The 136,109-nt window shown below is 33.0% G+C and overlaps 5 protein-coding genes across 8 annotated transcripts in view; 3 read left to right on the top strand and 2 right to left on the bottom strand.

Moving 5' to 3' along the window:
• The first annotated feature begins 505 nt into the window (after nt 1–505).
• On the top strand, nt 506–16,930 carry LOC130892825 (chondroadherin-like). Its single transcript, XM_057798481.1, has 8 exons — nt 506–720; nt 3,791–4,202; nt 5,274–5,471; nt 8,228–8,418; nt 12,017–12,224; nt 12,613–12,794; nt 15,452–15,585; nt 16,655–16,930. Exons 2-8 carry the CDS (start codon nt 3,792–3,794, stop codon nt 16,795–16,797), a joined length of 1,467 nt encoding a protein of 488 aa, XP_057654464.1. The 5' UTR covers nt 506–720; nt 3,791; the 3' UTR covers nt 16,798–16,930.
• Nucleotides 16,931–25,810: 8,880 nt separating this feature from the next.
• LOC130892504 (platelet-activating factor acetylhydrolase IB subunit beta homolog) lies at nt 25,811–35,455 on the top strand. The gene is made up of 4 exons (XM_057797949.1): nt 25,811–26,116; nt 30,212–30,360; nt 32,513–32,696; nt 35,110–35,455. The coding sequence occupies exons 1-4, from the start codon at nt 26,048–26,050 to the stop codon at nt 35,389–35,391; spliced, it is 684 nt and encodes a 227-aa protein (XP_057653932.1). The 5' UTR covers nt 25,811–26,047; the 3' UTR covers nt 35,392–35,455.
• Nucleotides 35,456–36,799: 1,344 nt separating this feature from the next.
• LOC130892456 (anoctamin-4) lies at nt 36,800–71,764 on the bottom strand. Its single transcript, XM_057797887.1, has 24 exons — nt 71,539–71,764; nt 69,323–69,458; nt 66,931–67,184; nt 63,278–63,436; nt 60,258–60,392; nt 59,947–60,123; nt 57,563–57,708; nt 55,447–55,546; nt 55,266–55,373; nt 53,134–53,339; nt 52,898–53,064; nt 51,434–51,529; nt 48,786–48,907; nt 48,563–48,727; nt 47,594–47,737; nt 47,370–47,539; nt 46,906–47,045; nt 45,266–45,471; nt 43,882–43,987; nt 42,801–42,875; nt 41,381–41,478; nt 38,963–39,022; nt 38,754–38,898; nt 36,800–36,989 (listed from the first exon to the last, which is right to left on the bottom strand). Exons 2-24 carry the CDS (start codon nt 69,423–69,425, stop codon nt 36,868–36,870), a joined length of 3,204 nt encoding a protein of 1,067 aa, XP_057653870.1. The 5' UTR covers nt 69,426–69,458; nt 71,539–71,764; the 3' UTR covers nt 36,800–36,867.
• A 23,152-nt stretch (nt 71,765–94,916) lies between these two features.
• LOC130892229 (digestive cysteine proteinase 1-like) lies at nt 94,917–114,597 on the bottom strand. The gene is made up of 11 exons (XM_057797483.1): nt 114,480–114,597; nt 114,153–114,249; nt 112,574–112,794; nt 111,402–111,525; nt 108,683–108,807; nt 107,447–107,668; nt 105,502–105,684; nt 103,441–103,573; nt 99,788–99,896; nt 96,440–96,627; nt 94,917–95,143 (listed from the first exon to the last, which is right to left on the bottom strand). Exons 1-11 carry the CDS (start codon nt 114,532–114,534, stop codon nt 94,957–94,959), a joined length of 1,644 nt encoding a protein of 547 aa, XP_057653466.1. The 5' UTR covers nt 114,535–114,597; the 3' UTR covers nt 94,917–94,956.
• A 5,652-nt stretch (nt 114,598–120,249) lies between these two features.
• LOC130892808 (uncharacterized) overlaps nt 120,250–136,109 on the top strand; it is a 27,617-nt gene continuing 11,757 nt past the window's right edge. Inside the window, exons 1-3 of one of the 4 annotated variants that reach the window (XM_057798443.1) lie at nt 120,250–120,584; nt 132,294–132,432; nt 135,410–135,580. In XM_057798443.1, coding sequence (XP_057654426.1) covers nt 120,583–120,584; nt 132,294–132,432; nt 135,410–135,580 — 312 coding nt within the window. In that variant the 5' untranslated portion in view covers nt 120,250–120,582. Of the gene's footprint in view, nt 123,401–124,509; nt 124,629–126,575; nt 126,726–132,293; nt 132,433–135,409; nt 135,581–136,109 lie in introns of those variants that run through there. The other 3 variants (XM_057798442.1, XM_057798440.1, XM_057798441.1) reach the window with 3 other exon arrangements.

The raw sequence follows: 136,109 nt of genomic DNA on the forward strand, positions 1-136,109 counted from the left end.
TTTAAAAAACTTTATATTGAGCAGAGGACTAAAATCCCTTTCAAACAAGGTAACACACGACCCCCTTACTTGTTTAAAGTTTTCGAGGGGGTGTTTATAATTCAGAGAAAGTCCTGGAGGATGTTAATATTTTCAAACTACAAATTGTCAATTTAAGAATAAAAATCGACCTATTTCATGTTTTTTCACATAATATCTCAAAAATTGAATTTATTCCATACATTTTATATCTGATTGTACGTACGAAATTGCAGGTGATTTTGAGGGTTACCGATTTTCGGAATCCTGTTTACAGCGATCTATAGAAATATTTCTTACCCTTCATAGTTTACCAGGATATTTCTAAATGTCTCACTTGCCATTTCAGTTGATTTAAACTATAATATAAATATAGGGTGTACTCAATTTTTCAATGCTAAACATTTATTTCTTTTAGCAAGTTTATCATTTTTATCATTATCTTTTTTATATAAATGAATTATTAAAAAGCTTTATAAAGGTGTATATTACCTGCAATAAGTTGAGCAGATATGATATATTTTCGTAGAAGTCTGAACCTCCAATATTTACTTAATACGAATGGAGATAAGATAATTGATGACAAGATAAACAATTTTTATTTCTAGTGGTTAAAAACTAAACCTAACGTGAATAGTATAGTTATTATAAACATTTTCATATTGTAGTGATGTTAATTTAGAGTTGAAAGTGTTTTACAATGTAAGTAATAGACATCTTTCCGGCACAATTCGAAATTTGATTGAACAAATTACCGAAATTGATAAACTTACAAATTTACGCAGTATTTTATTATTCAGAGATTCTAAATTTTAATAAGACACAATAAATTCGTCGATTTAATACCTAGAAATCAATGGAAATTTTAATTGCTTTTGTTTTCGAAATGTTTCATAATACAATAGGAAAATGATTCATTTTACTGGTACCGATAGGAAAAATGTTTTTACTCCACCTATAAAGTAAATACAAACATTTAATCTTTTTAATATCCAATTACAAATAGATGAACATTTTCAAAAATTATGGTTTCATCCCTAACATTTAAAATTCTTAGTAGTATTCTCAGAATTTCTGTGGGTAATATTCATACTGAACACACTGTTCACACCATAACTACAACAACACCCACAATTACATTGTTTGACGTGCGTTTCGATAATCAAGTTATCGTCGTCAGAGACTGAAGGTATTTTCAATCTCTGTATTTAGATTGGATGTTTATTACTGTGAACAAAAGTCCTAATCTAACACAACCTAACACAAACTAACCTAACCTAATCATTCTTAAATTAAAAGCCTTTTTTGTTGATTTTGTTCGATCTTAGATGTTGCTGATTGCTTTTCGTTTTGTCTTAATGATAATAATTATTCAAAAGTTCGTATGTTTGTCCATCTCTGGGACTCACTTCGGCAGTAACTCTAATTGCAATTGTGAATCAAAAAGCTGTAATTCAAAACAAAAGTTTAAACAGCCGTGGCCGAAGGAAATATGTGAAATTGAAGAGGAAGATACAGTTAATGAGCGTGAGGCGCTGCGTTGCTAATTAAGTTTTGAGATATGGCAACACTGATGTCAATATGTCAAATCTGACATTGCATCATTTAGTTTGACATTTTTTAATGGCGAACGTTTTCATAACGTGTTGTCATATGAGTGTTATTCGATTTGATACTTCTAACAATCACCTTGGCCAAAAAATGGAATCAAATAGTGCAATAATTTTATATGACTTTCGATATGGATTAAAGCAACAGCAGTGTGACGTTCAACTTGCTTCGACTTGTGGTGATCTTTAGTCACCGTCTTTAGCTGGTTTTCCAAATTCAATCGGGGCCTCAAAAGAAGTAATAAGCAACGAATCATGAATCTAAGAATTCTAAATTAAATAACAATCGACTGTATGTGCCAAATCAATAAAAGTTCGAAGCACTTCTAAGCAAATGGTCGCCTGTTTTTAACAAAATAACTGGATATATCACCTCCGTTCCATCAGAGAAACGTAGAATGGTCAATTCTGAAAAGTTTACTATCATTTTTTATCCAAAAGTGTTTGAAAGAATCGGGAAAACCAATCGCTGAAGACGAATGATTTTTCACTCCGACAATGCGAGCTTTCATACATCAGTTCAAACAAAAATGGTTTCGAACAGATCCTACAACTGAAAAGGCCCTTAAATTACATGTTTTGAAGGAATTGAAAAAATAAATTTGTTATTGATTAGCGCGTCGCTTTTCAGGACGCGTTTCTTAATTGACGCGGATTACACGTTTTTGACTAATTACAGTCTACCATCATGTTAGATGATCGCTCTATCAATGCCGACATAGATACTGCAGTATGACAATTTTTTGCATTTAATCTCAAAGAATGATTTAACCAAGATACCAAAGAGGTTGCTGAACGATCATAGAATACGATGGGCTATACTTCGAATATCAAGACTTTCGTTTTGTATGATTATTTACCATTATTTATGAGACACCCTCTATATTCTATAGAATCTGATACCAAATTATTGGATGGAGTGAATTACATCTAGTAGTTCGTCTTTCAAAGGATCTTGGATATGTTCTAATAGATTCATTTGAACAGGACGTTCTTGTTTAACATTATAAAAGTTTCCTGTTTCTCTGTGAGAAGCCACGCAATTTGGAAACCTCTTTCAATGTTCTTCCACGCTACAGATTCTTCCTAACAGCAATAACTCCCATTTTTTGCTATATCAGAATTTTTCTCTTATTTGATAATTCAGTTACTAGAACTGCATGCTAGTATGTGCTGTGTTGTATTCCCATTTGGTTTTATTTTTATATTTCTGGAGTAGTCACCGTCAAGGGATGTTCCACACGTTAGTCATCTTCTAATGATTCCGTTCCCAGCTTGGAACAATTTTTAATACTTGAAAATGATGGACATAAGTCATTGGAAACAGTATCCATTCTGTTATGGAGACTTTGAGTAAAGCTGACGTGTGCATGGACTGCCCCACGTAACATTTTTGAAAACATATCTTTTATAGAAAATTACAAAATTGGAAAAAGTTTAAGAATTAAGTTATCCATGGTATGAAAATAATTTTTTTTAAGTCAACTGACAGATAAAAAAATTTTTAAGGTTAGATCACCTTTAATTAACCTCCAAAAATATTTTCGCCGCCTTCTATTTAGAATTGCTCATTGCCCTCAACAGTCTCAAGCAGTGTACCATATTTAGTTTTTTTAATTTAAAGAGTTGCAAAGAAATTCATTTTTTTCGAAATTTTGGACTTTAACGCCTTCAATCGTGATAATTCAGTATTTTTAATTTAAAGGGTTGCAAAGAAACTAATTTTTTTCGAAATTTTAGGCCCTCTTCAATGGTGATATTTTGAGTTTTCCTACACGCCTCTGGTCTGTGTCTGATCTTATGCGGCACTCCCGGTATATCTAAATTTAGACTAATATTACTTTGTGGACGATCGAAAAGAATCCATGATTCAGAAAATTTCAAGCGATATGAAATTATTAAAATTTAAAAAAAATAATACGCAAAAAACAATATATTTTGCAATCCTTAATATATATAAAATAAATAGGAATGTTGCGAAATAGCTAGAGATTAATTCGATACATTCATTCAGTTATCAATTAGAATAAATCGATTCATTGGATGAAGAATTAAATTAGTTTGATTTGTGGAGTTGCTTTTTTCTCAATATAATTAACAGTTATCCTGCGTCGAAATATATAATTCCTGAAGGATAATAATCGTTTTTTTTTCTTTTTCAGAATGCAGGAAATTCACTTTTTTATTCTATTAACCACTTTGGTCACTTATAGTTGGGCAGATGTGAATCAAAATAAATTTCCTTTGTGTAAAATTTGTGCATGTACAGTAGACAACAACGAAACAACTGCAAATGTTACGTGTGTAAAACCGATTGAATATGAAATATTTTCGGATTACTTCTGGTTTTCAAATGCAACAAATACATCTATAGCATACAATTCCATTACTATAAATTACAACAAGTTTATTGACTTCAACAAGGTCTTTCCGACATCAAATTTAACTTATTTGAATTTGGCCAACAATAATATCTTCAATATTTCTGATAGTATTTTTAAGAATTTACAGAACATGGTTGTACTCATATTAAGTTACAATGATTTGGAAATAATTCACCCCGATGCTTTCAGGGTAAGTACAATCAATTTAGTTTGCTCCAGGAAATGCTAGAAAAAAAATTATGATTGTGGGGTTAGTTTCCGACATGTTTTTGAGGTTATGTATCAACATTTTATACAAATCTGTCAGGTATAATAGTTTTTAAGCTCAAATGAAGGAAGTTATTCAGTTTTTTGGTTAGATCAGGATTGGTACGAGCAAGATCGATCTAGTATGGTCGTGGTTCATTTTTAGATCTCTGCATATATTTAACGTCGTTGTCCAATCAACGCAGATGTTCGGTCATTATCACTGTCCATTTCTGGAGTCTTGTACTAACAATATTTGTATAGTAATCACTTCAATGAATGGTTTGTTTATTATCTTTTTCATTTTCTCTCCATCGATCATTGGCTAAATCGCTTTGGGTATTTTTATATGAAAAGCAAGTACAAGAGTGTGGTTCGAGTAGTACCTGCCGCATGGAGATGCTTATAGATATTGATCTTAAGCTTCTGTAGGGTGTAGAGTTCGAAAAAAGCGTGCCTTGGTAGTTTATTAGAACTCTAAATTGACGTTTCGGGCGTATGTAGGCGAACTCGGTACTCATGAGCTAGCTGGAATTATGTTGGACAGCTTGGAAGAGTATCTGTCATAGTAGAATCGGCCAAAAAGTCTTCTTCTTCCATACTCTAAACTGTAAAAGTTTCTGGTCAACTCTGGATCACCTATAAACCGAATTGCTCTTATATTGAGTTGAGTACCAATCGACTGAGCTTTTTCTGAGCGATTGTCAAATGCGGTATCCAATGAAACTAATACCCAAATATGCCTCAATATCAGGGTTTGCAGCATGACGATCTTAACATCTAGTTTATGAAATTCATCTTGTAGGGAAGTTGGTTTAATCCACATCGAAAGTCATAGAAAATTTTTGCGATTTAATTCCACTTTTTGACTAAGATGAATGTTTCAAGTACCTGTAAACAACTCACCATTAAAAATGTCAAACTTTTTGATAGCAATGTCAGATTTGACATATTCACATCAGCGTTAACAGTGTTGCCGTATCTCAAAACAATTTATATTCGCTGCACTTTTTAGGGATTATATTTAGAAGAGAGTTTAATGCCTCTGAGAAGTCTCAAGGAACTCAGACTGGATCATAACAAATTACATAGTCTAAATCAAGATATTTTTGAACATACAACAAATATAGAAATTTTGGACTTGAGTTTCAATCCATTAGACGTTATAGATCATCATACTCTTCTCGCTATAGATAACCTGATATATTTGAAGGTAAGAAATAACAGAATTTTTCCAGAATTTAGTCACAAAAGAACGTAGCGGTCTCTAAATTTACGAGGATGATCCCAGAACTACCTGGCATCACCTAGAGATGGCAGTAGTTGCTTGAAAAGTACCACTGTATTAGAAAGTACACAAACTATACAGTATATGTTTAAAGTTTGAAGACGTTTGTTTATAGCATTTGTTTGGTAGCCATCAATGTTATCAATGGAATTGTAAACATGAAAAGAATTGGTCATCGTTATGTAATAGAATATTTTTAATTGAAAGGCCTCTGGATGAGGATGGATAAAATATTGGGTAGCAGAGTTCAAATGAAGACCAGGATCTAAGTGGTCGACCAAATGAGTTGACGACTCCAGAAATGTTGAAGTAAATCCACTGGATGATCGTCGACTGAAAGTTTGTGAGTTAGCAGACATAGTAGACATTTCAAAAAGTGTATTAGCTGAAAATTTGGCCATGAGAAAGCTGGACGTAAGATGGGTGCCGCGTTTGATCAGTGTTTGGCAATGTCCATCACTTCAATACGAAGCAAAAGAACGTTCCATCTGCAGACAAAGTCATGGCGTCGCTTTTAGGGATGCGCGTTGAATAATGTTTGAGCTAGCAAATTAGGCATTTGGCTAAAAGGAAAATATCGTTTCATCAAGACAATACACCAGTTCACACATTCTTTGCAATGGCTTCAATTAACGAATTAAAGTTTGAATTGCTACCTCATGCACCATATTTAGCCCCCTCCGATTATTTTCTGTTCCCAGACTCGGTAATCAAAGATTTTCCAACAATGAAAAGGTGATTTCGGTAGTTAATGGGTATTCTGAGGAGCTGGACGATTCTTGTTATAAAAAGATTATCAAACTTATTGAATATCGCTGGGAAAAGTGTATGGAGCTAAAAGGAAATTGCGTGCCTTCCACGAAATCGATAAAAATAGATTTTCAAACTATTGTTATTTCTATCATAATTTAGCACCAAAAGGTATGAAAAAAATTCTGCATTAACAAATATCCTTATTTAAATTTTCTAGAAAATTAAATGAAAATTATTTGCTTGGGAAGGTCATTGAAAATCAAAAGATATACCCTTTCTTACAATAAATTGAAACGAATTTTAATTTCTCATTAACAATGTAATCACTTTCGTTATTTTCAATTTTCAACGCCGGACCTATAAATATCGATTGATTTTTGTGTGAAATATCTCAAGACATCATCCGAATTTTTGAATATCTTGATTAAGAAAATGTAGCAATAGGAATAAATGAAAATTAGGTGCTAAAACGTTGAAAATTATCAGCCCAAAAGCTTGTTGACAAATACTTTCGAATATGATCATAATTAAGACAGCGTTGTATCCCAAAAATTCTTCGTTGATTAGAAATCACGTTTTGGAAGCTTCTTAATTATAATAATTTTGTAAAAAATGAAACTTACATGTTACAACAAGTCATAGCTTTCGATATAATAACCTCAAACTTGGTGTTAGCCACCTACTCGAGCGCTGAGTGTTTCGAAGAACTAAAACTCTTACATTGAACAGTGAGATAATCATTTGATTAGAAATACTGTTCAACTGTTAACATACGATGTTCCTTGTTCCACTACGACTTTGCTACTTAAATTTCGTGGCTCTATGCTACGAAATGGCGTCGCCTCGACTACTCAAATCAATGTGATTAAGATTTTCGGTGATTTTTGATAGTATTAATTCTTGTATAAATTTTGAAACTCATTGAAATCAATATTCAAATTGACGTTGATAGAAATATTGATTCTGGTTATTATAGGAATTTCTATTTATTTTTAATTTAATCAAACAGATGAAAAATAGAGTCCTCAAAATTTCTGATCTAATTTTTCATGAAAAAAAACTTTTTTATGAAAACTCCTCCATATCTTTTGAAACGAATTTTGTATAATTCATCTGACATTGACATAAACATTTCTATTCCATGTATTTATACACCTTTACCATATATGTATAAAATCAGTTATTTTATTATATTATATAGCAAACAATTAATATTCAATCTATTTTTACTAAAGTAAAAGATAAAACACCAATTGATAAATTGCCTAGCATAGTATATGAAATACCTTGTTTAAATTGTAACAAAAAGTACATTGGTCAGTGGAAAAGGTCATTGGTCAATGATAGATGTTCATTAGCGACTCATGTCTATCATGAAGGACACAATATGAAATATTAATCTGCCGAAGTTTTGACAACTGAAAAAAAAACTAGAGAAAACGTTTATTTTTAGAAACAATATAAATTGTCCAAAATGATCAATGCATTAACAAGAAAACTGATTTAAATAACCTTAGTGTAATTTATGCATATCTTTTAGATTTTGAGAAAACAAATTCTATGAAAATTCAACGCCATTAACAACCAACTAACCTCACCTAACCTACAAATTTCAACTTCACTTGTAACGACCTAACCTATAAAATTTATTGTCAATTCGAATATTGAATTTTGAATTCTATTAATTTTAAAATTTATACAATCATTAATACTGTAAAAAATCACCGAAAATCTTAATTAATTATTGTGAGTAAAATTTCAGTACCAGACGATGAATACATAAGTATTCGAAAGCTCGGAAAATATATTAAAGTTAGTCTACTTTGGTGTTTCATTTCCACGTTCCCAATAAGAAATCGCGAAACCGCTCATAATATAGCTGGCAAAGACGTCTTTACAAGTCATTTATATATCTTTTTTATTTTCAGGAACTTTATCTACAATATACAATGATCAGTGGTTTGCCGGATTATTTGCTACACACACCAAAGTATATACGTGTATTAGATTTATCAGGTAATCAAGGAATAACCAAAATACCTCAAACTTTATCCGATGCGAAAAAATTGGAGCGACTATTTCTGAACAATACGGGTTTTACGAATTTAACCAAAGAAAAGTAAGTTTCCTTCGAACAATTCATTCTGAATATTCAATATTAGATGACAGAAGTTTCAACTCGACAAATTTACAGGGGCTAATCACTTTGCTAAGATATAATTTTTAATATAGTTTCCTCTACGATTTATACATTTATGTTATCGGTGATCTAGCATTCATAATACGTCTTATAATATCGAAACTACTGATTTATCGCACGTATGAGTTTTGGAAATATTCTTTTATCACTATGAGTCAAACCTGGAGAAACCTATGCAGTTTTAATTAAAAAAATGACTTCTGTATGCTGATATAAAACATAAAAATCGCGTTTTTTGGTCATTACGAGTTGTGTTTATTAAATAACCAGACTGGAGATAAAAAATATTTTATTTTGATATTTATGAATATTTATTTTCCATCAACTTCAATATTTAACCCTCCTTTATACACGACAAGCTGAATCGATATGTATATGGGAAAGTATTGCGACTAGTGTTTTGAAAATTTGCTTGCATAGATTTTCCAATTCTCGTTTCAACTGAAATAATATCAGTTTCCTGAAATTTCCGGTTATACCGGAAGTGGAACCAAACTTCGTTATTTTACACGTAATGCTAAGGTTTTTATTATATTTTTGAAATCTACGCAAAATTTCAAAATAACTTTATATGAGGCATAGTATGCCTAAAATCCACCATTTTTCAATTATTTCACATGCAGCCCTTCACTAAAAAAATTATATTTCTTAGTTCTAAGTGAGTCAGGTCTAATATTTTTGTGAATTGGACAAATAACACTTATAGCTTTCGAAATCTGTGAAAACCTTGACAAACATTTATATAGGGTGTTCAGAAAATGGTGCCGAATTTCGCTATTTAAAAACTTGGGAAACTTAATTTAGTCTTTTTATGTCAGTTCCTTCAGAGCGCGTACTGTTTTTTCATTCCCAGCTTCAACAGACTTGAATCTTGTTCCTTTTAATGCAGATTCGATTCGTCATACGTTATTATCTTTACTAATAAGTTTGAGTCATTTTCGATCGCATTCAAAATGTCAATACAAATATTTTAGCGAGCTTCTTCAAGTTCATGAATTTTCATCATAAATTTGCCGGGCACATTCCTATAGATTTAGAAATCGCGCGAATATTTCACTGACGGTAAAATCTAATGAAATTACTGACTTTTCTGATATTTTCATTCGTTTTTTACGTGGAAGGGTGACCCGAACGTGAATCATCTTCTCTGTCATCTTTAAAACGTTTAAACCACTCAAAACACGTCGAAACTACAAAAATTCATTGTCATACATTTTAACATCTTCTCGGTCATCTTGAAAACGCTTAAACCACTAAAAAACACGTTGAAACGATATAAATTCATTGTCACACACTTCAACATCTTCGCAGCCATTTTGAAAACGCTTAAAACACTCAAAAACACGTCGAAACGACAAAAATTCATTGTCATACACTTCAACATCTTCGCAGTCATTTTGAAAACGCTTAAGCTACTAAAAAACACGTCGAAACGACAAAAATTCATCATCATATACTTCAACATATTCGCAGCCATTTTTAAAACGCTTAAACCACTCAAAAACACGTCGAAACTACAAAAATTCATTGTCATACACTTCAACATCTTCTTGATCATCTTGAAAACGCTTAAACCACTAAAAAACACGTCGAAACGACAAAAATTCATCATCATATACTTCAACATATTCGCAGCCATTTTTAAAACGCTTAAACCACTCAAAAACACGTCGAAACTACAAAAATTCATTGTCATACACTTCAACATCTTCTTGATCATCTTGAAAACGCTTAAACCACTAAAAAACACGTCGAAACGACAAAAATTCATCATCATATACTTCAACATCTTCGCAGCCATTTTTAAAACGCTTAAACCACTCAAAACACGTCGAAACTACAAAAATTCATTGTCATACACTTTAACATCTTCTCCGTCATCTTGAAAACGCTTAAACCACTCAAAACACGTTGAAACTACAAAAATTCATTGTCATACACTTCAACATCTTCTCGGTCATCTTGAAAACGCTTAAACCACTAAAAAACACGTCGAAACGACATAAATTCATTGTTATCTACTTTAACATCTTCTCGGTCATCTTGAAAACGCTTAAGCTACTAAAAAATACGTCGAAACGACAAAAATTCATCATCATATACTTCAACATATTCGCAGCCATTTTTAAAACGCTTAAACCACTCAAAAACACGTCGAAACTACAAAAATTCATTGTCATACACTTCAACATCTTCTTGATCATCTTGAAAACGCTTAAACCACTAAAAAACACGTCGAAACGACAAAAATTCATCATCATATACTTCAACATATTCGCAGCCATTTTTAAAACGCTTAAACCACTCAAAAACACGTCGAAACTACAAAAATCCATTGTCATACACTTCAACATCTTCTTGATCATCTTGAAAACGCTTAAACCACTAAAAAACACGTCGAAACGACAAAAATTCATCATCATATACTTCAACATCTTCGCAGCCATTTTTAAAACGCTTAAACCACTCAAAACACGTCGAAACTACAAAAATTCATTGTCATACACTTTAACATCTTCTCCGTCATCTTGAAAACGCTTAAACCACTCAAAACACGTTGAAACTACAAAAATTCATTGTCATACACTTCAACATCTTCTCGGTCATCTTGAAAACGCTTAAACCACTAAAAAACACGTCGAAACGACATAAATTCATCATCATATACTTCAACATCTTCGCAGTCATTTTTAAAACGCTTAAACCACTCAAAACACGTCGAAACTACAAAAATTCATTGTCATACACTTCAACATCTTCTTGATCATCTTGAAAACGCTTAAACCACTAAAAAACACGTCGAAACGACAAAAATTCATCATCATATACTTCAACATCTTCGCAGCCATTTTTAAAACGCTTAAACCACTCAAAACACGTCGAAACTACAAAAATTCATTGTCATACACTTTAACATCTTCTCCGTCATCTTGAAAACGCTTAAACCACTCAAAACACGTTGAAACTATAAAAATTCATTGTCATACACTTCAACATCTTCTCGGTCATCTTGAAAACGCTTAAACCACTAAAAAACACGTCGAAACGACATAAATTCATTGTTATCCACTTTAACATCTTCTCGGTCATCTTGAAATTGCTTAAGCCACTAAAAAACACGTCGAAACGACAAAAATTCACTGTCATACACTTCAACATCTTCGCAGCCATTTTGAAAACGCTTAAAACACTCAAAAACACGTCGAAACGACAAACATTCATGGTCATATACTCATTTCTATAAATAATGTTTCAGTTTCACAACAAACAGTTGTTTTATTTTTACATTAATCATTTTTACGACAAAACAAAAAAACAGCCTCTATACAAACTAACTATACGGCTACACTGCTTTTTCTACAGACACAGTGGATATCGCGTTCGACTGAGTAGATGTCAGGCTAAGCAACTGACAGTCGTTAACCTTTGGCGCATGCGTATTTTTTTTGAAGCAAGGGTAGTTAGTTACTTAATAGACACACCTCGTGTTTAACTGATTAAATTTTTTTAATTCTAGTGGGTTTCCATTGATGCCAAACTTAAAAGTTCTGCATCTGTGTAGAAACGAGCATTTACATGTTATTGATAGATACGCTTTGTGTGGTTTGGGAAATTTGACGGAGTTGATAATGAGTGATAACATCGATTTGGTAACCATCGCAGATTTAGCATTTGCATGTAGATCTGAAGTTGGCGGCGGTGTTGTCTATCCACCGATTAAAAAAGTAAGTAACATTTCCTTCAAACATTATATTCAATGTTCTCTGTCTATCAAGGCTCAATGCTGTATAATACGAAAAAATGCACAATCATTTGCCAATTGAAATCAAATCTATTACATTTTTTTCCACATTTCAAAAGAATTTGAGCGCATATTTACTGGAAAGTGCCGCTGTACTCTAATACTAATATTTAATCGTGAAAACAGTTTGCTGAACAGCTTTGTTGCTTTGTTGTGATCAACTCAACGCCTAATTTACTTTCAAAAAATTAAAATACTTATACTTATGATAATTCAAAAAAATAGCCAAGTGTTTTGAAACCCCAAGTTTCATACATCTGTTTATAAAACTGACATCTAAAGGTGCAGATTTAGTTTTGTTTTTTCTTTAGCTTCATATTGGAAATAATAAACTAGCTTATTTAGACAGTGAAATAATCGCTCGATGGGATGGTTTGTCAGAATTAGATATAAGAGAAAATCCTTGGACTTGCGAATGTGAAAATCAGTGGTTAATAGACGATCTCATGCCGATATATTTGAAAATTGATGAAACTATGGCTAAACAAGTTACGTGAGTATGTTTTTCTTTCAATTATTCACTCTTTGTTCAATGTTTAATTGAAAATGCAATCCTACTTCCATGAATTGCTTGGTAAAAAGTGATTCACTGCATTTCGCCGAGATCGTACAAGAAGGGAAGATATTGAACATTCTGAGCTTTCAGTTTATGTCTCTACCTCTAAAACAATGTTGAGTTGGTGATTGAAAGCGGAAGATATAATAAAATCCAAACGGGGTTCAGTAGCTTCTTGATTATGGAATAGCTTTTCTCAATAGAATACAAGCGTAATCATGTAGGAACTTCACAGGTGTGTTTAGCGTTGTTTAAACGCACTATGTATCAGATTTTGCACCCTCGTAATCGAAAACATTCCAGAGATCAAATAACAGATCAAACAGTACGATTTTAGAGTTAAATCGTTGCCAAAGAAACCTAAAGTGAGTTAGTGCCTCATTATAACTCCCTCAACTACTTTATTTTCCAGATTTAGTCACGGGTGACTATCAGAAAAATGGTTCGTTAGGTTACGTTAGGCAAAGACCGTTCCAACTGCAGGCGTCGGATTTTTGGGATGAGCGTGTAGTAATTATCATTGAGTATCTTGAAAAAGGAAAAATTGCAACGTTTGAGCGAAGAAATCAAGCAAAAAGCGGCCGCATTTGGTTAAGAAGATAAGGTTATTCCATCAAGACAAACACATCCGTTATTGCAATGGCCAAAATTGATAAATTAAAGTGCGAATAGCTACCTCAAGCACTCTATTCACCATATTTAGTCCCCTCGGATTATCTTCTGTTCCCAGACTTGAAAAAATGGTTCAGTGGTCAAAGATTTTCCAATATTGAAGAGGTGATATCAGCTATTTTGAGGAACTTGACGATTCTTATTATAAAAAGAGTATCAAACTTGAAAATTGAAAATAAGTTAGTATGAAGTTAGAAAAAGAAGTTCAAGATTTTCCAACAGTAAAGGAGCTTAACGATTTTTGTTATAAAAAGATTATCATTAGAAATATCATGAAACTCGTACAGAAAACGGAATATGTAGAACAGTACCCAGATAATAATGTAAATATTTCAATTACCGAGGAAATTACGTGATTAAAAATTGCAAAATAGAAAGCAATCTTCTAATAAAATAATCGGATCTCTTCCCTAAGCTTCCCGATGGTAAAATTTGTTGTTGTTTCGTCATAAATTTCAAAATAATCATCAGGTATTTGGATTCCAATTATTTTTCAAGATTATTCAAGTGTCGAATGCATTCCGCATCATTCAAGTCAGGATTTTGAAGCATTTTACTTAAAGCATTACTGTAAACAATAAAAGTCCAAATGTTTTTGGATTTTTAGTTTCCGTGTCTCTAGTGGGATCTTCAATTTAGGCATTTAATGCAGTCATAAGTCTTTATTTAAAGGTCTACGACATTCGTACCTTGTTTTATGTAATAGTTTAAAGTGATAGATTTTTCACTTGATTTTTAGTAATTACGATGTTTTTACATAAAGTGGGGTTTCTTTATGAAAGGTGCTAGGCTAAATTAGTCAACAGTGTCGTGTGCAGCATTCTAGAGGCCTTCCATTCGTGGAAATTCATCGGCAATACACTGAATTTTATGTGCATGTCCATTCAGAACGTTCACAAATAGCTCAGCACTTTTACTAAAAGACGGACGGAAATTCACGATAAAAAACGGACAGAAAGACTGCCGGGCTATTGTCCAGAATATCAAAAGTGATAGAAAATGCCAAACCTTGACTGTGCTCATAAGTTTGTTCAACAATGTGTGGAAGACAATAAGGAGAAGTTTTTTGACTCTATCATCACAGTTAGTTTTCTGTACACCTCCGTAACAAAACAACAATTCGTCTTTGGTTCACCGTCACCAAAGAAATTCAAACGAACGCAGTTAGCAGGAAAAATGATGGAGACTATGTTTTGGGATTGGGATTTAATGTAGTCTGGGACGACAGACAGTTTTCATCTGAGAGGACAACTGCTTATTTGCTTATTGCTTCTTCAAGACAACGCTGGATTCCATGTCGCTTTTTCTAGAAGGTAAAGGCTTCAAGAGCGCCACTTCTTCGACTTAAAAATAAAATCTGAGAATTATCTTCGAAAATCTGTCGAAATTATTTGATAATAATAAATAATATTTTATATTTATCCACTTTATTATCGGTACAACCTTAATATTCAAAATTAAGCATATTTATTCAACCTAAGTATGTTTATTTTTAAAAATATATAAAATTTTTTGCTTGATTGAGACAATTGGATTTTTATTTTGGCCGGCTGAGCCATGTAGGAGCCCCCAGCTTGGTCAAACGCTGGAATGCCCGGCCTTGGCAAACCATTAATGGCCCAAACCTGGTTGAAATCTGGGTAACTTAGCCCCGGCCATTCTATAGTCAGTCAAACCTGGCTGAACTCTATGTAGCCTAGCCTCGGCCTTCCTATCCCATCAAGTCTGGGCTAATAACGGCTTCAAAGCTAGTGCCAGAGCTGTAGATACTTGGCCCAAGTCTTTGCCTATACTGGGCCCATCGTAAAATCCTATATGGGGTGCACATTAGAATCGACCCTAAGGATAAGGGGGCTTATCTGATTCATTCGATCATAGGCTCTCGTATTTAATTATCTACCTATGTTCGTAATATGTTTCAGGTGTGCAGCACCAGTCGAAATGAAGAGCCTTACTTTTTACGATATTTACATGAAGAAAAGTCACATGAGATGTTTGGACATTTATGGACATAGACCCGAAAGAGATGGTATATTGCTTGTGGGATTATTAACCGGTAAATATAAATATTTAATTTAAAATATAAAAGTTCTGTTTTCAGGTAGATGTAAATTTTTTGTCGGTGTCTTTTTATATTCTTGCTGTTATTCGAAATGTAATTTTACTATTTCTCTTCATTTTTCTCTTCTCATTTTCTGTTCAATTCATCACATTTAATTTTCATAAAATACCTTCCCAATCATTACTCTTATTTTACTTTGATTTATTGAGCAACTATCGAAAGTCATACATCGAAATATTTCACTAAAATATCGAAAAATTATAAAAATAATTATATACAAAGATTGTCTGAAAAGTTTTCGACTTTAACCTAAAGATGTCAGCACTTACCAATATATGCTTGATATTGAACTATAGCAACTGAGGTTAAAACATATTGATATGGTATTTTATTTCAATATTCATGTAGTATGTTTTGCTGGTGATCGTGTACTGGTGGTAATATTTAATTATAAATGTTAAATCCACTATAGTATACCTAAATATTTTCCTCATCACAGTGTGGTGACATTTTTCATCTGTATACTGTTTCCTTGAACAACTTCCTCAATAAAACAATGATCTTTCGACCTTTGATTGACCGGTACCTGACCTACGTTTTTTTGCTTTCCACACTATATATATTGTTGGTACATATATGTATATATATTTAAATTTCAAGTAATTATCGAACTTTGTTTATTGTGTTATTTCTTCGTCATCCTTGACCCTAAGACTAGTGTCAATAACTAATAAAACATAACTCGATAAGTCGTGTGACTGACACAAAGATGGCGCTGGCATTGTTAAATCCATATGACGTTTACGAAGTACCAACTTTGAAATAACTATGTGTCAAATTTCATGACATTTCTATTTGTCAGAAAAAAGTGACAGCCATTTAAGTCAAGCTACTTTTGTTATTTTAGTATGATAATTTATAATTGCTTTTTGATGAAAAAAATACTGTACAAGCTGAGCCAGGCTTTAAAAGTGATATTTCAATACTTATAAGAGATCCGTGACGTTATAATACAAAGAAATTGAAATAGAATTGTAGACAATTAAAATTATTGTTATTTCAGGATTGTTAATTGCTATCCCAGCTATTCTTTTAATTATTTTCGCTTACCAAAAACGATGGTTCAGTATTATAGGAGTTTTTGACAAATCTCCCGCATCCTATTCTAGAAGATTTTATAGTACTAGTCCCACTGAAGACTTTTAATATTTTATACCGAAAAAATTTAACCTATGTTTCGATTAAAAACTATTTGTCGAGAATATTATACATAATATGTTTATTGTGCATCATTTTTATATGTCAGTTATGAATAAATTCCGATCATTTTCATAGAGAACGTGTTTTATTTCAATAAAAATATAATCACTTGAATCTTGTGTTCTATTTCAGTGCAATAACTATTTGCAGCTATCAAGGTCACTAATAGAAATCAAAAATATGTATAAACTACAGTGCCACTCAAAAACACTAACTTTTAAAGAAGAAATTAGTTCTCAAAGAGTCCAAAAACATAAAAACCCAAACTTTAGACAAAAAAAGAGACGGGGATTCGTTAGTTTTTTTTTGGATAAGTTGATGTTGATGATAGGATTTATCAGGTTTGGTCCTGACGTAGGAATTACTCCTCTGCAGGGCTGGAGTTGTTGTGAATGGTATTGATGTGAACTGCAACGAGCTGATAAGAAAAAAAGCGAACAATGGAAACTGATCAAAGAAGAAAAAGAATGGAGTGCCCGAAAGAAAAAAAAAACGTTTCTTCCCAAATATTGGGTTGTATTTTTTTTCTTTTTATTTTTGTTGTTTTTTATTGTATTTTTTGCATTCTTTTTACTTAGGATAGTGATTATCCTGTCGTGGAATAAATGGAAGGAAATTCACTTCCTGATAATTCAACTTTTACTTGACAAAGTTGACAACTAGTTTGATAATTAGATTATTTATGGAATAAAATTCAATTTTTTTAATCAACTGACGGATAAAAAACTTTTGCAAAATTTTGAAGTTAAATCACCCCCAATTAACACCCAGAATGGTTAGATCACTTTTTACTAACCATTACTTAATGCCCTTAGCAATCTTATATACTGTACCAAATATGATATTTTGAAGCTTACTGGTTAAGAAGAAATTAATATTTTTCTAAATTTTAAGTCTTTATCATAAGATAATTCTAATTTTGAGTCTTTATCAAAATATTTTATTGACGTTTCAACTAATTTTAAGTCTTTATGAAAATATTTTATTGACGTTTCGACTAATTTTAAGTCTTTATGAAAATATTTTATTGACGTTTCGACTAATTTTAAGTCTTTATGAAAATATTTTATTGACGTTTCAACTAATTTTAAGTCTTTATGAAAATATTTTATTGACGTTTCGACTAATTTTAAGTCTTTATCAAAATATTTTATTGACGTTTCGACTAATTTTAAGTCTTTATGAAAATATTTTATTGACGTTTCGACTAATTTTGAGTCTTTATCAAAATATGATAATATTTTATTGACGTTTCGACTAATTTTAAGTCTTTATGAAAATATTTTATTGACGTTTCGACTAATTTTAAGTCTTTATGAAAATATTTTATTGACGTTTCGACTAATTTTGAGTTTTTATCAAAATATTTTATTGACGTTTCGACTAATTTTAAGTCTTTATGAAAATATTTTATTGACGTTTCGACTAATTTTAAGTCTTTATGAAAATATTTTATTGACGTTTCGACTAATTTTAAGTCTTTATCAAAATATTTTATTGACGTTTCGACTAATTTTAAGTCTTTATGAAAATATTTTATTGACGTTTCGACTAATTTTGAGTCTTTATCAAAATATTTTATTGACGTTTCGACTAATTTTAAGTCTTTATGAAAATATTTTATTGACATTTCGACTAATTTTAAGTCTATCAAAATATGATAATATTTTATTGACGTTTCGACTAATTACAAAAAAACTAATTTTGAAATAGAAGAGAACTAACATCAAAAATATTTAGAAATATAAATATATATAGTGTAATAAGTGGATAATAAATCTACACTACTTTTTGCAATGCAAACCATTAGATAAAAGATCTAATATACCTCCTACTAGTATTTTTACCCCGGCAACACCCTTGTCAATAGGGGAGAAAACGTTAAAAATATGCTGCGCAACTTCGACAACAACAACAAAGCATCATTGTCATCTGGACGCCAACAGAGATCATGCTTTTATTATCTATTATCTTGTTCCTATTCATTAGCAACATCAAAAAGTTAATAATTTCATTAAATTCTTTATTTTGTCCACCCTATTCCCTTAGTCGACATCATAAATTCAATTGAGAGTCATTTGGAAAGATTTTAATCGTGGAATATGTGAAGAGGAAGGTCGAATACTTCAAATCTTTTATTATAATGTAAACCAATTGGATTAGAAGGCACGAGGTACCATAATCGGATTCTTTGTTTAAAAATATTGTGATTGTGATAATAAATTCCATCCATACAAAGTAACGTTCGTTCAATAGTTGACAGAGACGACGATTTTGATGGACGTGAAGAGTTTGCTGACCTAATGATTGTAGATACTGTTCACGTAACAATCCTCGTTGGATACGTGAATCCCACACCCAATATCCCGAAAAACTGAATGTATGAGCTGGAATAATAGTGATTTTTTTGTATGGGATTTTAGATATTCCGTGCGTATTGAGAATCATCCATGGACCTTTTAGGGTTAAACATTCTCAACATAACGTTTACTATTTTTGAAAGAGTCACGACGAACGGCGAAAATATTAGAAAATACATAATCTATACAAGTTTGAAGACGCCACGTTGTTTAGTATTTGTTTATTTATATGAATTCAATGGCATCAACTAGGTGATGATGATGATAATTGTTGTGGGATTTTGGCATTGGTGTTTTATTTTGCCACAATCCCGCAACAATCATATTTACTATTCAATTATATATTTTGAATTGAGATTGTTGAAATGAAATTGAGCAAATAATTGTATTATGAATCCCTCATTAAGGATGAAATATATTGGCAGCTTCTGAAAAGTTTCCTGTTTACAAAGATAATAGAAATCCTGCTTGTGTTAATCACATCCTACTTCAAGGTACATGGAGTACGTGTCAGTAAAACTTAATAAAATCCCAGTAAGTTGAACGAAATGAATAGAAGTAACCCTAGTAACCCGATACAAGGAACAATTGACTGTCGGTTGTCAGTCAAGGGTGGCTTGATTTTACAATCCCCAATTAGAAGGCGTACGTTTAGCGATTAAGGGCTATGTCATGTGAGTAATTTTGAAGATAATATTATTATTCGGGGGATTACATGGACGTAGGATTGAAAAAAGTAATATGAACATCGTTAATGATATTTTTCCTTATTATAAGTTGTTGTAAATAAAAATAGTAGTTCTATTCTTACTTAATGGTGATCCAAAACGACTCCCATCACAGCGGCGCACCATTATCAATTACTTATTTAGTACTATGAACTATAACCTCATTAAGTTTATCATCAATATGAATTGTTTGTATTTCAAATTTATATATTATTTACGCCTGCCCTCTAGGAAATTATTTGTTAATTTTATGAAAGCGTTTGATACTGTAGAATGAGCTTTATTATGAAAAAAAAAACTATTCGATGTTGGAGTGAGTACAAAAATTATTAGGTTACTAATACTTCGAATTTGCTAGGAGATACCCTGATCCTTGTTATCCTTTCTCTTCATCTAAGAATTGCAAAGATACCTTCAGTCCCTGAAGACAATAACTTGCTTATCGAAACGCGTGTTCGACAATGTAAGTGTGAGTGTTGGTGTAGTGGTGGTTAACTCACTTTACCTTCAGTCTCTGAAGACGATAACTTGCTTGTCGAAACGCGCGTTCGACAGTGTAATTGTGAGTGTTGGTGTAGTGGTGGTTAACTCACTTCACCTTCAGTCTCTGAAGACGATAACTTGGTTATCGAAACGCACGTCATACAGTGTAATTGTGCGTGTTGGTTTAGGTAAAGTTTACCTTCAGTCTCTGAAGACGATAACTTAGTTATCGAAACGCGCGTCCAACAGTGTAATTGTGAGTGTTGGTGTAGTATGAATATCATCAACGTTTCCAGAAACTCCAGCTTACCTTGGATTCTTTGTTTACCTCAAGATAGAGAACGCAATTGAAGAAACTGTAGGCATTTATAAAGGAGCTGATGAAAATCATGAATGTGATTATCATTTATATTTTAATATTTCCATTCAAAAATGTTGAATCTACGCCTTTGGTTGCGTCGATTTTGGACCAAATGAGCCCTTTTATTAGTTAATTATTAGACGGTAGTCCTATAAATAAGTTTCATGTTGACATTGAGTGAAAATTTATTTCATTTATTGGAAGAGATGTTTTGAATTGTGGGCCGTAAACGTAGTTATTAAATTAGGGTTCAGCTTTGAAAATATAAATGTTAGATTATTTATACGAATAGTCACTGATTACGGTTTGTGTGTATGTAAGATACAATGAACATCACAAATACAATAAATTCTTCAATTCGATGTGAAATGAAGACAAGTCTTAGTCGACTGCTGTTTATACTAGTCATAGAAAAGATGATGAAAGCAATAAAGGAAAAGAATCATGAAGACAGTCACTGGTTAGAGCAAAACTATTACCGGTTATAAAATAGACGGATTATTATATGCAGACGAAATAGTAATAGTAGCAGATACTTTTAAAAAAGTGTGCTTGGGAAATTTACCATTCACAGAGTTATTAAAAAAGGTACGTGCTTTCTTTTTTGGAAAGGTGTTGTCAAGGTCGAAGCCCCCTATGGAAACTACTGAAGGAAATAGTTTTTCGCTGAAAAAAGCATTCTATTCCAATACAATGTATGTATGTAGAAGAAATTATCTAAGAGAAATGAGAAACCAAAGAAGAGATATATGTTATTTAGATGAAACATGAATCATTTAGCTTTTCCAAATAATTTATCTACTGATTTTTAAATCCATCAATAGAAACGGGGGGCACGGACTAAAAATAATACACAGGAGCAGTTCAAAGGGTGTTTTATTGACTTCTGAGTCTATTCTTTCCAGTGACTCTACGATGAGGACAGAGTACTTCAAAGAAATTACAAAATTGGCTTATTTTAAAGAATATTAATCTTCATTCCGATTCTATGAGAGAAGAACTGTATTCTTTTGGTTCCATTAAACAATTTTTGCAAAAAGATCTGCCTGTGTTACTCGGTGACGTATGATATTTCAAAATAACGGATGTCCAGCGTTCTTTCATTGCTCAGTGCGGGACTATTTAAAGGCAAATTATCCAAACCGATGGATTAGACGGAATGGGCCTTTTGTGTGGCCGGCAATGTCTCCAGATTTGACGCCGGTCGATTTTTATGTTTGGGGTCGGCTTAAAGAATTAGTTTATGACGAGGAAATTCTTAGTAGGGATCATCTGTATCAAAAAATAAACATGGGTTGCGAGACGTTACGACCAGAGGTTATTTTTTGCACCAAAGACATTCATTTCAAAAGTTATGTTTTAATTCTGTGGGTGTTACGCGATACAAACGATCTCTCTCCCATCTCGTGAAGTTTGATTGATTTCATTTGCAACGTGTAAATTTTATGTTTGTGCTGCACGAGTACGATTTCCGTGGCGCCTAGATTTGACTATGCCATTTTGTAAAACGACCCAAAATAAGTCGAAAATGAAGTATAAAATTTTTCGATATTTCGCTTCGTTTTCGAGATATCGATACTTGAAGTTGGAAAAATTTATTTTTATTCAATATTTGTATATATCAACCTAACCTAACCTAACCTAATCCAACTTCTCGTGGTGCATTTTGAATGTAAAAAGTTCAAAAATCGTGAATTTTTTACAGCCAAAATTGTCTAAAAAAATTTTCTTCGCGTGAGGATTATTTTAGTTTTATTTTATTATTATTTTTTTTTCTTATGGGGGGCTTCGTCAATTCTTTATGAAAAACATCAAATTATTCAAGTATTTATCGTATGTTAAGTTATTAAGTCACAGAGTGATGAAAGTTATCAAAAATTTCTCATTTTGTTATAAAAAATCTGTTTTTTTATAATATAATTTTGGAGTATCAGCGTAAATAATATAAAAATTAAATGAAAAATCTTTTGTTTATTGAATTACAAGATTCATATTGAATTTGAAGTGATAAAATATTCATTTGAAACGAAGTATTGAACGCCATCTGTTGAACTAACTGTTGAAGTATCGATATCTCGAAAATGAAGCGAGATATCAAAAAATTTCATTCTTCGTTTTCGATTTATTTTAGCCTAATTAAGCCAAATCCGTTAAATCGCGGCGACACTAAAATCGTACTCTCCCCTGTTGTCTCAGAAATCTCGTAGCTCTACATTTTTGATTCATTTGTCATGATTTTTGTCTTTTTGTGAAGATAAAAGTACAAAAATGTTTTTAAAGTATAGCATTGGTATTTTTTTCGTTTTAAAGCTACGAAAACTCGAAAAAAATACCTTTCTGATTATTTTGAGGCCATAATTTGATAATTAGTATGTTTTTTAATGTATTGTAGATTTTATTTGATTGACTAGAGACTCCTTATGCGCGTTAATAGGCAATAAACTCCCTAAAATTTGTTGTTTTAGTTTTATTTCATACAAACGGCAGTAAAACCCTCATAAAATAAAAAAACACAAAATTGACCATATCTCAAAATCCAACAAACATTGCACTAAGACATGCATGGTTAAAAACACTTTAAATGAGTTCCTTTATCACCTCCTTAAATGCCTAAAAAGGATTCAATTCGATTTTCACATTTTATTTTTACTTCGTTTTCAACAATATTTGTCGATTTTCCCTCGTACATTTCATTCAACGTATACATTGTTATAATAATTATTTATGTGAATTTGAAAAACCGAGCTTCTTAATGAGCCTTCCGGAACTTTTATCTCCTGTTTTGAATTCTTTGTGATTTGAAAGTAGTATGAAGAGTGCTCAATGATGATAAGGTCGAGTTCTTTTATTTTTCGAAACAAGCGGTAATAGAGACGTCACACAAAAGCTACTCCATCAAAGTGACATCTTTTACTTCAGCTAAATAGCGAAAAAGGGTGAGGATATAAAGTGGTTGCAGTGTCGTTTTTAAAACGATGAAAAAAACGTATGTAGAGTGTTTGACGAAGACGAGTTTTGTAACTTTAATTGATTGAATTCATTATAATATATAAATAATATTACATCTTATGGTCTAATATTTTCTTTTACTTTAAGAATTTTCCATATTGTACTAAACTACCCTTATAATTGTAATGTCTTTGCCTTTGACAAACATCGCATCGAAGATACGCTGCATCCGTTCCTAATTTGAATATTGTTGACGATTTTTCGTTAAAGTTTCCAAATATTTCAAACAAATAGTTGTAGGACTTTCTTTTTTCACGATAATTCTTGAAGATCCTCCAGAAATAGTAAATCGAGGGCTTATAAGTGAAAAAGTGTCTGGTAATCCTTCGCATGTAACATCATCATTTATCAAAAAAGATCATTGCTGCTGGGAAATTCAATGGGAATCTTTTCACTCTCATAACCAATAAAATTTCTTTTTATAAATAATGTAATTACCCCGTATATTATTTACTACTTTTAGTTTTTGTGATATTTGTGAAACCCCATACTGAATAATTATAAGGTAATCGTTGGAGATATTTCCCATGCACCTATTTGACATTTTAAGCGAAATTATTATTATTGGTCTGCACAAGTTCTTTAACATGCAACAACATACAAACAATGCATAGTCTCGTATACACTATCCCTCATTTTAACAAGCCCTCTAAAAAAAACTTCTTCGCTTCTTCTAAACCCATTACAGATATAGTTCTTTCAATATCAATTGCAAATTTGGAATATTTCATAAATACGCGTGGCACTCATACCAAATTAAGAAATGAAAAGTAATATTTACTCCCCGTATAAAATTCGGTAAACATCTAACAAACCGTCAGTCCACGTGGACTCACCTTCACTGTTTACCAATGAAAACATCAAATCGTAAACATAAATGTATTTCTATTGGCCGAAGCTATCGGAAAGCGTATGTACACTATTCCTTTGAAATATTCCTGCTAGACAGTTTGTGATAAGAAGTGGCGTGGATTGGTGATATTTCTTTAATTCATAAATTTCTTTAAATAAATACTTCACATGCTGAATTTTGTCTGGATAAATCTAGATTCCAATGACTTTGCCAGGTGTTAGTAGATTTTTTATGTATGCTTTTAAATCTCCAGGGTTCAGTACACGTGTGGTACCCTGTTTAAACCAAACTCCCTTACAAACAGGTACAAGATTCGATCGCCTTTTAACGAATACTTTCTCGTATAATTATTTACTTTTTGCATAACCCCCGTAGACGACATTACTTGCAAACCATCTAAAGACTTTTTCTACTTCTTGTAAGTTAGTATTATCAGTACTATCATACTAAAATACTATTATTTTTCATTCATTATTGTTTGAAGCTTATTTTAAAAGTTTGATATGTTTTTTAGTTTTTTTTAAGCTGTATTTATAAAACACGTAAATTGAGATGTACGTTAGTAATTTTTAATGTTAAATACTTTTTTTACGCCCATGTCTGTAAAAGTCAACACTGTCAACATTCCTTGTAAATGACATGAAGAAAACTTGAACCTCTTGGTATAATTAAATTACAATCAAATTTTTAATTACGTGAGACTTTATTTGGTCTGTTTACACAAATTTGGTCAATTAAAAAACATAAAAACTAGGATTGGGAGAGTGATGCCCCTAAATGTAGACAGCACATTATACAATTTCTTTAAAAATAGGACACGTTTTCTTAAGTAGCATGCATGAATGGGCGTAGAAAAAGTATAGTACGTCACACGAATTGTAAGCACTGCGCGGCTTCGTGCATAAAATTTTTCATTTCATGCGTAATGAGTTACTTACAACTCTTGTTACATAATATACTATTAAATCTAAAATTGAAACATATGCTGCCATCTGCTATCGAGGCTCCGGACAAAATTGTTAAAAGTGCTGTAGATTCCATTTTTTACCATTTATTTCAAATTATTCCACACACTAACCCAACTCAGTAGATAACTTTTAAAACTTCATTGAATAGTGAATATTCAACTGGTCTAATCTTATTTGCCGGCTAAAGAGATGGGTATGAACACAGATAGTTTTTTCAGGACGACCGGATATTTACAACGATTTACCATTTATGAATGTATTAAATTACAGTGAACAGACTTGTGTACAAGTTAGGAATAATTTAAAATTGGTTTAAGGTAGATAACGCGACGTGGATGCATCGAAGTTGATGATTTTTTATAATACAAGGGGCGAATAGAAAATAAACAAATTTTCGTAGTGTTTTTGAGTGAGAATACTGAATTATTTATATAATGTTAAATCCATGTGTGAAACCTGAACCTCCCGAAGATACTGTTGGTGATGGTCGGTGGATGTCGCAGGTAAGTTTCGAATTTGCGTGTCTACTATCAATAATACATAAATTGAATTTTAGTAAAAAAGTTACTGTCCATAAAAAAACCGGTTTAATAAGTGCAATGGTTAGTTATTTATATTTTCAGTCATTTATTCAGTACATATATACACAAATTACAAATACTGAAGACATTTCAAATGGAAATTTTTTAAATTACAAATATACAAGGTAATCGTGAAAATGAAACAACTTATTTTTTTGTTGTAAATTAAAAAATCCTTCACTTCTTAATTGAAACAATGTGAAGTTATAATACGAGGGCTGCTTCTTAAGTTTTGACATATGGCAAAACTGATGTGAATATGTCAAATCTGACATTGACATCATTAAGTTTGACATTTTTAATCTACTCAGAACGTGTTGTTGATGCATACTTGGGAATAAGTTTTATTGATCTATGCATATGAACCCGAAACTAATAAAAAATCGTATATATGGGTCTTTTAAGACCAGCCAAATTTCGAATGACGTACAAAATGTTGCGTTGGTTAATTTTTCAAGAGAACAGAATTAAAATTGTACAAATGTTAGAAAATAATTGTTTTTAAATGAGTGCAAGCAATCCAGAGTTGTGTTTGCACTTAATTATGTGTATCGTGATCTGGACTGAACGAGAGTCGTTCACAAAAATCATGGCAACTTCTGTTTGCGGCCATTGTCCAACTGGCAACCATGGATTTTCGTTTCGAGTTTCAATTCGATTTTATATCTTGTTATATCTATCCTTAATCCATTCAATACAATGTCAAGATTCCTTTAAAATTAATTTCATTAAAAAAATCAGATACCTGCAGGATCAAGCAGTGGGATCTTGTAAATTAGAATGTAATCAAAACTGTCAAACATCAGGGCGTTTTCTGTGTCCATTCTGTATAATTTAAACAATTGGATAGATAATTTTTTCAAATGAATTAACATCGATAATTCTGAATAAATTAACATATAATAAACTACGCCATTGAAATTAAGTAAATGTACACCAAGAATAGTTTTCGGTGTCGATCGGCGAGGAAACTTGGTTTACAACACTTATTTTAGTAACATCTCTCTAAGGCAAAAGCAAACAATCATAATTCACCGCCCTTGAAGTTAAACACTCTAGGGGTTGTATTAGAACATCAATTTCATGGAAAAACAGAGTCAAAGCTATATTTATAAAACAGGGTGGCGATCACACTAACCCTGAATTCAGTTTACTAGCTTTTTAATTAAATTATGTGTTTATATTGAAATTGAAGCGTCGACATCTTTTTTTTTCAACAACATCTTTCCTATTTGCAATCTGTAAAATTTATAATAAGCAAATGATTTTTGTTGGGAGATATTTCTTCTTTAACAGACTTGATTTGAAGGTCACAAGCAATAACTCATACCATGGAGCATTTTTGACTGAATTCTTTCAAGAATAGCTAGTTTTAAGTTAGATGCAGTGCCCGATAGTTGAATACCACAACTCCAGATGGGTTTTAGTGTGACTTTTTATATAAGCAGCTTATCGTTGATTTGTAGTTGAAATCTTAGACCCAATTGCTTTCTCTTGGTTAGTATATGGGTGTTCTAGGTTAGTCGTCGGTTAAGATGAATTCCTTTTTGCTGCAGAAGATGCCCGATTAACAGATCTATTTCCATTTTCTATAATTCTTCAAGTTTTTATCCACCAGGAAAGTTTTTCAACAATATTTGAGAGGCAACAGCTGGGTCCTGATGAGATACTAGCCCGGTAGCGTCAGAATCGGACCAAGTGCACTTCCCTGTGAAACTCTTGACATCTACTCTTGAATTTTGTCTTCAAAGTGTCTGTTTTGCAGATAAGATTTTAGGATTTGCGAAAGGTTGTCTGGGAGGCTTTTACCTGATTTTGTACAGTAGACCGTCATATCAGACCTTGTCGAATGCTTTGGTCAGCTGAACAATGTTTCCAAAATATTGGTACACTTTTTTTGTGATTAGGTGAACTTGTTCTATTGGGACATTGCTCTCTAAATCTAAATTGATGGTTAGGTGTAAGTTTTCTGGTTTTTAGAATCGATTTTATTTTCTCAATAAGTAGTTTTTCTGATATTGACTTAGTTCTAAAAATATATGGCTTCGACACATTGTATATATGAGTAAATATATCTCAGATAAGCATTATACTTCACTTAATTACTAAATTACCTCGTATGTTAGAACGAATAATAACTGCATGAAATAATATCGATTGGAAACTTCCTTTTTACTATCTTTAGTCTTTAATGTCTTTGTTTTCATGAGCGGAGATTGTTTAATGATCTCGGTCGCTTCAATTATAAAAAATTGTTCACTGATATAATAGTTAGTTATTCCATAAGGGATGCCAATAAAGTTCTGTATTAGTGAATATGTTTACACTGCAGTCCAAAAGAAAGTATGAAAATTGAATAAAACTCCAATAAAATATTAACCGTTTATTTGAACTGCTAAATCATCTAATAAAACACTTTTTGACTATCAATATACTTGAAAAGGAATATTTACAGTCGATGCTAAAAAAGTGATAGTTAGCTAAACTGATTTTTCATCAAAAAATCCTCCTTTACAATCTATGTCTTTTTTCACAAGTCTCAATCTCGTCAGTTTGTTGATAGTGTCTCCATCTTTCGCATAAAGCATTCCACATTTTTTCTCGAGAGGTTGGACCTCAATTATGGATATTTCTATCTAATGGGATTGAGATCCGGGCTCTGAGGAGGCCAAAACATGTTTATTAATATCCTTCGTGCCTCTTTCTCTTCCAAATTTCCTCAACACAATTTGGAAGTATGTTTGGGATCATTGTCCTGTTGGAAAACGAATCGCATCTCCATTTAATCGCAAACCCGGAAAAACGGGATGTTGTTGTAAATTTTTTTATCATAATTCCATTAATTTTGATCAAATCGCCAGTTCCATCGCTAGAAAAGCAACCCCAGACCATAATTGGACCAACACCATGCTTGATTCTCATAATTCCATTAATTTTGATCAAATCGCCAGTTCCATCGCTAGAAAAGCAACCCCAGACCATAATTGGACCAACACCATGCTTGATTCTCATAATTACATTAATTTTGAACAAACCATCAGCTCCACCAAAGCGACCCCAAACCATAATTGGACCAATATCATGCTTGATTCTCATAATACCATCAATTTTAATCAAACCGCCATTTCCATCGCTAGAAAAGCAACCCCAGACCATAAATGGACTGACACCATGTTTGATTGGCATCATCTTTTCTTGGACATTGCGTCGAGTATAGATTCTTCGTTTTGAACCTAATAGCTCAAACTTGGATGCATCGGTCCAAGGAACTTTTTTAAAATCTTCTTTAGTCCAATCTCGTTATTTTCTTGTTATGAGGCATTAGAAAAGGTTTTCGAACGGATGCACGACCATACAACTTCGTATCTCTCAGTCGCAGTTTGACTGTAGTTTAACTCAGGTTTTGTTCACCTCAACGCGGGTTTCTGGTGCTGTTAAGCGTCTATTTTGCTTTCTAATAACATCAGTGAGATTATCTTGACGTTGGTAGCTCTCGGCCTTCCCGAGCGTGAACGATCTTGGAAACTGCTTGTCTTCTTTTATTGAGTTATTGGGCCATGAGCACTGATCATCCATGCCTTCAATTGTATCTCTCGTTCAGTTTTGCATTCAGTATGTGAAATAACTCGCGTTCTTTTCCCCTTTTTAGACGTGTTCACTGCAGAAACCACAAGTTTAGACTAATTGAGCTTGTTTCCTGTAACCTCAGAATTTTGTTTTTTATAACTTGGTTCGCTAACTTGAGAGACCTTTTTGTTAAATATGGTTTATTGACATGAATGCTGATGTCTTTAAAGAATTGTATGACAAATGATAGATCTTCTAGATCTAGAAAAATCGGACAATATTACTGATGAAATAATTGAGCTGCTCATTGTAAATACTGGTTGCAACAGTTCATCTCCTGGTTTGGATTTATAAGAAGTATGTCTAGGGTTCTATTAGGTGATATGATTACAAATTGCAACTATAGAATTCGATTTTCTCGATTCTCTGATGAGTTCTTTTATATTTTAGCATAATCGATATCTTCAAGAAACGAAAACGAGCGAATCGGAAGTTCTTTTCATAGGAGATTCGATTATTCAACAACTTCAGTTCACTTCACTGTGGAGTGAGAAAATTAGTTCATTACATTGTATTAACTTCGGAATTGGGGGAGATAGGTAAGTTATTTGACTTAAAACACAGTGAACATCATGTCAATTATCCAAAGTGTGCAAAGTTCGTATAAGAACATGAAATATCTTCACTGTTTATTGACAAAATGGTAGTTAGAGGCGAGAGGTTGATCACGGTTTTTTTAAGTATTATAGTTACCAATTTTCATACTTGGATAGAAAAAATCATTCCAACTACTATTGGAGCTCATCAAAAGCTTAAAATATTTTCGTATTTCAATTCCAAGGTCAAGATATTTTTGCACTTCCTTAAATAGTTCATTGATTTGATGTTGTTCGGATGCAATGTGCAAGAAGTTTCTATTACATCTAATTTTACATTAGAAATATCGTTATTTATATACGAGGGATATCTGAAAAGTTACCGACTAAACAAAGGAACAAAACATTTTTTCTATCAGTTTTATTTTTCAACATCTTGAGTCTATACATTCATCTAATCTTTTTAATCCTTCCAAATAGCTGCGGCCTTTCTCATCAAAATGCGCGTTCACCAGGTATACGAGGGGTGACCGAGACGTCGACCGCAAGATATTTTAGGTCTCCATAATTTAAACAATTTAATTTATGACTTATAACATAGAATTAATGAATTGATTAAAACAAAAATTTAGAAAAGAGCATCTAGTGATACTGATTTTTGGAAATTGGTTTTCAAATATTTACATATTGATTTTGTACGTGAAATCATACTTTGGATCGATCTAACCTTGCGAATTTGCTTTTTCAAGCACGAACGTCATAAATACCAAACATCGGTCGCGTTTAACAGATTAAAATTTTTTTGTGTTTATGCATTGAAAGCTCGTACTAGCCACAATATGATTAATTTGTCGCAGTGCCCAAATTCCAACTAAACGAAGTGAATAGGATGGTCAATTTTTTTTATATGATTATTTTGATTATTTTCTTCGGCAAATTTTCATTTGGTAAATATTAATATCAAGTTTGTTTTAGAAACATTAGATAATTTACTATTTTTTGTTGTTATAGAAAATAAATATATAAACATGTACGTTACATTGATTTAGCTTTGCCATTGGTATACGATAAAAATCTCGTCTGAAAATATTTTTTCTGTACGTGCAGGTTATTCTGTAGGTTCTGCAGTAGGTATTTTTAGTTGCGTCTTAGTACATCGTCAGTCAAAGGCTTCAAGTTTTTTGATCATGTGAGCTTTCAAGGTCCAAGTTTCCACTTTCTGCATCAGTACTTACCACACATAACATTCCATGAATCCTATTCTGACGTGGAAGTTTAGATTTTTGTTTAATAATTGTCAACAGCTTTCTTTTGCGACCAATGCGTCTTAGTACTCCGTCGTTGGTGATTCTGTCAGTACAGGGTATCTTCAGGATGCGTCTATAGAACCACATCTCAAATGGTTCAAGTTTTTTGTTTGATCATGTGAGCTTTCAAGGTCCAAGTTTCCACTTTCTGCATCAGTACTGACCACACATAACATTCCATGAATCCTATTCTGACGTGGAGGTTTAGATCTCTGTTTGCAAACATTGAGTAGTACTTGACAAACGCCTTTCGAGCTATTTCAATTCTAAACTTGATTTGTTAGATTAGCTAAATATATAATAACTTAAGACAAAGGTCTTTTAAGTAGGAATTAAAAGACTTGGTATTACATGGATCTCACAACTTTATACGGTAGAAAAATTGACTTTTTTTACAAATTTTGCTTTTGATGTAATAAGTTAATGAATAAGAATCATATAAAAAGGAATATGTTTCATCATTTTATCCCAACGTTCAGCCAGCTCTTTGAAACCTTGGTAAAAACATTTTTATATGTAAAAAATCGTTTGGAATCAAGAATTTCACCATGGATATGAATAAATAGTAATCTGACGATGCAAGGTCGCACTAATTGAGGTTAAATAAGGTGTGGATATTTGTATGATAGCCAGTCATATATTTTAAGGTATTTTCAAATTCAAACCTACAACTAGCGATCAGGACATTAATTATTACTAGGCCTACGGTAGTTTTATTCTAAAGAATGCGATGAATTGACTGTAATAAGAATGAACGTTAAACACATCCAAATTATCAGTTATAATCCCATCCATTTTCATTAAGATAATTATCTAATTTTCTAGTAATTGTTTCACTTTGTTTTCAGAGTAGAAAATGTCTTATGGAGAGTACGCAATGGTGAACTGGAATTTAATTCCAAAATTAAAGCTGTAGTTCTATTCGTCGGTACAAATAACATTGATTGTACTCCTCATGAAATATACGAAGGAATTCTGGAAATTATCAAAGAAATTAAACGGCAACTTGGCAATGTTGCCATAGTTTTACCTGTAAGTGACACTAATTCGTTTGGAATAATAATTTGAATCATCTAAGTGTTGAAAGTGAAGTGTGAGTGAAGAAATTTATGAAATGAACGGACAATTTCACTATCAGTTAAATTGCGTTCTTGACCAATTTTTTTCTTTGGTTGGTGTCTCCAAGAAGAAAAACGTCCCAAAAAATAAAAAATTCTCACACATGAACGAGTTTTAAAGTTTATAAACGAGATACAAGATGAAAAATACTTGATGTTTAAGGTTGTAACTATTTTCGGATTATTTGGAGCCTATCGGCGTGAAGAATCGGCAATTTTTCAGTAGAAGAACTTACAAACTAAAAAACAGGAATCTTTCTCTATTATTGCAGAAATTTTGGAACGTCATCATCCAATTTATTACCTAAATTAGTTGGTGGTACTGGGGATTTTGCGTTGCGAAACTCCCTTACGTCGCATTAGCATTTGTTCTAGTTGTACATTTCAGTTCACTGAAAAAGCATACCCAAATTGAGCTGTAAACTGCTCCCCATCTACCGTATCCCCCAAATTTGGACTCTTCTACTAAATGAGTTTCGGAGTTGATCTAACTGGACAGTACATCGGTTTTTCATGAACCACATCCTGATGTCCTACAAAAGACATTAATCCACGATCTCGTATTGGCAGACCGCCGATTTAATGAGCGCGAAATAGCTGGAACATTCGGGATATCGATTGATTTCTTGGATCAAATCCTGCATGACATTTTGGGTACCAGATTTGCTCATTCTTCAGATTAATGTTTAAGCGCACTCCGAGGAAGTTTCTGCGACGTTTCGTGACAAAAGACAAAGCATGGATCCAATGGTACATACCAAAGACTAAGTTACAGTCGAATTACGTATCGTGCTTCAAAGAAGGCAATGACTTCTTTGAACTAACCGACTAGAAAGGTGATGGTCACCAAGATTAGATCTATATCGATAGCTTGAGGAAGGGCAGAATGTACTAAGTTATTTGATACCGAATTGAAGAAGAAACGGGGATATTTGGCGAAGACGTTCAGTCAGTCAATTTGGTCGAATTGCTTTGCGAACTGCTCTCCATCTACGGTTTAAAGAAGTTAGCATCGATGGGTGAAGTGTATCGAACCAAAATGAGACAAATTAACCAGAGTTTCTCACTATTTTCTCCTTTTTTTTGTATACCAAGTACTTATAGGATTCACCCTTCTAGTTTTACTAGAAATAATACATCAATTGATATATACCAACTAAATTTTGGAGTTGATTTGTCTATCATCATATTTCGAGTTCAAAAGCTGCAACTCTGAATCGTAGCGGTAAACCTTTTCGTAGGCTCTTGAGTCAAAATATTCTCCTTCCAGTAGATCTTTTCCCTACAATTTTTCCCTAAATTACGAACTTAAGATCTCATATTTTGAACATCCCATGATGTGGCCAAAAGCTTTCTTTCAAGCTCCTCGTCAGTTTGTTCAAGAAACTCTAAAGCTGCACCTATTCGGCGAGTTTCGTGGGGACCCAGCAAGCACCAACTTTTGCATACCGCTGGTCTGTAACAATTTAGTACAGGGCAGATCTTGAAACTTCCGGGAATTGCAACGATAATTCATTTATGGCGAACCTTCGAGTTTCTCTAACCGCTTGGTCAGATCCTTGAACAATGTCTATAGCAAAAGACTTGCGTCCTTGACGGGAGGAAGGAACATTAGTTCGACCATCTGTAAATTTTCGATACGACTAGATGAATATTTAGAATTACTCTAAAATAAAATTATGCCAATATCGACAAATTATATTCTAATCCTACAAACCCACAAGTTTCTGTGAATATAGTGTCAGCCAGACGGAGCACTGCCCTTTTACCAAATCTCTGCAGTACCTGAACCATATCGGTGGATAAGAAGACGCGGATCGGATCGATAGAATAGCTGATATGACTCTACTAGACTTAGTTTTGTGGGGAGATGTCAACAGTATTGTAAATAAAAGTAAACCCTTCAAATTAGAAGACTTAAGATAAATCATGCTTGCTATTAGATCAGTCATGTCTGAGATTTTTATATCAGGTTAATTAGAATGTTTACGGCGAGCAGTTTGATCATCTCCATCTTAGTAAGAAATAATCTACTGATTAGTATTTAAGTGTAATGTGAAATTTTTTTTTCTTTTTTAATAAATCTAGATATTTTTAATATTTCGAAACAGTTGATCATTGACAATGGGAAATTCTACATAAATTATGTCTAGAATTTCCGGAAGATTCCAAAACATGATTATATATACAGGGAGTTGCATTTGAAATGAGAAAGTTGGTAGTAATCACTGTCATTTGCTAGGCTCTGTATAATTTTCTTAATATTTTTAATAAAATAATTATATGATTGTTGAATAAACATTTTTATTTAATTATTATTATTTCAGACTCTGCTGCCACGTGGTCATTACCCGAACCAATACAGAGAACGGAACGATCACGTGAATACATTTCTTCTAGATAAATTTTGCAATGAAGCTAATGCTGATGAAGTCACCGAAAATTGTCACGTTGTTGTCATAGATCACCATATAGTCGGCAATGACCAAACGATTTCCCATCATATTATGCATGATTATTTGCATTTAACTAACAGTGGATATTCTAAAGTATTTTCCAAAGTTTACGAGAAATTGTGCGATCTATTGAATACACCGGTAAAAAAGTGATAATAGATAGTTAATATATACTTTTAAAATGTTATATTCGATTATTAAATGATATTTTGGCTTATTTCTTACTTTTTATTCACTAATTCACTCATACACGCTATCCTATGAGGTTTTGCCCAGTATAAGTCGTGTGACAGACGCACAGATGACGCTGTCATTGTCAAATTCATATGACGTTTATGAAGCACCAACTTTGAAATAACTATATGTCAAATTTCATGACATTTCGAATTGTCAGAAAAAAGTGACAGCCATTTAAGTGGAGCTACTTTTGTTATTTTCAGAACAGTTTCTTGTGTTAATTTATTATTGCTTCTTCATACAAAAAAATACCGTACGAGTTAAGTAATGGCTTCAAAAGTGTTATAGGGACCCTACTCCATCGAAAAGAACTATTTGTTATAGGTTTGCTGAATTTAAACGTAGTCGTAAAGACACCGATGATGGTAAACGTTATGGTCGTCCAAATGAAGTGGTTACTCCAGAAAACATCAAAAAAGTCCACGAATTGGTTATATCTAATCGTAAATTGAAATTGCTATTGATAACTGAGGCCGTAAAGATATCAGAAGGCAGTGTCTTTACAATTATTGACCATGAGAAAGCTTTTTTCAAAATGAGTGTCGCGTTTACTCACTGTCGATCAAAAACAACAACGTTTTGATGATTCAGAGAATTGTTTGGTCATGTCTATACATAATATAAATAAGATTTTTTGCATCGATATGTGAAAAAGGATGAAACATGGATCAATCACTTCACTCCGGAATCAAAACGATCATCATCTGAGTGAACTGCAACCGTCTGAAGCGTCTAAAGACACAACAGTCAGCTAGGAAATTTATGGCTTCAGTATTTTGGAATGTGCATGGAATATTCTTCATCGACTACCCCCAAAAGGGAGAGACAATCAATAGCGAAGGGTATATAGAGTTGTTGGATCGTTTGAATACAAAATTCAAGGGAAAACTGCTTTATATGGCATTGTTTCACCAAGGCAATGCACTGATTCATAAGTCGATGGTTAAATTGAACGAATTACATTTCGAATTGCTTCCTCGTTCTCTGTATAGCCCAGATCTGACTACTGATCTCAAAAAAATGCTCGCTGGTAAGAGATTCTGCTCAAATGAAACCAATTTTTGAGGCAAAAGAAAAATCCTTCTACAAGTACGGAATTTAAAAGCGTTTGAATGTATTTTTGGCAGAAAAATGTTTTTCTTAGTTATTCACACGACTTTGGGCGTAAGGTTAATAGAATGAGTCCGTCCTATTCCTTGTGGAAGAGTCCTTGTTATCTATCTGCATTTATTGAATTGATTTTCTATATTCCAAATAATTGGTTAATTAATTGTTAACAATGTTATTTACGATTTTCGAACACATTGGTAAAGAAACTACAAAATCAAAAAAACAATTTATACACATTAGACACAGTAAAAAACATTTACAACTAAATAATATCAGTAAATATCAATAAGATGCTTCCCAAACTGTATTTTCCACGGAATTCTTTTTTCGACTTATTATTTCTACGTGTGCATCTAACCCATCAGAAAGTCGGCTCAATCTTCTCGCCCATGAGCCTCTAAGACCTATATACAAATAATGTGAATAAAAGTTTTTCTTTATTAAAATGATAATTTCGAAATTTTAAATAAGAACCAACGCCAAATAAGGTTAATTTCTGATACATTAGTTAATGTTACATATTTCTAGCAGATGGCACTATTTACCTTTAACTTGTCTCTTTAGAATAAGAACGTATCAGTTATTATCTTGATAGTTCATGAGCCGGTTGAAAAAATTATAATATCAGGTAATGTTGGATTTTTAAGACTCTATAATTATATCTCAAAAAACTCGTTATTTTTTCATCCTTCGTAGATATTTATTGATAAGTTTAATATCATTTAGAGGTTGGGGGCTTTTAATATATTATTTACGATTTATAGACTTCTAGGTTGGTGCCTAATAATGATCGATGGGGCTTTAATAGAAGCCAAACTTCATTAGATACCTGGTGCTATGAAAACATGCTTAGCTTACAAAGACGGGCACAGTTTTAGGAAGGAGATCTAGTAGCTGTAATCAATGCTATGAGGAATGGCCACATTCAGGGTTTCAGGATTATACAAGATGCCCAGGCAAACTCTAGAAAGAAGTAGCTTGTATGTCTATGCCTATTATGATACCATAAACTTCTCTTAGAAAGCTCAGAATGTGGGATGATTCTACCTGCAAGAGATCTTCGTCTTTCATTTCATACGCTCCCAGGTGTTCTGCTCCAAAGTTTCTTGGGATCTAACTCTTCGAGAAAATTTGGATAGAAGTTCCGTATTCTACTAAGCAGAATCTGCAGGTGGCATTCTCTGCTACGTCTAGTGTCTTCAGGTCAATTATCTCTGTAACTGATTTTATCCCTATCGACTTTCCGATGATTTTCCTATAGTTATATAGCTGATACCACAGTTCAGATCCTGTCAAGGGTTTGCTGCCCCTAATTTAGTGAATCTGTCAGCTATTTCGTTACCATCCATACAAAATTCAAGTTAATTTTATTTATCTTGTTCAATTTATCCAGGAATTCTCTAGTTTAGATTTTATGATCTTGGAGCTTAAAGCTCTTGTGGATGCTTGGCTATCGGATTCTAGATGAATACATTTTTTAGTTGCATATATTTCTTGAACAATGCTTGGTGTGTTGTACATGCTTTTATAGTACTTAGTTTTAAGTTCGTACATATTTATTCCAGTTCTATCTGCTGTTTTGGAACCATCCGTGTACCATTTTGATGACATTTCAGTTCATTTCTCTTATAGAGTTTTCATACCAATTACATCTATAGTTTAGTATTGAGGTGAAATTTTTTTCAAATTAAAACTTGTTTTAGCTTCGATCAATTTTTGAGGACGGTTTTTCCTTGTTAATTCCTTGACAGCCTCATGTGGAGTAATCTCAAAGGCGCTTTCTATGTCTAAGAAAACACATACTACTTTTCCGAATTCCGTTTGTCAATTGTACTAGTATCAGTAGATTTACCAGTTTGGTATATAAATTGACATCGTTTTAAGTGAATACGATGTACTTATATTGGTCTGAAGAATTTTTTTCTTCATTGAAAAGAAGCCAACATGACATCTAATTTGATCTGAATAGTAGAAAGCAGTACTTTTTAGAAGAATTTGTGATGTAGGATTGTTTTCATCTCATATCTGTTGAAACGAGTATTAATATAAGCTGATGATGATCATTTTATGAAATGGAGTTCATATAAATCGCAAAACTTCAGGTTTGACGTCTGTTTTTAGTGAAAATTTGATGAATTTATAAATTATATGAATATACGAGTACCTACCAGCTTTATTTTCATTTCGAGAAGTATTGTTGTTATCTCTGAATGTTTGCATCAGTTCCTCATAATCGTATTCACTCTTTTTTAAACCGTGCTCATATTTGGCTTCTTTAGCTAACAGAGCCTCTCTTTGTATTTGCGTTTTGAGCTACGACATCATTTAATGAATACATTTAATGAACACAAAAACTATATATGTGAGATAATCTTACTTCAGAAGGAATATCTGGTATTACGTATTGCATTATTCCGACCAAAGCAAAAACCACGTGCTGAAAAAAAGATCGAGCAATTAATTAAACAGCCATCTGGTACAAAAAAATTGTTGCTGTTATGAAAATTTGGAAAGAATTTTACAGCTTTCACAAAAAAATGTGGCGGTCAATTTTTATCATGGTTTTGAAAAGAGAGTTCAAAATGCTGTAAGGACACATAAAAACTGTACACAATTCATACAGCATATCTTTCAAGTTTGAAGACGTTGTTTAGTATTTGTTTGGTAGCCATTAATAGTGAACGTTTCTAATGACATACAGTAAACATGTAAAAACTTTGTCATCGTTTTGTGATACAATACTTTTATTTGAAGGGCTTTAGCCTAAATAATATAAAATCTACTTTGGGAGAGACCTTCGTTATTAACTGTAAATTCTTTGGGTTTAAACAAGGTCGTACGACCTGCGAAGACCAGTATCGCAGTGGTCGACCAAATGAGGTGACGATTCCAGAAATGTTGAAGTAAATCCACTGGATGATCGTCGACGGAAAGGGCACGAGCTAGTAGACATTCCAAAAGGTGCGCTACATCGAATATTAACTGAAAATATGGACATGAGAAACCTGCGTGCTGCGTTTGCTCAAATGGAACAAATACAGAATCGTGAAGATGTTTCCATCGTGTATTTGCAATATTGCATAGAAATAAAGCCGTTTCATAACCATGGATGAAACGTGGTTCCATCACAAACAATCGACTGAAAAGGAAGAACCGGTTCCGAAGAAGACAAAAACCGTTCCATCTACAGACAAGGTTATGGCATCGGTTTTGTGTGATGCGCATGGGATAATATTCGTTGATTATCTTAAAAAAGCAACAACTATTAACGACGATTATTATGCGAGCAAATTGCAACGTTTGGGCAAAAAAACAAAGCAAAAACGGTGTTGTTTCATCGAGACAAAGCACCAGCTCACAAATCCGTTATTGCAATGACCAAAATTAATGAATTGAAGTTCAAATTGCTATCTCATGTATCCTATTCACCGGATTTAACCCCCTCAAATTATTTCCCGTTCTCAGGCTTGTAGGTCAAAGATTTTCCAATAAGAAGAGGTGATGTTGGAAGTTAATGGTTTATTTATAATATTGAAAAGTTTAACGATTCTTATTATAAAATGGGAATTCACGGAACTAAAAGAAGATAACGTTGAAATATATCTTTTTCCAAAATTTTTGTATTTTCTTTGTTGGGCCATTGCACTCTTGGAACCATCCTGCAGAAAAGAAATTTTCAACAGGAACTTACCCTCATAATTTTACACAGACACGAATATGGGTTACCCAATACCCGTCCCACCAACAGCAACGCCATAAGGGTACTTTTTGTTAATTATACAAGATGAAAAAAAATTTCAACGTTAGGTATACGAGGTTTAGTCACGTAACACTAAACGCCTTCAAAACGTTAAGTAAGTACAAATAGTTAGGTTAGGTTAGGTAAGAGAAGCGCCATAAGGACATTGTTATTTAACTATACGAGGGCTCAGAAAGATTTTACAACGTTCGCTCATTATACAAGGTATATAATAGATGTAATTAAGTGGCCGTTCGTTGAGAAAACTGCCGACAAAGAACTCCATACAGAAATTACTGAAAAAGTTTAATCAAAATTGACTATTAATGGGTTGTCCAATCTACCACAATGTCCCCAAAAAATGTTTTGTCCTTTCCGAAAGTTACACAGAACAAGCAAAAAGCGTACAAAAGAAAATGAAAAACAGCAATTACCATATATCGATGAGTAAAAGAAGTTAAAGAGGCCAAGAAAGTAGAGTGCACAAAATATCATTGAAGAATGAAAAATAAATCATTAAAAAAATCCAAAAAAAAAACAGAGAATGAGAGACATTGTCAAAAAGAAAATATGTATGTTCAAGAAACAATCTGATTGTCCAGATGAAAATAATGAAGAGGATGTTTGGACTTCTATTCTAAATAATTAATCATCTCAATCATTAAATAACCAATTCATCATGTCATAATTAGGCACATCAATTCTGTTGATAGTGATGACGATGAGGCCGTTTATGTGTGCCCCCTAATTGAACTAGACAGAAATATTTGAAAAGTTGATCATTGCTATAATTTCCAATTAATTAGGTCCTTATTATAATTCTAAAATTACTTTAGAAACTTATTAAAAATGATATTTTTTCACAGTTGACATTTTTTGTAAATGTGAATTTTCATTTTTACCAAACGAGTTTGAAGCTAGCCATCTCGTTCGGCCCTTCGTCTTCCACTAACAGAAAACTTAAATTTTGAATTTGATTCTAGGTATTAAAAAAATTGTTTTGTTACTGTAGCCATACAAATTTTAATTTTGCTATTACCTCTAATATATTCTCACCTCAAAAACTACCACAAACGCTAATCTTGCAGCAAATACGTGCCAATACTGAGGACTTAAACCATAAGGATCTGCTTCGTCCGGACCATTTCTATAACCTAAATATTATTGGGTTATTATGAAATAATCAGTAAAAATCTCTATAATTGAAAGGTTGTAAGTTCGAACAGCCAAGTGCCAAAAAACCAGTTTCACTAATATACTGTTTGATGTGTGTTTCGATAACCAAGTTATCGTCTTCAGAGACTAAAAAGTTTTTAGTCTCTGTCTCTGAAGACGACAACTTGGTTAGTGGTAGTATAAACAGTGTATTCTTTATTAATATCATCAACTATTTTAGAAATTCTAGCTTACTAAATTTTTTAAACTATTTCAAAAAGCACTTAAAACCTTTTGGAATAGTGAATGTTTATTTTGTAGCACTAAGAGTCGTGTTTAATTCACATAAGTACAACTAATTATTTTTCCCGTTTTTTTGTTATATATCTGATAATAAAATTGACACTTTCAACTATAAATAAAATTATCTACAAGTCAAATTCCGTTCCAAATTAAGCATAGTCGCTTATTGAGGCGTACACCCAAACGAATTCGTAATTTATGAATTGATTTCGAAGTTAAATCAGTGAATCAGTGAATCCATTGTTATTACTTATTATTTCAAGAAGAAATAATTATTTTGAAGAGAGTAATGTTGGATAATTGTTTTTGGATGCAGTGAATAATACGATTAAAGAAGAAAATAAAATCTGGAAGTTGGATAGTATTATTGATAAAATAATCGAGTCACTCATTGTAATAAGTATTATAATTTTATCTTTAGCTATTTAAAAGTTATAAACAGTTTAATTAGGTGAAAACATAGGTAAATATACACCTGATTTTCATTCCTTAAACGAGTGTTGCTATTTAAGTCAAATGAAAACAAATCAGATCAATATACTTTTGCATACGTTTGAACGTATTTTTTCTTTCGATTAAGGTACCTTCATCGATGTTTCCTGGCACAACATCCGATTTTGTACCACGTTCACGAAACTAATCCTGGGGCGAAGTGTGACCATGTTTGAATATGGAAAATCAGCGGAATACGGTGGCTCAAGATGTTGCTTCATCACCAAAACTCGAAGCAAGTTAATCGGCACATTGCTGTTGGTTTGATCCACGTCGAGAAAGTCATAGAAAATCATCTTACGATTCATTTCCATTTTTGATCAAGATGATTGTTTCAAGTATCTGTAAACAACTCAAATAGCCCTCGTATGACAACACGCTCTGCGTACGTTTACCATTGAAAATGTCAAACTTTATGTCAGATTTGACAAAACTTAAGTAGCAGCCTTCGATTTTATAGAAATATTGTTTCATTCGAAAATAAAGTATTTTACTAGAAGAAGTGAAATAAATTTATGTTCCTTACCTCTATATTGGCACGTTTCCGGGGGATGCTTTTCGTCACCTTTCATATCTTCTCTATAGTGAGTGGTATTGAAAACTGGAACAAAATATAGGCAATAAAAGCATTAAAGACAAATCAGGAAAATTTAACGAGAAAAGGAAATGGATCAATATGATAAATGTAATTGGTGATAAACTGTGTTCCTTGGGTATTAGGAAAAATGCACTTAGTGATCTATAATGAAACAAAGAAGGTAAAACGATCAAGTCTGTTATCACCAAACGGAACTACAGAATGGTAACATTCAAATAAATCGATTCATACTAAAACAGCTTGCTATCTGGTCTAATTTCAATAAATAACCCGGTAACGATTTGGCGGATAGTTCCGATAGATCTTATACTGGAAGGCTTGAGATAGCATCCCACTTGTTATATCACAGGCCGAGTCATAATTGAGTCGAGTTGAATCTTGCAGCAATTCTCCAGCTCCAGGCCTATCGATACCCATCCAAGCTCCAAAATTCACTGAAAATTTTCCTGACTAATCAATATTTGCTTTTAAAATTTTGGATTCTGAAGTTGGCTGCCGGCTGGAGTATGAGCGTTTTCTTATTGGGAACGTGGCAAAGAAACACCAAAGTGTACTAACTTCAATATATTCCGAGTTTTCAAATATTAATCGTCTGGGGAAAAAAACTGTCGATACCAGAGAAGTCGTAGTATTAAAGCGATTAATTTTATATATTTAATATAAATTGGAAAATAGAAATGTATTTTTGAATTATTCATATCGATCCGGAGTGGAAGATCAGCCGACGGCGGACGAGAGGGGCCTGGGAGGGGACTGTAATATTTTTTTAGCTAATTTGTTAAAAAATTTTTGTCATACAAAACATTGGTTAGGTTCGGTTAGATTAGGTTAGGTTGGGTTAGGTTAGGTTGAGTTAGGTTAGGTTAGGTTAAGTTAGGTTAGGTTAGGTTAGGTTACAAGTTCGTAATTCCTATTAGCGAACTGCAATTCGCTGAAAGTTTATTCTAAACTCATCATAGACTGGTGTTTCTTATATTAATATAATTTAAAACTTAGAAAACTTACTAACCTGAAAGGGAAGCATCTATGTAACCAGTTAAATTGAATGATTCCGAATATTTATATTGATAAACCATCCTTGGAATAAAATCACTAGTATAGGCGATTACAAATCCCTAAAAATAAATAATTTTCCCACCCTATAATTCGCGAGATACACAACTTATGAAATAAAACTATAACTTAAAATCCACGTTTCATTTGAAAATATTTTTTATTGTCAAATTTCTTTCTCGAAACCAGACAAAAAAAATCAATACCATAATTCATAACTTTTCTAATAAATTGAATGGAAAACAGTAAAGATGTAAAATGTAATAAGATTCATAGTAAATGCTGGAAATAACCCGTGAATAGTCTTTTTCTAGTGGACGAATTACAAAAATATTTATCCTGAATTTTGAAACAACCTGTAGGACACTGCTTTCTGAACTCTCTGTACAATTTGTTCCACAACAACTCAATCAGATTGAGGCGCCGATGTTTTTTAAAACCTTCCTTCTTCAAAGTCCCTACAATTTTTACCAGGCCTCCAAACCATCAGCGAGCATGAGCTGTATTTGACAGCCGGGATTACACATGGATTCAGCATCCGTTCTATTTTTGACCTGCGCACAAACACTGTTCTCTCGGACCCCAAATTCTCAAACTTTGACTCATCACTCCATAAAGCTCTCACACTGTAGCTTTGATGTGTTAAAAAAGGTCGCTTTGAACGTTTCTTATCGCCAAAGCTCCTAGTGAATTCTGAATCTTTTTTCACGTGGTAGTCCACGGTATTTTTAATTCGACGTCAATGGTACAGTTAATTTCGATTGATTGATGGGGTGAACTGGGAAGAACATTAAACATCCCTTCTCCCCGTCAGTAAAATACTCTTAGAAGGTAATAATGAAAAAATATTTATGGTATTACGACGTTTGTAGTGAACGCGTCATCGGTTTAGGATATCCCAAATTTGCACTCGCATGTATAGAACGGCCCCCGTATTCAACGTACTTAAACCTGTGTGATTTCTTCTTAAGGGGCTCCTTGAAATATTACTATTATACAGAAAACCCCATGACCAAAGATCATTGGAGAGAAACTATCAGAAAAGGAATTTCTAATATTTCTTCATCTACGATTGAAAGACTTGATTATTATGCAATCACCTCGTAAATATTTACGTATACGAACTTAACAAAAAGATTTCTTGGTTCACATAGTATAAATTACAGCACGTTTTTGCGTGGCTAACTGGGACTAAACTACAATCATACGTGTGATAGCTGCTTTAAAGAGCGGAGTGCTTATGGGCTCCTGCATGATCTGGGATGGGAGTAAACAATGTAAAAACTTCGTTTTCAAAAGTATAGAGGGTGAAAATCGGATAATAAAATGAGGCATATTACGTTTGAAACTACTGCTGCGTATGTAATCGCTCGTAATATCCCGTACCAGGCACCAATATCCTCTACCCTTTCAGCTAAAGGTCTTCTAGCTTGAGTAACCATTTTATAAGCGTCCAATCGTATTTCCGCTATGTTATTTAACAAGGCACATAATGGAGCGAGAGGAAAGGCTGCTACAAACAAAGTGACGAAACCATATTGAAGAACTGGAAATGAAATTATCAATTTAGGTTGTATCAACGAATTTTTATTTGAATTGAAATAACGCCTTAACGTGAGATTAAGAAACGTTTTACATTTAATATGCAATCAATTGGTAATTCTGTCAACTTCACAGTAGTACCGTTAAAGACTAGTTGTAACATGATAAACATCAAAAGTCATACGCTCGTGCTCGCGTTGGCGCTCGCGTTTTAGCGTCCTAGTTAACATGAAGTCGAACGTTGCACGAACGTAAGAGTTTATAAATCCATCTCGAGTGAACAACTTAACCTTGGAAAAGTAGTTACGCTTCTTTTTTCTTCCTAAAATTTATGATATAATACAATAATCAATATCTCGTTATAGTATATTAACCTTCTATATGGTCTGAAGCTGTATTATATTTCTTCAATAATTATTAGTCTTGATTTTGCACACAGTTCAACGATTGTGATTAGTAGAGCAATTTCTTTATAATTTTTAGATACCTTTGTGTCTCTTTTTTTGTATATTTGAACAATTTGTCTATATTCCTTTATCATTCATTATACTTCTTAAGAAGTCTATCATCAAGTGGTTTCCTGCTTTTAGCATGTTCATCGTTATGCTGTTTTTTTCCTGGTGCTTTTCCTGTTTATGTTTTTTTAATTATATTTTATCCACTTTCTCGTATTTTGGGTTAACCAGTATTGTTTCCTGTTCACTTTCTTTTCCTGTTTTATTTTCTTTTTCAGCAACAACTATTTGAATTATTATCTTCATTTTTCTTTCATTATAATTCGTCTATATTCGTCTTTTTTATACTCCAAAGTAGTTACACACCTTTTTCTTGTATTTCGTATTATTCCTATAAATAACTTTCTTATTTTTCACTCAAATTTAGTCCAAAATATATTTTTCTTCATTGATCATTTTCTTGACTTCTGATGTTTGTTTTTTCTGTTCGTTTTGAGCTTCGTCTAAAGGTATATCGTGTGTTTTCTCCTTCAATGTTCTACCAAAGCGTTCTTTTAAAGCTTTTCTTCGTAATTTTTATTGTCAAACGTCCTTTTTCTCAAGTTTTAATCACGATATTTCTACTATCTCGTCTTTTTGGCTGCCAGTTATGTTTGTATTTAATTTTTCTTGATAACTTTGTTTATTTCTCCTTCGAACTGTAAAAACTTTACGCTTTATTTATGATTCTTTTTCCACAATTTTCTAAATTTTGTCTTCTTCTATTCCATTACCAGTAGGAAATTAACACTTCCGATCTTCAGGTATGAGCATAGATAGCTCTTACAAAATTTATATTAGTCCACGTTTCTTTGTTTACAAAGAAGTAACCTGTTACTAATTTTTCTTAGGTATTTGTGTATATTTATTTAATTTGCTATTCCTAAATGTTAAGTGCAAAGTTTATAACGTGTGTGGCTGTGAAAAATAAGAAAAAACCTCACTCATTTCCAAATATTCATCGAATAGGGCCAACCTTCCTGGATCTTGTAAATGATAATCTTCTTCCCACCTGGTATGTTTTCTTGTTAAGTCTTTAGTATTAGATTTATGAGTTCTCATTCGCCACCAGTTATAAAATGCACTGAAAAATTATAAATTTATATAAATATAACCGAAAACCCTTGTTTTAAACGGCCAAAATGTGTTTTGAGATTTAACATTTGTCAGAATCCTTGCAGCTATTTATTATCTCCCTAACCTAACCTAACCTAAGTTCACATAACCTCACCTAACCTAACCTAACCTGATTCGATCTGACTTAACCTAACATAACCTATAAAATTTTAGGCTTAGGTTAGGTAGGGGTTATTATTTTACGACGTGGTCGTTCACGGATGTCCTGAAAGATCTAGGATCGTTTTTTGATGGAGCTTGATGTTATTTATATAAATGTGATATAACTTACGGATTGAAAAGCTCAACGAAATTATTAAAAATTTGTTTGCCTATCATAATAATTGATAGCTGAATGCAGAGTTCGCTTAAACAACCGGCTGGATCACAGATGTCGCCTTTGACTCTTAAAAACACGGATTGCCTGGTTACAGTGTCACCAGGATAATCGTAAAATCTACCCTGAAATAGAATTCATCAATAATATGTGACAATTTATAATTGGAGCATGATTACCTTAAAAAATGCGATGTAAATCAACGATGAATAAAAGTTCATGAACTCGAAAAAGAATATTTTGAAGGTATAAGAGTTTTCGTATTCGGTTTGAGTTCGAGGACTTTCTAAATTTGTTAAATATATTGCTAGCCTATGGTAAAACTGAAAAATGATATTTTTCTATTATAATTATAACTTGAAAATTTAGAAAAAAGCTTGTAAAAACTAAAAAAATCTAAATAAAGATGAAACGATTAAAATAAAATTTTAATAAACAGAAAAAACCACAATGTATTTGTATACTTCAATTTTAAAAACGTTGAATTACAGATAATTAGAATCGCATCATGATTTAAGGGTGATTAGGTCACTAGATATGGTCCTATGAAGTGCCGTGAGATCAGGGATGCTCCAAGAGAAACTAGTATCGTCTGTCTAGATAGACAATGTCGTTGATGAATAGAAGAAACCAAAGGGTCTAGTACTGAGCCTTGGGGCACTCCACATTCTATTGGCTTGCAAGAAGACATAGTTATATCAACCCCTACAAGCTAACTTCTGTTGGTAAGATATGACTTAAACCATGCGAAAGGTGTTTTCCTCAAACTGTAGTACTACAATTTGTTAATTAAAATATTATGATTGACATAGATAACGTGGGATGGAGTCCATCACTTCCAGATGAGTATTTATTTTTGATGTCATTAATTGTAGTGGGAAATTCTGCTAAAACTACGGGCATAAAGAAGTAACTGTGTAAGTGAGAATTAGCATTAGCACCAGGAAGATACGAAATAAATAACGATTTGATAATTTACTTTATTTAATAAAAATTCGTGCAAAAAAAGTATGAAATTAGTGTGAATTGGTACAGGAAACCTCATAGAAATAGAAAATGAATCATTTTTATTTATTATTCCTAATTTCCCAATTCTTCATTATTCATTTAGTTTAAATTATCTGAATGGAGTAAATTTTTGTACATACCCTCGTTAAACACATGATAATTATAAGGTTTATAACGGCGGCGGATACTGATGTTACGATTTTGGCATGTTTTTTCATAAAAAAATTTTTACTTCCATATATCACCGAAACAAGCGACAGTCTATAAATTATTGTTCCCAATACGGCACATAAAATTACAGCAATCTAAAAAAAACGAATTGATGTTATTAAATTTTGTTGTAATAACTTGGAAAATACTCACCATAAAAAATACAACTGATCCAGTGATTGCTAATCTCATTACTCTTGTCCATGCTGGTAAATACGGCTCTTTATCTCTAGTTACAGGGTTAGTTCTAAAAGTTTTGACACTTGTTTCGAATTCTAAAACAAAACGATATTCCTCTATAGGAAAGTTATTTTTTCAGTACCTCCTACAGCTGACTGAGGCTGGGGATGTAAATTTATCCAAATTAATAACCCCCTACAGTTTCACAAGGGTTGTTTTAAATTCACTATGTGGTATGTTATGTATGTATGTTATGTTGAATGTAATTAATATAAAGAAATAATTATCCCAATACATTACATCTATATTTATGACTAATAATTATCTATATTCATATATAGGCTTTACGAAAAAAAAGGCTTTTGGTGACAAAATTAATCGTAGAAAAAAACAACGCCATCGTGTTCTACGAGTTAAATAAAAGTTATGTGCATAAAATTCAACATTTTTTGTCTATGAGTTATTTTTTAAACAATAAAAACACCAAAAAATCGGTACAAATTTTGTTTTTTGCGTTTTGCACTGAACCTATGGAAGACTCGAACTGGTTACCATAGGCCATATTGTAGAGAATTGAAAAATCTTCAAAATAAGCTTTTATAAATTAAATTTTGATAATTTGTTATGCCCCTGGTAACCAATACCAGTCTTGCATAGGTTCAGCGCAAAACGCAAAAAACACAATTTGTACCGATTTTTAGGTGTTTTTATTGTTTAAAAAAATAACGCATAGACAAAAAATGTTGAATTTTATGCACAAAACTTTTATCTAACCCCTAGAACACGATGGCGTTGTTTTTTTCTACTAGTAATTTCGTAAATGCCCTGGCCTAATATATTTTCATTCATGGTATCTGTTTTTGATTAGATATCTAAGTCTATAATCTGGCCGGTCGGTAGTGAGAGCAATAAAAAACGCGTGATCGGCTCATGTGATGCTAGTGGTACCTTTTATAACGATTCGTATTGGCTGAAGCAATGTCTGAGAAAGTCAAGTTCACACAGCTGCACGTTACATTAATTGATTATTATTATATTCTAAAAATTTTATATTAATAATTATTTTAAGCTTTTGTTTTATTATGTTATTTATTTACTTTGATAAAAATTAAAAATTAAACTACATTTCTAAAATGCGCTTTTACAGTAAGAATTATGTGACTGTATAATAGCGCATGTTAAACATGTACTTTAATTTTTATTATTCTTTAATACGTGGTATTATAGTTATGTTATACATTGACTATCCTCTATTTTAAAATAAATTTTATTGTTAAAAGTGGCTGTGATATTCATGGAACTAAATTTAAACTGTCTATTTACGTTATTCAATCTGAAGAACAATCATTTCTAAACGCGTCATTGATTTAATACTTTTAGAATTTTGACAAAATGCATCTGAGGATACAAAGCATAATAAATATTTATTATTTATAAAAACTGGAGCGATTTTCCTCATTGCAACCAAGTTATTGTTTTTATTGTAGTTGCAATCTTTTGGTTAGTGTGGGTAAAAAAATATTCCAAGACTATAATGTTTACATATTGGATAAAAGTGGCACTGTTTTTAAATTCCACCAATGAAACGCTAAGATAACAAGAGTCACAATGACAATGGAATGTGATCATCCGGTGGTCAACAATTACGGTTAGGTCATTTCCATCCCTAAAAATACCGATAAGTTCCTTCACATATAATATAAATGACGAACAGAAGGCGGCGATTAGAAGAATCGTACATTCCTTTTTCTTAATCAACGAATTGCCAACTGTCCAAAAAATAATGATGGCTATTGAACAGCATGAAGATTTGCCGAACTTAAAGAAAATAGTAGTAAACTATTCGAGCTTTGTTTAATCGTAGACATTGTTTAGTAAATTCCGAAATTACCATAAGTAACTTTTGGTTGTCATCGCCTCAGTTCAACTTAGTTCATATTGGTCTTTTCGACCTTCGGGGTTAATAACTACCACAATTGATGAATTTACCCAAAAAGTGTTACGGATACCTGAGACAGGAGACAGGTAAGTATCAGAAAACCTCTCTAAATTAGATTTTATATATTAGATAAACGACGGGGATTACCTAAGTATAGAGGCAACATAAGAATGAAATTCTCAGAAAATCGTAGAGCTCTTAACACTTTTGGGGTACATGGAATATTGTTTTTTCAGTTATTGGAATATTTTCACACTGCTGACATCTTGATAGTGAAGGTGAAAGAAATTTATAGTGAACGAGATTAACCCTTCGTTGTATTTGTATGAATTTGCGCATTTTTCAAAATATGAGTTTACGTATACCTATCTGACAGTTGTATACCGCAATTTTCCTACCTCACTCAATTGAAACCATTATACAGAATACCAGAAATTAAATATTATTATTATTAGGATAGTAGTTTTCAGTAAATATGCCCTCAAATTATTACGAAATGCGTAAAAAGATTTCAATTAGCAAGTGATTGTGCATTTTTTTCGCATTGTAAAATATTGAGCCTTTAATTAATTCTGAACGTGGTGTTGGTAGGTAAAGATTATGCTCCACGTTCCTAAGTGGATAGCCGTGCAACTATCATTCTGAAATTGGAGAAGCGATGAAAAATATATTCAAACTATACCTGGTCTAGGCTCTTCATCCTGATCGGTTGCTTGAAGATCCCATTCCCATTGTATTACACTTTGTTTTCTTCTCCACATTTCCAAAAAAACTGTAGCTGAAAAATTGATGATTTGTTGAAACATCAAGCGCCACCATGTTAAAAAAAATAATAGCCGGGAGCGTTCGTTTTGATAAAAAATTGGATAAAAGTATTTTAATAATGGGACTCGTCAGTTCTGTAGAAAATGACAAAGCCTAGTGTTTGTTTACTTTATACGAGCGCATGCAACAAGTTTATTTGTTTTATTTCTTCGGTGTTGATTCTAGTTTAGTCCCAGTTAGCTCTGTGATAACTTTTTGCGAAGAATTGTTTTCGTTCTCGCAAATTGAGAGTTTTAAAATGGGTTAAATCGAGGTACTATCGGTTGAAACTCGTGCATAAATAGTAAATCTTCATGGGTCTTCAAGACAAAAGACACCGTACCATTACCGCTGAATTAAAAATACTTAATCGTATCATGGAGTATACATGAAAAAATATGCATCCACCAGAAGCTTTGGCGTTAAAAAACTTTCAGAACGACGAATTTAGGGTCCAGAAAGAGCAGCTGAGATCAGTGAATCTAGGGATTTGCCTTTTAGTACTCTTACAGTGAGAAGGAGATAGGTTGAAGTTGACTTTTTTGGGCTAAAGAGGGCCAAAGAACATAAAAATTAGACACATGAATGGTAAGAAAGAGTTTTATTGAGTCAGAAGTTAATGTTTGAGGTTTTGAGGTCAAAGGAAAAACGCATGTTAAATTTGTGTGTAATCCCGACTGGCAAACACGGCGAAAGCTCGGTTATGGTTTGGGGATATTTTGGAGAAAGATCAAAATAAAATTAAGAGGTTACAGTGAGCTAAAGAACATGTTAGGTGTTAGATCCATGGATAATCCCGACTGGCAAACACGGCGAAAGCTCGGTTATGGTTTGGGGATATTTTGGAGAAAGATCAAAATAAAATTAAGAGGTTACAGTGAGCTAAAGAACATGTTAGGTGTTAGATCCATGGATAATCCCGACTGGCAAACACGGCGAAAGCTCGATGATGGTTTGGTGGAGAGGCGACTGGAGACCTGGTGAAGAATAAAGACTATAAAAATTATCAAAGGAAAATGAAGTACGTTCTGATCAGCGCCTGATCAGCAGAAATTTTATCTTCCAGTATGACAACAATCCCGAGCATCTCTCGCTGTTGTGCAGTAATTTGGCCCTCATAGTCACCCGACCTCAACCCGTTTAAGTTATTGTGAAACAAATTATCAAATAGAACCAAAAAGACAACGATTATCGATCGTATTGTTTGTTTTTGTTGCGTTTCATACAAATTATAGGGCGGACAAAAACTTTTGTGTATATCGTATTCCGTAAACTCAAGCTTGTTCCAGAAAAACGTACAAATATGAAAAAATTGATAGTAGTTATAAAAAGGTTATCTTACCCCATAGACTCATGAAAATAGCAAAGAAGACAGTAGCAGGGTTGTCGAATAAATAAGTCAATCTAGCAAATTTACAGCTGTCTATTAATTTTTGATATTTACAAGCTTTATCACACATTGGACATAATGTTATGTTGCCAGGTCCATTTATATCACAAATTTCTTTACTAAAAATAATGAATAAATAAAAACTGACACTTTTTTTTTGGGAGTATGTTGAAATCTTGGTAACTTACGTGGGTATATTGTCATCGCCGTCTATGGTGAATATACCGTATAAAAAACATAGTGTCCCTACTATTGCAGGAGCGTACAACATTTTAGTATAATAACCTAACCAACAAAAATAGAGACCTATTTTATCTCCAAAATATTTTCTAACTAAATTTAGTGGCTGTCTTTTCATCCATTTGGCTGGTCTAGCCCATTCCAAATATAATAACTGAAATTAAAAAAATTGTATTTCAAAGAGTGAAGAAAAAGTCGAATCAACAACTCCTTTTTAAGATAAAACTTTTTCCTCTTCTCCTAAAAATATCGTTGGAGTGTTATTCGATTTGGAATCGCACGCAGAAAGTTTTTGGAAAGGGCAAAATTGCAAATTCATGAACAATTCACTTAAAAAAGGGGTTTGGTTTTTTGTTTATTTCTCAAAAACGAAATGTGATTATTTAAATTCTGAAAAATATTTAAATAAAAACGTTGGGGTGTCATTCAATTTAGAATGGCACGTAGAAAGTTTTTGAAAAGGGCAAAATTGCAAATTCATGAACAATTCACTTAAAAAAGGGGTTTGGTTTTTTGTTTATTTCTCAAAAACGAATTGCGATTATTTAAATTCTGAAAAAATATTTAAATAAAAACGTTGGGGTGTCATTCAATTTGGAATGGCACGTAGAAAGTTTTTGAAAAGGGCAAAATTGCAAATTCATGAACAATTCACTTAAAAAAGGGGTTTGGTTTTTTGCTTATTTCTCAAAAACGAATTGCGATTATTTAAATCAGAAAAAATATTTAAAAAAAACAAGAAATTTCCTAAAAAATATTCTTCAACAAAAAATATTATTTAAGTATGTTAGATTTGAATAAATATAAACACTCATAGGAGAGATCAACAAATAAGTCGAAGGCAAAAAATATTTATGGCGATTTTTCAAGAAGTTATTAGTTAATCAACAATATCATGTAGCCTGAAGTTGACCATTGTAATAATTAAACTGCAAATCTCAGATTTTTTTCCTTTCGTTGAGCCCTTGATCCCTCGGTATTCATTTTTATTAACAGAATGTTTTTTTTTTATTTCTCGTAAATTTATAAATCCATTACGTAACTATGAAGTGTTTTAATTGCGCTAATCTGTTTATGAATAGCAACTAAAATTGGACGAAGAAAATCCAGGCGATATCAAAAATAACACTTTTTGATTTCATAAGTGAACATTTTGTACTTGGAGTTTTGAGTCTAAATCGAAGATCAGGTTCAGCTTAACTCCTCAGAAGTTTTAGATAAGGCAAAAACCGTCGCATTTATAAGGCTTCTGAAAAACAAATCGCGTTGAGCACAGCTTAGAAGTACCAAAGGTCGACGTGCTTTGAAAAACTGTTCAGGCAGCTTGGTTTGAAACGTTCAACGCCACTTAGTGGACTGTAAGATTTGTCAATGTCGTTGATCATCACATGTCTGAGCGTGGAGATGGCGTTTTATATAATGTTCGCTTATAAAACCAATCACCAGTCGTGATTCATGTCTGTTTCAAGGGAAAAGATGATTAGTAAAACTGGCAAAAGCCCCATCTATGTGCTCCTCAGACAGCTGTTTATATTTATCTCCGCAGAATTTGTTTTGCGAGAAGACTACACTGGTGATTTTGCTGTAAACAAACGGCTACCCGAACCAACTAGACCTTGAACTCCATGAACTCACTAGTTCATGTACGACTTTCTTCCCCTGCAGAAGGCACCTAGAGCATAATATTTCGCCGTTTTGGCTTTTATAGCTGTCTGAGTTTCTATGGTGTCCATTAAGTACGCCTATCCATATTCCATCACAGTGGAAAGTTGGACTTGGACTTGCAGTCTCCGAACCTTTCTATAGGGTTCATACAACATAATTTTTTTTGGTATTTGCTATTTAATTGAAGAACGCCTATTTTGTCTTTGTGGCATTCCTTTCGGGAGGTCTATGTCCATCAATGGACATCTGACTTTTGAAATGATGAGTGAAAATATAATTTGTATCATCCATTAAAACAATTTTGAATTCGGTCAGTTTAAACAAAGTTATTGAGCGAACATGTCAGTTCAAATACAAATATGAAGATCCTGGAATCCTGATTGGGTTTTATTAATATGGAACCATAATTTCTCACCCTCCTATCTAGGATTTTTCCATCACTGGTATCTTTATCCCATCGTCCTTCGTGTAATGGAAAACAAGCGTAGTACGTATAATCATTCAAAAGCCTTCTGATACCTACCTACAAAAAAATAAAAAAGGATATTTTAATATGACTTACATGAATTTATTATTATTTCGAAATATAAACTTACTTTATCTGTATCATCAAATTTGACCCTCAATAAAATTTGCATAACAATTAGACTCCTTTGAGCGCTAGAATATTCTGTTACTCGATCCTTTACTACAAACCTAGAATTAAACTGAGTCAAAGACTTGGTATAGTGAATTATTGTATGTAATTAATTTTGTGAAAGTATTTTAAATTAAATTTTTTTAAGCTTCAAACCAAGAGCTTCGTCTATATCGTTTTTAAAGGATATAAACATCGTTGTCTTCACAATTAATGTTCATTCAAATAAAAAAAGAATTTAAGGTTGGGTTTCAAATCGGGCTTACAAAGTGCATTACCGATCATTACGCCTTTCCGTAAAAACTACATTAAATGCCATTTCTACTAAGATGAAATTTCTGACACCGTTGGTGATATTCATTATGAACACACTGTTTATACTACCACTACACCAACACTCACAATTTCATTGTCTGAACCGCGTTTGATAACCAAGTTATCGTCTTCAGAGACTGAGCAATTTACCTTCAATCTCTGAAGACGATAACTTGGTTATCGAAACTAGCGTCACACAGTGTAATTGTGATAAACAGTGTGTTCAGAATGCTATTTCTGCTAATAAAAAATAAATTCGTACTGGTAAAAATAGTAGTCAGTAGATAAACCCAGGGCACAAAGCGTTTATGGAAATTAATTCTCCATTTACACCAAATGTTGCCTATATATTTAGACTGCTGATGTTGCAGCTGGTAAATCATGGACAATCCCAAGTTACTGAACGTCTATAAAAGTCAATTCTTCTTCTTCATTACACGTACATGTAGATTTAAACAGCAAGTCTCTTCTGTAGTATTTATCTCTTTATCTACCTGGTAGTATTCGACTCCATGGACAAACTCCTGCTACTGACAGTGTATAAAAGTAGATTTATTCTTTTCATCACAAGTTGCCTGTACATTTAAGCTGTACCAATTTCTTCTCTTGTGTAAAAAGTAAGCGAAATAAAGTAAATCCTATTAAACTGGAGTAATTTGAATGGTACCTACTGTATGGAGATACTTATGGATATTGATCTTAATCCCGAAAAATCTGGTTGTCTACAGGCGGGCTCGGTGCTATGAGCCACGTCTGCCTGTCGAGTGAGTCTTAGAGATACTACTCTAGGTTGGATTATATTAAACAGAGCATCTGCTGTGGTAGTATCAGTAAAACAAAGTCAGATCAGTGACTTTTCTACTATGCTCTAAACTGTCCAAGTTTCTGGTCAACTCTGGATCGATGGATGTATTGACTCGAGTGTCTTCACGGCGCCGAGCTCCAAATATGCGAGCAATACTCATGGATGATCGAATATGGACTTTGTTTATTGATCATTTGGGTCAGTCAGTGACTATTGGAAAAAACTTCCAAAGTCCAAAGTTACACCGTTATACCTGAATCGAGTCGTTTCCAGTTTATACAAGGTGAACCTCGGATTTTGTTGAGTACCTCCTGGTGTACAGAGTTTATTTATACTACCTTGAAGATATTTGTGCATAATGGGCCCTCTAGATCAGCTTTCACTTGGAGCTCCGAACGGAAGGCTATTTTAATTCCAGAATATTTTTTTCCCGCCTGGACGTATCGGCACAGCGACGAAACTTGGGCCTATTTATGTCCCCTAGGTCTGATCTACCACGTACAATATATTTGTCTTGTGATTCTTATGGTAGATTAAGTATTCGATATCATGGACAGACCCAGATCTCCAAGTGTCTATAAAAGTAAATGTTTCTTCTTTATTTCATGTCACTTGTACATTTAAACTTCAAGAACGTCTTCTCAATTGTTTGCTAGCATAGAAAGACCTAGGCTACTATAGAAATTATTTTTTTCCTCATTACATGTTGCAGTTATTGTTGAAAGTACTTTGAACGCGTTTATATTTAACTAATTTGATGATTGTCCGACATGCACCTCAACTAATTAACCTCAAAATGAAAAAGAAGAAGCTATAAGCAAAAAGCTTAACCTCAACAGGTAAATCTGAAGCTAATTATTGCTCACAGAAGCTTTAGTGTTTGTATGTTAGTAAATACTACGAAATATTATTTTTTGATTATGTGAATAAACAAATAAATCCTGAATATACTCACTGCTCTTCTCTATCTCCCCCTTCTGTAGCATCATAAAAAGACGGTTCTTTATTGATTAAATCGTGATTAAATTCAAAAAATTGTTTCCATTTTTTCTGCCATTTCGAATACATTGTCTCGGCTTTCCCCATTTCCCTTTTGTCGTCCTATAAATATACTTAATTTTGATCTTTTTAAACAGTTAACTAGGAAAACGATGTCTTAAGATTGATTTACTTCGTACACGTTGAATAATTATTAAATTTTCATATGAAGACATCACGTAATTTATATCACTCTGTGTGAAATTCTGTTAAGCTCCAACTAAACTAGGAGTAAATTTCTTGCTACTCTCTTTACTTTAAAGTGAACATTTCAATCAAATGTTTTATTTGTTAGTATTATCACTGATAACGTATGTAACAAAAATTTTTGGAAAACAATCGTTGGTTTCAATTCAATTCTAAATAACTTATTGCCATAGGAAACATAGATTTTATAACGTTTATACGTCACTTCAATTTTTGTCAAATTGTGAATATATTTAGAGAATATTGCACTTTCGACAAGGAATATCATGACAAAACCTTCCAAAAAGTAGACGGCTTGAAGCTTTGACTAACGTCCAATCAACTATATTAGTGGAATGTGCAAAAGACAAATTAGAAACATCAACTCGATGGTCGAGGACAGGACTAAAAGGACAGGAAGTTAAACATCGGAATAGGAAGAAATGTCAAAGAATATTCCGAAGATTAGTTGCGCAGAATTTTGATATGCTGTCGTGCATCAAGGAGATGATTTAAAAAAGAAATTTGAAGATAAAGTATTAGATCTGACGTGCCATATCTGAAGCAGGCATTTCACGTACTTACGTCAGGGTTGAATGTCCCCAAAAATTGCTTGATTTTATTAATGCATTTCTTCCCAGATAGATAATCCCTAGGCTCGCCCTATTGAAGAGTTTTGGGCGATATTGAGTATAAAAATATATGTTATGAATCAAAATTGCTACAGACATTTTTTCCGAAAACTCTTGTTACATTAATAATTCGAAAAGTTACTACCAAACATATAGAAGAAAAAAGAGATTAAGAAGAAGAAAAAGAAGAAGGGGATATAGATAGAATAAGCAGAATACGAGAAGAGGTAGGAGCAGATATGAAACACGATTAAAAAACAGGAAATTTGAAAAGATAAAATGAAGCACACAAAATATTACTAGTAGTATGGAGTTCAAAAACAATTCCAAAGGAGTTTCGAATAGCAATAATAACACCCATTCCCAATAAAGTTTCATGAACGCCCCAGGAAGACGCTTACACAACGTCTGATCCCAAAATCTTCTGAATCAGCTCTCGGATTGGCACAAGAAATGAAAGGTGACTCTCAATTCTTCAAAAACCCAAACTATCGTCTTCAAGCATCTGGACCGTACGATATCTACCTAAAAAATTTCCACTTAAAGCATTGGAGAGAAAGTCTCGAGGTCAGCAAAGAAACTTTGTAGTTTCAAGTGAAATTACCTCTCAATTGGACGATTGATCTGAACGATCCTCTTGACAGAGTATTGAGGCTAACTCATCTTATCTTGCAGGAAAATTCGACTCAGCTCCAGTAATATCGATTATGTCATTATTGACATTATAACACACCTTTTAATCCTTCTAAGTGACCTCCAAGTCTGATACGTGATTCGCATCATAGAATCAAACGATTCCTTCCCAACCCCTGGATCACTACTAGATTAGCCATTTCTTTAAAGCACGAGAGGAAACTTCCCTGTACCTCCTGCGACGACATACAAGACTTTCTACTTTGTATTCCTTGATAATAACCCCATCGTCATTAGATGAAACTCTCTACTAATCTCATCTCGTCGATGATTGGTGTTGCAGGTTTTCTGCGAGTTTCCTGATCAATTAGTTCACTAGCCGACGATAGGAAGTAGGTCTAAAGAAAAACTGGTTGTTTCTTTTTTTTGCTCTTTCTTCCATTGCAGTACACTCTACCATCCTCAATCCACCACACCCCCAGCTTAACAGAAGAATCTATCCTATATCAAAGCGCAGCTTAATGAAGCTCCCCGTCCACGTGAATCATGTGGTCATCCAAATCATAAACAAACCAACGAACCTCTCTTTCTCTCAAACGTAGTGAGTCTGGTGCAAAAATCGAACAATCAAAGTTGAGATGGTTTGAAGATGTGTGAAAATGGAGGGGACAGAAAAGATATGGGAAACGGAAATGGACAAAAAGAAGAGAAGCGGCAAATACGAAAATAACAAACAGTCTGGTAAAAAGAAGACTAAACTGGAGACGGATTAAAGGTAGTTAGCAGCAGATAGAGCCAATATATATTATATAACCTCTATATCTATTGTAGAAGATATAATATAGTTTACCCATGCTTTCACTGATATTGTTATAAATCTTTTGATAGGCAATTTCATTCCCATTAGAGCTGCATATCGTGTCTTCGTTTTCCAAGGTAAATGGATTTTCAAAAACCAAGTTTTTCCATCGAATGATAAATCCTTATGTTCTAATTCTAATTCTAGACCTTCTTTAACTAGATTTTCCTAAAAAATTATGGAAACGTTTAACGTAATATTGTAAGTAAGACTAAATTCAGTTTTAGATATTTATTATGTGATTTTTTAGATTTATGAGAAGGATTTTTCTATCATAGAAAAAAAGAAATGGGTATATGCACCTGAAACGTTTTTCTTCTATCTCTTCTTTTTGCTTCAGCTTCAGTCATCACACCTAATTCTTCTTCCTCATAAACTAGTACCATATCTATTTTTCTACGGCCGTCGCGGAAATATAAACTTTCTGGATCCAGAATCTGAAATAAAATTATTACTGGGATCACCGGATTTCCGAAGAAAAATATTAAGAATCTTAAAGCTAAATGGAATTTTCATAAAGAACAGACTATTTTGGTAAAAGGCACCTGGCTAATTGAGAGGCCTTTCATCTCAAAGTATCATATACAGGCAATGTTTTTGTTTCAATTGACCAAATAATATTATATAAACGATATTCTGCATGACGGTACCGCCAGCATACTGCCGCTCGTGATGACCATTTTATTGTGTCAACAACAAACAGCTCAGTGAGGTGCGAGGATTGATTATTAACCAGTGGACAGTAAGACCAAGACTTGGTCCAAAACCTCCAGCCCATCAGCAATCATGCCTGCGCTTCGCATAGTATCATCTGAATTGGACATTAGAACAATGGAGATCTGTTCTGCTTTGAAGAGCGGAATGCTCTTCAATGGAAGTGGTTCCTGTATGATCTGGGGTGCAATTTCTATGGAGCACGAACCGACCATGTGTTCATTCGCAGGGACGACCGGATTCGCGAAAGAAGAAAGTCAGTTTTCGGATTATGAAGTGGCTAGCTTACAGTCCTGATCTAAATCCGATAAAACCCTCTAGACTAATAATTCTGAAAGGCTATGGAAAAAAGGGGACTAAGATCTATATGAATTGGTGAACCGACCTATAGGTCAACTGATAGGAATAAAATTCGTTATCCTTCGGAGTCTCCAAGGACATTCCAGAGGTGTGTCCATCGATAGCGACCTGAATGTATCAGTCTTTGATAAAGCAAATAAGTCAGTCGATAAGTGAGGACGACAAACCGTATGATCTTGATTTATTTAGAAGTATGTATATATCCAGTGCGATTGCTCTAGATTTCCCATATTTCTCTATAGCTTCAGCCCATACTTTGGTGATGTATGCTAGGAGGTCCTCGGGTTAGGTTAGGTTAGTTTTGTTGACGGAAACCACATTCATGATGTTAGCGGACTCAAGATATCTGGTTAACGCCTTCCTCCACGACTTTGACCATTACTGGGACTAGTTCTCTTTTCGTCTTGCGATCACTGCGAATCACTTCGAATCAGTTTATTATTTTCTGTACAAGATAACACACGACAACTAATCAACAACGACAATTTGTCAACCCTATGCTTGTGTGACCATCAATTTATTTGTAATAATTTGTATAATGGGCTTGACATTAAGGATCGCTTAGCATATCCATTACCAATTTATCGATTATTTCATTTCACATCGCTAATCCATTAGATATTCACTTTGGGAGATATGGAGATAGAATAAATACATACGAGGAGGCTTAAATGAAACACTATCAATAATAATTGAAGCCACTACTAAGTTGGAATTTTTGGAACCGTTGGTGATATTCATTATGAACACACTGTTTATACTATAGCAACACTCAAAATTGCACTGTCTGACGTACGTTTCTATAGCCAAGTTGTCGTCTTCAGTCATCGATAAAAGCCTGTGTTAAGATCTACGATTAAGATCAGACATCACATGGCTGAAGACTGGTACTCTCTCAAGAAATATAAAGGAATGCCGCCAGAACAACCTTTCCTTCACCCAACGTACTCTCCACCCTTCTCGGCAAAATCGGTTTATGTATAATACAAGCTTTGAAAGATTGAATGGCGAGCGTATTTGAATTATTTAAATTGGGATATTGGTTCATTCTGTTTGTTTTTGTTTTTCTTTCTTGTTGTGCTTTTGTCCTTATCCATTGCCTGTTTCGTCAACCATAATCCTTCCAGTGTTTTGTCTATCGTTATTAGTTTTTTGGATCTTTTGGCACCCTAACTAATTTGTTTTGTTTTATATCCCTCTTCCAGTCATGTATACGACTTTTACCTACAGGATTGTTCACTTCTAGTATCTTCTCGTATCACCTTGTACCATATCGTATCATCTTGTATCATCTTGTATCATCTTGTACCATCTTGTACCATCTTGTACCATCTTGTACCATCTTGTACCATCTTGTACCATCTTTTACCATCTCGTATCATCTAATTTCATCTCGTATCATCTAGTTTCATCTCGTATCATCTTGTATTATCTAGTTTCATCTCGTATCATCTTGTATCATCTCGTATTATCTTGTATAATCTTATATCATCTTGTATCATCTTGTATCATCTCGTATGATCTCGTATGATCTCGTACCATCTCGTATGATCTCGTATGATCTCGTATGATCTCGTATGATCTCGTATCATCTCGTATCATCTGTTATCATCTCCTATCATCTCCTATCATCTGCTATCATCTCCTATCATCTCCTATCATCTCCTATCATCTCCTATCATCTCCTATCATCTCCTATCATCTCCTATCATCTCCTATCATCTCCTATCATCTCCTATCATCTCCTATCATCTCCTATCATCTCCTATCATCTCCTATCATCTCCTATCATCTCCTATCATCTCCTATCATCTCCTATCATCTCCTATCATCTCCTATCATCTCCTATCATCTCCTATCATCTCCTATCATCTCCTATCATCTCCTATCATCTCCTATCATCTCCTATCATCTTCTATCATCTCCTATCATCTCCTATCATCTTCTATCATCTCGTATCATCTAGTATCATCTAGTATCATGTCATGTTTCAGAAATAAATATGATTCTCATTCTACTAGCTTCTTCATCATGTCTCTCAAAGCATTATAGTTCTGTGCCAGGATAGTCTACACAAAGAGTAATTTTTGCCATCAACAATGTTTTTGAATTGTTTTGCAGGTTGTTATATCTTTGTTTCAATCGGGTCTTGATGTAGGACTATAAATTTTGAGAAAAATGTAGTTTTATCTTCGATCTAGATATCGTTGCTGTAATAAATCCTACATTATATAAAATTCAAACTTACTTGTTCTTTTTCGACTGGAGTTGCAGGTGTGGAAATATCTAAAAAGTCGTCGCTGTCTTGAACTAGAGATGGCAGTGGTGTACCAGGTAGATTCATTTGAGAGTCATCATTTAGTTGTGGTCCAAATGCATCTTTCACTGTCGCACTATTGGTTCTAGACTGAAAAAATATATTGGCATAATTATAACAAAGGAAAGCTCACCAAAACACACGTATCACTAGAATATAACAATATAACAACCTTGTATCTATAACATTCACCTTGTGAATCATAACTTAATATTTTGTATAAACTAAGAATTGGCAAATTGTTGACAGTGACTTGTTATCAATGTACTGTTAAGAACTCGTACACGACATCGACCGTCAAGCGGGTCCTGTTCAGTATTGAGTCTAAAATTTGGCAAATACGCCGGTTTGGGGAATTTGCTTGATGTTTGTTTTTACATATGTTTTTATCATAATGGTGAATTGTTTATATTGTTTTGTATTATTTTCAATCAGGCCTTTTTATTTATTTGTTTGTTTACTTTCTAGAATTCTAGAAATTCCCTTCTGATATATAATCGAACTTGTTTGGCAGCAAGAATTAGTTAGTTTATGATAGAAAGTCATAGGAAACGGAACGAAATAAAAAAGTAACCGTTAAATATAAATAAATTAAAAAAGTTAGTTGATTTGAAAATATGGTTTTATTTAGTTGAGAGTAAAGACATATGAATGAGATTTAATAGAGATTCTTGAACCCTATTTATTATGTAATCGCAAGTGATTATAGTTAACCAAATCACATGGTTAGCTAAGGACCCTTCCAGGTCAAATTATAAGATTAGAAGTAGGGAAAAAAGTAACGCAAAACACAGTCGTGGTGGATTCGAACCTCATAGTTGGACAAGAGTTAATTTCAGTACAGCATGATATCCGTGATATTTCATTTTTGTTAGTTATAGTGTTTTGAAAGTTTAGGGAAACCTCTAGTAGGAAATAAAAGGAAAATATTTCCAGAAGAATCAGTTTTTTTTGTAAGGTGTGAAAATACTTTTTACGTACAATCTATGGGACTCGCGACTCTCTTAAGGGGGTACTCTACCCAATAAAACCACATCTCTTTCTGCTTATACCCTTCTAAACCTTTAACGAAGTGAAAACAATAAAATTTTTGTATATCCACATCTAGATAAGATGTAAGATAGAAATTTATTTCACTGTGTTTCCTAACTATCAAATCCCACTGTTGTTGTTATTAAGCATGAGGCTATTTCGAGCCGTAGCTTTGTTGGTTACAAAGTTCGTGACTAGCAAGGTAATGCGGTATGCACTGCAGACTCGAATTACCAACTTTCTGCAGTTTTTGCTACTTCTATTATTTCTCTTCATACTGCAGCTTCCTAGGGGATGGTCGAGTAGGCAGCTGAACACATTACTCTTCATCTGCTTGCTTTTATTCCTTCCACATTTGGCATCAGTCTTGATAATAACTTGGTGATCTATAACAAGAGTTGGTGATAATAGCCTCCTCGTAGGCTCTTGAAAATCCGGGCGATCGTCTTCTTCATGGGAAAGTTCAAGTTTATACGTTTGAACCTTTTCTAACGTTTGAACCTAAGTTTTATGTTGAGTACAAGTATTTGATATCAGTACTTGACGTCCATTCTATCTACAAACCGTGGAAATAGAAAAAACTCATCAGTAAGAGCCCAATATAATTTTTATATCTCTTCTTTGCGTGATGAACTGCAATTTATAATAGCCGACGAAGCTATGGTTTCTGATTAATTGAAAAAATTATTTTTAATATCATTTGTAATTGGAATAATGATTTTTTCAATATCGAATGAATAGTATTCGTGCAGTACTATTAGGCGTATTCGTGATATCAATAGAAAATATTTTGATGCATGACGTCTAACCACCGTAATCAATTGATCGACCTATAAATATGTATCTATCATCGTCAAAAACAAACAATTTATTTCTATTTTTGTACACGGAAAGAAACGCCAACAATTCCACTGAATATTGTAAAAAGTTTATAATACGTGGACACGTGGATCAATCGCATACAAGTCGGATGCGATTGGCAAGTACTGCAACGTTATTTTTAATTATTTAAACATTTTTCACTCGTAAAACGTTGAGATGAATTCATACGAACAATTTATATTACTAACATTTTTATATTTTAAGTCGAATTTCGCGCTCTAGAAAAGGAATTTTGAGAGGTTAAATTCTTAACACCGATCGAGACTTGCTTCAGAAGTGGAATGACTACAGCTGTAAACTTTTTTCTTGGATGGCCAGAATGATCTTTATTTTTATTGTGTTAACATCTATCTGACACAAGTCTCGATCGGTGTTACCAACCTAACCCCTCAAGATTCCCTTTCTAGACCGCGAAATTCGAACTAAAATATAAAAAGCTTCGTAACGTAATTTATTTATTTACAAACTATTCACTTGTTAGGGAAGCTCAACTATTTACTAACACTTAACACACTAACACTTAATCTATTTTATTTAAACGAACCGTTCAGTTTAGTTGTCACTATGAAATCAAATTATTTGCTATTTGAGACTCGTTTCTTATACTATTATCATTTTCAAAAATCTTCGTTTTCTGAAAATATCCAATTTGCCGTTCACAAACAAAAAAAACTTTTTCAACATTGTCTCCATAACAACGTAGCGCTAGTTTTGGTACGAAGAACTTAAATATAAAATGAATCGACTACTGCCAAAACAGTTTTTGATTTGAATTTAAAGTTGCAAGGCTTTAGTTGCAGACCTCCTTCGTAATTTTCTCTTTTCGTCATACCTGTGTCAAAAGCTGTCATATTCTTTCAGTTAATTGTACACCTCCGTATTTTGAAACTGTTTTTAATATTGTCGTCTCTTGCATCGTTATTAGTTTCATATGATCTTTTTTTGAGGTTAGATCTTCCTCTTGACTCCCAAGTCATTTTCTTCTTTGCTCAGTTCTGATTGAGAAGGAATTAGCATTATAAGAATATGTTAAGAAGAATGTGTTGATCAGTGAAATTGGAAAATGAATTTTCCTCTTCAAATGAGGGTAGAGTAGTTGATGAAATATATTATTTCAATGTAAAAAGGTTCATAATTATGTGATAATTTTATAATCATAACTTTCCTTTTACAACTGATTCATTTATTTAGAATTGAGCTGATATTAACTTAACTGTTCTCACTTTGATATAATATTTATTCAATTCATTGTTTTTTTAATCCAAAATGTACTTGTAAATACGAAAATAGAATAAAAATAAATTCGCAAACCATAAAGAAAGGATGTCGTCATTTCCAGTACGTATGGCCTTTACAATCACCATAAATAGATCCCAAGGCCAGTCGTTGGAAGTTTACGGAATTAACTTGGAGTTTTCTTATCTACTTACCATTAAACAAAACAAAAAACCCTTTCCATCGAAGTATCGCACGACTATTTGAAAAATCTGAGTGTGTAGCTGTCAACGGTAGAGGGTAAAAGCGCTAACAATGTTTTATATGTCATTAGACACCTTGATTAAAATAAAAATTGACTAGTTCGAGGATTTTTCAACTTTATCTTAAATAACTGAGATTCGAAGGGTCGGTAGAACTTAATATCCTCACGGTATATTGAGGAATTCTCTTACTTGATCTGTTGGCAAAGATCCTCTTCTATAACTTTTCTCTCTGGGGTTTTCTTCGATTCCATTCAAATGAGTTTCGTCTAACATAGATATAGTTTTATGGAATTTATTTATATTGAATAGAGATTGTGATCTGAATTTAGCGGTTGGTGCATATAAGTTATTAGTTGTTTTAGGTGTTGATTCTCTTTCTTGAAGTGTGCTTTGAGAACCATTCGAATTATCACCGTTTTCGCGACTGGAACGCCTGGAACTTCCTAAAAACATCACCACACTTTAATCAATACACTCTATTAGTGTGTTTTTTCTAATCAAACTTTCAATCAACTTCAAATTTCTCATAGTTTCTCGTCTATTATGAGAAGTTTTTAGATTAATTGCAATTACTACCTCATAGTTTGCAGTTAAAAGTCAATGGACTGGCTGTGAAAAAGGTGATGAATAACGCCAATCATAAAGGGAAAATACAAAGGAGAGGATGTCTTTATTCCAACGGATTTACCAATCGATTTTAAACGCTTACAATTTCCGGTACGTCTTGCCTTTTCGATAACCATAAATAAATCGCAAGGCCAGTCATTGGGAATTTACGAAATCGACTTGGAGTTAACTCTCAATTAACTTATTGACCTCAAATTTCTCATACTTTCTCGTCTATTATGAAAAGTTTTTAAATTCATTGGAATTAGCTGGATTACCACCTCACAGTTTGCAGTTAAAAGACAACCTCGACTGTACAATGGGCTGGCTGTGAAAAAGGTGATGAATAACGCCAATCATAAAGGGAAAATACAAAGGAGAGGATGTCTTTATTCCAACGGATTTACCATTCGATTTTAAACGTTCACAATTTCCGGTACGTCTTGCCTTTTTGATAACCATAAATAAATCGCAAGGCCAGTCATTGGGAATTTACGAAATCGACTTGGAATTAACTCTCAATCAACTTATTGACCTCAAATTTCTCATACTTTCTCGTCTATTATGAAAAGTTTTTAAATTCATTGGAATTAGCTGGATTACCACCTCACAGTTTGCAGTTAAAAGACAACCTCGACTGTACAATGGGCTGGCTGTGAAAAAGGTGATGAATAACGCCAATCATAAAGGGAAAATACAAAGGAGAGGATGTCTTTATTCCAACGGATTTACCATTCGATTTTAAACGTTCACAATTTCCGGTACGTCTTGCCTTTACGATAACTATAAATAAATCGCAAGGACACTCGTTGAAAGTTTACGGAATCGACTCAATTTAATAAAAAAAAATTGGTGAGACATTCAATAATATTGCGTGAATTAATTAACTTAATAACTATATGAGTATGATTTTAAGTATTGGGTAAGCACTATACGGGGGCGGGAAGGTTCTGCTTCGATTATTTTGCCAACACAGGAACGTGAAGTCACATAAAACAACCCACACGTTGACTAAGCTTGAAAACCAAATGCATTTTCAGGTATTCTCCTTTATAAAAATCAAAAGAGAATGAAGCTATATAGAGCATGACAATGGGATTTTAGTAAACGAGGAATGTCCCAGAAATACCTGGCCTGACCTAGATATGACGATGGTTGCTTGGAAAATACTACTAAATTAGAAAGTAAACAATCTATGCAGTATATGTTTCATGTTTGAAGACACTACGTTGCTTAGTAGTTGTTTGGTAGTCATCAATGGTGAATGTTTTTAGGAATTTGTAACCAAATGAGGTTACTACGCCAGAAATGTTAAAGCGGTTCTGGGTGATGGTCGACTGAAAGTGCGCGAGCTAGCAGACCTAATAGATATTTCAAAAAGTATATTAGCTAAAAATTTGGTCATCAGAAAGCTGTGCGCAAGATGTCTGCTCACCAAGGAACAAAGATAGCATCGTGGCAATGTTTCACAGAGTTAAAAATAACAATCAAAACAATGGACTGAAAAAGGAGAACCGGCTCCAAAGAAGGCAAAGACCGTTCCATTTGGAAGTAAGGTCTTGGCATCGGTTTTTTATCAAATATAAATGTATTAATCATCAACACTAATTAGAGGTTACTGCAACTTCATTCAAGAAACTAATAGGTTATTACATTCTACATGAAAATTGAAATGGTGGTGGTCAAATGAGTAAAAAATTACTCATTTGAGATATTAGAAGATTTGATATTAAATGAGCGAAGATCTGTACTTATTATGCATGATTTAGGGCTCCCACATTTTGATAAAAAGTATGGTAATTGGTTGAGTAACCAACTTTCAAATCGATTTCTTGGTAAAGGTGTAGAAGCTCCGATTTATAAGCCTCATCGGCGATGTGATTTTAATCCTTTGGGGAGAAATAAACTTTTTCTTTTGATAAATATCCTGATTCGACTATGTTTTTTTGTTAAATAAATGTTATTAAAAACTTACCAGCCGATCCAATTCTTTCAGATTCAATAGAAAGCGAATTGGATTCTTTCCCATTCTGCTGTTCCATTTTATGCCGTTCCGAATTGATATATGAAAAAACCATGAGTGTATTCAAATTATTTGAAAGAACCCACAACTGAAATGAAAGAAAATAAATATAAACAAAACGTTAAAAAAGAAAGATATGATATCCACAAGTTTTTGCCCATCCTATAATCCATCGATTAAATTTCAAAATAATGCACAAAAAAAGGTCACAGGAAACAGTTTCCGTTATTTGAGGATCCTAAATGATGCAAATAACAAACCTGATTTGGTGCCCATTCCACCCCAGGGCTGGATGCCACCCTTACTCGGGGGTGTAAATTTCAAATTAACACCAGGATTCGATAGGAATTGAATTTTATGAAGAAAATGTTGAATAAAGTTTTTTATTTAACTCAATAACTTCTGAGTTATTCGCGATTGAAAATTAAAAAAAAAACACGTTTTTCAACATTTTTTCACGAAAAACTCGATTACGCATTTTCAGGAAAAAATTATTCTTATCAAAATTGAAGCTTATAAAAAAACAAAGAAATTACTAGTTCTAAATTGAATTTTTTAAATAATATTCAGCAACTTATAAATCACTGAAAGCCAATTTTTTCTTTTTCGTAAATGTATGCAGAGGTTTGGGCTGAAATAACTGAAAAACGATCGATTTTTCATAAAAAATTGTGATAATCATCTTTAAAATACTTTTTAAGACCTTCAAAATGATCTTTTATAAAACCGTCTAGCATGAAAATTAAGCGAGTTATGTAGTAGCCCATGTGAAATTATCTTTGTTTAAGCCCTAACAGCACGTTCCAAAAGTTTGAATGGTTTGGAACTCGTATATTTTGAAAAAAAGTTGTTTAATTTGAAATTTTTTTTTTCGATTAATTTTCGGTTATTTTTTCAAAATATCTCAAAAACTATTGAATCGATGAAAGAATATTTTTGTAACTGACATTTAGCTTTTATTTTACTGAACATTGTGCTTGTTTTAAACTCACGTAGTTTGAAAATTAAACGAGATATAAGCGTTTAAAGTATTGATTTCAATGCTAAGGGAGAGTCTTTTTCACACTTTAACATCAAAATTCTCTGAAGAAAAGAGCCTAGAAGGATTGCAACTCTCATGGTTTTGTAGTTTATGAAATTCCCTACAAAATGATGTATGGATGAATGCAAAAAGCTTAAAGGGAAGCAGAGTTATTATTAAAAAACCGAATACATTTTTCTAGAGATAATGCTGGAAAATCACCAAACGTCTAAGTTTTGATCTTTTTGGAGTATTTATTCTTTTATACATGCATATTTATTTAGTACTCAATTGTAGTTAAGGACCAGTTAGACCTTTAGCACGCAAGAACGTGCAGTAAAACATCTTTTTGTGAAGTTCGCATACGAAACGAAAAAATATGCAGCCACCAGGAGCTTTGGCTAAAGTAAACACGCTTAGTAAACGTGCCCAGAGATAACAGCTCAGATCAATGAATCTAGTAATTTGCCTTCGAGTACTTCTACAGTGAAAAAAAGATTGAGAGAAGCTGGTCTTTTAGGAAGAAGGGCAGTGATGAAACCTCTTTTAAGAAGTCAAATTAAAATTAATAGGTTGCATTGAACTTAACAACATAAAAATTGATTGTATGAAAACTGGGAGAGAGTTTTATGGAATGATGTGTCAAGAATGATGGGTCTAAGCAAAGAGTTTTTGTACACAGGTCAATGGAAGAATGGATGTTAGATCCATGTATCATCCTAACTGTAAAATCCGGCTGAAACAGCGGATGTTTTGGTGCAATAACATATTTTTATTCAAATTAGCTAAACTTATTCAAAATTCAAATTGCTTCTATAATATTCTGAAGTGGAAATACTCATTTTGTAAGAATTAATTTGGAACATTATCGAATTAAATGAAAATGAAGCAAGACTGCAAAAGTCTTGCACAACTAGTTATTGGTCTTGGTCTTGTACATTTGGTCTTGGTCTTGGTCTTGCGAGTCTTTAGCTGGTCTTGCATTGCTACAAGACAAAGACCAAGACAGCAAAACCAAGACCAATCTCTTTTGCCATCTTATGAAGCAAAAAAAGTCAGAAGGTATAAAAATCTCATAATGGTGAGATTCCGACGTATCGGTTTTTGTCATCTAACTACAAATATCAGAGTGTTAATAAATACTCACGTGTATAACAAATCACCCACTATCGATGGTGTTTAACATTAAAATAAAGTTAACGTGTTCCTAATCAATAAATTTTTAATTAATCAATATAATCACAATAATATTAAAAACACTTTGAATTAAAAATGTTCCCATAGAAACTATAATTGAATAAACGGAAACTCCCGAACTCCTTTATATAATTTTTTAGAAGGAAATGCGAAGTTGATGTGCTTGTACAAAACAATTGAATATCTGTTCAGAAGTTTAATACCATCCGGCGAGTTTAATATTTAATAAAGGATAGCCATAGAAACCACAAATATATACAGAGGTTAAAATCAATTTTAACCTATATTTTTCTATTATCTTGTTAGCTTAAAGCGATCATTTAATGTCGTTAAATGTATTATCATAGGAATCTCTTAAAACCAATAGTTGATTAATAAATAAATGGATTTTATACGTTCGCGAATCATTATTTATTTATTCGCTTAAATACTTGACATGTAACAATTCTAATTTGTAAAAGAAATTAGCTGTGGTAATTGTGTACGGAAAATATATTGGGCAGACTAGGAGATCCGTTATTGTTCGGCTTAAAGATCACATAGCTCATTTGAAATATAGACGAAGAGAAGTTTAGCAATCAAGAAATGAATGTGAAAATTCCCGCCAAGGAGATTTCTCCCGCTGGAACTAATTTTCACGAGAGAAGGTTTATTGGTAGGAAAAATTTTTTGGTTTACCTTCAGTCTCTGAAGAAGATAACTTGGTTATCGAAACGGGCGTCAGAAAGTGTTATCGTGAGTGTTGGTGTATTCAGTATATAGAGTAAGAGGATTTTGAAAAATTACTTCGTAAATTAAAAATAGTTATTTAGTAAACAAAATTTATAAGACACTATTTCGAGGCACGCGTTTTTCAGAACTAACCATTTTTTTCAATGAAAACTAAAACTAGAAAAATAACAATAATTTCATTTATTCAAACTTTTACCTCATTATTTTAAATGAAAACAGAATGTAGTCGAAACGTCAATATTATATGTTTTATAACCTCAATTTCCTCGGCAGGAGACTCTATTTCAGAAAGTGTTATTCGGCCTCAGTTAAAGTACAAAATATAAGAATTAGTGACAGACAACAAGTGTTCCTCAGCTCTGACGGAAATACGGTGATTTGTTTGGCCCATATAGGAACGGGAGTCAAAGAAAACTTGTTGTCTGTCACTAATTCCGATATTTTCTACATTCCTGCATACTTGCCCAAAAACGTGTCCATACCAAAGACAGAATCTATTCCAATAGAACCAAAACCATCGCCCAATTCCGCTCCTTCAAGTCCAGGATTCTTCGAGAAACTATCGGAATAGAGAAGCGCCAGATATTGCTGGCAAATTGAAAACGCCTTCTAAATCCAATTCGTTCCAATAATAACAATATAAAACTTCAAAAACCACTAGCGGAGCTAATATTTACACATTTAACACCCCTCGTCAATAATATACTTACCACGTGCGCCAATAAGTCCACGACTAGCCCACCAGTTAGCTCAATAACAGCAGTGATTGTGTTAGTGTCAATGGTGTTATTTTTATTTTCTATTTTAATCATTTTATAATTTTTTTGTTTCACCTTTTCATCTCCTCGTTGAAATTCTATGGAATAGCACATTGAGGCCTGTACTTTTTGTTAACATCCCGTATAAGTTTGTGTAAACATTTAGCGGAATTAGAAGCTGGATAAGCGAGTGTTTGATAATAATTCAACACACTTCGATGTAATAAAATGAATTTCGGTGGTTTACTTTATACGTGAATGGAGTTCAGTTCAACAGATCACTTTGTTAGGAAATGTATATGGCGCGCAGTTATTTTTTTTTTCGAATAACGAGAATAAAAAGATATTAGGAGATCGCGTGTCGATGTACTTTTTGCTAAATTGATGAGAGGTTGAGTTGATTTAGACCGAAAACGAAATTCCATTAATAAAAAACAGAAAAGGAATGTAGGCGTAGTGAAACGAGTTAATTAATACTTTTTTTGTCCCTCGAATGTCATTCGAGTCAATTTTCTATTGGCTATATTGGAATTTTGAATTCCGGAAAATTTTTATGCATTTAGGACAAAAACGTAGTACTAAATTGGAGATTTTAAGGATACGCTATTTTAATTTTTTATTTCCCTCGTATAGTATTGACACGAATTTTGGGTTCGAATTATGAGAATTAATGATTTTAATCATACTACGGAAAAATTTCATTAATGTGAATTCAGAAATAACATTAAAAAAACAATAAGAAGTTGGGATGTTTTAGAAATCTATTAAGTACATTTTTTTCATCTATCGTATAAATTTAATGGAAATTTTGAGTACTAATTTTGAAAATTCACGATATAATTTATATATTTTTCTAAAATTTCAACAATTTAAATAGAAAAATATGAAAAAAAAATCAAGAAGAAGTTGAGGGGACTTAACAATCAATTTAGTACAATTTTTTCTCCCCTCTTATTAATTTAATAGATATTTTGAGTACTAATTATGAAAATTCACGATATAATTTATATATTTTTATAAATTTCATCAATTTAAATACGAAAATATGAAAAAAAAATCAAGAAGAAGTTGAGGGGACTTAACGATCAATTTAGTACAATTTTTTCTTCCCTCGTATTAATTTAATAGAAATTTTGAGTACTAATTATGGAAATTCACGATATAATTTATATATTTTTATAAATTTCATCAATTTAAATGGGAAAATATGAAAAAAAAATCAAGAAGGAGTTGAGGGGTCTTAACGATCATTTAAGTACACTTTTTTCTCCCCTCTTATTAATTTAATAGATATTTTGAGTACTAATTATGAAAATTCACGATATAATTTATATATTTTTATAAATTTCATCAATTTAAATACGAAAATATGAAAAAAAAATCAAGAAGAAGTTGAGGGGACTTAACGATCAATTTAGTACAATTTTTTCTTCCCTTGTATTAATTTAATAGAAATTTTGAGTACTAATTATGGAAATTCACGATATAATTTATATATTTTTATAAATTTTAACAATTTAAATGGGAAAATATGAAAAAAAACCAAGAAGGAGTTGGGGGGTCTTAACGATCATTTAAGTACACTTTTTTCTCCCCTCTTATTAATTTAATAGATATTTTGAGTACTAATTATGAAAATTCACGATATAATTTATATATTTTTATAAATTTCATCAATTTAAATACGAAAATATGAAAAAAAAATCAAGAAGAAGTTGAGGGGACTTAACGATCAATTTAGTACAATTTTTCCTTCCCTCGTATTAATTTAATAGAAATTTTGAGTACTAATTATGGAAATTCACGATATAATTTATATATTTTTATAAATTTCATCAATTTAAATGGGAAAATATGAAAAAAAAATCAAGAAGGAGTTGAGGGGTCTTAACGATCATTTAAGTACACTTTTTTCTCCCCTCTTATTAATTTAATAGATATTTTGAGTACTAATTATGAAAATTCACGATATAATTTATATATTTTTATAAATTTCATCAATTTAAATACGAAAATATGAAAAAAAAATCAAGAAGAAGTTGAGGGGACTTAACGATCAATTTAGTACAATTTTTTCTTCCCTTGTATTAATTTAATAGAAATTTTGAGTACTAATTATGGAAATTCACGATATAATTTATATATTTTTATAAATTTTAACAATTTAAATGGGAAAATATGAAAAAAAACCAAGAAGGAGTTGGGGGGTCTTAACGATCATTTAAGTACACTTTTTTCTCCCCTCTTATTAATTTAATAGATATTTTGAGTACTAATTATGAAAATTCACGATATAATTTATATATTTTTATAAATTTCATCAATTTAAATACGAAAATATGAAAAAAAAATCAAGAAGAAATTGAGGGGACTTAAAAATCAATTTAGTACAATTTTTTCTTCCTCGTATTAATTTAATAGAAATTTTGAGTACTAATTATGGAAATTCACGATATAATTTATATATTTTTATAAATTTTAACAATTTAAATGGGAAAATATGAAAAAAAAACCAAGAAGGAGTTGGGGGGTCTTAACGATCATTTAAGTACACTTTTTTCTCCCTTCGTATTAATTTAATACGAAATTCACGATCTTATTCACATTTTTGATACATTTTATCAATACAAATAAGAAAATAACAAAAAATGAACAAATAAAAGTTGGAGGGTTTTCAAAAATCGTTTAAATTCAATTCTTTCACCCCTCGTATAGATTTAAAAAACTTTGACTAGTATTTATGAGAATTGAGGATATAATCCACATTTTAAAAAAATTTTATAGAAATAGATATAAAATTACTTGTTATTGCCAGCGTGCTTTAAGTCGACTCCTTGGCTGGCTTCCACTCTGTTACCTTCAGGACTTTCGGATCTTATCTACGTATATATCCAAACCTTTCAAGACTTTTTTGGGATCTTTTTCTACATTATTCGAAGATCCCCCTCATCCTTCCCTAACAGGCACATGGTGTCCTGCTCCATATGCAATAACAGATTCATGTAAAAATTTGGATTTAAGGTATAGCAATTATACACAACATAATTATAACAAATAATTTATTTCTCACAAAGAACAAGAGTTTAGAAAAATGTGATGATTGAAAAAGAAAGTACAATGATTATTCCAGAAAATCATGATTAAATATATTCTTAAAACTCAACTTTTACACTTTTTATGTAACATTCAAGAATTTTCATTGAGATTTATCAATCCAAAAACTAACTACTTTTGTTGTGACAGCGATTGTCGATATTTCTATCAGCATCGATTCTGGGTATAGAATAAACGGAATCCGTATCCAGCATCTGCTTCATTTGTCCTGACTGAAATCACAATAGGACCTGCACTGTTATCTGTAAACAAATCTGTAGTCAGTGCATACTATAGTTTTATCTAGCAGATGTTTTTGGTAATACTAAAAGATTAAGAAATTGCTTTGAATATTGTGTGCATGTTCGCAAGTTTACAAACCAGCTAGAAAAGTGTCGTTTTCAAGATATAAAGAAAAAGTTTTAGATATTACTGAGTAATTTCTGAAGCAATGGAAAATAACGTCATAACCTCCTGTGTGTTAACATAAATAGCTATCATAGTTTGTCAGGTATCTAAGAATAAAAAAATTAGTGTTTGTGCTAAAGAAGAATGAAAAAAAATTGAAGTATTTGTAGATACAGGTAACACTAAATTGATTTTTGGCCTGGTATTTATCTGATGCTTATTTTCGGATTCTCAACTAAACCCAACACAAAGAATACATTGATTGTCTCCATCTAAATGGGCTAAGGATGAAAAACCAACTTCAAGGAGGAGCTTTTCCTTTCTAAGAATCCAAAAAATATTGCATTGACTTTTGTATACCTGTCTGGCAATTTTTCTGGAGCTTGCGTTCCGATTCTCAATTACACATCTCAACATCAAAAATTCATCGATGATCTTCATTGATAGTAACAAGAAATCTGGCCAGCATCGTTTCGAAACTTGTTGTTGTTTGGCCTATCAATATTTGAACGCTCTATTTTAGAATAAAAAACACGATTGATATTTCAAGATAATCTAAACCACTGTAGTAAACTTCATCTGTCTGAACTGAATGGATTGAACTTCCCGACCAACTCTGCATTTCCTCAAAAATGAATATCTTAAGGGCAAAACCTACATACATGAAAAGTTGGTCTAATTTTCCATGTATGATTCAGAACTCAGATCAAATATAAGGTTTTTCCATAGAAAATATTGTATGTTGAATATGGCGACTCAATATTCAATCGGCAAAACTCATTTAAAAAAATCACGAACATCTAGTTGAAAATATTGAATGTCTTTTGTCTTTAAGTACTCCCGCAAGGCAAAATCACACGGCGTTAAATCTGGCGACCTCTCGGACTACTAAATTCTACCTCTTCTTAATATTCAATCGCCAAACTCATCGTTTAAAAAAATCACATCATCACATCACATCTAGTTGAGTTAGCTAAGGGTTCCCCTATGACCAGTGCACACAATTCTGATGGTTAATTCGCCCAAGCTCAGCTGACCAATGATTGATCGGTCATAGGAATATTTATACCACAATGGAGTTCCATAAACTGTTTGTAAATTATATTGTTGTCGATAAGATGTCATTTTAGAGCATGTTTTCGATGGTAATAAGTAGTGTTCTATATTTTTTTCGTTAGAATTTACCTGTAACAACTGAATTTATAGATAAATTCGAAATAGTTGATCCGTCGTTAAATTTGTAACCGCATAAACGTACCCCATCGATAACTATGTAATCATCGGGACAGTCGATAACATCAATTCCTGCAACACCTGAGGGTACTGTAGAAACACCATCTGCAACAAAATATTTATAGTAGGAATCTACTAGATACTATGTAGAAATTGCGCTCACAATTTAAGGCTCGTTTTGCAATAGACAAATATTGGAGCTTCATTGTTTCTCAAAATATCTCAATTAAGATCAATACTCAACCTAACCTAATCAAATCATTGGGTGCCAAAAGAGGACTGTACGGAGTATGATCCATCAATTTGATGTTTTCACTGTTCAAAAACGTTTTTGTTTGAACTGATGTGTGAGAGCTCGCTTTGTCGTAGAACAGAATTAGTCGTCTTCTGCGATTTTTTCGGAACACTTCTGGCTGATGTACTATCCAGAATTGACCATTCTATGTTGCACTAATGGAATGCTCTAGTAGATCCATGATTCGTCGTCTATGACGATCCTATAGACTCTTTTGAAGCACCGCGATTTAATATTTTCCCAACATTTCTCTGCACCAATCGACACGAGATTTTTTTGAGAGATTGACAAATTGAATGTATCGATGTGGATTTAATGCCCAAGGATGCATCAATCTTACGGTATGTCAGATGACGATCTTGCAAAATCAGTTTACCCACTGCATTGATGATTTTTGGCACAAAACTCGAAACACAGTCTCTCAAGATGCTGCTCCATCACCAAAAGTCGAGGCGAGTTGATCTAGCACAATGTTGTTGGTTTAAACCACATCCACGTCATAGAAAATCATTTATTTAATTCCATTTTTGGACTCAACCAAGATGAATTTTCTATCGTTATTTTCACAATTTTAAATGAATTTTTTTTCATACCAATTTGTTATGATGATATAATGACTGTTTTACTTTTACTTACTCACAAAATTCGCTAAAGAAAATGGATATTCAACTCCATTATTTTCGTTCGTGTAAGTGATTGAGCAGTAACCAGCTTCTTTCTGTATGCAAATAGCATAATTCAAGTTATTCTGGAAAGAACAGAAAAATCAATGTAGGACCATATAAGTTGTTTGCAAAATTTTCGACTTAACAGAGAAACAAAACATTCTTTTCTATAATTATCTGTATTTTTTAACGTATTCACTTCTAAAATGTGAATTTCAACCATATGAAAATCTCTAGTTTACAATCTCGATTACTAATTTGGTATTTATCGAACCGTTAATGATATTCATACCAAATACACTGTTTACACTACCACTACACTAACACTCACAATTACATTGTCTTTCTGGCGTTTCGATAATCAAGTTATCGTCTTCAGAGACTGTTAAACAGTTATCGAAATGCGTATCAGTTTTGTAATTTGTAATTGTTGGTGTGATGCAAAATAGAAAAAAAGTAGTTACGTTACAATTTATAAGTCACTAAATTATTTAGTGAAGTGTTCAACTAATTCACATCAAAGATATTAGGTGATGCGTCAAAACCAAGTACTGAAAACACTTGCCGTATAAAATGATGAAATAGATATAAGAATCTGCAATTTTTGTTGTTTTGAGTTTTGAAATTTTTGTCACTTCTTTTAACGCTAACCTCGATCCATCTCTGGAGATGGATCTTCGTCAGCGGTAGTACTGATGTCATTAAAGACGTTTTCGCCATGACTACAACTGTAGTCGCCATGTGAAAAACCCAAAAGAATACTTGAGACGCTGTAAATGGTTAGTTTTCTATTTTTAGAAAATTATTCACAACGACTTCGTGGATATTGTCATTGTTGAATAAATTATAACGAATATAATTGGTACTTACAAAATATCCAGGAACGCTTCTGTTGAACATACTGACTTGGTCGTAATTAAACGATGAGATAGTACCAGTAACGCCTGTGTACGCTTGCAGACAATTATCCAAAGAAGATAAATCTGAATACTGACATATCATAATTCTAAACCTTTTCCTATACTGCATACTGGCCAAAATCATCAATTTGAGAGGACCGGTTGATTGAGAAACATCCACATAAACTGAAAATTATTATTTTAAGTAATTAACATATTTTTAATCTTCAGGTTAGGTTAGGTAGTTCTAGCAGGTTAGGCGGTCCACAAGCCTCTGTAGCGTTCTTTAAAACTTTATTGAATATCTCATCAGAAGACAAATTATTGGGTAATGGAGATATGATGGATCCTTGTCTTAATCTTCTTCTTCATACACGGAGGATCTTCGCTGATCTACGCGAGCACTCAATGTTGCTTTTGTAAAGAAATGCAGTCCAGTTTGTTTTTACTTTAGCTTCACTATATCTCCGAAGCTTTGATGCTAATGATGCAGATATGAAGGTTCTTCAAATTTAGGTTAAAACTTGATTGTACAATAAGCTAAGAATACTCATTTCTATGAATATACTCACTGGATTGTCCTGTATTGTAACCACATATTGGAGGTACGATACTGTTGGCACTCTGTCCCGTAATCACTAGTCTTTCCGTTTCACATGTTCCATCCGTAGGCCCTGCCAACTGAAAACAAGAACCGTTTATCTCGAATCAAATATATCATTAAAGCTATGCGAAAACAAAGGAAAACGAAGTGTCATGTATTGATTGATATCTAGCATCATTTCCTTTGTAGCACGATCCTTTTGTAGTATCACTATAATACGCAGTTATCACTTCGAATACTGCGAATTTGATTCCGTAAGTGTTCGATTGCTAATATCGAAAGTAACTATAAATTTCCTTGTTGTTATTCATCAGTTTTCATCACTTAACATTTCAAAATTCAAAACCTTATTTTTCAGTGGAAAACTCAGTATTTTTAATTATCGCACACTGCGTTTAAAAAGACTGCGATAATCAAAGATCTTCGTCTTAGAATTGATAGTAAATTAAACTTTGCTGAGCATATTAATATCATCCTTGGTGGAGAATTTAAAAACCTGGGCTTCATACTGAGAAACTCAAGGCTCAACATTGGTTAACCTTATGAATATCATTCATGGTAGAGCCTTTAGGATCCTGGGATTCATACTGAGAAACTCTAGGCTCAACATTTGTTAACCATACGAATATCATTCTTGATAGAGACTTTGGAAACTTTGGGGTTTCGTACTGAGAAACTCTAGACTTAAACTTTGGTAAACAAATTAATATCATTCTTGGTAGAGACTTTAGAAACCTTGGGGTTTCGTACTGAGAAACTCTAGACTTAAACTTTGATAAACAAATTAATATCATCCTTGGTGAAGACTTTAGAAACGGGGGTTTTGTACTGAGAAACTCTAGACTTAAACTTTGGTAAACAAATTAATATAATCCTTGGTGAAGACTTTAGAAACGGGGGTTTTGTACTGAGAAACTCTAGACTTAAACTTTGGTAAACAAATTAATATAATCCTTGGTGAAGACTTTAGAAACCTTGGGGTTTCGTACTGAGAAACTCTAGACTTAAACTTTGGTAAACAAATTAATATAATCCTTGGTGAAGACTTTAGAAACGGGGGTTTCGTACTGAGAAACTCTAGACTTAAACTTTGATAAACAAATTAATATCATCCTTGGTGAAGACTTTAGAAACGGGGGTTTTGTACTGAGAAACTCTAGACTTAAACTTTGATAAACAAATTAATATAATCCTTGGTGAAGACTTTAGAAACGGGGGTTTTGTACTGAGAAACTCTAGACTTAAACTTTGGTAAACAAATTAATATAATCCTTGGTGAAGACTTTAGAAACCTTGGGGTTTCGTACTGAGAAACTCTAGACTTAAACTTTGGTAAACAAATTAATATAATCCTTGGTGAAGACTTTAGAAACGGGGGTTTCGTACTGAGAAACTCTAGACTTAAACTTTGATAAACAAATTAATATCATCCTTGGTGAAGACTTTAGAAACGGGGGTTTTGTACTGAGAAACTCTAGACTTAAACTTTGGTAAACAAATTAATATAATCCTTGGTGAAGACTTTAGAAACCTTGGGGTTTCGTACTGAGAAACTCTAGACTTAAACTTTGGTAAACAAATTAATATAATCCTTGGTGAAGACTTTAGAAACCTTGGAGTTTCGTACTGAGAAACTCTAGACTTAAACTTTGGTAAACAAATTAATATAATCCTTGGTGAAGACTTTAGAAACGGGGGTTTCCTACTGAGAAACTCTAGACTTAAACTTTGATAAACAAATTAATATCATCCTTGGTGAAGACTTTAGAAACGGGGGTTTTGTACTGAGAAACTCTAGACTTAAACTTTGGTAAACAAATTAATATAATCCTTGGTGAAGACTTTAGAAACCTTGGGGTTTCGTACTGAGAAACTCTAGACTTAAACTTTGGTAAACAAATTAATATAATCCTTGGTGAAGACTTTAGAAACCTTGATTTCTTACTTTGAAACTCCTGGATCAAACATTGTTAACCATATTAATATCATTTAGAAACATTGGGTCTCTTATGTTGGTTTTTCAATGTGTGTATCAATAAATATATAAGGTATTATATGAATAAATAAATTAATGTGTCTTCATAACCAAATTCCAGAATATTTAGAAGTACGATTGGTAACTTTTATTCAAGCAATATTCAAGCAGACGTAAAAACTGTTGGAAATATAATAAACAGTTAGGTCAGTTCGTGATGAAATAAGTTCTACGTATAAATGAACGTAATGTTTTTGGTGAATAATGTAATTTCGAATTTTGTGTCACATCAATAATTTATATGTTGAGTACAAATGACGTGTGACTATCTTTATCTATGAAATAGGAATATTGAGCGTGTGACTTTATCGAACTGACGCAAATTGCTATTGAAAGTCTTATTTCTCCGCCTTAGAATATCAATGAGAATGAAACTTTTTCCGTGTAACTATAAGTGAAAAAAAAACTTTTGATTTGGTAGATATTTGTTGAGGGAATTACTTCAAAGACATACAATTTCTATCGATCTTTTTAACACTATTTTTACTTGAAGGACTATGAGTAGTATCAAAGATTTTCGACCGTAAAACTGCAAATTTAAAAAAAAATGTATTCTTGAGGACTTTCCTGAAACTATGATCGGGTTAATCTGATCATGATCTGAATATTCGGAAACTAACCCGGATCACGTTCATTGTTGTACGGAAACTGATCGAGTCGATCGAGTCATTGCATTTACGGCAACTTTTCTCAACGAAAAGGCAATCCGACGAAGTTTGTCAAGCTGTTGGTGAAGAATTTACAAAGTCTCCTGCAATTGCAGTTCCGAGATCGCGAAAACGCGATGTCTGAAAAGGCCCCATTGGAAGAAATCATAGAGTGTCAGGTCGTGACCGTGTGGGCCAGTCAACGAATCTATTCTCCAAAATGAATATTAAGGTACTCCCGCACAACATAACGCGTATTGAGGCATCGTCCATTTGTCCGCTTAAATCTTCGGGCATTCCCAAATAACTTTGACTTATCACGTGATTCTTAGAAAAATACGGAACCACGAGACCTCCTGTATGGATACCTGCACAAAGACACGCCCCAGGCAGGTTTAATTCTTCTTCAATATAAATTCTGTTCGTTCCAGTATACGCAGTTATACAGTTCAGCTTGCAGGCTGCTCTATCCGACAACTATATGCTGCAGATTGGTTCAGTTGCTCAACTAACCCCAGCCACTCCCAAATTTTCGTTAGTTATTATAGATACTGGGGGTCCAGAACGCACCGCGTCGACAACAGAGCCCGTTTTTAAGAATTTCTGATACTTATTTCACACTCTTGAACGATGTGGTAGCGGCGAGTTAAGAAATTGTTGTTGAAATTCGGTAAACATAGTTTCGTAATCCGCAGATACGATGTAACAAAAAAAAACTTTTTTGACAGCGTTGCCAGACTTATAAGCGTTGCCAGACTTATGCCGATTTCTTGTAGATCACGTTTTAGATTTGAAATTTTCACCGAAAATTGATCGAGACGTTTGGAAACTGTGATCTAAATCTCGTTCTAGGTTAGGATCCGCAATCAATTAATAAATGATCTACCTGAATCTGTGTTATAGTTTCCGAAAAGTTCTCTAATGAACCAGGTAGGAAGTCAAAGTTTCACTAAAGAACACGTGCACCTATAAACATAAAAAATCGGCTGATTATTCAGGAATAGCTGTCCAGTTATTTGCATTATAAAGAATGTGAACCGAAAAGTTTTGATTAAAAGTGATGGCGGATACAGTTTTGATATTTTTCATTTCATTTTCGAATTCTACATGAAATGTTAGGTACAATTTGAGTACAATGTCCAACGAGGATGGTTCCAGAAGTAACTAGCCTGAGCCAGAGCTGGCGGTAGCTGCTTATAAAAAAGAATGGACTGAGAAAAGAGAACAGGCTCTAAAGAAGGCAAAGACCGTTCCATCTGCAGGCAAGGTCATCTCCTCATAATTTGGACGTAGTGCTAAGCATATTTACGACATATTTGATAAGAGATGGGCTGCCAATCAGAATCCGTTTCGTTGCCCAGCTAGCTGTTCTGACTTCAGGTATTCTCCAAATCTATTACAATATGATGAAGAGAATTTAATTTAATTTTGAACATTCATTATCAAACTTTGTGTGCTCAATATTTCAAAAGTTATTCAAATGCAGCAGCTAATTTTCTTACTATTTCGATTGAAGGTGAATGATCCTTGTATTATCAATCGTTTCTGAATTTGTTTTGGAGCTACACCTTCCATAAGGATCTACTGGAGGTTTTTTTAATTGTAACGCGTTAAATTTCCTACAAATTTTCATTTAGTACTTACCTCCAAATCCAAAAAATCAATCTTCATTTTTCTTATATTATCATTTAATTTGTATACGCTGAAGATACATGATAAAGTTGGATCGTCACTTTGTCGAGCTTTATTGTAATTTACAAAGCTCCAATACAATCTGGGATCCGGTGTAGGTGAAGGATTTTCAGTCGTGTCTGGAGGTGCTACAGTCGAAGGTATAATCACATCTCCTCCAGCTGGATAATAATCTGGATAATTCGGACTCTCAAAATAACTACAGTTTTGCTTAGCTGATTCCCCGCAGGATCCTTTGACTGAAAGTAAATATAGATTGGATCATTGGAAAAGTAGATGCTTTAAAAAATTTTCCTCTGTATTAATAGAAATCTCACAGAGTTGATTTCTTCCGAATACATAGATGTCGTTATGTAGGGTGCTTAAAAAAGGTGATTCCTTTTCTAAACCGAAAATAAATTGAAATTGAAAAGTTTTTATTCATAATTTTCACGATTTTATCGAAATTAGTGACAAAATTGTAACGAAATTTTATAATTTTATATTTTGGAAACTGATACATTCAATGAATTTGTTTTTATAATTCCCTTTCATAGAAGGCGCTAGTTAAATGGTTCGCACAAAGTAGTAAATAAAAAATAATTAATCAAAAGCTCAAAGAACTTGAACATCATTTATTTGTTTATTAAAAAGGTATTTGATACTGTGTACCGTTTTTCAAATATTTTTGTTTCAAAATTATGAACGTTTAATCGATCCTGGTATAAAGTAATGATGAAATTATTAACAAAACAAAAAATCATAGTGAGAAAATAAATAAAATTCTAAACAACATACTAACATAAAAACGACTTTCAATTATGTTTTCCAAAATACTTGACGTGAATTTCCCTCTACAGTATTGACTTGTTCCTTAAGATACGACAAATCTATGTAATAAAATTTGTTTTCATCCAATTTGACACGACATCTATCAGTTCAGGTGTTAATCAAGTCTGTGGATATTTGTTAGTTCATAATAGCTTCTTCGTGGTCTTTTCCAATGTTCAAAGTTGACTTTTAGATCACGTTTGTGATTCTATAAACCTTGTAGATGACCGAGAGTTTTTTCACTCTCTACATATTTGTAGAGAAGGCTTTTACCTTGAGCTACGACCAAACTGTGTCAGTGTCAAGTGTCGCTTCCAAATACTTGATATTGTTAGTAAAGTTTGTAAAGTTAACATGAGCAAACTTGTTTTCCTTCAACTTGATTCGCCATCTATCAGTCCAGGTGTTAATTAGGTATGTGGATATTTGTTACTTCATAATAGCTTGTTCGTGGTCTTTTCCAATGTTCAAAGTTGACTTTTAGATCACGTTTGTGATTCTATAAACCTTGTAGATGACCGAGAGTTTTTTCACTCTCTCCATATTTGCAGAGAAGGCTTTTACCTTGAGCTACGACCAAACTGTGTCAGTGTCAAGTGTCGCTTCCAAATACTTGATATTGTTAGTAAAGTTTGTAAAGTTAACATGAGCAAACTTGTTTTCCTTCAACTTGATTCGCCATCTATCAGTCCAGGTATTAATTAGGTATGTGGATATTTGTTAGTTCATAATAGCTTGTTCGTGGTCTTTTCCAATGTTCAAAGTTGACTTTTAGATCACGTTTGTGATTCTATAAACCTTGTAGATGACCGAGAGTTTTTTCACTCTCTCCATATTTGCAGAGAAGGCTTTTACCTTGAGCTACGACCAAACTGTGTCAGTGTCAAGTGTCGCTTCCAAATACTTGATATTGTTAGTAAAGTTCGTAAAGTTAACATGAGCAAACTTGTTTTCCTTCAACTTAATTCGCCATCTATCAGTCCAGGTATTAATTAGGTATGTGGATATTTGTTAGTTCATAATAGCTTGTTCGTGGTCTTTTCCAATGTTCAAAGTTGACTTTTAGATCACGTTTGTGATTCTATAAACCTTGTAGATGACCGAGAGTTTTTTCACTCTCTACATATTTCTAGAGAAGGCTTTTACCTTGAGCTACGACCAAACTGTGTCAGTGTCAAGTGTCGCTTCCAAATACTTGATATTGTTAGTAAAGTTCGTAAAGTTAACATGAGCAAACTTGTTTTCCTTCAACTTGATTCGCCATCTATCAGTCCAGGTGTTAATTAGGTATGTGGATATTTGTTACTTCATAATAGCTTGTTCGTGGTCTTTTCCAATGTTCAAAGTTGACTTTTAGATCACGTTTGTGATTCTATAAACCTTGTAGATGACCGAGAGTTTTTTCACTCTCTCCATATTTGCAGAGAAGGCTTTTACCTTGAGCTACGACCAAACTGTGTCAGTGTCAAGTGTCGCTTCCAAATACTTGATATTGTTAGTAAAGTTTGTAAAGTTAACATGAGCAAACTTGTTTTCCTTCAACTTGATTCGCCATCTATCAGTCCAGGTGTTAATTAGGTATGTGGATATTTGTTACTTCATAATAGCTTGTTCGTGGTCTTTTCCAATATTCAAAGTTGACTTTTAGATCACGTTTGTGATTCTATAAACCTTGTAGATGACCGAGAGTTTTTTCACTCTCTACATATTTGTAGAGAAGGCTTTTACCTTGAGCTACGACCAAACTGTGTCAGTGTCAAGTGTCGCTTCCAAATACTTGATATTGTTAGTAAAGTTTGTAAAGTTAACATGAGCAAACTTGTTTTCCTTCAACTTAATTCGCCATCTATCAGTCCAGGTGTTAATTAGGTATGTGGATATTTGTTAGTTCATAATAGCTTCTTTGTGGTCTTTTCCAATGTTCAAAGTTGACTTTTAGATCACGTTTGTGATTCTATAAACCTTGTAGATGACCGAGAGTTTTTTCACTCTCTACATATTTGTAGAGAAGGCTTTTACCTTGAGCTACGACCAAACTGTGTCAGTGTCAAGTGTCGCTTCCAAATACTTGATATTGTTAGTAAAGTTTGTAAAGTTAACATGAGCAAACTTGTTTTCCTTCAACTTAATTCGTCATCTATCAGTCCAGGTGTTAATTAGGTATGTGGATATTTGTTACTTCATAATAACTTCTTCGTGGTCTTTTCCAATGTTCAAAATTGCCGTTTCTTGAGCAAATTTGGTATACAATAAGTAGAGTACAGGACCTAGTACACTAATCTGAGGTAAGTCTGTCTTAACATCCTGTTTTACTCTAAAAATCTCTATAAGATAGATAGAAGTATTAAAAATAACGGCGGAGAATAAGAAAGCGACGATAGGGAACAGTTTGACAGCGATGGAAGCGATTCCAGTGACGAATAATGAGTTGTTGTTGATATCAGTGAAGTACAAAAAAGTTGTAGTAGCTTTTAATTACGAGAATGGTCCTAGGAGTAGCTGACCTGACTTAGACTCAATATTTGTTTGGCAGTCACCAATAGTAAAAGTTTTCAGTGAATTTGGATAAAATCGGTTATCGTTAAGTGATAGAACACTTTTATTTGAATGGCTTTAGCCTAACTAATATAAAAGCTGGACTAGAGAACTACTCTGGGTGAGATTAATCATTCGTTATCAACAGTAAAATATTGAGTAGATGAGTTTAAATGAGTTCGAACCAGCATCGAAGCTGTCGACCAAATGAGGTGAAGACTCTAGAAATGTTAAAGTAAATCCACTGGATGATCGTCGACTGAAAGTGCGTAAGCTAGCACACATAGTAGACATTTCAATAAGTATATTAGCTGAAAATTTGGACATTAGCAAGCTGTGCACGAGATGTCTTCTCACCAAGGAACAAAGATAACGTCGTGAAGATGTTTCCATCGAGTATTTGGCATTGTTTTACTGAAATAAATCCAAATTTTCGAACTTATTGAACATCGCTAGGAAAAGTGTGGATCTAAAAGGTGATTACGTTGAAAAATAAATATATTTTTCTTTTGTTAATACATACGATGTGTACTTCGAAATTATATAATGGAGTTGTTTCTTTTAACAAAATTTGAAGCAAACTCTGAAAGCAGATGAAAATTTCGATTTTTTTTACCAAACCAATAGATAATTTTCTTCAGTGACTGGTTTTTTTTATCTTGTTATTTTTATTTGATCATGTAATTTGTTCAATTTAAACAAGTTTTAAATTTGTGGTATAACTTTGTGAACAAAATTAAGAAACCCACATAAAATATTGGGAAAAAAGGCTGTTAACCAAAGTTTAAATTAATTTAAATCAAAATTTTACTTACATACACAACAAACTCCATAACCATTAGCACAGTTTCCCACTGAAGTTCCTCCCAGCTTCGTACATTCAGCTTCAGTATAACACAATCCCAAATATGATAATGAATCGCCGGTGGCATTACACTCAGTATTATTGAATTGGACTATTGTAAATAAGCTGAATAATTTTTTAATATTGTTAATTTTCTCCTTTTTTCCGTTTAATCCTAAACTATTGATCGGAAACAATTTTGTTTCGGGAGAATCTTCTTTTATTGAACTATTTTTGTCATCACTGTATTTTTTCGAATAAAGTTTATCGAGATAGTTTTTTAATAAATCATTTATCGATTTGCTTTGTTCCGAAATTTCGGTTGATATTTCGGCGTACTTAGATAACTCATTTTCTTCAGGTTTCGATATTTTTTCGACATAAGGAATTGGTTCATAGTAAATCGTTAAATTTCGTTCGGGTTGTTTTAGCTTAGAAAATTTTCTAGGACGTCTCACGTGTCCCTGGAAGGATAATCCGCTATGCATTGGAATCATTTCTCCGTACTCAGATTCCAAACTGGATCTTTTTGTTAGAAACTCAACTTGTGGATAATGGAAATTCATTTTATCCAAATTAGAGTCTTCTTCTGAATCCAACGACGGAATTTTTTCAAGTTTTAATCTTTTTAAAATCCTCAATGGTCTACTATAAACTCGTTTATTACTCACCGAAAAATCGTCGTCGTTTTTATGAAAATTAACGTTTTTATTGAAAAAATTATCACTTTTCACATTGGCTAACAATAAAATAAATACGAATGTTAGTAGAGACATATTTACACAACGGTTTTTTTTCTACTTCAAAATTGTAACTGGTTCGAATGAATTTAAGAAAATTGTCATTGTTTTCATTAAATTATGAAATTTACTAGAGCTTGAAATTCGTCTTGTTAGTTGAAAATGGGTTAAAACTATTAGAGATAAAAGGTGAAAATTATTGGACAATTAAATATTATTCACTTAAGAATAGTTCGTGATTGTTCACTATATCGAAAGTTCGGATTTAAGATCATAACGGTTCATTAAGGCCCATATACAGTGTGAGAAAAATCCTTCGATATAAGAGAGATAGAGACATTTTTATGCAAAATATGGATTGGTATCGAAATTTCAACAATATTTAATTTTACACCAAAAAGGTACAATTGATAGAACTCGATACCGTTTTATAGTACAGTCATTCAAGCTTAAAATCGACCGAAATTTCGCAATTTTAAAGATCGATCTTCTCTGATATTTGTAGTTAGATGACAAAAACCGATACGTCGGAATCTCACCATTATGAGATTTTTATACCTTCTGACTTTTTTTGCTTCATAAGATGGCAAAAGAGATTGGTCTTGGTTTTGCTGTCTTGGTCTTTGTCTTGTAGCAATGCAAGACCAGCTAAAGACTCGCAAGACCAAGACCAAGACCAAATGTACAAGACCAAGACCAATAACTAGTTGTGCAAGACTTTTGCAGTCTTGCTTCATTTTCATTTAATTCGATAATGTTCCAAATTAATTCTTACAAAATGAGTATTTCCACTTCAGAATATTATAGAAGCAATTTGAATTTTGAAAAAGTTTAGCTAATTTGAATAAAAATATGTTATTGCACCAAAACATCCGCTGTTTCAGCCGGATTTTACAGTTAGGATGATACATGGATCTAACATCCATTCTTCCTTTGACCTGTGTACAAAAACTCTTTGCTTAGACCCATCATTCTTGACACATCATTCCATAAAACTCTCTCCCAGTTTTCATACAATCAATTTTTATGTTGTTAAGTTCAATGCAACCTATTAATTTTAATTTGACTTCTTAAAAGAGGTTTCATCACTGCCCTTCTTCCTAAAAGACCAGCTTCTCTCAATCTTTTTTTCACTGTAGAAGTACTCGAAGGCAAATTACTAGATTCATTGATCTGAGCTGTTATCTCTGGGCACGTTTACTAAGCGTGTTTACTTTAGCCAAAGCTCCTGGTGGCTGCATATTTTTTCGTTTCGTATGCGAACTTCACAAAAAGATGTTTTACTGCACGTTCTTGCGTGCTAAAGGTCTAACTGGTCCTTAACTACAATTGAGTACTAAATAAATATGCATGTATAAAAGAATAAATACTCCAAAAAGATCAAAACTTAGACGTTTGGTGATTTTCCAGCATTATCTCTAGAAAAATGTATTCGGTTTTTTAATAATAACTCTGCTTCCCTTTAAGCTTTTTGCATTCATCCATACATCATTTTGTAGGGAATTTCATAAACTACAAAACCATGAGAGTTGCAATCCTTCTAGGCTCTTTTCTTCAGAGAATTTTGATGTTAAAGTGTGAAAAAGACTCTCCCTTAGCATTGAAATCAATACTTTAAACGCTTATATCTCGTTTAATTTTCAAACTACGTGAGTTTAAAACAAGCACAATGTTCAGTAAAATAAAAGCTAAATGTCAGTTACAAAAATATTCTTTCATCGATTCAATAGTTTTTGAGATATTTTGAAAAAATAACCGAAAATTAATCGAAAAAAAAATTTCAAATTAAACAACTTTTTTTCAAAATATACGAGTTCCAAACCATTCAAACTTTTGGAACGTGCTGTTAGGGCTTAAACAAAGATAATTTCACATGGGCTACGATTAATTTTGCCGCACATGGTATCAAATTTGCCGACATTTTTTTTTTAATTTGAGTAACTTTACTTATTTTAGTCATAACTCGCTTAATTTTCATGCTAGACGGTTTTATAAAAGATCATTTTGAAGGTCTTAAAAAGTACTTTAAAGATGATTATCACAATTTTTTATGAAAAATCGATCGTTTTTCAGTTATTTCAGCCCAAACCTCTGCATACATTTACGAAAAAGAAAAAATTGGCTTTCAGTGATTTATAAGTTGCTGAATATTATTTAAAAAATTCAATTTAGAACTAGTAATTTCTTTGTTTTTTTATAAGCTTCAATTTTGATAAGAATAATTTTTTCCTGAAAATGCGTAATTTTCGAGTTTTTCGTGAAAAAATGTTGAAAAACGTGTTTTTTTTTTAATTTTCAATCGCGAATAACTCAGAAGTTATTGAGTTAAATAAAAAACTTTATTCAACATTTTCTTCATAAAATTCAATTCCTATCGAATCCTGGTGTTAATTTGAAATTTACACCCCCGAGTAAGGGTGGCATCCAGCCCTGGGGTGGAATGGGCACCAAATCAGGTTTGTTATTTGCATCATTTAAGATCCTCAAATAACGGAAACTGTTTCCTGTGACCTTTTTTTGTGCATTATTTTGAAATTTAATCGATGGATTATATATTTTGCAGTCTTGCTTCATTTTCATTTAATTCGATAATGTTCCAAATTAATTCTTACAAAATGAGTATTTCCACTTCAGAATATTATAGAAGCAATTTGAATTTTGAAAAAGTTTAGCTAATTTGAATAAAAATATGTTATTGCACCAAAACATCCGCTGTTTCAGCCGGATTTTACAGTTAGGATGATACATGGATCTAACATCCATTCTTCCTTTGACCTGTGTACAAAAACTCTTTGCTTAGACCCATCATTCTTGACACATCATTCCATAAAACTCTCTCCCAGTTTTCATACAATCAATTTTTATGTTGTTAAGTTCAATGCAACCTATTAATTTTAATTTGACTTCTTAAAAGAGGTTTCATCACTGCCCTTCTTCCTAAAAGACCAGCTTCTCTCAATCTTTTTTTCACTGTAGAAGTACTCGAAGGCAAATTACTAGATTCATTGATCTGAGCTGTTATCTCTGGGCACGTTTACTAAGCGTGTTTACTTTAGCCAAAGCTCCTGGTGGCTGCATATTTTTTCGTTTCGTATGCGAACTTCACAAAAAGATGTTTTACTGCACGTTCTTGCGTGCTAAAGGTCTAACTGGTCCTTAACTACAATTGAGTACTAAATAAATATGCATGTATAAAAGAATAAATACTCCAAAAAGATCAAAACTTAGACGTTTGGTGATTTTCCAGCATTATCTCTAGAAAAATGTATTCGGTTTTGTAGGGAATTTCATAAACTACAAAACCATGAGAATTGAAATCCTTCTAGGCTCTTTTCCTTAGAGAATTTTGATGTTAAAGGGTAAAAAAGACTCTCCCTTAGTATTGAAATCATTATTTTAAACGCTTATATCTCGTTTAATTTTCAAGTTACGTGAGTTTAAAACAAGCAAAATGTTCAGTAAAATAAAAACTAAATTTGAATTACAAAAATATTCTTTCATTGATCTAATAGTTTTTGAGATATTTTGAAAAAATAACGTTTTTTTTTAAATCGAAAAAAAAAATTCACATTAAACAAATTTTTATCAAAATATACGTGTTCCAAACCATTCAAACTTTTGGAACGTGCTGTTAGGGCTTAAACAAAGATAATTTCACATGGGCTACGATTCATTTTAATTTTGCCGCACATGGTGTCAAATTTGCCGACATTTTTTTTTTTTAATGTGAGTTACTTTACTTATTTTAGTCATAGCTCGCTTAATTTTCATGCTAGACAGTTTTATAAAAGATCATTTTGAAGGTCTAAAAAAGTACTTTAAAGATGATTACAATTTCTTATGAAAAATCGATCGTTTTTCCGTTATTTCAGCTCAAACCTCTTCATAAACTTGCGAAAAAGAAAAAAATGGCTTCCAGTGACTTATAAGTTGCTGTATATCATTTAAAAAATTTAATTTAAAATGACCGATTTCTTTGTTTTTTTATAAGCTTCAATTTTGATGGGAATACTTTTTCCTGAAAATGCGTAATTTTCGAGTTTTTCGTGAAAAAATGTTGAAAAACGTGTTTTTTTTTAATTTTCAATCGCGAATAACTCAGAAATTATTGAGTTAAATAAAAAAAACTTTATTTAACATTTTCTTCATAAAATTCAATTCTCTATCGAGTCCCGATGTTATTTTAAAATTTCAAATTCCACCCCCGAGTAAGGGCGGCATTCACCACTGGGGTATAAGCATACATTGGCACCAAATCAGTTTTGTTATTTGTATCATTTTTGAGCTTCTGTCAAAATTTCAAACGAATCCATGAAAGTCTATAAAGTTGCGAGGTGATTTGCTTGGTTCAGTTGTTAAAAATCCGAAAGAAGATAATAAAATTTAGAGCAAAGTAAATAGCAACATTGTTAATATAGTATATAGAAACTATACAAATGTATTAAAACATTAATTTTAATATAAAGAAACGGTTAGACATATTCACTGAACGAAGTTGGCGCTGTCAATACTACAAGCGCATAGTTCCGCGAAGCAATTTACGACAAGTTTAAACTTGCATCGCTCTTCTCGTTATAGTACCTACAACGTTGTTTCGATCAGTTCATCTTCTTTTGTGAATGGAGCAGCCGATCCCGAAACAAACATAACGGAGCTGGCAACTGCGAGAAAACTTTACCCCCGATCGCTCACGATCCTTTGGTACCGAAGGAAAATATTTACTTGAAAATACAGGTGACGGATTTCGATTGTTGGAAACAAAATTTTCTCGTTTTCTAATTACGATGCCGTCTCCCTACGGAGGTTGGCGATCCAAATGGCTATTTTCGCCCGAGAAACCGCAGCTCTGGCAATTTCTCGTCTCAGAAAGGTAAAATCAAGGAAGGAATTTTTGTGGGTTCCAAAATTAAACAACTTTCCAAAGATTCGACCTGGACTACTTCCTTGAAAATTTCGAAGCAAACTTCGGGGAATAGTTCTATCAAGACATCGCTCAGATGGCCAAGATGGAGAAGAGATTTTCAACAGGAATGCAAGGAAAGCAAGTACCAAATGATGGTACATATCTTTATTATTTATGATTGCTTCTAGTTAAAATAGTTCTTTCCACCCCTCAAAATCAAATGTCCATAACTTTATTATTATTATAAAAAATTGGTGAAAATAGAAATGTGGGGCTTCCCCTAAAATGGTGGATGATGAAATAAAGCGGCAGTAATCTGAGTATTTGGATTCAGGATGTCATTTTACATAAGAATCACCACTAATAGGGCCGAGGCTTGATTAATTTTCTTTCTGTAGACCAGTTCATTGTGATTTATTAAATGAAACAATCATATTTATTTTACAGTTTAATTCATTTATTCGTATTTTTCACATTACATTGTTACGTATGTAGCTTGGGTCATAACTCCGCAGTTATTATCTCTGGCAGACATTAGAATGTACCCATCATTGCCCCAATAAGTGGACCAACTATTTTTTATCAACCAATAATCTTCTCCATTCATTGTACCATATCCAACAGCGAGTACTGCGTGGTTCATATCGTCCGCACCGTTGGCACTAAAAATGAAAAATCGAATTATTCATAAAGATTAACGTTGAAAACAAAGCTCAACATTTAAGGTTAAGGTTATTTTTTACGCGAAATAAACATTGTAATGGTAAAAATGTCGTATCTGCATTCGTTTTCAAGATATAATGGCAATAATAATCGTGTATGTACTAAATTGTGATTTTTACTAAAAAAACTATAGTACGAACTAGATACTAGGCTGAAGAGTAGTATCTACAATGTATTTACGACTTTCTTGCTTAGCAAACATAACAAGAGACAATTTTACTCAGATAGTTAGTCACGTCAGTTGTAACATGCCATTCTACAGATTCCTGGTTCTATTTGAAACAAATACGAATTCAGTTTTATTATATGTTACAGCATGAGCTCCTTTTTATTCAAATCTGTTCTACCTACTCGTTCCTTCTTTAGTAATTTTCATTTATATCCCGTTTCCTTTCTATTTTTTTTTTCGCAGTTTTGCCAGGTTGGGAGCTCAACCAAAGATTAAGCCGATACTCCACAAAAAAAAGACACCAACCAATGCAACTCCAACTACTGGGTTTCCAGATTTTCCATCTTTTTTGTATTAATTTTTAATGTCGATCGTTAAAAAGCTAGTGGCGTCCAATTTAACATTAATTATTCACCTCATCTGATTACCACTTATTTAAATACTTTAACTAAAGCCGAATACCACTTCCTGAAAAAGAATCTCCAGCCGAGGAAGTGAGGTTATATAATGTTACGTAAGATATTTGAGTTTATCTACGTTTATCTCACAAAGAATCGAGATATTTTATTTCATAATTATTAATATTTTTTAATAGTATCTCGCTTAAATTCTATACACTTTTTTGCAAGAAAAACTTTGAGGTTAAGAAACAAGAAAAAATCGCTGGGAGCCGGATCTTGTGAATATGGTGGGCGATCAACCTATTCGTGAATTTTAGCCATGATGATCAAAAAAGTATGAGAAGATCCGTTTTCTAAATAGAAAAGCACTCAGCGGTCGCTTTGTTGCAATTTCTTCTTTACATCTGACGATTTATATACGAGGATTGTTACAGAAGTACCTGGCTTGGTCTAGAGATAGCAGTAATTGCTGATTGGAGATGCCACGTTACTTAGTATTTGTTTGGCAGTTATTAATAGTGAACGTTTCCATTGAGTGTTTGACAATGTTTCACAGAGATAAAACCATATTTTTGCGTCGTTTGATAACCATGAATATAACGCGACTGATACCTCAATTTCGTTCAAGTTGAGTACGTTTTGATAAACATGTAATTTATACATACCAATTTTCGTCGTAATATACTCCGTTAGAATAGAAACGGAACGTTTTTTGACTTGCATCTATGGCGACGCTTATTGGTCCTTCCTTGAAAATTGCTAATCTAAGTGCATTTACATCGTTAACTGTAACGTTCACCCATCCAGTGATGGATGCCGTTTTATTTAAACCATCAGCGTGGCAATACCCATCCTACAAAAACCATAATGACCAATAATTATAAAAAAAACTTTTTTCCGATGAACCAATAAATAAAAATTCCAACAACTTTAATCATACCGAACAAATGAATCACATAACAAGGGTTATCTGACAAGTTCTCGACTTTAATCTAAAGATGTCACCAATTATCAATATACGCGGATTTATTAATATCTAGTTGGCCTAGACCAGTTCCATGCATAAACAAAATATTGCGTTACTATAGCAACGAACAATAACTTATTAGAAGTGTCAGTGTAAAGTTTGACGTCAAAAAAGTAAACCAGAGTTACGTAATAAACTAAAAGAAAAAATATGTCCACAGAAATTGTGAAAATCGAAAAATTGGAGTATCGAACCATCAACAAGTACCTGTATTTAAAAGTTTTAAGAGGTAAGCAGATTTACGAAGATATGCTTAATACCCTTGGTGATCAATGTCCTTCGTATGCGACCGTGAAAAATTGGACTGCAAGCTTCAAAAGAGGTAAATTTTCCATTGAAGATTATGACCGATCGGGAAGATGGCCAGTTTCTGTGTCAGTCCCCAAAAATATCGATGCAGCTCATGACATGATTTTATCAGACCGTTGAATTGGACTAAAACGGATATCTGAAGAACTGAATATTTCATACGAACGTGTTTATCATATAGTTCACGTCAATTTAGACATGAGAAAAATTGCTGCAAAATGGAGAATCTCCAAATGTTTAAGTGTTGACCAAAAGCGTGTTAGGGTAGAAGCATCGCGTTCGATTTGTGCTCGATTTGAAAACGATGTAGACTTCTTAAGCTGAATTGTAACTATGGATGAGACTTGGGTACATTTCTACGATCCAGAAACAAAGCAACAATCGATGGAATGGCGACACTCTGGTTCTCCAATACCTAAGAAGTTTCGTGTCCAAAAATCTGCTGCAAAAGTTCTTGCTTCAGTTTTTTGGGATTGCCATGGAGTAATCATGATTGATTTTTTAGATAAGGATAGAAAAATATCTGAGAAATAACTCTTCTATGAATGCAAAGAAAGTAGAAAATGTGAAGGTGCTCACAGGATTTGAGAAAATCCATTAGAACAACGCAAGTTCTCGCGTTTCTACGATCATCTTGACTAAAACTCGCCCAAATACACTTCTCTTGTAAACAAAAAAATGTCATACGATAAATGTCTTGTTTATACTGACAGAGGAGTTAAAGAGCACGTTTTAAACCTGTTTTTGTTCGTATTGATCACGGATAAAATAGCTGAGAAAGTCAACATAAAAAGGAAGAAGACAACGCGGACGACGCATCAATATTCACTAACAGAAAGAAAGAACTAGAAAACAGAATAGAGAAGTTGTCTAATGAAACATATAGAAGATAGAACTAATGAAAATATCAAACATACCAGAAGAAATAACTGTGCCAATACAAGGCACAGGTTAATAAGAGGTGTAATAAGATAAGTTGGAAGACCAGAAGAAAAAATTGACGATAAGGTATCTAGTAATTAACACAGTATCCACGTATGTTCTACGGACTAGGGGAGGGATAACGAAATGTATAAAAAAGAAGTTAAGGGTGTGGGGTACTTTTTTATACAGCTCAGACTGAGAATATTGTTAATTACTTCTCGTAATTTAGCAGTTCTTAAATGTCCCAACTATAAATCTTAAAGAAAACCTACTGCGTAAAATAATTAACAAGATTTGTGTACAAAATCAAAATTTGAAGAAATAATTTACGGTTAATGACTTTATAAGAATGGGAATAGAATTTACGATATCTGTCGGCGTGTCGAGAAAGGTATTTCGATTGAAAGAAAGTCAGAATCACGTAGAAAAGCGAAACGAATGCCAAACAAAAAGAGAGAAGTTTGCTTAAAGCTGCTCACAAACAACTGGGAGTTAGTTTACGAAAATTGGACGTAAAATTCGAAATCGATAAGAAATATGTAAGCAAAATTCTAAAGGAACAGAATGTGGTTAGGTCATAAATCAAAAAAATCGACACTCAAATGTTTTAAGAAAGCAACAAATGGAACAAAAATCAAAAAGTCTCAGTGACAACAAGTTTTCGCCCGCTAGAGACGGTAGTAATTCGGTATACATTCGCCCTTCTGAAAATTCTGCAGCCATCAAAATATTACAAGAAAAAGAGTGTGTCAGATCTAGATCAACACAGTTCGTAATGAAAAATCTTCCTGAAGAAAATTTTATGTTTTGATCGTTGAGGGAGTTTTCACAGAGCTGAATATTCCCTTTTTTTAAGCCAATTAAACGTTTTTGGTAAAATTTGAAACGAAATGTTTATCATGAACAAACTTCGGCAAACGCCACATTTAGTTTTTCATAGTTTAATGCAACATTTGAAAACAACAATTAGGAAAGCCGGGTGCTGATTCATTTATGTAAAACGTGTGTAATTATATTAAGGTGCGAATAATTAGATTAAAACAAACAGTTTGTACGGATTTTTTATCTCAGTATGAATCAGTACACTGCTCTTCTATGGTTGCGAATCGTAGGTGCTAGCCTACGGATTGAAACATTCAAACGTGTGGATTCAAGACACTGCATAATTTGACAATCGCTCAAAAGAATCTCGTGTCGATTGGTGCAAAGAAATGCTGGAGCCAAATCCAACAAAAGCACATCGAAGCCATGGTCCCTGTTTTTTCTAAACAGCTAGAAATGTCGTCACCGTTCCATTAAAACAGCGTATAAAGGTCAATTCTAGATAAAACATCAGCATTTGTTTTCCAGAGTGCAGGGGAACCTATCGTGGAAGACGAATCAAACAAAAACGTTTTCGAACATTGAAAACATTTGAGATATTCGTGAACAAGAAGATATTGAGAAAGATATCCGAGAAGAAGGTTGGTATACTTGATTATGTTGCGCAGAATAGGTAGGAACCTAGTCATACTCTTGGAGTTATTAGAAAAGTGGTTACTTGTGGAAATAGTATATTCTTATATTAAAAATATTTATAATAAATTCACCATTTCTTATTGTTGTGCTAATTCATCATTTTTTGCAACTCTACTGTATATTATAGTTGTTTGAATAAATTATTATCATTCTATTTTATATTTTATATATTTTATATATTTTATACATTTTTATTAGTGTATAATAGTGGTTTCATCATTTATTTCATAATTACCTGGCCTATATAAGCTCCATAATCACTATCAAGGGGAATACCTCCATGTTTTAAAATCCATTGGTAGGATCTGAAGTCTTCTCCGCCATCACAACCATTGTTACCGTATCTGAAAATAAGATAAATTGTTATTTAAGCAAATTATATAATAATTTAAAGCTCTGAAATATCTGGATTTATTGGGACAACCAATAAACCGGAGATCATCTTTCAGAATACAGTTTGTCTATTCTTTCGTGGTTTTAACGAATTTATAATTCAGTTTTTATAAATAAAGTTTTTCAAAAAAAAACTATTTTTATATACAGTAAAATGTCTTTTATGTGGCAAATCGGACAAAAAGCTATAGAGAGAGTTGTTCATAATCAACGTCTCGATAATTCCAAGAACAAACTTGACAAACAAAGTTTATCATTGAAAAACTAAGAAAAAATACACAAAAGCATTTGATGAAACTGATGCAAGAATTTAAAATTTAATAGGTACATATCCCAAAATGCAAAACACACTTATAGATATTTATACAAGAAACCAAATTTGTCAGTAAAAAATAATTTTTTTTGTAGCTTGCCCACAAAAAAAGCCTGCGTTCGATACATTCAATAAGAACGTATGTTCAACAGAGTTAACCCCTAAGCATAATATTCCCTAAGATTTTGTACTGACATTGGAGATACTTGAAAAATATTTCTGATCCTTCGTCGTAATCAAATTATTTTATACATGATACCATGTTGTTTTTTGGATACTTTCTCATTACTGATTTGAGTCGATAGCTGTTCTAAAAAATATCAGATTTCAATATAATTGAATATAAATTTTTAGTCTCACCCTTAAGGAGTGGCAACCAATCATACATTTTATAGTAGAACTGGTTGTCGAATTACATGAAGATTACTATTTATAGTTTCCGGCATCGCTCGGTAGACGGCGATAAAATCGTAAAATCATAGAATAAGTACAAGTATTGAGGTTTCATTTTAAAAAATGGATAGTTTATTTCAGGTATGCGAGTCGTATAACGGGTTGCGGATATGACAGGCGCTACTAAAACACGTTCAGAGGAAATCAAACAACAAAATTGAGTTTTCTGGGGAGCCGTACTTCATATTAGAAAATTGATATGCATCCATATATTTCTTATTTTTCTTTTCAATTGTTCAGATGATACGAAATACAAATAAAACATACAAATTCAGAATTAGAAAAATATAAAGTGGTAGTCCTAGTAGAATAATTCTACTATGTCAGAATGTCTAAACTACATTTTAAATTCTACACGGCTCTCACTACATAGTAGAATAGAAAGTACGAGGGTAAATCAAATATAAACAAGACTTATTTTTTAAAATATTTATTTTGATTTTAAACGCACAAACAATCATAGTTTATTTTTCTACATAATCTCCTGATTTAATTTTTTAATTCCTTCCAGGTAAAAAGAGTCAGGTCGTGTTTGTAGCCAATTGCGCACATATGCTTCAACCTCATTATCGCTGTGGAATTTTTGCCCTCCCAAAGCTTCCTGGAGAGGACCAAAGACATGGAAGTCGCAGGGAGACAGGTCTGGACTGTATGGAGGGTGTTCCAGTGTCTCCCAACCCAGTTGCTCCAATTTTTGTACTGTCAGGGCTGCCGTATGGGGGCGAGCATTGTCATGGAGGAGAATCACTTTTCTCATTGGAAGGTGTCGTCTTTTGCGGCGATATGCAAGTCTGACCTCAGTCAAAATTTTGCAGTAGTACGCCGCATTAATTGTTCTGCGCTCATGCAAAAAATCAAGGTGCAGCAGGCCACACTGGTCAAAAAAAACAGTAGCCAAAACCTTGCCAGCCGATAATCGTGACTTGGCTTTCACTGGTCCGGTTTCTCCTTTCTTCCTCCACTCGATACTCGCTTGTTTCGACTCAGGGGTGTAGTGATGCACCCACGTTTCATCACAGGTGACAATGTGAGAAAGAAATGGGTCTCCTTCTTCCCGAAATCGAGCAAGAAGACGCTCACACACTTGAAAACGATTCAGTTTCTGGTCAACTGTCAGAAGACGAGGAACCCACCTGGCACACACCTTGCGATACCCTAGCTCCTCTGAGAGTATAGAGTAAGTGCTCCCATAACTTATTCCAACCTTAATTGCAATATCCGAAGTTGTTAGACGCCTATCACCTTCAACAAGTTGACGAACACTGTCGATGTTGCCCGCTGTAATGCTGGTGCGGGGTCTGCGGTCATGGCTCTCATTTTCAACACGTTCACGGCCCTCCACGAACTGTTTATGCCAAGCAAACACTCTAGCTCGCGACAGCGTCTTTTCCCCGAACTGTGCAGTCAATCTTCTCAAGATTTCAGCCGGTTTTACACCTTCTGCAGCTAAAAACTTTATAACAATACGTTGCGCAATAGAGGAAAGTACCTCCTGCTCGGACATCGTAACGATGGACACTGAGCGAGTCTATGATGATGAGTCACGTGCTTCCCCCACTCCTGACAAACCAACCTAACAGCCAATAACAGCGGAACGTTCTTCCATCACTATTGCGCGCGCAGGTCCAAAAGTCTCGTTTATATTTGATTCACCCTCGTAAAATTTGTGTCTTGTCGAACAGATGGCTCTGGGTGAATCAAGAGAAAAAAATTGAATTTTCACGAAAACCATAGTTATATTAAACGGGGATGAAATAAACAGCCTTTACTTAAATTTCTATATATTAACTTTTCTCAAGATGAAGTTTTATAGAATAAATAAAATCCTTTTTTGATTTATGAATATTTTTTATTCTAAAATTTTTTTATCCAATCCAATAGCTGTACAGAGGGAATAGAATATCGGAAAATTAATTTTTTATGAATTTTCCCTTCGTTTCTAATTTTTTTATAAAAAAGCGGATACCTTTTTTTGGAATCCGCAAAACACTTTTATGTGGAATTTTATCGGATTCAAAAAATTGAATTTTGCTTAAAAAGTTCAAATTTGATGTTTTATAATTCGCCTCGTATAATTACAAAAAAGCAGGTATATTTTTTTATGTTCTTCTTTCGATTTTTCTATATAACTAAGTTCACAGTCCAAAACTATGAACTGTTTGTTATGATGTCATATTTAAGAAAAAGTTTCGCTTTACACTGTATAATTCCTTTAATAATGGAATGCAGCCGATTGCTCTCAAAGTATTGGAGTTATTGGATTTTTTACACCAGTATGTCTGAAATTTGAAAATTTTCCAATTTTCTACAAAAAAATTTGTAAATACGTAGATTTCGAAAATCGTATGAGTTTTTAAATCAGAGTAATGATTTTCCTGATAATCTAAGTTTTTCGAATTTTTCCTTGTTATAAATTTTTCTGCTAAAAACACTGAATATCTTTTTTGGAATCCCATTATCCATGTTTGATCATGAAAAATCAAATTTTTTGTATTATATTCTTTTATACAGCACTTCTACCCCTTGGATTATACCTTTTTATTTAATATTTTGATGATTTTTTAGATTTCTCTAAACTACCCAACACCCTTCGAAATTAATCCGTCATAATACCTCAAGATATTCGATAACTGTATACTTGTAAAGTAAAAGACAAGTGAGATGAAAAAGGAGAATGACTTAACCAAACTATGAACCTATCTAATATCAATATATTTCTTTATACTCACCCCCATGAGCAGTCAACTAATGCTTGTTCAGACAATCGAACCAAATTTGTTCTATTATTTTTTTTCAAAAACAGAGCTCCTTCTAAGTGTCCAACGGTAGCAAAAGACCAACAAGAACCACACACCGCTTGGTCTGTAAAATTTTTCAAATAGAGTAATAATTAACCAAAAATAAAATTTGTATAAAATTTGAATGAAACGTAGGTACAGGTAGAGTAGGAATAAATGGTACAAATATATTTTATGGAGCAAGTTTCCCAACTTGGGGCACATGCCTTGCAGGGGAGCAATTTAATTTTTAAGGGTAACAATTCGAAAGATGATTTGCCACCAGTTTAACCATTTCGCTCCAAGTCATTTAAATCAAATGCTAGATTTCGATGTCAATTTTGATTATTAGGTGTAATCTGGCTTGCCGAGACCAAAATGTGTGTGAAAAATCAATAGATAAAATGAAAATTTACTCATTTTTGTAAGGTTAGGTTAGGTAAGGTTAGGTTAAGATAGGTTAGGTTAGGTTAAGTTAGGTTAGGTTAGGTTAGGTTAGGTTAGAGACTGGAATAAAAGCAAAAATAATTTTCTTTAATCAAATATTTTAATTGGACTTAAATCTATAACTTTCACATTTGAAAATATTTTTTGATTTCTTCTATTAATGAAATGAATGGGTCTGTTTTTGGGTCAGAATTACGATATTCTGGTCGCCATGTATATATCCTATGATCCTGTCCTCCCAATCTTCTGAAGGTACATGCCAATCGCGGAAAAATGCTCTCAGAGGTCTCCAACTGGCCTCAATTCTTTGGATATGAACCCCGTTATCAGAAACACATCTTTCTTTGTGATTGATCCACTCATTAGTGTGTTCTTCATTGCTGAGACATCGATAGGCTAATGAGCCATCTGTATGAATTAGGCTACCTGGAGCAACGTGCTTTATTCACACCATGCGTTAATCATCATGAGTTTTCACATACAGATAAATCTTGATGAGATCTATCGAACAAAGTTAACCATGTTTCGATATATGTTAGCCTTCCAGAGATAATAGCCACTTCCGGTATATCCGAAAGTAAATGTTTCCGTATAGAGTTTCGTGATGATCGTTGTTGGGGGGCTCATCATACTCTTACCAAATTTTTTATATGTGTTACACAGAATAAGAATAAGAATTTTAGAAAAACTGAAAAGGGCCATGGCCCAAAAAATGTTGGTGTTGCTGCTATAGAGGTGGTTTGATATAAAAGGTAGTTTCTTCGTAACCCTGTAGATTTTGTTTGTTTCCTATACGTTTCAAGTGAAAATTTGAGGTTAACAAATAGAAACAAGTCACTGGAGACCAGATCTGGTGAATACGGTGAGCGGTCAACCAATTCCAAGTGCAATTCGTGATTGTTAGCTATGCAGAATTAAAGTGTCTTCAAATGTGGTTGTTCTTTGGCGATTCCTATTTTGTTTTATCAAACAATGACTCTACTGTTATTGTTTTATCTTTTTGAAGATATTCAGTAACATAACCTCATAATCATTCTAAAAAACTGTCAGTTTTTGAGTCGTCTTTGGTGTTTTTTAGAGCAAGTTCACCTTTTACAATACATTTAAGGAGTGTCGAAATTGAGTTCGTTTATTGCAAATTGGTTTTTTGATATGCCGAAAACTTTTTCTATCAGTTCAACCTTGATGCGATGGTCGTCCAATATCATTTGGTCAATTTTTCCGATGATATTTTTGGTTTTTGCATTTTTGCTTTACCGATCTCTAATACAATTTCATTTGATTTCAGCTGCCCATTCGCGTAGACGTGATTCTTTCAAAAGCAAATATTTAATGACAACCCTATACTCAATTTTTTCCATTTTCAGAAAAAAAATTTCACAATACGACTATCAAACAAAAATCAAACCTCAAAGTGACTGAAACTTTCAAAGCATACACATAAAGCCTTATAAATACAATGTTTTTATACAAAATATATTAATTTTCCCGTGAAAATTATACTGCTTATTTTAATATGAAAATTATGGCGATTAAAATTACCGCTTTTACTTTCACTAAAATTACCTTTCACTGGTGTAACAGCTCCATACAATCTCCAATCATATTGTTCTGGAAGATCCTCGCTATCAACGTTTTTATAAGGGAAAGGTTTCCCGCCATTGTATCCTCCATTTGGAATTCTACCCCTCAAAATTTTCATCTCTTCGTTAGTTTTATCGGCCAGATGGTTGACAGCCAATGAATATCCTAAAATAACGAATTTTTATTATTAAGAGAAGTTGTTTACTAATTTTAACAATAGTGTTAAGTTTAAATTTTCGCGCCTAAATCACTGAGCGTAACGGCTATTAACACCAGTGGTAACTGTGATAAACGTTCCCCCGCGGGTACGCAGTGGGACAAAAAAACAACCCTTTTGTTGGATAAATCAAAAAGACCCAAATCTAAGATGAAGGTTGTTTTTAAGTGTTGTGGTTTTTTACTTTGGTAGCCCGCCAAAATGTCACTCATTCCAGTGGCTGTGTGGGCAACCAATCGCTCCTGTCCTGTGTTATTGTCTGACACTCAATCCAGTTCAAACAAGTTTTCGATAGATGACTCCTGAAGACAAACCTCATGAAGATCTGAATCTAAATTCTGAGCGATCAATTTCAGAAATCGTGATTAGACCTGAACGTCTTGTTACAAATTAGCACAATTCTATGTAACCATCTCTTTTAAAGCGTCATTTTGAAAACAAACGTAAGAATTTAGTCGCAAATGAGATTGAACGTCTTTTTGAAGATTTCGATTTCTTAAGAAGTTAGTAATTCAATTGGAAAGACTAGTAAAAATCATACTAATGACCTAATCCTCCCTGCTGCAGCAGAAATTCTTTCTTGCATGTTTGGAAAGTAAGAGGCAAAAATAATTAAGTGATAATTCGCTGGAAATGATCATTTCTGTGCGTGACATTTTCCAAGATAAGATATTTGTTGTGTAAGGCACTTAAAACATCGACAAAAGGTAAAGATATTTTCGAATTACCGGAATCTTTTTTTTTTCGAAAACCACCAGAAAAACTGTGTATCAGTGTGTACGGATTATGCTAACGCTATGAAAGGTCACACATAATTTCAACTGTTCACTCACTGTGTCCTTTACCGAGAGGCTTTAGCGGCACCTCCTTTAAAAGGCTTAAAGATACCCTTGATCAGAGTGTGAAAATTGTCAACTTCATAAAATTTCTAGTGATTTTAAAATTAAAATTCTATGCCAGAATATGGAAAGCCTTCACGAGAACTTATTGCTACATAAAAAAGTACAAGAAAATGTTTGGTTCCGTGTATTTGAGCTTATTTAAGGGATATTTTTGAAGAGCACTCAACATCTGGAATTTATCCAAACCATGTAGTGTATCTGATTTGTTTATGCAGAAAATAAAACTGTTGCAATGATAAAATTATTACTTTCTGTTAGAAAAAAAAAACAAATAAAAAATAACAAACACGTACCATTTGAAAGATTACACAAGTTAATAGAAAAAATATATCTGATTTAACTGAGGTCAATACTCGAACGGGTTAGCATTTGAATGTATTCGCATGAAAAAGAACTTTACACCAACTTGATACGTGACCAGTTTAATGTTGATGCTATGAACACAAACTCTTTTTTCTTAAGACTTAATCTTGTTTCTTCCAGTATTCACTATCTTGAGAAGTAGATGTCCATTTTATGAGAAATCGAGAGGTATCCTTGAAGTTGGTTTTTCAACCTTTGACTATTTGACTATTTCTCAAAATGAACAACTCATTGAAATCTCGCGTTGAAAAACAAAAGTTTGATTTCTGGTACTACATTGTTAAATTCCTGGATCCGTATTGGAAAGAAATGAGCTTTCAAGTACTGCTGTTGAATTTCTTGTTAGGTTTTCAACTACTTTTATGTCTCTTAAAACATTTTCCAATCAGTCTAGCGCCTGGCGTATCTCAAAATCTAAACGTGATAAAAATTTATTTCAACTTACCTCTATTTTGTCTGTTGACAGAATTAATGAATCTGAAATTTTGTCTAAAGATATCTTTCCTCATGACATGCTCGTTTACATCGGAATATTGTTTGTTATGTGCTCTAATGAATTCATTGAAATGATGATCCACGTGTTCGGATTTTTCCGGTCGTATAAATTCGCCCATGGGATTTATATTGTGAGAATGTTGGTTACCGGGTCCCGGGAAACTTCTACATTCTAAAATTAAAAATAACATAAAATAAAATTGATGAAATATCATCAACCGCTCTTCAGGTTTAGAAAAACGTTGACATCGCAAATTATTTTTGATCTATTGGAATAAGAAGCAATCATTCAATGCCAAACAAGAACTGTACGCCGAATGACCCATAAACTCGATGTTTTAACTGTTCAAAAACGTTTTTGTTTGAACTAATATTTGAGAGCTCGCGTTGTCGCAACATGTCCAGTTATTTCGGGAAAACATGACACAGGATATGAGCCTAAATTAGACCAGATAAAAAACGTTTATGCGGGCAAATAATAAATACAAGAGGATGAAATAATTACAAGAAAAATACTGGAAGAGAGAATAGTAGACAGAGAAACAGAGGTCCAAGGAAGAACTAGAAGGACGAAATCAACAAAGCTATTAAGAAACAGTTGGAAAAAACTACATAATGTACTACCACAAACAGAACATAGAAAGGAATGGAAAGAATTTTGGAACAAGATTCTATAAAAGAAGAAGCTCTGCCTTACGTCTTACACACTCGTAAGGGTAGATAGACATAAGGAATAAGTCAGATATTTCTTGTAATGCAGCCAATATCAATAGTTACAAGAAACGGTGGCAAATTTGTTGCTAAAGATCTACAAATAATGTTTGAAGGCCTTTCACACAAATGTTTTGGGATTGTGCGCATCTTCCCTCCTGGATATGAGGTTCTACGTTCCAATAATGGAAAACTTTGCTTTATAATGTAGCTTTGTCTATTAACTCCTCCATCATGTTTCTCCACTCTCCAAGACCTTGTTGAATGTAACTAAAGGGCGACCAATTTAAATCAGTTCTTATTTACATTTAATGACGATCTCGAACTTTTTAGAACTTTCGAGATAATATTTACGTAACTTTTCTTCAATTTTCTAATGGTTCACGAATATCACGAATTTTTAGTTTCATAATTGATCAATTAATTTTCATTGAAAAATTTTGTGATTTCGGGTAATAAATAACATAAAACTCACCATAAAGTTTCACATCAAATACACCTAATGGAAATCCTTCTTGGTAAATCAGGTAAGAGTCGTATTCTAAATAATAATGATCGTAGTGACTGCCAAGAAGAGTATTATAACCTTTCATGTCATATCTGAAAAATAGAAATACGTTTCCTTTTGTTTTGAGCAAATTTAGTATGATAGTTTTCATAAAAATTCGTATTTTCTATTTATCTGGGGAACAGAACGAATAGAATAGAACAAATTCCTATTTGGTCATATTTCAAAAAATATAAAATCAGTTTTTTCATATGCTAGAACATAAGCTCCTTTTTATTAAAATCTGTTCTACCTACTCGTTCCTTCTTTAGTAATTTCCAGTTTCCTTTCACATTTAATTTCTTCCCGTAGTTCTACAGCTGCTAGGTTGGAGTTTCAACCGGTACATCACAAACAAACAAATTCAACTCAAGTACAACAACTGGGAATTCAGTTGAGGGCTGCAACCATCCCACTTCATTCGAGAAATTCAATAAAACCTCTGAATGTATTCGAAATCGTTCTCTACCTATCTAGACTTTAAATCGAAGTAAATTTATTCCTTATATTCGCTTTATTTGCTTTTTTTATTGTATTTTTGCATTTCCTTCTGTTTTAACCAAATTTAGTATGATAGTTTTCATAAAAATGCGTATTTTCTATTTATTTAGCGAACAGAACGAATAGAATAGAACAAATTTCTGTATGGTCATATTTCAAAAAATATGAAATCAGTTTTTTCATATGCTAGAGCATAAGCTCCTTTTTATTAAAATCTGTTCTACCTACTCGTTCCATCTTTAGTAATTTCCAGTTTCCTTTCACATTTTATTTCTTCCCGTAGTTCTACATCTGCCAACTCATCTCCAACAACTGGGAATTCCGTTGAGGGCCTCAACCATCCCGGATTTCCATAAATAATTCATAACTGCTTTATTACTTTTTCAATAAATTTATTTGTTGCTGAAACTTTTTCTATTGTTCTTAGCAGTGGAATATATTGATTTGGATTATTGTGTCAGGGGATAGTTTTAGATGTATTTCAAGTTTTATTAATAGCATAATATAATTCCAATGAAATGTACCATATGGTATTCATGTTTCCTGACGTTTCCAAATGACCTGGTAAATATTTAAGTACTTTTCACACATTATAATTATATTTTATAATAATTAAACTCAATTAACAAATATTTATAATGCAAATTACACAACTTGATAGCTGATAAAAATTTCTGTAGAACAATCTGATTTTTCCACCTAATTCAAACTTTAAGTATCTGAAACTACTTCACTGATTGTATTGTTCTATTGATTACGATGTTATCTGTAAGTAACTGAGACAATTTTTTGTGTTTATTTCGGAAAATTGTAATATGAAATATGTAAATGTCTACTGATCAAAATCTACGAAAGTTGCTACTCATGTTTTGAGATTTGACAACACTGATGTGCATATGTCTAATCTGTTGTTAACGGTGAACGTACTTAGTCATAAGATTGCTATTGGGTTGTTAACAGACACTACAGAACGTTCATCCTGGACAAAAATATGAATTTCGACGTAGATTAAACCAACAGCGATGTGCCGATCAAATCGCTTCGACATTTGGTGATGAAGCACCATCCGGTCGTACTTCGCTACTGATTTATTTTCGTGAAGATCGTCCAAAATCAAGGCATACTTACCACATAATTTGACAATCGTTCAAAAAAAGCTCTTGTCAATTGGTACAAAAAATTTATAAAGCGATTTAGTCGCGGAGCTTCTAAAGACATCTGTAAGATCACGACGAGCGATGGATCTATGCATAAAAACTCGAAACTAAACAACAATTGATTGTTTGAGTCTTTCAAGACGAACCAAAACCAACAAAAGCTGTTCGCGCACGAAGAATTTCCAAGCTGTTTTTTTTCGTTCCATTATAGCAACGTAGAATGGTCTATATTCTGAATGGTACACCAGAGGTATTCGAAAACAATTAGAGAAACCAATCGCAAAAGACGAATCGTTCTCCACCACGACAAGACGGGGTCTCACACAGTCAGCGCAATAAATTGATGGGTCATCTGCCTTTCAGGTCCTTGTTTGGCATTCAATGATTACTTCTAAGCGCTTGGTGCATTGATATCTCATATTTTAGAAGTACCTCAATCAGAATGTAAAAAATGCTTCGACAAGACTTCCTGTACTGTTTCGAACTATGATAGATTTGCATGGACCGATGTAGTGATGGAGAAATATACATTGAAGGTGATAATAAATAAATATACGTAATATCAGTATCATTTATAACCAGTCTTGTTATTTAATAGCCCATCCTCGTATATGAAACTTATGTGTCGTAAAAATCTCATACATCTTAATTTACAAATCGATTCGAGCAGAAAATCTTGTGTATTTGGTGGAATATATAGACGATTAGTGATCCAAATTAATGAGGCTTTTTCGTAGTAGTAATTTGATGCCTTAATGAAATTGAAGTGTCCAATGAATGCCCGCAAACAATCATCTATGTTGTTGGTCCCTATTAGGATCGTGTACCGTTAAAAGATGTGGCAATAAATTAAATTGAAAGGAAATATTGAGAATTTAATGTAACAATTTTTAGCATATAAGTCCAAAGAATGGTTTTATTAAGGTTTGAAGAAGCTTACTCACGTTGGATTAGAATAGAATACGATAAAATATACTGATAATACTCACTTTACTGGTATAGGTTGATTATTACTGTCGTAACGAACCCACATTGTGTAAACATTTTTCTTTTCCATTTCTTGTACTGTTAGACTCCATATTTCCATTTCTGATTCACCCTCTCCTTCAGTACCTACATTAGAACCAAAACATTTGACGTTAACCACGAAAAAATATTATTAAATACTTAAAATTATTTTTAATTCGAGACAAATTATTTCCCAAATTTTCATAATAAAGATTTTTTACTGTTGGTAAACACATGGTAGCAGTATTTTCTTGTTAGCCTCGTTGTGTACCACGTTAATAGTAATTTTGGTTAGTCAGATTAAAGTTCAGTGAATGAAGAAAGATTGAACATCAACATTTACGTCGCGACGAACAATTGGGATGGTTGAAACTGGTGTAAACTAGTCCGTAAAGTGCACCTAATATCCTTAACTTCTTAACCAGTCTCGATGCTAGAGGAAGACAAGAGCACAGGATCTGCACCTGGAAATCTGAACCGACTTGTCGTTATACAGTTGGTACAGTTATGTTATAGGGCGGTATTCATACGCAAGTCATCCTGCAACCTATTGTGCATCCATATGTAAATTCATGACAATGTCCATCCACACACAACACGTCTAGCTCCTACCTGGAAAATACGCTGTTCTACCATAACCTCCACACTCCCCCTATCTCAATTCCATCGAACGTTTCTATTGCAAGAAGACTTTCTCTTCAGCCAATAGAGTTATACACGAGACAAAAGCTTCTTGATGGTCTTTCTAATCTCTAGAACACCACCACAAACCAATCGCAGCATTTCCAAAAGATGTAAGGCAGTGGTTACTGCCAGAGGAGTCCATACAACCTATTGAGTTACTTTATTTTATACCATCGTACCAAATTTATAAAAATTATTAACATTAACATAATTTGATAAACTACCACTAATCAAATTTCTGATCTTGTTTCATATTAACTAAGAAGCTCACTTAAGTGATTCTTTTTGGACATACAACGTTGTCATATTCACTAGATAAATGAGGATTATAGGTACAAATTTCGATGTCTCATAATAACTATAAAGAAAAAATCATTTCTTTATTTCCAAATTCATAATGTACGCTAATGAGTTTAAAAATATCTGTCTTCTTATTGATTTCAGATATACTTTAATGTCACAGATATACCTTCAAGCTGGAAATCATCCAACGATGGTAGTATAGATTGAGATTTAACTGGTTCTTCTTCTGTACCATTTACAAGAAAACATGTTATTTCATTCGAAACCTCTTCAGTTGTAAAAGGAACTATCTTAATACCGGTACCGTAGTCATCTGCACCTAATTGGTAAGTTTTTGCCATGCCATCGTAGAAATCAATTCGTGAGTTACCATTTGGACCATTATACCTGAAAATATCACTCATAAACATTAATAGAAACATAACACTATTTTTTTTATAGAATACAGGGTTGATGATTTATTTTTGAATACGTATAGGGGAGAATGGGGGAATTGCGGACGCCGAAGGGAAATAACGCACTACATTCGTACTTTCAGTAATAATCAGTCTGTCTTTATTAATTATTAATCTTTAGTTACACATCTACAAAAACAATTATACTTTAACGAGATCAAACAACAAATAGAATTACCCGTAGCGCTCGGGGTAAATTCGGACTGACCCTGGGTTAATTACGGACAGCATGGGGTATTTACGGACTAGGTCCACATCATAGACAAAAATCACAAGGAAAGCCTTTAGAAAAACTTCCTGCAGTGCAGTTCTCATGAGCCCACTTATTACACTTTGAACACATCTTTGAACAGTCTTCGGCGGGTGGATTACTGTACTTTTCCTGACAATAAATGCAAAAGTAATCAACATTTCCTTCATTTTCAAAATTATTCAGATTTCATACACCCTTTGATCCTTTTCCTGTAGAAAGTTTTGACTTTTTTAGCTTATTAGTTGTAGTTTTATTTCTTTTTCTTAAGCTTTTTTTTCTTGTCTAGTTTCTTTTGTTCCTTTTCTTCTAGATTTTTTTTTACGATGTGCTGGTAAAAATAATGGAATGCTTTTTGTTTACTGCCCGTTTGCTACGACGAATTTGTAGAGTTGGGACCTTTATTAAATCACTAAGCGGTACTGATGAAAATTGACTTGTTTGACTTGTCGTACTTTGGTTTAAATCAGCTTCACTTATATCATTATTCTCATTTATTTCGTCTTGATCAGGTACATTGGGAACGGATTCATCGATAATGTTTATGTTACTAGAGGGCTAGACTCTTGTTGAGATCTTACTTCACTAGGAATGGCGTTATTAGCTGCATCACTAATTTGAGATTCGCTATGATACTCTCTTTGGTTGTTATGATCAGGACCCACATGGCTGGTATCACATAGAGTTTTTGGTGTAATTATATCACCGAAACTTTCGAAAGTGCCCTTGAATTTATCTTGATCAACTGGAAAAATTCCAGCACTCTTGAAGCCATTTATAGCTTTATCAATCGACGAGTATCGGTTAAAATCTTTTGTATAAAGACCAACAATATCAAATGCTGTGATTTTTGCTCCAGGATGGTTAACCAAATAGGTTTCACATTCTCTGTTGTATGCTGTTTTTAGTGGTCCATGAAAGGTCAAGTCTAATGGCTGCATTCTATGCGATGTATGTGGAGGCAATGTCAAAACATGGATAAAATTTTTACGACAAAACTTTCAGACTCTCTACTATACTAAAGATTTATCTATACTAACCAAGCATGAAAAGGCTCTTCAATTTCTGCGTAAGGAAGATAAAGAACTCCCCTGACGGAATAGGATTCACTCCATTGTGGAACGCTGGCCTCGCTTACTGAAAATGAAGAAAAAAATACTGTAAAGAAAAAAGTAGCAAATGATTGTGCCGTTTTCAGCGGCGTCCCATTGTTAAAATCAGAGAGATCCGATTTTCATGATAAAGACAAAATAGTTTCGAAGTTTGAACATTTTTTGGATGGAGTTTAATGAAAATTGTTACTATATAGTGAATAAAACAATTTAGTTTTATATTCAATTTACTTATGTTTCTTTATTGACGCTCACCTGTTGTAACAATGTACGTCAAGGAAATCAGAGTTAGTTTTAAATTTGAAATCATTATCGCAAGTACTCACACTTAAAGTACCATTGTTCGACGTAGCAGCTTCCTTATAAATAGAAATTGATGTAAAATATTTAAATGAAAATTCTGATAGCCCAGATTTATTAGAAAGATATCCATTGTTATCGACAAAGTATGTTATCGAATACAGATTCAATCCTATATTTTCTGAATATTTTTCGTTATCTCTTAAATTTGCATATACAGGCTGTTTCCATATTCCTCCGACAACACAAAGAGATCTCAATAAATAATTCATTTTAGTTTAGGAACACGAACCCTTGTAAGGCCTAGTTGCTGAGATATAAGGTGTTCAAAATTTTAAATCATACATTTGCCTTTTAAATTTACATTACATTTTAAATTCCACACAGTTCTCACTATATAGTAGAATAGAGAGTAAAGTTCGTGCCTCGTGGAACAGATGGCGGTGATTGAATCAAGAGGAGAAAATTTGATTTCCACTAAAACCATTGCTCAAACTTAAAATTTGGAAAAATGGCATACTCCGGAAGTATCGAAAAAAACACGTGGTATCATGTATTTTCTTATGGAGATTCCGAAAATCACATTAATTTTTGAGTTTAAGCAATGGTTCTTGTGAAAATCCAATTTTCATGACTATTCTTCAATTTTCTCATATTGATTCAACCACCGCCATCTGTTCGACAAGGTACAAACTTTACTCTCTATTCTACTATATTGTGAGAACTGTGTAGAATTTAAAATTTAGTTTGGACATTCTGGCATAGAGGACGCAAGTGGAATTATTCTATTAGGACTACCACTTTATATTTTTCTAATGCTGAATTTGTATGTTTTATTTGTGTTTCGTATCATCCGACCAATCGAAAAGAAAATTAAGAAATATATGGATGCATATCAGTTTTCTAATATAAAGTACGGCTTCCAAGAATATTCAATTTTGTTGTTTGATTTCCTCTGAACGTGTTTTAGTATCGCCTGTCATATCTGCAACCCGTTATACGACTCTCGCATACCTAAAATAAAATATCTATTTTTTAAAATGAAACCTCAACACTTATTCTATGATTTAACGTTTTTATCGTCGTCTACCGAGCGATGCCTGAAACTATCAATAGTATTCTCTATGTAATGCGACAACCAGTTCTACTATAAAAAATATGATTGGTTGCCTCTCCTTAAGGGTAAAAATAAAAATTTATAATAAATCGTCGAGTTTTTGTGTGACTTTAAATATTCTCTGCAATAAGGAGAAGTCGTATTGACCAATTTAAGTTGTCTAACAAAATTTTGGACATATTCAGTTTTTTTTTGAAAAACACACATTCGTGTTTTTGCCGTTGAAAGATTTGAAACAAATTTAGTTTCGTTGAACAGAAAAATGAAAGCCATTAAGTTTTTGCAAACTTTTTTAATAAAAGAATTAAGAAAACAAAACGTAACACTCAGGTAATTAAAAAAAAACATTCAGTTGTAAAAAAACTAAAAACTCGTTTAAAATAAAAGAAACAAGGAAATAAAACGTTATACTCTGCTAATTAAAAGTTACAAGAATACATTCATTTGTAACGAAAAGCAAAGGTTTGTAAGTAAATTTAAATGCGACAGTCCTACTTGTTTTTACAACACAAAACAACACGTCATTCACTTGTATTTATTTATCTAGTTTTTTGCAAAGTGGAGAACACGAAAGTGCAATATTCTCGGGCATTTATAAGGTAGTTTACAATTTCAAAAGCACGAAAGTGTTACATTCACGATTATTTGTAAAGTGTATCAAAATAGATAATCACGAAACTGACAAATTCACATGAATCTGAATAATTGAAAGTGGTAAATTCAGATATTTAAAATAATTGTTTGCAACGTCAAAAACGCGAAAATATCAGATTCGTGCAGAGTCCGTGGTGACAGCTGACATAGAACTGATTTTACGTGAATAATCGATTGACGTTCTGGCCAATTAAGACGCGTAAACATATTCGTGAGTTTGACATGGCTAATAAGGGTCATTTTAAGACTTGGGATGCACTTAGGTCAAAACGGTCAATTTTGCACATTCATGGTTTTGGCACAAAACCGAAGAAATTACCATATATTCAAATTTGATATTTTTAAAACAAATTAGTAGTGAGAAAGTATCCAAAAAACAACACGGTATCATGTATTTTCTTACCTAGATCTCGAAAATCACATCAGTTTTTGAGTTTGAGCAATTGTTTTCGAGAAAATCCAATTTTTATGACTTTTCTTCAATTTTCTCATCTTGATTCAACCACCGCCATCTGTTCGACAAGGTACAAACTTTACTTTCTATTCTACTATATAGTGAGAACTGTGTGGAATTTAAAATGTAGTTTGGACATAGAGGACACACCTGAAATTATTCTATAGGATGTTTCTATATTCGACCGACAACGCTCTACCACAGATAAATCTCAATAAATGATTCATATTGATATAGGAGTACGAATCCTTACGGGGCCTAGTTGCTCCTTAATAAAGTAATATTTTGACATAAACTGAAAAATTCAACCAGTGGGGCGCTGTCAGGTTAGTTGTCACTTTTATGTCCCTATTTTTTACGCCACTAGAGCAAATTCTTTTTTAATTCTGTTTTAAATTGCCTGATTATTTTTAGTTAAAAAACTAATAACCGTTTAAGTCTCTAAACAAAAGTCTGCAAGCACATAAGTAATTTACAAATTAATTAATTATTCATTTAATTCCGAATAATGATTAAGCGTAAGTAGTACAAAACAAATAAAAATTATTCATAATCTCAAATATTCAAACTATTGGTCTCTTACTTCAATACACTTATTATACCGTTTTGTCATTGAAAAACGTTTTTTTGAGAATAAATCTGGATGGGATTGAACGATTTCTGCCGCAGCTTGAATTCTAGCTATTAGATCTTGTTCAGGTTGGATTATTATTGCGTACACTAAGGACTTCATATAGCTCCCTATAAAAAAATCGATATGATTCAAGTCAGGCAAATAACCTCAAATACAACTCTGCACTATATCGTTCTTTGTATCCGATCGAACTAATTTCATACATTCATGAACTGGCTTTCACCTTTTTGTGCTTTTTTGCATAAAAAAAGGGTGGCATCAAAATAATTTATTTTCAAATTTTAAGCTACTTTGAAGGCTTTTTTCAGAAATACAACTTGATATAGAGTAAATTGACCCCAATCGTTATATTTTACGCATTCTTATACGCCTTCAGCTTTCAGTTAATTCCTCTGCTAGACGTCCTGTATAAATAACGTAATATACAAACAAGGGTTCGATATATTATCAGATTTGGACTTTCATTGCACTTAATAGCTTATAATTAAAAACGCATTATCAATTCCAATGACCCTGCAAATAAGAAATTGACCCATTTAATTAAATATGCGAAGTAAGTACAATGATTTCTATTCAGAATATACATGACTGATTATAATAATAATACTATATGGACTTCCACATTTCATATCCGCAGTTCATATTCCATTATCATAGAAATATAAAATAAATATTATTATATATATGTTACCGGTCAAACCCGATTTCAGGACAAACTAGTTTTGTCCAGGCGAAACTAGTTAATTCTAGAATAAACTTCTTTGTTAATATGAATGAACCTACGTTAAGTCGACAAGCAGATCAAGGTTAGGTTAGGTTAGGTTAAGTTAAGTTAGGTTAGGTTAGGTTAAGACATAGGACAAGGAAGAACAAGAAAAACGGAAGCAAAAAATAGGAAATAGTGGGAAGGAATCACTTATTGTTTTCAGAAAAGTGATAAATGAATAACTGTCTTTTCTAATACATATTTCAATTTTTTTAATTAGCGCACGTAAAAAAATTGGAGAGAAACAGATGAAAACGGGTGGGGTGTTTTCAGATAAGTATGACAAAAAATATTTTCGAAAATATCCAAAGGCGGACTTGGAATTCTGTATTTATTGAATTCTAATTTGGATTTGAATTTTTGCTGGTATAAATTAATATACACCTCAAAAAAATTATCGCATCACTCATTATTTTTTAAATATTTTAAATGTGTTGCCTGTTTTTCGAATTTTATTATTATTACGAATTAAAACACCAATAGATACGCCTTTTGCAACATTTATTTTATATCAGTTTAATCTACAGAGGACAAAAAGTTTTACCAAAGCATAGAAAATATCAAAAAAATTGTACAAAATATCTATACAAAAAAATGATCGGTGCTTAAACTAAAACCAGCCAATGAATTTGTAATAGAGTGTGTTGCCGCCCCTCGCTCTAATTACAGCTTCCATTCGTCTTGGAAGGTCTCTAAACAGGTTCTGGACGTATCCTTGAGGCATGTTTTCCCAGAAGTTAAAAAGAACATTTTGAAGATCATCTAGTGTTCTTATCGGTGCCGGATGTTGCTGAATTTGCCATCCTAGATGGTCCCAGACATGCTCTATTGGGTTAAGGTCCGGGCTACGTGCAGGCCAATTCAGGGTGGGCATCTCAACCTCTTCTAAGTGCTGCTGAACCACACTAGCAGCGTGTGGACGAACATTATCGTGCATTAGCCCAGAGTTGTCACCGATATGAGGTATATAGGACACTACATGGGATTCTAGGATATTGGTTATGTGCCTGTCAGCATTTAGTCTTCCATCATTCACTGGTACTAACTCCATGCGACCCTCGAAAGAAATTCCTTCCGAATCATTATAGAGCCACCGCCAAAACTTTCAGTTTGACAAAAATTAACCTGATAGTGCCGTTCTCCACGTCGCCTATATACTGGTACACGCCTATCTGATGAATACAGACAACATCTTGATTCATCCGTGAATAAAATATTGGACCAATCTTGAATATTCCAATTTGCGTGTTCTCGAACAAATTCCAATCTTGCTACTCGATGTTCTCTACTAAGACTTGGACCTCTAGCTGGTTCTCTGGCTCATATACCTGCTTCTCTCAGCCTATTTCGAACTGTTTGTAGGCTTATTCGGGCATTACGAGCAGCCAACATATCTGTTTGCAGCCTTCGAGCGGTATGGCTAATTCTTAACGCCTTTACCTCAAATAACGATCATCCACTACCGAAGTTACCCTTCCGCGGCCTTGTTTTCTGGTTAGCTGACCTGTATCTTGGTAACGAATAACAACTCTGGATATGGTGCTTTGTTGAACTCCAATTACCCCGGCGACGTATCTTTGACTGCGGCCATCTTGTATGAGCGCGATGATTCAGAGGCTTCTTCATTCGTCACATGTCTTGTTAAACGTTGAGGCACATCCATTATTAACAAAATGAATTCAAATTTTCACTATACAATAACACAATTTGCTTAGAAAGTTCTCGATCTCAATGCATTCTCCAAGATTTACTCGAGCATTTTTGCTTCCAAAAAAATTTTGATATTTTTTTGCCCATGATAAGAAACCAGAGATATCTATTAAGTTGATAAATATACAGATTGTCCCAAAAAACTTAAATTAATTATTAAAAATATCCTAAACTACCAGTGATGCGATAATTTTTTTGGGGTGCGTAGAAAGGTTTTTTCTTCATAGGTTTCAACAGAGGCGACACTGTGAGGTTCTTCTTACTTCTTGAAATAATTCAGAAATCAAATTTGGCTAGTTTAGCATAACCGTTCAATAGATAAGGAGGGGACTCTCGAAAGAAATGTAGAAATTGAACTTGGCATACGAGTTTCTTCAATCCATATCATTTGAGTTAATAAAATGCTGATGAAAATAATGCATCGATGTTATCTAAAAACATTTCAAATATCTCTCGGTATACATTCATTCATATATGAAGGCCAATTTTAAATATCATTAACAAACATAATAATCAAGAAATGTTAGGAAGTTACCATTTAAATAGCAATTTTGATTACAGTGCTTATCATTGGTTGTATTATTTTTTAATAATTCAACAGGTCTGTTTATTGCGAAGGAAAACAGCGACAATTGTTTGTTTTAACTTGTTATCTGGTTTGTGCCGGAGTGACGTGATAATAAACTGATTTTATAGTGATTACTAACAAGAAAACAAAAAATCATGTAAGTATTACTATCATATTGGTAAAGTAAATTCCACGAAATTTCATTAAATGTTATGGTTTTAGCTGTAAACTTTATATCGTGCAATAAACTGTTTTTCCAAAATAATGTGAAAATTTCAACAATTACGTAACTTTAATGATTATATGGGAACATATTATATTGGGGTGATTAAATAAAAAACAAATTCCATTCATATTAACGTTTTATCTAACCTTTAGTCCACTAATTTCTGATGCAAAATTTGAAAATTATTAAAGAATAATCTAAATATTTCCTAAAAATTTACCTGAGCTAATACACGTTTTCGGTCTTTTCTAATAAAATTTAGATACAGGCTCTGAAGACGATAACTTGGTAATCGAAACGTGTAATCGTGAGTGTTAACAATGTATTCAGTATATAGAACCTTGTGAAGACGTACAAAGAAACGGTCGAATCCAAATAAAAGTAATACGGTAACTTGGAAGGAAAAGGAAAAAAAATGGGAGGAGTCGGCAAGGAAATTTAATGATAAAAATAACCAAAACGGTCATATTTTCACAACAAATTTAAAAATTAAGTTGAAAAATTTAAAGATTTGCTCTCGAACGAATAACTTTTTGTTTTTTCGGCGTGTCGACTGTGTTGATAATTTCTTCATCATCATCATCATCGATTTCATCAAATATAAAGTGTGAATCTTCAGTTTGATGTTAAATTGAAGTTTAAACTACTCCCAGACTGGGGTTTGTAAATTCAGTTGGACCTTAATGAGAAGATCTAAGTTACGTTTTCTTGGCAGTTCAGATTAGTTCCAGCTTGCAAGGTGCAGTGTGCAATCTATTGTGAATTTGATTGGAAGGGCACCCTCAAATTTCGTAAATACACTCGAATGTTTGTAAAATAAGTTTATATGAAAGGAAATGGAAGGGAAGGAGTTAAAAACTAATTATTTAGGAGTCGAATTATATCTTAATTAATGAAATTTTCTCACGCATAGTATTAAGGTTATGATGCCATATTTCAATTCAGTTTGATATAATCATTTTCTTAAAACATTATTTAGCCCGAAATGTTGAGACTTTGGTAACATTAAAGCGTCGTATTTCCAGTCATGGTTTGTTCGATTTACTGTTGAGAAAGTTAGGTTTGGTTACCATTACTTTGTATTTAGTTTCATTCAACTATAAAGTTAACAATCTATAAGTACTAATATACACCCAAATAATCTGAGTTTAAAATGGGTGAGGTTGTTTCGCATCTTCAGATACACTTATTTAACATATTTTTAGTGTCTATGAGGATGGTCCCAACAAAGAAAACACAAAAATTTTGTAAAAACATATATTGATTTTTCAACGTAATCTCTTTTTAGCTCCATACATTAATTTCGATACTCTTTATATAAAAAGCACTGCCGATATCACCTCTTCATTTTTGGAAAATCTTTGACCACCGATACATTTTATCAAACCTTGGAACAGAAAAAAATCATCCGGGGGGGATAAATCTGACGAATAGGGTGCATGAAGTAGCAATTTAAACTTTAATTTATTAATTTTGGCTATTGCAATAACGGATGTGTGATCTGGTGCATTGTCTTGATGAAACAACACCGTTTTTACTTGTTTTCTTCGTTGCAATAAGTTCTCATAATACTCGACGCTGATAGTTTTTCCTTTTTCGAGGTTAGTCAATGAAAAATATCCCACGCGAATCTCGTAAAACCGACACCATGACATCGCCTGCAGATGGAACGGTCTTTGCCTTCTTTGGTACCGGTTCTCCCTTTTCAGTACATTATTTTGATTGTGATGGACCTACGTTTCATCCATAGTTATGAAACGATGCAAAAATTCGTTTTATTTCTGTGAAACATTGCGAAACACTTCATGGAAACATCTTCACGTCGCTGTTTTTGTTCCATTATGAGCAAATGTGGCATCAATCTTGCACGCAGCTTTCTCATGTCCAAATTTTAAGCTGATATACTTGTTAAAATGTCTACTATGTCTGCTAGCTCGCGCACTTTCAGTCGATGATCATCCAGTGGATTTATTTCAACATTTCTGGAATCGTCACCTCATTTAGTCGACCAGTGTGGTGCTGGTCTTCGCAGGTCGTACGGCCTCGTTTACCCAATATTTTATTGTTGATATCGAAGGAGTAGTCTCACTCTTTTATTTTTACAAATTCACTGGAAACTTAATTATTAAACAACGTGGTTTCTGAAGCATATGCTGTATAGATTGTGTACTTTCTAATGCAGTGGTTTTTCTCGAGTAACTACCGCCATCTCTAGGTTAGGCCATGTACTTCTTGAATCATATTCGTATATACGAAATTGCAGGTGATTTTGAGAGTTTACGTTTTCGAAACTCAAGCCAAATCCTTTACAGATAAACGTTTATTATAATTGTTTTTAAATCTTAATTTTTGAGACCTATGCAGCACTGCAATAATAATGCGTTAGCCGCCTCTGTTATTATAATGTAAAATTAGAAATAATAAACAATCTTTTTTTATTATACGTTGCACGATTATATGCGAAGTACTTCCAATATAAATATTTGTAAAAATGCGATTAAAAAAAATTGGAACTTTTTTGCAACATCCTCATCGAGGTGTGTGTACTGCAAGGTCGTGTTTAGACTATAACTCATTATAATACTACCGTGACTAGGAACATTGTTATTATCCCAATTCGTAAACAAATACCGTACAGTTAGTGCGAGAAAAAAAGTGATTATTAAAAAAGAAAAAAAATTTGTACAGTGGTTTCATAAACATTAATTGTTTTAATTTTAGAGGGACAGAAACGTTGCTATGAAAAGGTATTTACAATTTTTGTATTTAACTAAGATCATAAAATGCGCAGAAAAATATTATATCAATCGTAAATTTAAATATATATAACAGAAAAAAATAAGCCCTAAAATACAAATATTGAAATAAATCTCTAAGCAATTCGTTGCTCAATAAATTAGATTTAAGTTTTAGAATGTTGAAAAATTGAACAGAATATTTCTGGTCGTAGTACAAAGAAAATTATGAATCCCTCATCTAAACTAAAATATCAGGTAATAAGTATGCAATTACGTAAAAGTTAATTATTGCTCATTCTATTTTTTTTATTTTATTCTCGAATACTACATAAAATTTTAGTTAAAACAAGATTACAGTTGTTTTTGTCCGTATATTTCACGTCTTTTTTCTGTTTTGTAACATTTTGAGCTGCTAGCTGTATTGTGCTCTAAATAGTTCTGTTGCTTTTTCGATTTCTTCTAGTTTTTTAATCCTCATATTTAAATTTGCCGCTTCATTGATTACGTTACAGTATGCTTCAGTGTTTTAAGTTGCGTAATATTTGTAGGAGGCTCTAATTATGACTGACGCTCTAATAATACATTTTAATAATTAAAGAGGCGGCTTCAGTTTGGTATTAACAAGATGGAACACCTCCTCATACTTCTAGGCGTGTAGTTAAACATCTTTACGGCATTTTTAATGACAATTCAAAAATTACACTTCAAAGTGGTTGAAAATCCACCACTGTAGCTAATATTTGGAAGGGTTAAAAAGCATCGTCGAATTAAGTGTAGAGATTTAAAAAAAGAAATCAAAGCTACCAGAATCTGTTTATTACTTTGTATAGATGTTTTTCTATATGCTATTTACTAACTTTGAAAATATATTATCGTAATTTCACGGTTTGAATGATTAAGTAAATCTTCTTAGAACTTATGAAATGATATATTACTTGCTTTGAAATATTAGTTGTTATCGCCGTTACCCAAACTTCAACCCCTGTCTACCACACAAATACCTCTGTCAGCTTTTCAATGATTTATCAAATATGAAGGGAAGACCCTCGCTCGCAAGACGTTTTCCTCGTTTTTGGTCCTTTTCGTTACAATTTCCGCGGAATTGAGCGCTTGCGCTTAACTTTAGAATGCAGTGGAATTCATTAGTTCCTTGTTTGGCTTTAAAATCGCAGTATTATGATGTAATAACATTGATCGTTGAATTAAAAAAAAGAATGTCAGCAGCAAGTACTCCAAGGTATGTTTCTTTTATATTTAAACCAGATATGCTTTTATTTCTTATCCAAATGAAAATGAATACGTTTTAAGCATATAAATTGTCAGTATAGTTTAGATATTGACGTTCCGTAATTTAAGCCGGTGCATGCGGTTTTATTAAAGTATATGCAAATTAGGTTCAATTTAAACATCTAAATATTTCAATAATTCATTCAGAAAAAAAAATATTTACGTAGAATTCTTTCAATTACAATTGGTATCAATCTATAGTTAGAACATTAACCGTAAAAATAATCCTTATAGATTAATTAGAAATCTTGTTTGATTGTTAATAAATACCATCAGTTTTTACCTCTAATAAAGTAATTGTTTATTAATAATAAAAGAATATTTGATTCTAATGGAATGAATTTGTTTTTATATCTGACATCATCACTTTTTCAAAGTTATAGTTACTACACGCAGATTTTTTAGATCCATTATTTACTATTTTTTGTTTCCATCTTCCTGTCCTGAATTCTTCTCTATCTTAAGTCTTCCATCACCTCTGCATACCACCTTTTTCCTTGGCCTTCCTTATTTTCTTGTTCCTCCTTGTTCGATATCCTTAATATTTTTGTGGCTTTAAAATCTGGCATTCTCAGCCATAATTTCGAACTTGTTCTAAGCTTATTACTTTTTCTCCATTCTGTTGTATCGAAAAACTTCTCATTGGTCGTTTCCTACATCGTCACGGTTCTTGTTTTTAGTATTTCTGTTGAATATATTGAACAACGCAGTGAATAACGGATTTTCTTGTTTTAATTCTGTGTTGGTTTGGATACATTTTGTTTTTCCTTGGTTTTTGTATGTTCGAGTGTCATTTTGATAAGACTTATTAGCATTTTTTGCATACTTGTGTCGTTCATAATGCTGTACAAATAGTTTCTGTTCGCAGTATCGTAAGCTTTTTGTAAATCTATGAAGTCTGAGTATTCATATTAATAACCTATTCTTTGCGTTTACTTAAAAGTGAAAATATGATCTTCCAGATCTGAACCAGCATTGGTTTAAACATTATATTGTAAACTGCATCTAGTAACACGATACTTCAGTAGTTCCCGCATATATATTTTATATATTTCTTATTTGAAGTCATTAAACTCAAGTTAAATTCTGTTTTCCAAATATGGATGTGAATTTATCTCTGTAGAATACATTTTTGTTGTAAAAAGGAATTATGCTTGAGTTCCCTTCAAATATTGATTAATAAATCTTACCTTAAAAAAGTTATGTTCAATACTACTCGGTACGAAGTGTGTAACTAGCGCCCTCTATGAGGCACAGACATTAAAACAAATTCATTGTATGTATCAGCTTCCAAAACATATTCGTGTAAAATTTAATCACAATGTCGCCAGTAGTTTCGGCATAATCGTAAAAATGATGCATGTTGTCGATTTCTGAGTCAGATCACTCGAAATGTTGCAATTTAATTTATTCAACACTGATAAAACCGTGCTCCATCACAACATGAGAATTTTTGCTTCAAAGTAGACCATTTTTTGCATTTTTTTCACATAATTCGTAATATCTATTCAAAAATGTTTAGAACGCATCTCTAAATGTTATAGTAACAACAATTCGATGATGTAATAGACCTTGTGAATACACTCATGTTCTTATCAGTTTTTTTTATTGTTTTTAATTTAAATTAAAAATACTAATAATATATTTTATTACCGGATATTGTTATCAATGTAAAAACATGACACGAAAAATTCTCAATAATATTTACTTTGCTATGAGAAATAAATCAATACGCGCTTTTAATTTGTTCCATAATAAAAATAAAATGAAAAATATAGGAAATCGTGTATTTTCATACAATTTAATCAATGTATGTCAACTATTCAAATTGATATGATCTCATCTTTTGATAAATACTTACGTTTGAAATGATATCATACATTGTTTTTCCAAATTCAGTTTTTATTGACTTTTACTCACAATATATAATGTAGTTTGATGATGTACCAATAAAATTTTGACAGTGAAACATATTTACTGCCCCCGTTATGTTTTTAAAGATAGAAACTTGTACCGGATTGATATTTTCAGTAGAAAATGATGTTGGGTATGTAAAATATGTCATTCGCTACTTAAATCTAGAAAATTTCCATGCTCGTTTTTTTCCTCCTTTTTTAGCCTAGACTGCACAACTCCAACTCTGCACGGGAGCAAGTCCTATATCAGGGTCAACTCCAACACGCCTATCTAAAAAAATTTCTCTAATCTTACCCAAAAATTCAAATCGAATCTCTCCGTCTTTTTTACAACTAGTTGCATGAGCTTTGGTGAGGTTTTTTCCTCTTTTCCTCCTTTCCTAGCTTCGACTGCACAACACAAGCTCTGCACGGGAGCAAGTCCTATATCAGGGTCAACTCCAACACGCCTATCTAAAAAAATTTCTCTAATCTTACCCAAAAATTCAAATCGAATCTCTCCGTCTTTTTCACAACTAGTTGCATGAGCTTTTGTGAGGTTTTTTTCTCCTTTCCTCCTTTCCTAGCTTCGACTGTACAACTCCAGCTCTGCACGGGAGCAAGTCCTATATCAGGGTCAACTCCAACACGCCTATCTAAAAAAATTTCTCTAATCTTACCCAAAAATTCAAATCGAATCTCTCCGTCTTTTTTACAACTAGTTGCATGAGCTTTTGTGAGGTTTTTTTCTCCTTTCCTCCTTTCCTAGCTTCGACTGTACAACTCCAGCTCTGCCCGGGAGCAAGTCCTATATCAGGGTCAACTCCAACACGCCTATCTAAAAAAAATTCTCTAATCTTACCCAAAAATTCAAATCGAATTTCTCCGTCTTTTTTACAACTAGTTGCATGAGCTTTTGTGAGGTTTTTTCCTCTTTTCCTCCTTTCCTAGCTTCGACTGCACATAACAAGCTCTGCACGGGAGCAAGTCCTATATCAGGGTCAACTCCAACACGCCTATCTAAAAAAATTTCTCTAATCTTACCCAAAAATTCAAATCGAATCTCTCCGTCTTTTTCACAACTAGTTGCATGAGCTTTGGTGAGGTTTTTTCCTCTTTTCCTCCTTTCTTAGTTTCGACTGCACAACTCCAGCTCTGCACGGGAGCAAGTCCTATATCAGGGTCAACTCCAACACGCCTATCTAAAAAAATTTCTCTAATCTTACCCAAAAATTCAAATCGAATCTCTCCGTCTTTTTTACAACTAGTTGCATGAGCTTTTGTGAGGTTTTTTCCTCTTTTCCTCCTTTCCTAGCTTCGACTGCACAATACAAGCTCTGCACGGGAGCAAGTCCTATATCAGGGTCAACTCCAACACGCCTATCTAAAAAAAATTCTCTAATCTTACCCAAAAATTCAAATCGAATCTCTCCGTCTTTTTTACAACTAGTTGCATGAGCTTTTGTGAGGTTTTTTTCTCCTTTCCTCCTTTCCTAGCTTCGACTGCACATAACAAGCTCTGCACGGGAGCAAGTCCTATATCAGGGTCAACTCCAACACGCCTATCTAAAAAAAATTCTCTAATCTTACCCAAAAATTCAAATCGAATTTCTCCGTCTTTTTTACAACTAGTTGCATGAGCTTTTGTGAGGTTTTTTCCTCCTTTCCTCCTTTCCTAGCTTCGACTGCACAACTCCAGCTCTGCACGGGAGCAAGTCCTATATCAGGGTCAAATCCAACACGCAAATTTACAAAAATTTCTCTAATCTTACCCAAAAATTCACATCGAATCTCTCTTGTCTTTTTACAAATAGATGTATCAGCTTTTGTAGGGAAATTTGTTGTATTTTTTACTGCTGAGACTTTGGAGAAACTCAAAATATTGATAGAAACAAACATTTAAACTCTTTTTGAAAAATTTGATTATTAATTTCTAACTATAATTTGTAAATAACTATTTTTTATCTATGGTTTACTTTGTTTTTAATTCTTTCTTACCTCAGCTGATATTCAAATATTAACGTATTATACACGGTGGATTAAAAAAAGGGGACCCCATCTATAGGATTCAGTACTGTACGGCCCCATTTTTTATACAATCAATATAGCTACTATTAAAAAAATGATAATTACAGATATTCAATAGAGAATATCATAGATAGATCTGTTATTAAGATATAAAAATCTTCTTTTCGATAATAACAGTATAAGAATCTTGAAGAAATTTCAAATTATACCGAGAGTACTTTTGAGATACAATATTTTTATTACATATAATAATCTTGAACACTCATAATTTTATCTTCGTTTTCAAATTAATAAAAGTAATAAAATGTATGGATAATTATACAAATCAAGTCCAATTATAGTGAAAAAAAAAACATTTTCCTCAACGTTACCACAGCTTTTACCTTGATTAAAAATTGAATGGTAAATTTATTTTGATATTTGAAATAATAATTTGATCTACGGTATACATAGATATACATAGATGTCACAATACAGGAAAACTACAAATCACCACCTACATCAATGCATTGTCAAAACCCAAAAATCTTTTGGAATGTTTAATAATTGATCATTTGCATCATCTATCTCATCCACGGGAATGCTTCTTCAGATAAGGAATAACTAGAAATCACACTTGGTGAAATCAGGGGGATAGTTAATCTTTAAGCTGGATTATTTTCACGAATCCTGTACTATACTGTATACATATTTTCTTGACATATCACTGTTGGTATTAGTAAATCTTCTGGAATCCATACACGACTTTTCTGGCCGGTAGAGATGTCATAAAATGTTCTATCTTTCTAACTACTTTTTGGAAATCATTAAGAATAGTAAATTGAATTTACTGTTGCTGATTCAACACCTAGAAATGCTTCAATCAATAGGTAGATGTTGGATCTTCTTTGATCATTAGTGTTGCCAACGATATTTTCGTTTACAGTCTCGACTCGGTTTCGCGATTCCTATATTCTACAACTTTCTCACATTTTTAAAATTGGAACAATATTATTTTGATATACGTAATCATCCATTAAAAATTCTGCTTACGCAATTTTGGAGGCCTGGAAACGAAAGGTCGTGTCATAGCATTAAGTCCCGGAACACCCTGTAGACCGCAATAATTTATGTAAAATTGTAAATAAGAGGAAATAACAACCAATTAGCTCGTCGTAACTAATTTACAGATTGCAAAAAAAGTGGGAAGTTGAAAAAAACTGGGAATCAACGTCATATTTAAGCGAATCCAAATGTTCCTTAGACACTTGAAGTTTCAAATTATTATAAAGTTGTGAATAACTAACACGTGTAGATTCAAATTTATCTATTTTACAATATCATGTGTATTTAAGGTTTCATGTTAATTTATAACGAGCTTATATATCATGACTGTACCAATTCGTAACCAATTTTTTACGCTTTGGAATCATGTGAGAAAGTCATTACATTTTAATTCTCATATTGCACGATACTGATTAATCGAAAAATGATCCGTGTAGCCTAGGAATAACAGATAATACGAGGGTTATTTGACACTATTTATTTAACGATTTATTTCTGCTATAAATTATATCAAGCATAAAAAAATTAGGTTATCTGAGGAAAAATTCATTCAAATATAACAAGTTCCTTGGAACTTTCGAGTTGGGATTTCAAAATTGAAACTTACCAAAGTAATTTGAAGAAATCTTTCATATCTTACTTAACAAAAATATTAATAAGAATTATTGAAAGAAAGATAGAACAAATTTATGGAAAATTTCAATGGTATATACGACGCTACGATTTTGGAACTCGAAATTTACTGGATACGAAGAAAGCTTCTTTTTGCTGTTAAATAATCTTATTTTATGCCATAGGAGGCTACCATATTTTATAAAAATAATTTTATTTTCTTGTAATTATATTAAAACGAAAAGAAACTTTACATTTTCACTGTATTTGGCCTCGATATCGTATGAATTGTTTTCTAAGTTGTCTTACGTCGTATCGTCTCCAAAAACCGATAAAAGGTCTAGATAAAACGAAAGATCGAAACCTTATCCTTAATATGTACAGTGTTTACCCATGTTTCATCCTGGTAGTAAATTTATCTTCATTCACTGTAGGTATCTCGTTTTGAAAGAAAAAAATCGCCCCCAATTCTTCTGATGGCGTTCCTGTCGAAATCATCAATTGAATCGGATCGGCCAATGAATGATCAGCTCTGAACTCTCGAACGATTCGGTAGACATTTGAAGTCGCGCTCCGCGATGTTCACGTCATGATCATGTACTGATCATTGTTTTGGTTCACTATTTTTCTTCGATAAATATATTTAGAACCATTAACATCAAAATGCAAACTGTAAGACTTCCCCATGGATTCTGGGCACTCATCGACGATGTCTGCAACTTCTTTCGTGCTATTGGCCAGGAAAAGACGACACCTTCACTAGACTATTGTCTACATTTCTAGATGTTGTGCTATAGCATAACTTTACTTGTAGATTATCAAAGCTTGTATCTATCATTTCTCGAATATTAAAAAAGTAAAAAGAACGCCTCGACCTCTTCTTTTGATTGATTCATTCTATGTTTTTTCATCTTCTTCAAATGCCTGTATCATAAGCTTATCGTGATCCTCTAACCTATACCTGAAAACATCCAAATTCCTAGTCAAACAAGGAGCCGTGACTGCTTGATAGATCAGTGCTTTGTCTAATTTAAGTGAAGCAGTTGATTTGTAAGATCAGTAGAAGAACTTCTATGCGTCTTCTTACTAGTCTCATATCAGGTGTTTCCATCCATCTCCACAGAGTTTTTGTTTCGATAGCAGTATACTCAGAGATGTTATAGTTTTAAGCTCCACCAAGAATAGGTTCTGGATCCATTGGTGGATTCAATCTCACGGTATGACACATGACGATCTTGCAAATGTTCTCTTCGTAATACAAGAACCTTAACAAGTTACTACATGTTTAAATTGGGGCGTAGGATGTCATGAGAACCTCAGAAATGATAAATGTAATTTATGTTCATATGACTATGATAAAAAGTATTGAAACATATCACCGTTTCCACACTAGAGATCGTTTAAAACATGTAAATTGAATTTTTATCATTTTTTCTTTAGGTATAGATTTCTATTACACTTGTTAAGCTAAAAAAATTTTTGTAATACACCCGTATCTTAATAGATATAGTGATGTCCGAATACCGTGATATTCTTCGATGTTTGTTACACTTGGCCACCAAAATGGAACAAAGATTGGAAAGGGATTAATGTTATTCACACTTTGTGCACAGTTTAACTGCGGATTCGATTCAGTGTAGAACCAAACCATGGTTAGAAAAATTGTGACAATATCATGGTCGTCACTGAGACGAAAAATTAGTTGTTAAGGGTTAATATCCATAAAACGGAAAGTGATTTCAGACTTGGTATAATTGGATCAGTAAAGTAGTGTAGTGTAGTGCATATAAATTATTTTATATATAGAAAATTTAGTGTTGTGTACTAGATTTACGAATATTGTGAGAAAATCTCGTTCCTCTTTACTTCTAATTCAATATTATACTCATACAGAGTTTTCCGTAATTTTAATTTGTTATATAAAAATCAAATCCAGATCCTACTTTGATTTCAAGTGATTTCAATATGAGTTTCAATGACTATTTTTTGGGTGTGAAAATCTGTGGACTTTATCCAATGGAAGTTTCTTTGTCTAGGCGAAAACCTACATATCCAGGATCATTGACAGACCTGCATAGATTCAGAAAAACCGCCCACGGTCACGATGGGTCCAGTAGAATTGTCATGGTTAGAAAGACTGATCAAAGGACGTTTGCTTCAATTCAAGACGGACAGGTGAGTACGACTTGTTTGTTCTTACTATACTCGTGAAAATAAAAATTGCGTCAGGCGACATTTGCAATCGCAATTCATTAGCGACACGAAATGGTAGTTTTATTAGTAAAATAAATCTAACGCCATTAGCTTCAAAATGATAAAAAATATTGTAATGTTTCTTATTTTAATGTTATGATCGGTAACCACCCTTTTTACGCTTGTTTATATATAATGCTAACACCCCAGCCCTGCAGAGGAGCAATTCCTTATCAGTTCCCGGTTTCAAAGAAGGTAAAAAACCGTTCCATCTGCAGGCAGTATTTTAAGAAGTTATTGCAGCTTTTGAGCGAAGAAATCAAGCAAAAATAGTCGCATTTGGCTAAAAAGAAAGTTTGAATTGCTACCTCATAATCGCCAGATTTAGTCACCTCGGATTATTTTCCCTTCCCAGACTAAAACAATGGCTCGGTGGTCAAAGACTTACCAGCAATGAAGAGATGATGTCGGCGGTTAATGGTTATTTTAAGAAGCTTGACGATTCTTATTATTTAAAAGAGTATTGAACTTATTGAGCATTGAGCACGAACATCCACTGACTTCAGAATATTCATGTCGTGTTTTTTTGCATGTATACCGATCGTATTCGTCAGAAAAAAAAAGCAATCATCTAAATGATTTTCTGTACTCTCTCTAACGTTTTCTTAGTGGGATTGTGGCAAAATTTAACACCAAAATGTAATAATATATTTCAAATATATTCGAATACTAATTATTTAACTATTAGGGAATTAATTAGATACGAATGTCGATATTTATATTTTGTTGTTTCTTTTAAAAATCATTATATTGATCGAATTCGAAAATCGACATTCAAATTGAAGCTTAGAATATTAAGCTTCGTCAATTTCTTCTTATTCATAGCAACTTTCTTTCTTTCGTTCCATGTCTGCTTTTAAAAATGAGTCCAAAAAACTTTTTTATGGCATAAAATTGTAATCACGCGGCCAAAACAAAATTCGATAAAGTATTAGTAACACGAATTATTGCCACTTATCTTTATCACATAATCTGTTGATAATGATTTTCTAACGCACTGATTATTCATTTATTGTCAGTTATTCCACTTGTTTTAATAGTAAATATACTTTAATCGAGTTCAACCTGTGCTTCAATAAATATATTAACAAGAGTAAGTTGAATTTAAAAGATTATTTTCTTTATAATGTCATCAATATCAAAATGTTTTAATCAGATTATTCGTTCTTTAAGGCCGCTTGACATAATGCAATACAACGCGCAAGAAAATGCATGCAAGTCTCTGCAAATAGAAAAAGTAAACAAATTATTAACCTCAAATTTTATCTAATATTTTGTATTTAACAATGAGAATAATGAAAAGTTAAACGAAAATCAGCTGATCTGTTAAGCCAAAAGTAGCTAGATTGCAACTTGCATGCAATAAAAATAGCACAAAACCGATAATGTCAAATCTTGCTTGAAACAATCAGCTGAACTTCATCTGCGCACGCTTTTTACCAAGAAATATCGCATCTTGCATTGCACCGCTCGTTGTATTGCATCATGTCAAGCGGCCTTAAGTGCGAGATCTTGCTTGAAACAATCAGCTGAACTTCATCTGCGCACGCTTTTTACCAAGAAATATCGCATCTTGCATTGCACCGCACGTTGTATTGCATCATGTCAAGCGGCCTTAAGTGCGAGATCTTGCTTGAAACAATCAGCTGAACTTCATCTGCGCACGCTTTTTACCAAGAAATATCGCATCTTGCATTGCACCGCACGTTGTATTGCATCATGTCAAGCGGCCTTAAGTGCGAGATCTTGCTTGAAACAAACAGCTGTACTTCATCTGCGCACGCTTTTTACCAAGAAATATCGCATCTTGCATTGCACCGCACGTTGTATTGCATCATGTCAAGCGGCCTTAAGTGCGAGATTTTGCTTGAAACAATCAGCTGAACTTCATCTGCGCACGCTTTTTACCAAGAAATATCGCATCTTGCATTGCACCGCTCGTTGTATTGCATCATGTCAAGCGGCCTTAAGTGCGAGATCTTGCTTGAAACAATCAGCTGAACTTAATCTGCGCACGCTTTTTATCAAGAAATATCGCGTCTTGCATTGCATCGCACGTTGTGTTGCATCATGTCAAGCGACCTTAAGTGCGAGATCTTGCATGAAACAATCAGCTGAACTTAATCTGCGCACGCTTTTTATCAAGAAATATCGCGTCTTGCATTGCATCGCACGTTGTATTGCATCATGTCAAGCGGCCTTAAGTGCGAGATCTTGCATGAAATAATCAGCTGAACTTCATCTGCGCACGCTTTTTACCAAGAAATATCGCATCTTGCATTGCACCGCTCGTTGTATTGCATCATGTCAAGCGGCCTTAAGTGCGAGATCTTGCTTGAAACAATCAGCTGAACTTCATCTGCGCACGCTTTTTACCAAGAAATATCGCATCTTGCATTGCACCGCACGTTGTATTGCATCATGTCAAGCGGCCTTAAGTGCGAGATCTTGCATGAAATAATCAGCTGCACTTCATCTGCGCATGCTTTTGATCAAGAACTATTGCATTGCAAATTGTATAGCATAATGTCAAGCGGCCTTATAACAATACATCATCCAAAAAAAATGTAATAAATTGAAAACAAAAAGTTCCGAAACGAACTCGGGGATCCGTACGTCGAATTCACAGAAAAAAAAAACAGTTTCAAACGTATTTTTTTCTTAATTAAATGATCATTATGAAAAACGATAGCACAAATTATTAAAAATTGTCTGATCTTGAAACTGAATATTGAAAATTGTACTTTTTATATAAAATAGGTTTTTTTGAAATATGAATAAAGAATTTTTCGTTTCTTACGAAATATGTTTTACTTTTTTGTTAAATTCACTGTAAAAAGGTGTTTTTTTTTAATTATAATGTATTTATTCTCGTCGTTAAATTAATCATAACTTTTAGGAACCCAAATTGGAAACAATCACAAGAGAGACAATCGAAACTTTTAGAGGTGAAAGAACGGAATGCAAAATCACTACTGAGACAAAAGATAAAGAAGAAAAGTGCCCTCCAGATTTAATAGAAGCTTTGACTGGTAAAGTATCGAAGAGTAATAAGAAACCTACTGTGAAGGTAAGCCTAAACTTACCGTCATATGATAAGCTACCTTCCCCGATTTTCAAGAGTATTAACTCTACTATTTTATCTAATTTAAAATGTATCTAATATGTCCCTTTTACTTAAATGGCATCTAATTATTATACTACTTAAAAGTACTGCATATACTTCTACCATTATTAGTAACCGTCTTCAGAAACTAAAAGTAAACATTCTACCTTCAGTGTCTGAAGACGATAACTTGGTTATAGAAACGCGCGTCAGACGGTGTAATCGTAAGTGTTGGTGTAAACAGTGTGTTCAGTATGAATATCACCAACGGCTCCAGAAATCATCAGTATGAGAAACAAGCTTAAATTTATTTTCACGGGCGTTAACAAAACCTGGTTATTTCTTTCTATAAAACTCAATACATTCGCATCACTAACTTTTCATAATTCTTCCAGGCATACAAGACTTTTCCCTTTTCCCTTTTCCCTTTTCCCTTTTCCCTTTTCCCTTTTCCCTTTTCCCTTTTCCCTTTTCCCTTTTCCCTTTTCCCTTT

This window comes from Diorhabda carinulata, chromosome 4 (genome assembly GCF_026250575.1).
Source record: "Diorhabda carinulata isolate Delta chromosome 4, icDioCari1.1, whole genome shotgun sequence".
In the NCBI taxonomy this organism is placed as follows: domain Eukaryota; kingdom Metazoa; phylum Arthropoda; class Insecta; order Coleoptera; family Chrysomelidae; genus Diorhabda; species Diorhabda carinulata.

Excerpts from the sequence above, each read along its gene's own strand:
- LOC130892229 (XM_057797483.1), bottom strand. The coding sequence starts at position 114,534 with ATGATTTCAAATTTAAAACTAACTCTGATTTCCTTGACGTACATTGTT. Across the intron at positions 103,574-105,501 it reads AGCTGTTACACCAGTGAAAG|ACCAAGCGGTGTGTGGTTCT; the intron begins GTAATTTTAGTG and ends AAAATTTTACAG. Across the intron at positions 96,628-99,787 it reads ATGGAGCTTATATAGGCCAG|GATGGGTATTGCCACGCTGA; the intron begins GTAATTATGAAA and ends TGGTTTTTGTAG.
- LOC130892456 (XM_057797887.1), bottom strand. The coding sequence starts at position 69,425 with ATGGTTTTTTCATATATCAATTCGGAACGGCATAAAATGGAACAGCAG. Across the intron at positions 48,908-51,433 it reads GGATGAAGAGCCTAGACCAG|AATTCGAAACAAGTGTCAAA; the intron begins GTATAGTTTGAA and ends GTTTTGTTTTAG. Across the intron at positions 42,876-43,881 it reads CATAGATGCTTCCCTTTCAG|TTTTCAATACCACTCACTAT; the intron begins GTTAGTAAGTTT and ends ATTTTGTTCCAG.
- LOC130892825 (XM_057798481.1), top strand. The coding sequence starts at position 3,792 with ATGCAGGAAATTCACTTTTTTATTCTATTAACCACTTTGGTCACTTAT. Across the intron at positions 5,472-8,227 it reads ATAACCTGATATATTTGAAG|GAACTTTATCTACAATATAC; the intron begins GTAAGAAATAAC and ends TTTTATTTTCAG. Across the intron at positions 8,419-12,016 it reads ACGAATTTAACCAAAGAAAA|TGGGTTTCCATTGATGCCAA; the intron begins GTAAGTTTCCTT and ends TTTTAATTCTAG.
- LOC130892504 (XM_057797949.1), top strand. The coding sequence starts at position 26,048 with ATGTTAAATCCATGTGTGAAACCTGAACCTCCCGAAGATACTGTTGGT. Across the intron at positions 26,117-30,211 it reads ATGGTCGGTGGATGTCGCAG|CATAATCGATATCTTCAAGA; the intron begins GTAAGTTTCGAA and ends TTTATATTTTAG. Across the intron at positions 30,361-32,512 it reads TTCGGAATTGGGGGAGATAG|AGTAGAAAATGTCTTATGGA; the intron begins GTAAGTTATTTG and ends CTTTGTTTTCAG.